General features: G+C 47.2%; 2 protein-coding genes and 1 long non-coding RNA gene across 21 annotated transcripts; 2 read left to right on the top strand and 1 right to left on the bottom strand.

The window, feature by feature from the left end:
• Positions 1 to 21,946: 21,946 nt before the first annotated feature.
• On the top strand, positions 21,947 to 123,296 carry LOC105469194 (ring finger protein 157). 10 transcript variants are annotated; one of them, XM_011719934.2, is made up of 20 exons: positions 21,947 to 22,202; positions 49,185 to 49,303; positions 91,511 to 91,599; positions 97,164 to 97,310; positions 97,750 to 97,867; positions 98,481 to 98,547; positions 99,463 to 99,506; positions 100,539 to 100,586; positions 102,711 to 102,782; positions 103,646 to 103,805; positions 104,000 to 104,112; positions 106,435 to 106,673; positions 107,510 to 107,618; positions 109,316 to 109,475; positions 109,950 to 110,122; positions 110,368 to 110,433; positions 111,567 to 111,615; positions 113,438 to 113,548; positions 118,211 to 118,251; positions 120,162 to 123,296. In XM_011719934.2, exons 1-19 carry the CDS (start codon positions 22,115 to 22,117, stop codon positions 118,249 to 118,251), a joined length of 2,013 nt encoding a protein of 670 aa, XP_011718236.2. In that variant the 5' UTR covers positions 21,947 to 22,114; the 3' UTR covers positions 120,162 to 123,296. The 10 variants fall into 10 exon arrangements, with proteins under 10 accessions (XP_011718236.2, XP_011718232.2, XP_011718231.2 ...); XM_011719930.3 differs by lacking the exon at positions 118,211 to 118,251 and having other exon boundaries at positions 109,364 to 109,475; XM_011719929.3 differs by lacking the exon at positions 118,211 to 118,251.
• Positions 110,254 to 122,552, bottom strand: LOC105469195 (uncharacterized). Of its 10 annotated transcripts, none has more exons than XR_011616025.1 (5): positions 122,435 to 122,548; positions 119,951 to 120,594; positions 118,584 to 119,576; positions 117,936 to 118,226; positions 110,254 to 110,556 (listed from the first exon to the last, which is right to left on the bottom strand). It is a non-coding gene; the product is annotated as an uncharacterized lncRNA (long non-coding RNA). The 10 variants fall into 10 exon arrangements; XR_011616024.1 differs by lacking the exon at positions 110,254 to 110,556 and adding an exon at positions 111,081 to 111,194; XR_011616027.1 differs by lacking the exon at positions 110,254 to 110,556 and adding an exon at positions 111,860 to 112,002.
• Positions 123,297 to 124,495: 1,199 nt separating the features above from the next.
• Positions 124,496 to 129,352, top strand: LOC105469196 (forkhead box J1). Its single transcript, XM_011719941.3, has 3 exons — positions 124,496 to 124,634; positions 125,188 to 125,854; positions 127,607 to 129,352. The coding sequence occupies exons 2-3, from the start codon at positions 125,357 to 125,359 to the stop codon at positions 128,372 to 128,374; spliced, it is 1,266 nt and encodes a 421-aa protein (XP_011718243.2). The 5' UTR covers positions 124,496 to 124,634; positions 125,188 to 125,356; the 3' UTR covers positions 128,375 to 129,352.
• The last annotated feature ends 9,031 nt before the right edge of the window (positions 129,353 to 138,383 follow it).

Genomic DNA, 138,383 nt, shown 5'->3' with positions numbered 1-138,383 from the left:
AATCTGGTTGGAGATGACTAGCTGGGACACCTAGAACTGCCCCACACCTAGGAGAATGAATGAGGTCATGTTTGTAGAGGGCTTTGAGCTCATGGGATGAAAGCAACTTCCTAAATGCGAGGTATTATTAACTGAAGGTACTATTATTTTAATCTGAGAGGACAATGTATGGTAGGTAAAACAGAGAAATAAAAATATGCCATGGGCCGGGCGCTGTCGCCAGCGCCTGTAATCCCAGCACTATGGGAGGCCGAGGCGGGTGGATCACGAGGTCAGGAGATCGAGACCATCCTGACTAACACGGTGAAACACCATCTCTGCTAAAAATACAAAAAATTAGCCAGGCATGGTGGCGGGCGCCTGTAGTCCAGCTACTCGGGAGGCTGAGGCAGGAGAATGGTGTGAACCTGGGAGGTGGAGGTTGCAGTGGGCCGATTTTGTGCCACTGCCCTCCAGTCTGGGCAACAGAGTGAGACTCCATTTAAAAAAAAAAAAAAAAAAAAGGCTTGAATCACAAATAAAACATGGTATCCTCAGAAAGAAAATCCTTGTTACATCAATGGTCTGGGCTTCAGGACAAGCGGTGAGGCAGCAACCAAGAAGAGAAACAATCTTAGCAGTATTTCCTCCGTTCCCGGATAACAAGGTTGTTGTGAATGCAAGTCATTGAATCAGTCCTGAAACAGGCACACAATAGCCGGACCATAACAAACAGCTGCCAGTTACCAAGCACTTCCTGTGAGCCAGGCAGCTCTCTAAGACTTGAATGTCTATTAACTCATTTCAATCCTCCCCCAAATCCAGAATCTCATTTCACAGATGGGGCCTCTGAGGGACGGTGGAGGGGAAGAGTGTCCAGTTGTGGAGTGAGGCAGTGGTTAGCTCACCCATGCTACCTCCGTTCCTGTTGCAGCTGTCACTTCCGTGGGACTCTCAAAGGGCCCCCTCCCTAAAAGATCTATGGAGGGCACTGAGAGTTCCGCTGGAGATGCCTGAATTGAGCGAACCCTCCCCGCCTCTGTGGGGATGGGGAGAAAAGGACACCAGCTGTCTTGGGTAATGGGTTTGGGGGAAGGATGGCGAACTGGCATTCCCAACCTCCATCTCTGCAGTACATTAAATTCTTTTTCCGGCCGGGCACAGTGGCTCACACATGTAATCCTAGCACTTTGGGAAGCTGAGGCAGGCGGATCACTTGAGGTCAGCGGTTCAAGACCAGCCTGGCCTATATGGTGAAACCCCTGTCTCTACTAAAAAAAAAAAAAATGCAAAAATTAGCCGGGCGTGGTGGTGCATGCCTGTAATCTATAATCCCAGCTACTCAGGAGGCTGAGGCACAAGAATTGCTTGAACCCCGTAGGTGGAGGTTGCAATGGGCTAAGATCACGCCACTGCACTCCAGCCTGGGCGACAGAGCAAGACTCTGTCTCAAAAATAATGACAATAAAAAATAAAAATAGGCCGGGCGCGGTGGCTCAAGCCTGTAATCCCAGCACTTTGGGAGGCCGAGACAGGTGGATCACAAGGTCAGGAGATTGAGACCATCCTGGCTAACATGGTGAAACCCCATCTCTACTGAAAAATACAAAAAACTAGCCGGGCGAGGTGGCGGGCACCTGTAGTCCCAGCTACTCGGGAGGCTGAGGCCAGAGAATGGCGTGAACCCGGGAGGCGGAGCTTGCAGTGAGCTGAGATCCGGCCACTGCACTCTAGCCTGGGCGACAGAGCAAGACTCCGTCTCAAAATAAATAAATAAATAAATAAATTTAAAAATAAATAAATAAATTATTGTTCCTTTCTTCCTCCTTTCCACCTCTTATTTCCCTAAATCCAAACAGATCCAACAAAGCTGAAAGATGGAACTTGAGGGCTCTCAGAAATCCCAATAGGCCTAAGGCTCAGAGTGGGCACAAAATCCACTCAAGGTCATGAACGCTCCCTTTCCTCCGACTGACTGATGGCAGCACTGGGATTAGATTCAGGTTCGGTTGATCAAAAAGCTCATTTCCTTTCTCCCTTCCTTTTCTTTCTTTTCTTCCTTTCTTTTTTCCATCCTCTAATTTTTATTTCTTGCTTCCCTCCTGTTTCTTCAAGATGCCAGGACAAAAGGACAAGGTGGCCAGGAGAAGCAGAAAGGTGTTGAGAGGAGAAGGAGAATGGGAAAGGGTCAATAAGAATACAGTGAAAACAAGCAGCACCAAGGCAGCTGGGCAAGGCTGGACTCACACAGTCCCTGAAGGCTCGGGTCCAGGAGGCACTGGTGGTGCGATAGTTTTCTTCTCCCTTTGTGGATTTCCAGTGCTATTGCTAGCCTTTGTTTGTTTAACATAACCTATTTTTTGCTGCTGTTTTTCATTGCAAATGTATGCTTTGTGTTTCTTTTTTTGGAGACAACTTCTCGCTCTATCACCCAGGCTGGAGTGCAGTGGTACGACTTCGGCTACTACAATCTCTGCCTCCTGGGTTCAAGCGATTCTTGTGCCTCAGCCTCCCTAGTAGCTGGAACTACTGGCATGCTCTGCCACACCCGGCTAATTTTTGTGTTTTCAGTAGAGACAAGGTTTTGTCTTGTTTTCCAGGCTAGTCTCGAACTACTGGCCTCAAGCGATCTGACCGCCTCAGCTTCCAGTTTTTTTTTTTTTTTTTTTTTTTTGGCGACACGGTCTTGCTCTGTTGCCCAGGCTAGAGTGCAGTAGCTCACTGCAGCAACCCTCAACTCCCCTGGGCTCAAGCAATCCTCCAGCCCAGCCTCCTAAGAATCTAGGACTACAAGCACACAACACTACACGTGGCTGGTTTTTTTTTTTATTTATGTTTTTTGCCCAGGCTAGTCTTGAACTCCTGGCCTCAAGCGATCCTCCCACCTTGACCCACAAAGTTCTGGGATTACAGGCATGAACCACTGCGCTTGGCCATTTTTTTTTCCCCTACTCTTTTGCCTTAAAGAGGAAGGAGACTGTGCAGAAGGATTTCTTCTACTCCAGGCACATCCCAGTCTTCCTGGGCGATGAGAACAGCTCTGTCTATTGGGAACACACTAAGAGCCCAACTCTGTGCTAAATTCTTTATTTGGATTTTACATCATTTAATACTTTTTTTTTTTTTTTTTGAGACAAGGTCTCGCTATGTTGCCCAGGCTGGTCTTAAACTCCTGGGCTCAAGCAGTCCACCTGCCTCGGCCTCCTAAAATGGTAGGATTGCATGTGTGAGCCACCACGCCTGGTCTGGGTTACATCATTTAATACTCACAGCTACTCAATTAGGTGGGACTCTGCCTATCCCCAGTTAACAAATGGGAAAATGAAGGAGGTCAAGGTGGCTAAGTGATTTGCCCAACATCACTCGCTAGCTCAAGGAGCTGAGATTTGAGCCCAGATACTTGGTGTCTGCTTCCAGAGCTGGCTCTCTTAATTATCACATTCGACTTTTTAAGCCCTGTCCACCCCCTGGAATCCCCCTTAGCTCTCCCTCAATGATACTGAAAAGATAGAAAAGCTTATCTGTGCTGTTGGAAGCAGCAGGAAGGTGAAAGCCAATTCCCCAGTGACGAATTCATTGCTGGCTTATGCCAGATTACATTTTTCACCAAATGTCACATGTCCCACAAGGGACAAAGGCTGCACCACTCCCAGCACAGTTAATGGCATTTCCTAAAAGCAGCACTCTGACTGGTGAGTACTTTCTGTCCTGTACCTGCCAGCCCAGTGATAAGGTGGCCCTGCCTCTGCTTGCTAGGTGTGTCTAATGGTAGGTGAGTCCCCGGCAGTCTTTTTTTTTTTCTTTTTCTTCTTTATTTGAGACACTTGCTCTGTCGCCCAGGCTGGAATACAGTGGTGTGATCTCAGCTCACTGAGAGCTCCGCCTCCCAGATTCAAGCGATTCTTCTGCCTCAGCCTCGCCTCCTGAGTAGCTGGGATTACAGGCGCCCACCACCATGCCTGGCTAATTTTTGTATTTTTAGTAGAGACAGGGTTTCACCATGTTGGCCAGGCTGGTCTCAAACTCCTGACCTCAGGTGATCCACCTGCCTCGGCCTCCCAAAGTGCTGGGATTACAGGCACGAGTCACCACGCCCAGCACTGGCAATCTTTTCAAAGAGACACTTGGCTGGACACAGGAGGTTGCCTCTCTGCTAAGGAAAAGACAAAGAGTAAAAGCTTTCTAAGGAGGGTCCTCCTTCTCAGGGGTCCTTAGTTATCTGCCCGGACTCAGGACTCCCAGCCACTTTCTCTGGGGAAGACAGAAACGGATGGGCCTGGAGCTAGGCCACTATAGCTTCACGTCCAAAACGCAAGAGGCCTGTTGTTGTGGCAGGCCTGACTTCAGACATGAGGCAGCTTCCCACCTGGCCCGCCCTTTTTTTTTTTTTTTTTTGAGACAGTGTCTCAGTGTCATTTCAGCTGGAGTGCAGTGCTGCAATGCAGCCCACTGCAGCTTCGACTTCCTGGGTCAAGTGATCCTTCTGCCTTAGCTTCCTGGGCAGCTGGGACTACGAACATGTACCAGTGCCCCAGGAGGCCCCCAGCTGCCCAGGCCAGGTCTTAGCCCCATCTCTGTGGGTGCGCCCTGCAGGATGGTGGGTGGGAAGCAGATGTAGAGGTAGCGGTTTTAAGTATGTAAACATTGATCTACTGTAATTGAAAGTAAATAATTTCTAAAATTGATAAATCAAGAAAGAACAGTATAATCATTCAGGCCAAGGTGGACAGATCACTTGAGCCCAGGAGTTCAATGCCAGCCTGCGCAACATAGTGGGACCCTGTCTTTACTACAAAACAAAAAATTTTAATTTGGGGCCGAGTGCGGTGACTCATGCCTGTAATCCCAGCACTTTGGGAGGCTGAGGTGGGCGAATCACCTAGGGTCAGGAGTTCGAGACCAGCCTGGTTAACATGGTGAAACCCTGTATCTATTTAAAATTAGCCGGGCGTGGTTGCAGGCACCTGTAATGGCAGCTACTTGGGAGGCTGAGGCAGGAGAATTGCTTGAACCTGGGAGACGGAGGTTGTAGTGAGCCGAGATAGCACCATTGCACTCCAGCCTGGGCGACAGAGTGTGACTCAGTCTCAAAAAAAAAAAAAAAAAAAATGGTATAGCTGTGTTCCAATAAAAAAATTTTTTTAGAGACAGGGTCTCAATCTGTCACCCAGGCTGGAATGCAGTGGCTCCATCTTACCTCATTGCAGCCTTGACCTCCCAGGCTCAAGCCATCCTCTTGCCTCCGCTTCCTGAGTACCTGGGACCACAGGGGAGCACCAGCATGCCTGGCTAATTTTCAACAAAACTTTATTTACAAAGACAGGCAGTAGCCTCAGGGCTAGTTTGCCAACTCACAGCTAGGAGAGGATGGAAGATTCCCCATTTGGGTCATGATATTACTGCCCCAAGGGGAGATTTTCTTGAGTCACCGCAGCCGCCTTTGTATGGGTGAGAAGGAAAACAGTCTGTTACCCCAGTATGGCTGAGCCTTACCTGATGAATCTGAGGCGTCTCTGGGCCAACCTGACAGCATGTGCTACTTTTCATGGATGAAGGATATGACCCCCACCCCTTTTCCTTCACTGCCCAGAGCATGTTCATTCCAGCCATTGCCTGTCCAAGCTTAGCACCTCCCCAGGCCCCACTGGCTCCCAATGAATGCCCTGAATGGGCGTGGCTATGAACTTGCTTTGGTTTGCACTCTTCTCTCTTCCAAAAATTCCCTTTCTTCCCTTTCCTGTTTATCCAAATCCTTCCCAGGTTCAATTTTCCCTGCTCTAAGGAGCCTTCTTGGATTATCTCCTTATGACCTATGGTTGCTCGTTTGGGTCAGAGTCACTGTCTGAGGTCACAGAAAAGAGAAAAAGAGCCAGCCCTTGCTTGGAGGACTCTACCTTGGTAAGAGAACTCCACTAAGCTCACTCACCAGAAGTTGGGGAGAGGGACTGGGTCACATAGGCAGTGGAATCAATGTGTCAACCCACAATGCATTGCTCAGGGATACACACATATAGGATTAAATGACAATGAAAAGCAAGGGACTGATTAATGCAAATTGGAGGATACTGAGTCTCTGGTGAAGAAAGGAAGATATCCATCTGGGAAAGGTCATTCAAGGGTTTCAAAGGTCTTGGACTTCTTAAATTCCTGTGTTGGGTACATGGGTGATTGCTTATTATTCTTTAAATTGTGCGTATTCTAGCTTGGCCAATATGGTAAAACCCCGTCTCTACTAAAAATACAAAAATTAGGTGTGGTGGCACACACCTGTAATTCCAGCTACTTGGAAGGCTGAGGCATGAGAATTGCTTGAACCCGAGAGGCACAAATTAAATTAACTTGTGAGTTAAATTAACTTGTGAGTGCAGTAAGCTGAGATCTCCACAGCACTCCAACTTGGGTGACAAAGCGAGATTCTGGTTTTTTTACTTTTTATTTTTTGAGACGGAGTCTCGCTCTATCGCCCAGGCTGGAGTGTAGTGGCATGATCTCGACTCACTGCATGCTCTGCCTCCTGGGCTCACGCCATTCTCCTGCCTCAGCCTCCCGAGTAGCTGGGACTACAGGCACCTGCCACCACTCCTGGCTAATTTTTAAATATTTTTAGTAGAGACAGGGTTTCACTATGTTAGCCAGGATGGTCTTGATCTCCTGACCTCGTGATCCGCCCGCCTTGGCCTCCCGAAGTGCTAGGATTACAGGCATGAGCCACTGCGCCTGGCCTGTTTTGTTTTTTTGAGATGGAGTTTCACTGTTGTTGCCCAGGCTGGAGTGCGATGGTGTGATCTCGGCTCACTGTAACCTCCACCTCCTGGGTTCAAGAGATTCTTCTGCCTCAGCCTCCCAAGTAGCTGGGATTACAGGCATTAGCCACCATGCCTGGCTAGTTTTTGTATTTTGAGTAGGGACAGGGTTTCACCATGTTGGTCAGGCTGGTCTCGAACTCCAGACCTCAGGTGATCCACCTGCCTCAGCCTCCCAAAGTGCTGAGATTACAGGCATGAGCCACCGTGCCTGGCCTCTGTTTTTTTTTTTTTTTTAATTGTGCATGTAAATTATAAACACACTTTGGGTGTATGATTGTTTTTCCTCAAATTAAAAAATAAAACGCAGAGCTGGCCATGGTGGCTCACACCCATAGTCCCAGCACTTTGGGAGGCCGAGGCGAGTGGGTGGATGGATTGCTGGAGCCCAGGAGTCTGAGACCAGCCTGGGCAAAAAAGCAAGAACCCATTTCTACAAAAAATAAAATATTAGCCGAATGTAGTTCACACTTCTCAAGAGGACCTCAGATATTCTTCCACAGTGTAGAGAAAAATACTCTGTCCGTGGTCAAGGCCTGCCAGCTATTGTGTGTGCCTGCTAGTGTGCTGACAGTCAGTGCCATTGTGTGTGTGTGTGTGTGTGTGTTAATGCACAAAGGGTCAGTCCACCTACTGCGAGCCTGCTAGTGCACTGTCATTACACCTATTGCGTGTAATGCCTTGTGATGGCACATTCCAAAGAGGGAAGGGTCTGACAACCACTCTGAGGCCGCCAGGGAACCCACAAATTCCCCCAAGTCCTCATCCTCCTCTGAAGATGTCTCCTAGCTCACTGTTTCCCAGCCACTGGTGAAATCCTCAATACAGCCCCCTTCACAGCCCGTGCAGTCTCTCCACTGCTCCCACTGTGTGTGACCCTGGGGCCAACCTCTCCTCCTTTGAAACCTCGATCTCCCAGTTTATCTCCAAAATTAATAATTTTTTTTATTTGAGTAGCTGCAATATACAAACCATAAAACCATAAAGATGTCCTCTCTGGCACTTTGCACCATATGGAACATGCCAGCAGACAACGAGAGGGCTGGAGAGCTAAGCATCGGCAATTAAATGCTTAGCCTGGAAGCACAGCACACGCCGCATAACGACCTTTCTGTCAATGATGGGCTGCGTCTGTGAAGGTGGGCCCACTCAATTAGAATGCCGTATTTCTACTGTATCTTTTCTATGTTTATTTTATTTTATTTTATTTTATTTTATTTATTTTTTGAGACGGAGTCTTATTCTGTCCCTCAGGCTAGAGTGCAGTGGCCTGATCTCGGCTCACTGAAACCTCTGCCTCCCCAGTTCAAGTGATTCTCCTGCCTCAGCCTCCTGAGTAGCTGGGATTACAGGCACCTGCCACCATGCCTGGCTAATTTTTGTATTTTTAGTAGAGATAGGGTTTCACCATGTTAGCCAGGCTGGTCTCAAACTCCTGAACTCAAGTCATCTGCCCGCCTTGGCCTCCCAAACTGCTTTTCTATGTTTAGATGCGCAAATACTTAACCACTGTGTTACAATTCCCTACCATATTTAGTATAGTAACATGCTGTATAGGTTTGTAGCCTGGGAGCAATAGGCTATGCCACGTGGCCTAGGTGTGTAGTAGGCTAGACCATTTAGGTGTGTGTAAGTACACTCCAGGATGTTCACACGACAGAATCGCCTAATGACGCATTTCTCGGAGCGTATACGGGTCTTTAAGCAACACATGACTGCAGTACACCTTTGTTCATGGTTCACTGTCCTGAAGAATCATGTGGCCTCTTCTAACTCGAAGCGGGCAGCAAAAGAGAGCCTCTGCGTACCCAAAAGTAGAAGATGGGGGTCAGGTGAATGTTAGCGCCTCATTGCCTCCAGGCAGCCAGGCTGTGAGTCAAAGAGGATGAACCTATTTTCACTTGGTTATCTTGAAATCCCAGAGTCTGGCCGGGCGCGGTGGCTCATGCCTGTAATCTCAGCACTTTGGGAGGCCGAGGTGGGTGGATCATTTGGGGTCAGGAGTTTGAGGCCAGTCTGACCAACATGGTGAAACCCCATCTCTGCTAAAAATACAAAATTAGCTGGGCATGGTGGCACGCGCCTGTAGTCCCAGCTACTTGTGAGGCTGAGGCAGGAGAATCGCTTGAACTCGGGAGGCAGAGGTTGCAGTGAGCCAAGATCAGCCCATTGCACTTCCAGCTGGAACAACAAGAGTGAGACTCCATCTCAAGGAAAAAAAAAAATCCCAGAGTCACAGAGGAAATTTAAATGGACCAAGACTCAGCAGAACGGAGAGAAATGTTAAAAGAAGCCAGAGTTTCTGAGGAGATCATGCTTGAGACTTTAGAAATTGTCAGGACCACAGGAAGCCCGGGTATAGTGGAAAAAAAAAAAAAGTGAAAGAGAGAGAAAATAAAAAAGAGAGCAAGAAACAAGTGCTGGGGCGAGAAGAGTTTGTTTCCCATAAAGCCCCTCATCTTTTTGCTGGGATAGGTACCCTTCTCCTTCAGAAACACTGCACCTCCAGAGTGAATGATGGACGAATGCTATTTCCTGACCCCACCAGCCCAAGCCACACAAATCATTCTTTGGGCCAGGCATGAGGTGCCGTTAATAAAACACAGAGCCAGTGTTCTGCATAAAGAGGAAGGAAGTATTTACTGAACACTAGAGCACTGGGTTGTACACAACCGAATTGGGAAACCACCAGAATATGCCTCATCACCAACAACATCCGTGCCACACTCTCCCGTGCCCAACACGCCCTGGGGCCTGGGAACAGTCAGAGAAACTCTTGTGTCCTGCCTTTGGGAGCTTCCAGATCAGATGTGACCCACTGACCACACTGTGTACACAGTCCAGTCATCAGAAGGGATTGAGCAAGGAAACAGGGTGTCCCTCCAGCCCTGAAGGCAGGCAGCTGCCTACACACAGGCTTCATGGCAGTGTTTGCAGGAGGGCAGGTTACTCATCTGCTAGAGGTCTTAGAGGGAAGCTTAGGACCAAAAAGGCCTTCCACAGACAAGAGTTTCCCAGGGCCTGTTGAGGAAATAGTCCCAATACAGGCAAGGAGATTGGTAATACAGAGGGAAGCGAGGAGGAAAAGGAAGAAAGATTAAACCTGGAGATGAGGCACGGTGAAGTTGGCGGTGGTGGTGTGACAATGATGGAGATGTCCCCATGCATTGCCCTTTGTCACTGGTACTACCCCAGGAGAATCACTCTGCTAGCTTGGTGGGCAGTAAGGCTGGCATCCAGGCAGGCTTTCCCCATGGAGGCTGGTGAGATGGGTGATCTACGGGTAAAATGTAGGGCTTTGAACCTGGAAGAACCTGGAGCCAGTTCCTGCTCCCTGTGCCTACCTGAGTTGCAGTTTCCTCATCTGGGAAGTAGGAACAATAATACTTATCTCTTAGGGTTGTTTTGAAGATTAAATGAGGCTCAGGTGGGAGGATCACTTGAGCCCAGGAGGTCAAGACTGCAGTGAACTGTGATCACACCACTGCACTCCAGCTCGGGTGACAACGTATTCCAAAGTGCTTGGACAGAGTCAATGCTCAAAAATGACTATTCTTGGCTGGGCTCGGTGGTTCACACCTGTAATCCCAGCACTTTGGAAGGTCGAGGCGGGTGGATCACCCGAGGTTAGGAGTTCAAGACCAGCCTTTGCCAACATGGTGAAACCCTGACTCTACCAAAAATACAAAAATTAGCTGGGCGTGGTGGCACCCACCTGTAATCCCAGCTATTCAGAAGGCTGAGGCAGGAGAATCGCTTAAACCTGGGAGGCAGAGCTTGCAGTGAGCCGAGATGGCGCCACTGCACACCGGCCTAGGCTACAGAGCGAGACTCTATCTCAAAACAACAACAACAACAACAACTAAATAGTCGTTCATTTAGTGAACACTTTCTATATGGGAAGCAATGTGCCCAGCCCTTCTGGGGGATGAGAAGAAACCTGAGACCAGGGGTGTGCTGGTAAACTGGCTCTGGAGAATGGGAGGAAGCTGTGATTTGCAGCATCTGATGGTTTCTGTTGTAAATACTCCCATTACGCTACCAACAATTTAACAACTGGCTGGCAAAATTCCGGAACCATGAGCCCTGGAGAGCTGGCCCCAACTCAGTGAACTTGAACGTCCTCTCTAGTTAGCAAATGGCACTTACGTGAGAAGTTAACAATGGCAGAAGGCCGGGCCAGTGGCTCACGCCTATAATTCCAGCACTTTGGGAGGCCGAGGCGGGAGGATCGCTTGCTTGAGCCCAGGAGTTCGAGACCAACCTGGGCAACATAGTGAGACCCTAGCTCTTAAAAAAAAAAAAATAGCTGGCTGTGGTGGTGCACTTTACTCCCAGCTACTCAGGAGGCTGAGGTGGGAGCATCGCTTAAGCACAGGAGGCTGCTGTGGGTCATGCATGCCCCCGCATTCCAGCCTGGGTGACAGAGCAAGACCCTATCTCAAAACAAAAAACCAAACCCCCAAAACAATGGCAGACAAACTCTGACCTGCAAATACACACACCCGCACATACACACACCACACACGTCCACAGATGGCTAATCCAGACAACGGGGCAAGAGGGCCAATTAGGGGCCCTGCTTTCTTCTAGTGCAGTGACTTGGTGGCAGTACTTTGTTAAGAAGGAGCAGGGCCAGGCTATCTTTTTCTCTGACCCTTTAGCAGCCACCATACATGTGATAGGGGAGACGTGTCCCTGGCATTTTGAGTTTCTTTTTTTTTTTTTTTTTTTTGAGACGGAGTCTTGCTCTGTAGCCCGGGCTGGAGTGCAGTGGCCGGATCTCAGCTCACTGCAAGCTCCGCCTCCCGGGTTTACGCCATTCTCCTGCCTCAGCCTCCGGAGTAGCTGGGACTACAGGCGCCCGCCACCTCGCCCGGCTAGTTTTTTGTATTTTTAGTAGAGACGGGGTTTCACAGTGTTAGCCAGGATGGTCTCGATCTCCTGACCTCGTGATCCGCCCGTCTCGGCCTCCCAAAGTGCTGGGATTACAGGCTTGAGCCACCGCGCCCGGCCAAGCATTTTGAGTTTCAATGAACACAGAAAGGTGAAGTCTCAGGAAATCGAAACCCCTGGACTCTGCCTTCACCTGGTGTGGGAAGTGCATGGGCCTCGGTTTCATCCTGGGCAGACTCTCAAACACATATCCTGACTTGGAAATCCAGAAACTCTGACTTAAAAATTCTTTTTTAGGAAGCTAATCTCTTTGTTAAAAAAGGTTTTTTGTTTGTTTGTTTTTGCTTTTGAAATGGAGTCTTGCTCTGTCACCCAGGCTGGAGTGCAGTGGTGCAATCTCAGCTCACTGCAACCTCTGCCTTCAGGGTTCATGCAATTCTCCTGCCTCAGCCTCCCGAGTAGCTGGGATTACAGGCACCCGTCACCACACCCAGCTAATTTTTGTATTTTTAGTAGAGAAGGGGTTTCACCATGTTGGCCAAGCTGGTCTTGAACTCCTGGCCTCAAGTGATCTGCCTGCCTCAGTCTCCCAAAGTGCTGGGATTACAGGCATGAGCCATCATGCCTGTTTTTTTTTTTTTTTTAATTAAAAAAGTTAGCATTCATTGAGCACCTGCTGTCAGGAACTTTGTGAGGGCTGCACATGCTTTGGCTAACTCAATGTTCAAACAGCTCTTAGATGTTCTCATGGATGAAGCATAAATGAACTAAGAGAAGCCAAAGAACTTTCCCAGATACACAACCGATAATGGAAGACCTGGGTTTTGAACCTTGCTCTGTTTGACTCTAGAGCTTTATGAAGTTGATTCTTCAAGTCCATGAGTTCCATATCCATGGATCCAATCAACCATGGATCAAAAATACTAGAAAAGAGGCTGGGCGCGGTGGCTCACATATGTAATCCCAGCACTTTGGGAGGCCGAGGTGGGCAGATCACCTAAGGTCAGGAGTTTGAGACCAGCCTGGCCAACATGATGAAACCCCATCTCTACCAAAAATATAAAAATTAGTTGGGTGTGGTGGCGCATGTCTGTAATCCCAGCTACTCGGGAGGCTGAGGCAGGAGAATCGCTTGAACCCAGGAGGCAGAGGTTGCAGGGAGCCGAGAGTGTGCCACTGCATTCCAGACTGGGTGACAGAGCGAGACTCTGTTTCAAAAAAAAAAAAAAAAAAAAAAAACCAATTAGAAAAGAAGCAATGAAAAATAACAATACAACAATAAAAGATAATACAACTATTTGAATTGTATTTAGTATTATAAGTAATCTAGAGATGATTTAAAGCATACCCAACATTGTGCATAGTAGGTTGTATGCAAATACTATGCCACTTCGTATCAGGGACTTGAGCATCCAAGGGTTTTGGTATCTGGAGCCAATGCCCCATAGATACAGAGGGATAACTGTTTATGTCTTTTGCCTTTGTAGGCTGGGGGCATCTTGCACATAAATATCAAGTTATACAGAAAATAATTCATGCAATAGAACTTCTGAGAAAGAAGAGCCACCTATTGGCAGCAGTTCTCAGAGGCAGCATCATGGAAGAGGTAGGATTTCAGCTGAGTGGAATTCACCTTGGCAGACAGGAATGGAAAGGGCATAAGTGGAAGGGTTTTTTTTGTGAGCAAAAACATGAGCAGGAGCCACATGCAGTGGTTCATGCCTGTAATCCCAGCACTTTGGGAGGCTAAGGTAGGCGGGTCACTTGAGCCCAGGAATTTGAGACCAGCCTGGGCAACATGGTGAAACTCCTTCTACAAAAGGGGTTTTGTATCTACAAAAAATACAAAAATTAGCCGGGAGTGGTTCTGTATGCTGGTAGTTCCAACTACTCAGGAGGCTGAAGTGCGAGGATAGCTTGAGCCTGGGAGGTGGAGGCTGCAGTGAGCCGTGATTGCATCACTGCACTCCAGCCTGGGTGACAGAGCAAGACCTTGTCTCAAAACAAAACAAAACAAAAACAAAACACTCATACATGAACCGGACTGATAAGCTGCATTTGGGGTACAAGCAGGGGTTTATTGGGAAGCAGAGAGAGGAAAGGGCTCAGGGATGAAGCATCTGTCTTCTGTAAGATAATAGGGAGTCACTGAAGGTATATAGGTAAGGGAGTAACATGATGACAGCTGTATACTGGTGAAGCTAACCTGAGAATAATTTAGAGAATGGATAAGGGGAAGGAAGACCAAGAGGTAGGAAGACCAGAGAGGAAGCTAATGAAATTGCCAGACCTCTTTTCACAAACAGATTTCATCTTCGAATATAAAGGATAACAGGGCCTAGGCATGGTGGCTAACTCATGTAATTCCAGCACTTTGAGAGACCGAGGCAGGTGGATCACTTGAGGCTAGGAGTTTGAGCCTGGCCTGGCCAACACAGTGAAACCCCATCTCTACTAAAAATATAAAAAGTTAGCTGGGCGTGGTGGCGCATGCCTGTAATCCTAGCTAGCTACTTGGGAGGCTGAGGCACGAGTGTCTCTTGAATCAGGGAGGCAGAGATTGCAGTGAGCCGAGATCATGGCACTTTACTCCAGCCTGGGCGACAGAATGAGACTCTGTCTCAACAACAACAAAAAATAATAATAATAAATAAAATAAAGATATGTATTTATTTGTATCTTTATAAACAGATATTTATTACATATTTATTATTATATATTATTATTATAAAAAATAATAAAATATAACAGGGCCGGGCATGGTGGCTCACGCCTGTAATCCAAGTACACTGGGAGGTTGAGGTAGGAGGATCACTTGAGGTCAGGAGTTCGAGACCAGCCTCGCTAACATGGTGAAACCTCGTCTCTACTAAAAATACAGAAATTAGCTGGGCATGGTGGCATGAGCCTACTAGCCCCAGCTACTCAGGAGGCTGAGGGAAGAGAATCGCTTGAACCTGGGAGGTGGAGGTTGCAGTGAGCCGAGATCAGGCCAGTGCACTCTAGCCTGTGTGACAAAGCGAGACTCCGTCTCAAGAAAAAAAAAAAAAAAGAAAAAAATGGGCCAGGCGCGGTGGCTCAAGCCTGTAATTCCAGCACTTTGGAAGGCCGAGGCGGGCAGATCACAAGGTCAAGAGATCGAGACCATCCTGGCTAACACGGTGAAACCGTGTCTCTACTAAAAATACAAAAAATTAGCCGGGCGTGGTGGCGGGCGCCTGTAGTCCCAGCTACTCGGGAGTCTGAGGCAGGAGAATGGCGTGAACCCGGGAGGTGGAGCTGGCAGTGAGCAGAGATCACGCCACTGCACTCTAACCTGGGTGACAGAGCAAGACTCTGTCTCAAACAAACAAACAAACAAACAAAATGATAAGATAACAGGATACGGCTAACAATGTAATAAATATATACCTCATGGTGCATAAAAAAGATCTAAGGCTTCCAATAGCTTACTGTGAGAACCACAACAGTGAGTGGTATCTCTGTTTATTACTTTGTCAGGCTCAACACACAGTCTTTGAAATACCCTAATAGGATAGTAGTTATCACATAAATAAACAAGCAATTAGCTCAGAAATAAATGTGTCATTGTAAACAAACTGCTTGTCTGTGGTGGACTTTGGCTGGCACTCAGACTTTAGCTGGACACACTATTAGCATGCATATGGCACTTCTAACCTACTTGCTAAGAATCTGATCTCCTTCTCATTTCTCTTTTCTCAGCAGCCCTTTGGTTCCTGTGCCTGGGAGGAGTTAGGTGACTGGTTGATCAGTTCAGTTCTGCAGCCCTGACCTCAGCTCCAGTTTCAGAGGAGTAGAGGGAGGGTGCAGGGAGTCTCCAACTGAGATGAGCTCAGTGGTTTTCTGATTCCGACTTGAGCATGGTTACAGACAAATTTCCTGTGAGTGCAGTTGATTGCATGCTCACACTGGTATTGCAACAGTTGAACACGTATGTGCACTTGTGTTGAGCTTCAGAGCTCAACCTCAAGTCAGCTTGTCCTCTTATGCCAGCTGTAGGAGATGGCTCACCAAGGAGAGAGAGAGAGAGAGATAAAACCAGCATAGCACCAGCTTCCCATATCAAGACCCAGTGCACAGGGAGCCAGGGATCCTTGGGTTCTGAGCCATGGCTACCACTTGTATGGTCTTGAGCAAGCCGCTTAGCCTGTAGAGGCTGCAGCTTCCTCATCTGTCAGGGGAGGGGCTGCACCTTTAAGATTCCTTCCAAATCTGACCATCTAGCCAGGACAGGCATTTTCAAGAAACCCTGTTTGTTATTTTCTTCTTTTGATCTAAGTAACCGCAGCTGAGTATTTGTTTTGTTAAAGAAAGGTTTGGGGCTGTCACCACGCTGCCTCTTCCACATTCTACCTTCTCTAGGTAGCAAGAGGCAGATGCTGGGCTTTGTGCCTGCTTAGTCTGCTCTGTTTCTCCAAGAAGGGCAGCTGGAGTCCATACTAGGCTGAAATGTTCTTTTTTTTTTTTTTTTGAGACAGGGTCTTGCTCTGTCACCCAGGCTGGAGTGCAGTGGTGCAATCCAGCTCCTGGAATCCTCTTGCCTCAGCCTCTTGAGTAGCTGTTACTACTAATTTTGCACAGCTAATTTTTTTTTTTTTTCCCCAAGATGGCGTCTTGCTCTGTCACCCAGGCTGGAGTGCAATGGTGCCATCTTGGCTCACTGCTACCTCCACCTACCAGTTCAAACAATTCTCTTGCCTCAGCCTACTGAGTAGCTGGGATTACACGCACGCGCCATCACGCCCGGCTAATTTTTGTATTTGTAGTAGAGACGGGGTTTCACCATGTTGGGCAGGCTGCTCTTGAGCTACTGACCTGGTGATCCACCCGCATCAGCCTCCCAAAGTGCTGGGATTATAGGCATGAGCCACTGCGCCCGGCCGGCACAGATAATTTTAAAATATTTTTTTGTAGAGATAAGATCTCACTATGTTGCCCAGGCTGGTGTCAAACTCCTGGGCTCAGGCAATCCTCCCACCTCAGCCTCCTGAAGCACTGGGATTACAGGTGTGAGCCACTAGGCCTGCCCTGTTGAGCTGAAATGTTAGCCTCACATTCTATTTTTATTTTATTATTATTATTATTATTTTTGAGACGGAGTCTCCCTTTGTGGCCCTAGGCTGGAGTGCAGTGACGCAATCTGGGCTCACTTCAACCTCCACCTCCCTCGTTCAAGTGATTCTCCTACCTCAGCCTCCCGAGTAGCTGGGATTACAGGCGTAAGCCACCACACCTGGCTAATTTTTGTATTTTTAGTAGAGATGGGGTTTCACCACGTTGGCCAGGATGGTCTCAAACTCCTGACCTCAGGTGATCCATCCGCCTCGGCCTCCCAAAGCGCTGGGATTACAGGTGTGGGCCACTGTACCCGGCCCGCACATTCTTTTTACACCAACTTTAGGATGCAGAATGTGTAGTCCCAAGTGGAATGAGCTCAAAGCCAAAAGAAGGGCAGGACCAACGAGGAAAAGAATGAAGGCAGACGTGAACATGTAGAACCCAGCTTACAAGGTCTGGTATTTGATAGAAACAACAAAAAAATAGAACAGGCTCTCCCAATTTCTTCAAACTAGTCTGTAAACATAAATAGTGTCTTGGGCCCCTCATTTCTCCAATGCCAGATGCCTCAGCAACAAGGCCAGAACCAGAGTGAGGCAGGTGAGGCAGTTGCATGACACTGAGAGTGATAACTTTTTTTTTTTTTTTTTTTTTGAGACGGTGTCCTGCTCTGTCACCAGGCTGGAGTGCAGTGGCATGATCTCAGTTCGCTGCAACCTCCGCCTCCCCGGTCCAAGCAATTCTTCTGCCTCAGCCTCCCAAGTAGCTGGGACTACAGGTGCATGCCAGTGTACCCAGCTAATTTTTGTATTTTTAGTAGAGATGGGGTTTCACCATGTTGGCCAGGATGGTCTTGATCTCTTGACCTCGTGATCTGCCTGTCTCGGCCTCCCAAAGTGCTGAGATTACAGGCGTGAGCCACTGCGCCCAGCTGAGAGTGAGAACTTCTTCAAGTTGACATTCTGGGTGCTCCACTCACCTCCCCTCATCCCCACCACGTTGGGCAGTGTAAACATTCATCTTTCATTTTAGTCTTAACTTGAAAAATAGATTAAGAGGCTACAAATTGGACTGGAGTCTGCATCCATTTGAACAACTCTTCTTTGTTAGCAGCCCAGAATGGAGGATGAAATTAACAATGAGGAATTCACACTTGGTAAAAAGCAAAATATGAAAGCCTGATTGTGGATTTCCTAACGGACAAGATTATTTTCCTCTACAGAGAGCCTTAGGTTGCCAGAGGAACCGTCTGCAGGGCCCCAAAGCATTTAGGATCAGACTATTCTGTCGACGTTAGCCTAGCCCACTGATCTGGAGCAGGATGTGACATTCTCTGCTGGTGGTTTTGGCTTCAATCCACCGAAGCCACATGTCGAGGACTAAAAGAGGGATCGGGCCCATGTGTGGCTGATTGGGCCCTATCTTCTGGAGAGAGCTGGTACTCATTAAGAACAGCCAAGACTCTCATCTTCCTGTCCCAAAGGCAGGGACCTTTCTTAGCTCTTTCAGGTCACCGGAGATACTGGTTTGCCTCCCCAACCCTGCTGCCTCAGGAATGCTGTGCTGCAGGGCTGTGTCTGTCAGTTTCCACCTGCAGGCTCCCTCACTCCTTTCCTGTACTAAGCTAATCCTTGCATATGTTACAAGGGTAAAAATGGTACATCTGGGCTGAAACCAGGACAGCAACATTAACAAAATGAAAAGTTTAAAGGGACAAGCTCACCTAAAAATTACTTGTCCCCATGCTTCCCCCACCCTTCCCCTTTCTCCCTTAGACCCAACTTATAGAAGAAGAGCTTGAATGTGATAAAAATACTTGGCTTGGCCCCTTGCCTTCCAGGGTTGTTTAGAGAAAACCCCTGAGACCCTTGGATGTTGTGTTGTCTGCTGGGATTCTCCCAAGGGCTGCATCCACAGTGTGGAAATGGATAGGGTGCTGCAAGGCTATTTCCACAAAGCACGTGTGGTATTTGCATGTGATTTCCCTAGGCACACTGTGCAACTCCTCCCCAGACCATTTTTCAAGTTGAAAACATTTTTATGGCTCTCTTGATGTCAGTCACTTCTGGATTTTTCCTCCTATCTGAGCTGCCTTCTCCCTCGGGCACTCTCCCTGGTCCAGATCTTTGGCAAGGGAGCCAAGTGGAGTGAGGGAAGAACCATAGAGGAATACAGGACTCAGCCCCTCTAGAGTCGGCTGCTCCCAGGGCTTAGCTGCTTATCTCACCCTTGCCCCAGGGTGTTTCCAAAATTGTTCACACTAGGTGATTACACTGTAGACTGTGGAACTCTAGCTCAATTAATTCACAAAAAGTCTCTTTGATCTAGAAGTTTCTAAACTACCTTCTATCCCTTTCTCTTCTGCCTCTGGTCAACATTATTTTAAAAATGAGTCTTGGTTGGGTGTGGTGGCTCACGCCTGTAATCCCACCACTTTGGGAGGCCAAGGCGAGCAGATCACCTGTGGTCAGGAGTTGGAGACCAGCCTGGCCAACATGGGGAAACTCTGTCTCTACTAAAAATACAAAAATTAGCTGAGTGTGGTGGCCGGTGCCAGTAGTCCCAGCTACTCAGGATGCTGAGGCAGGAGAATCGCTTGAACCCGGGAGGTGGAGGTTGCAGTGAGCTGAGATCGCACCATTGCACTCCAACCTAGGCGGCAGAGTGAGACTCCGTCTCAAAAACAAAACAGACAAAAGAGTCTTGATTCACTTATTGCATCTTTGCAATAACCATTGGAGACTGGGCTATTTTCGAGGAGGAAACGGAGACAGTTTTTAAGGGCTTAGTTCAAAGTTACATAGCTGCTTAGGGTTTTGATTTGTCCAACTCAAAGTCGAGTGCTCTTTCTGTGCCTCAGTCTCTTAAACTGTAAAATTGGGGTGTAAATAGCATGTATGTGATAGGGTTGTTGGGAGGGTTGAATGCTTTAATATGGGTGAAGTGTTTAAAACAGCCTGGCACATAGAGTGTTCCATAAATATCCACTAATTTTATTGTGCTACGCCTTGTTTTTCTTTACCATTCTAAGCATCCGACTCATGACTCTTTCGTGGAAGGAGGAACCAACTTCTAGGCTTGGGGAGTATTATTCAAGATGGAGAAGCTGGCTTCCCAGGGTCAGGCCAAGGTGGGACCAGAACAGACACCCCATAACCAACAGGACTGGGCTGCCTGACTGAGCCACATCCCTGCCTGGCCCTGGCTAAGCAGAAGAAACTCTCAGACATGGATAAACCCCCAAAGGGAAACGATGTCCCATTTACAAAATGCTGAGGGCAGGACGAACCAAGGCTTCTGAACAGAGCCAAGGAGGATAAGGCAACATTTTACTCTGTGATGTGTCAAAGGCCTTGTGTTTTGAGGCGGTTCTAGATTCTTCATGACTTCTATCTTACCTTTACCCCGCAGTTACAAGGTAGGGCTTGTGTGTGCTGAAAGGAGTATGGAGGAGGACAACAGTTCCCTCCCACAGGGATGACAGAAAGCCTTGGAGTAGTTAGGACCAGGGACTGGAGAGAGGGCTTTGAACTCTGCCAGAGAGCTCTGGTGCTTGGGAGAAGCTGCCCCGGCAGGGACTTGCCCTGTAACCCAAGCCTTCCTTAGCAGCAGCCAATATAAATGACAGGGATGGGTTCCTACCATCCTGGGGACCCTGGAGGAAACCAAGGCAATCACCATCAGGTCTGTTGGCTGCTGTTGAAAATACGGCAATGAAAAATACAGTATGTGCCGGGTGTAGTGGCTCACGTCTGCAATCCCAGCGCTTTGGGGGGCTGAGGTCAGGAATTCGAGACCAGTCTGGCCAGCATGCCGAAACCCCATCTCTACTAAAACTACAAAAATTAGCCGGGTGCGGTGGTACATGCCTGTAGTCTCAGCTACTCGGGAGGCTGAGGCAGGAGAATCCCCTGAACCCAGGAGGCGGAGAGGTTGCAGTGAACTGAGATAGCGCCACTGCACTCCAGCCTGGGCGACAGAGTGAGACTCCGTCTCAAAAACAAAACACAAAAAACAAAAACAAAATATAACCAGGAAAGACCTAGACTCCGTAAAATAGCTTTACAAACCTAATCAAGGGAACCAGACACCCCAAACTGTACTTCGAACCCTGCTGAAAAGTTGTGAAAGTCATGTTCTAGCAGTTGAAATTTTCGCTGATCAGTCCACTCTCTCAGGAAAAAAAACACCAGACCTACAAAGAAAATAGAAGGTTTAAAACACAAATGTCTGTAATTAAGCAATGGAATGACGTCTTCCGCCGGCCCAAGCTTCCCACTGTTGTGTGTGTTTTCATCAAGAGGAGCCCCCGGTTCTGCCTGGCCCGGTTCGCTTTAGCCTGCGTCGACTCTCTCGACACTCAGGCCTTTCCAAAGTTTCCAGGGTGCCGTTTCCAAGATACAGACAGAGGCTGAATGTCTTGATCTTATCCTGAGTCGATGTTCTCCTAACTTTAGGGCTACAAGGAGCCATAAACAGCACGTATAGAGTTGGGAGCGCTTTGAACAGACGCACGTGAGAGGGAGGCGGCATCTTCCTAGCCGGTCACCAGCATTAACATGGGGCAGGAGAGAAGCGAACGCATCGTGAGACCCCTCTCCTCGCTCCCACTGCATGAAGTTTCCGACGACCGCCGCCTGCAGATGCTGAGGGGAGGGGCTGGGAAGGCCTCCTCCAGGCACCGGAGCTGCGGAGCGGGGACCGCCCGCTTTGGGACGCCCTGGACAATGGCGAGCGAGTTCCCGGCCAGGCCTCGCGGACCGCGGGAGGGGGCGGCTCCCTGCAAGGTAATCCGAGCCGGGATAAACAGGCGTGGACGAGCGACGCGTCCCGGCCAGGCGAGGCGCTCGCCTCGCGGGGTCCCAGCTCCGGCCGGTCCCGCCCGGCCACGAGCCCCCGGCCGCGCCCCGCCCCCACCGCGAGCCCCTGGGCCCCGTCCCCGCGCGCAGAGTCCAGCCGCGGATCCCCGCGCGAGGCACGCGCCGCCGGCTCCTGCTGCAGCCCCGCGCTCATTGGCTGCTCCGGCGCGGGCGCTCCCGCCCCGCCTCGCCATTGGCTGGGGCCGCGGCGGTCCCCGCGCGGAGCCGCCGCTGACATCACGCGGCCTGAGGCGGCGGAGGCGCCCCCGGCCCAGCCCGGCAGCCCCCTCGATAGAGGCGCCGCCGCTGTGCCTGGCGGAGGATGGTGCGCGGCGCGCCGGGGGCTCCCCGCCACCAGAGCCGCAGCGCCGCAACTGAGCCGGCCGCGGCGGGCAGTCGGCCCCCGCACCGGGCGCGGGGCGGGCGGCCGCGGTGAGGCGCGGAGGGCGGCGCGGGCACCGGGGCCGGGCCGGTGCTGCAGCTGCAGCGGCCGCGGCCATGGGGGCCCTGACGAGCCGGCAGCACGCGGGCGTGGAGGAGGTGGACATCCCGTCCAATTCCGTGTACCGCTACCCGCCCAAGTCCGGTGAGGGCGGGCGGGCGCCGCAGCCGCGAGGAGGGAGAGGGGCATGGGCAGGGGCAGGGGTCCGGGTCGGGACGGCCTGAAAGGGCCCCGCGGGTCTTCTGGGACCCAGTGGTCGCGGCCGCTCCAAAACGGTCTTCGAGCGCGGGAGGTCTTCGAGAAGGCCGAGGTTTTCCCCGCCCCGGGCGAATTAGCTCAGGGGGCGTCCTGCAGGGCCTGGCAGGGTCACCGAGGGCACTGAGCCCCTCCACCGGAGGACGGGAGTGGCCTCCATTGTAATCGGCCCCGTGACGGGGACGCGTGCCCGCAGGGACTGCGGCTCCTGGGGAGCGGGGCTGCGGCGTCGCAGGCGAGGTCAGCGCCCCGCACGGACCCGGCCGGCCCGGCCTACAGCCCGCTTGCCTCGCGGGGTCCGAGGGCCGCGGGGCGAGGCGACCTCGGCATCCCAAACAGGTATCTGCGCCAGGTGCTATCCTTGCGCTGCCGTCTCCGGGCCTCTGGAAAGGTTAGAATTAGGTTTCTCCTGGAAAAGCTTCCATTGCTTGCTAGAGGATGGAAGCCAAACATGTATTTGGAGTGCGGGTGCTTTTGCAGAGGCTGTCAGAAGCGGGGGGGAAATAAGTAACAGTAATGTTTGGTAACCTGAGTATCAGAGTCACTCGGATTGCCCCTTTGCTAGCGTAGTGGCAAGCCTGGGTTTTGGAGTGGGACCAGCTCTGGGACAGAGCAGAGGTATTGGAAACGTATAGAAGTATTATGTTTGTTATTAGAATCATTCCTTCACTTAGAAAGATAAATGTCTCCAGCCTCTGGGTTGTGGTATCAGCATTGGAGGTGGAGGAGGATTTTGACCGCAAAACAGAGAATCACAAGAAGGTAGTTCAGTTATGTGAGCACCGGCCAGTGTGAATTGCATGACCTAGCTGGTGTTTACTTTTAATTGCAAGTAATTTTACTTTAATTACTTTTAATTTTATTCTCAAGACGTATGGGGATGAATGGCTGCCACATTCTCTCTGGCTTAGGACCTGATGGAGATTTTGGTGATCTCGGAATAAGGTGTCAGAATTGGAGCAGAGCCTCATCTCTTTTTGGTAGAATAGAGACATACTAATGAGATGAGCTGGTTTCTCAGCAGTGTGTCCGGTGTCTGCCAGGTGAAAGCAGGGGCCAGACAATGAACCTGCCCGCATCCCTGCAGAGTGTCTGCCAGAGCTGTGTTTCTCACTGCTTTTGTGCCAAAGAATGAATCCTTGCAAAGATTAATGTAATAATTGTTTTAGAAAGGTCTAAGATAAAGCTGTGGGTCATTAGTATTTTAATCAAGCTCTGACTGATTATGACTACATAAAATCAATGCTAAACAAGGCGTAGATTTTGTTTTTTAATAGACAAAAATATTCTTAGGGTGGCATGAGGAAAACTTTTTAAAATAGACAAAAATATGCAGCAGTATTTGTGGGCTCTGTTTTTCTTAAACCACATGGCTTTTATTGATCAGAATATGGAGCATACTTTGCTGAGCCTGGAATTTCCAATAGTGTTTGCTGCCTGAGGAAAGTATTCACTGCTTCTTCACATGTGGGACTTAACGTAGGTAAACCTCTGGAAGGCTGTTCCCCAAAGCATATTTGTACAAGTATGAATCTTGGGTGATGATAATAAAAAGATAATAGACCAAACCAAAACTTTTGTTAATTAGCACACTCAACACTTTGTCTTAAATAATCTTCTCCACTCTACCAATCTTTTAACAGTTTAACTGTAAAACTGTAATTCATGTTAAATCAGAAGTTATCTGTGAGAGAAGTCTTTACAGCAAGTGGACCAAATTATTTATGTTGAAGCTAAAACACAGAAAATAGGATCAGAACATCCACATGGATGTAAACCTTTGTGTATTTGAAACCTTACGTGAACTTGCATACATGCTGTAGATAGAGGCATCGCCTTTCTTCTGATCTTTGAATTGACCTGGCTCTTTATGGGATTACAGTGTTAGTCCTGACAAGAACCTTCAAGAGAGTTTGGCCATGACCACCATGCCTAGCTAATGTTTAATATTGTGTGTGTGTGTGTGTGTCAGAGTCTCCCTCTGTCACACCCAGGCTGGAATGAATTGGAGCCATCTTGGCTCACTGCAACCTCTGCCTCTAGGGTTCGAGCAATTCTCCTGCCTCAGTCTCCCAAGTAGCTGGGATTACAGGTGCTCGCCACTACACCGGCTAATTGTTTATATTTTTAGTAGAGATGAGGTTTCACCATATTGGCCAGGCTGGTCTTGAACTCGTGACCTCAGGTGATCTACCTGCCTCAGCCTCCCAAAGTGCTGGGATTACAGGCGTGAGCTACCATGTCCAGGCAAATTTTTTGTTGAGACAGTATCTCCCTATGTTTCCCAGGCTGGTCTTGAACTCCTGGTCTCAAGCAATCCTTCTGCCTTGGCCTCCCATTCATTTCACTGATAAGAAAATGGAGACCCAGAGAAATGAATTGGTATGGCCAGGGTCTCTCAGGCAGTTAGTGTTCTTCATACTATACCATCTGCCTCTACCTCTCAAGGAATTGGGTTTTGAACTTGTACTCAAAAAACAAGACTTAAAACAATCATTCCATGATTATGGAATGAAGGCTATTTCGTGTCATAACTGAAGTCCCTGTAGAGAAATCAGCCTGGGTTGATTTTGAGAAGTCTCCTTATCCTGAGTACTAATAGTGGAACAAAGCAAGTAGCAGAGTCAGCTTTCTCCAGATGACATACCTTGTAGTTTGGGCATTAAGTTGAAACCACTGTCTGGCTCACTGGAAAGCGGCTAGAACTGCACTGCCTGTGGAACAGTTGTTTCAGAAAGAAACACCATCATCTGTCCTTGTAATGATGGTCACAGTGTCCAGCGGAAATTGCTTTTTACTTAATATTTTTAATGGAACTTCTTAGTTTTGTATGCACATTGAAATAGAAACATTTAAATCCTATGAAGAATGACTGATTTCAAGTTGAGACTTGGGTTTGTAGCTTTTTTCTATCCTTAAATAGAGGTAGATAGAAATAAATAGCCTAAATTATTTGGAATTATTTATTTTTGCATAGGTAATATGGTCACATGATTCAAAATTTAAAAGAGTGAAAACACATACCATGAAAGCCTTGTTCTCCCCGCTGTTGTCCATCCACCTGGTTCTCCTGCCTCCCTCTAAACCTCTCATCCCATGTAACCACTTTTGGTTTCTTTGGAATTCTTTTAGAGTTTCTTGTGTAAATGCAAGGATAGCATGCTATTAGACTGTTCTACAGCTTGCTCTTTTTGCTTTCAGAGACATTGGAGATCTTTTTATATTGTCTCATATTTGATAAGTTTCTCTGTGCTTTTTTTTTTTTTTTTTTTTTTTTTTTTTTTTGAGACGGAGTCTCACGCTGTTGCCCAGGCTGGAGTGCAGTGGCGCGATCTTGGCTCACTGCAAGCTCCGCCTCCTGGGTTCACGCCATTCTCCTGCCTCAGCCTCCTGAGTAGCTGGGACTACAGGCGCCCGCCACCGCGCCCGGCTAATTTTTTGTATTTTTAGTAGAGACGGGGTTTCACTGTGGTCTCGATCTCCTGACCTTGTGATCCGCCCACCTCGGCCTCCCAAAGTGCTGGGATTACATGTGCTTTTTAACTATATAGTATTCTTCTGTATGCATATGCCATCTTTTTTTTTTTTTTTTACATAGTCTCCTATTGATAAACATCTGTGAGTTGTTTTTTCGGTATCTTACTATTGCAAACAGTGCAACAATGAATAATGTCATGCATTAGGTGATTTTTAGATTTATTAATAATTGTGTGAATATTAATCATTTAAGTAATAGAAAGTATGGTGGGAGTTTCTGTATAGCATTTCTATATTAGCATAGAAAGCAATTTAGAGCATGATTCTACTACGTTCGGATGTACTTTTGTAATTTTTGAGTTAGAGGTCATATATCCTTCTCTAAGATCTTTGCATCTTTAAAAGCCCAAGATCATTCGTTTAGCAAAGAAAGGTATGACTTTGCGGAGATGGTTGCTTTTATGAAAGCTCATCTTTTGACAGAAGTATCCACCTTGATAAAAGTCCATATGGATAAAAGCCTGTTTTCTCTATCCAGGAAGAAACAGGCATACTATAAAGACAATTTGATTTATAGAAACCAGTACCTCATAAATCTAGTTTGTTTCCCTCCACATATTTGGGCAAGTTGGAAAATAGGAATAATTTGTTTTGCTGAAGTCTTTAAGAAGTAAACCTACTACAAAAATTCAGAATGGTAATCAGAGTCCTGACCAGCTAGCTTGGTTAAACCCGGGTTTTTGCTTTTAAGGCCTTCAACTGACTAGACAAGGCCCACCCACACAATCAAGGATAATCTCCTTTACTTAAAGTCAACTGATTGTAGATTTTTAAAAATTAAATTATTTTGAGAGACAGCGTCTCACTCTGGCACCCAGGCTGGAGTGCAGTGGTGTTATCAAAGCTCACTGTAACCTCAAACTCCTGGGCTCAAGTGATCTTCCTGCCTCAGCCTCCTCAGTAGCTGGGATTACAGGCATATACCACCATGCCTGGCTAATGTTTAAAGTTCTTGTAGAGACAGTATCTCACTATGTTGCCCAGGCTGGTCTTGAACTCCTGGTCTCAAGCAGTCCTTCCACCTCAGGGTCCCAAAGCACTGGGATTACAGGAGTGATCTACTGCACCCAGCCGTAGATGTATCACATCTGTCTACATCATCATTCTCCAAATTTTCGTTATTTTAGAGTACATATATTTTGGTCAAATGGGTCTTTCCTATTGCAAGAACAGTTTTTAAAGGCATGGGTAATAAGTCTTTGTCAAATAACTATAAAAGTTTTGGGCCGGGCGCGGTGGCTCAAGCCTGTAATCCCAGCACTTTGGGAGGCCGAGACGGGCGGATCACGAGGTCAGGAGATCAAGACCATCCTGGCTAACACGGTGAAACCCCGTCTCTACTAAAAAATACAAAAAACTAGCCGGGCGAGGTGGCGGGCGCCTGTAGTCCCAGCTACTCGGGAGGCTGAGGCAGGAGAATGGTCTAAACCCGGGAGGCGGAGCTTGCAGTGAGCTGAGATCCGGCCACTGCACCCCAGCCTGGGCGACAGAGCAAGACTCTGTCTCAAAAAAAAAATAAAAAAAAAGTTTTTGTGTAAGTTTCTCCTTGCTTTAGGAGTATCAATTTAATATTAGATTTGAAACCATACACTTAAAAATATGTAACTTATGGCTGGGTGTGGTGGCTCACACCTGTAATCCCAGCATTTTGGGAGGCCGAGGCGGGTGGATCACGAGGTCAGGAGATCAAGATTATCCTGGCTAACACGGTGAAACCCTGTCTCTACTAAAAATACAAAAAAATTAGCCGGCATGGTGACAGGAGCCTGTAGTCCCAGCTACTCAGGAGGCTGAGGCAGGAGAATGATGTGAACCCGGAAGGTGGAACTTGCAGTGAGCCGAGATCACGCCACTGCACTCCAGCCTGGGCAACAGAGCGAGACTCTGTCTCAAAAAAAAAAAAAGTAACTTACTACAAAATAAGGAATTAGGCCGGGCGCGGTGGCTCAAGCCTGTAATCCCAGCACTTTGGGAGGCCGAGGCGGGTGGATCACGAGGTCAGGAGATCGAGACTATCCTAGCTAACATGGTGAAACCCCGTCTCTACTAAAAAAAAATATAAAAAACTAGCCGGGCGTGGTGGCGGGCGCCTGTAGTCTCAGCTACTTGGGAGGCTGAGGCGGGAGAATGGCGTGAACCCGGGAGGCGGAGCTTGCAGTGAGCCGAGATCACGCCACTGCACTCCAGCCTGGGAGACACAGCGAGACTCCGTCTCAAAAAAAAAAAAAAAAAAGGAATTATTTAGTTGGCACAGTTTAACACTTTAAAATATCCAAAACAGTTTAGAAAAAGAACAAAGTTGGAGGACTATCACTACCCTATTTTAAAAGTTACTATGCGTATAATTACTATAATGCCACAGTGATCAAGATAGTGTGGTATTGGCACAACGAAGAGCATATAGACCAATGGAACAGAGTTATGAACCAGAAATCCTTACATTTATTGTCAGTTGATTTTGACAGAAGGACCGAGACAATTCAGTGGGGGAAAAGATAGTGGTTTCAACAAATGATGCTGGGATGAGCAAAAAAGAAAATGAACTCAGACCTATTCTTTACATCACCAAAATTAACTCAAAATGGATTATAGAGTTAAAAGAGAACCCAGAGAATGGGAAAAGATATTTATAAATCATAGGTATGACAAGAATTTGTATCTAGAATATGTAAGGAACTCTTATGCTCAATAATAAAAAGACAATTAAAAATGGTCACAGCACTTGAATAGACATTTCTCCAAAAAAGATATACAGTGGACAATAAGCACATGAAGAGATGATCATTATTAACTTTCAAGGAAATACAAATCAAAACTACAATTAGATACCACTTCACACCCATTAGGATGGCTATAATTTTAAAAAATGATAATGACAGGTACTGGTGAGGATATGGAGAGAGCGAAACCCTCATACCCAGCCGGTGTGAATGTAAAATGGGGCAGCCACTTTGGAAAACGGTTTGACAGTTTCTCAGATGGTTAGTTACTAGATGACTCAGCAGTTCTACTCCTAGGTATACGCCCAAGAAAAATGAAGAAAATACATTCACATAAAAACTTGCACATGAATTACTCATAATAGCTAAAAGGTGGGAATAACCCAAATGTTCATCAACTGATGAAAATAACTACTGATAAATAAAATATGGTAGGTCTGCACAATAGAATATTATTTGGCAATAAAAAGGAATGAAGATTTGATATGTGCTACAACCTGGATGAACCTTGAAAATGTTATACTCAGTGAAAGAAGCCAGGTGCAAAAGGCAATCTATTGAATCATCTTGTTTACAAGAAATGCCCAGAAGAGGCAAATCCACAGAGACAGAAAGTAGATTAGTGGCAGTGGCACAGTGTGCGCCTGCAGCTGCCAGCGGCTGGGGAGTGGGAGAAATGAACTGTGACTGCTAATGGATTTCTTTTTGGGGTAATGGCATTGTTCTAAAATTAGATAGTGGTGAATAGCTGTATGACACGGTCAATATACTAAAAACCATTGGATTGCACACACTAAATAGGTGAATTCTGTGGCATATAAATTGTATCTCCACAAAGCTATTTTCAAAATGGGGCCAGGTATGGCGGCTCATGCCTGTAATCCCAGCACTTTGGTAGGCCAAAGCTGAAGGATGGCTTGAGCCTGGAGTTCAAGACCAGCCTGGGCAACAGAGTGAGACCCTGTCTCTACAAAAAAATTCTTTTCTAAATTAGCTGGGCATGGTGGCATGATATCAGCTACTCGGGAGGCTGAGGCAGAGGATTGCTTGTGCCTAGGAGTTCAAGGCTGCAGTGAGCTACGATTGTGCCACTGCGCTTCAGCCTGGGTGACAGATTGAGAACCTGTCACTAGCAAAAAAAAATAAAAATGCATCATAGGCCTAAATGCAAAGTGAAAACGATGAAACTCCTAGAAGAAGACATAGGAGAAAAATATTATTTGATTTGGATTGGGCAAAGAGTTCTTAGGATACCAAAAGCAAAATCCATACAAATAAAAAATAATAATTGGATTTCTTCGAAATTAAAAACATTACCACCTCCAAAGACAGTCAAAAGTCAAGAAGACAAGCCACTTTCTGAAAGAAAATATTTGCAAATCACATAAAGGATGTGTATCGATATTAAGAACTCTTACAACTCAATATTATGGTGACAAACCACCCAATTAAAAAATGTGCAAGAGGCCAGGTGCTGTGCCTCACACCTGTAATCCTAGCACTTTGGGAGGCTGAGGCGGGCGGATCATGAGGTCGGGAGATTAAGACCATCCTGGCTAACACGGTGAAACCCCGTCTCTACTAAAAATACAAAAAATTAGCTGAGCGTGGTGGCTGGTGCCTGTAGTTGCAGCTGCTCGGGAGGCTGAGACAGGAGAATTGCTTGAACCCGGGAGGCAGAGGTTGCAGTGAGCGGAGACTGGGCCACTGCACTCCAGCCTGGGTGACAGAGCAAGACTCTGTCTCAAAAAAAAAAAAAAAAAAAAAAATGCAAGATTTGAATAGATATTTCACTGAAAAAGATGTAGGAATGGCTGATGAACACATGGAAAGATGCTCAACATCAGCAGCCATTAGGGAAATATAATTAAAACTGCGATGAGATACCATTTCACACCCGTTAGGGTTAGGATAACTAAAATAGAAAAGGCAGACATTGTCAAATGTTGAGAATGCAGAGAAATTGGAATCTTCGTGAAGTGCTGTGGGAAATGTAAAATAGTACAGCCGCCTTGGAAAGTTGGGCAATGTCTTAAACAGTGGAACATAAATTTGCCCTATGATTCAGCAGTTCCACTCCTATGAATCTGTCCAAAAAATGAAAACATATGTACACTCAAAGACATGGATGCAGATGTTCATAGCAGCATTGCTCATAATAGCCAAGAAACTGGAAATAATCCAAGTGTACATCAGCTGGTGAATGGATAAACAAAATCCATTGTTTATTTCATGGTACAGTCATATGATGAAACACTGCTCAGCAATTTAGTTTTTTGTTTGTTTTTGCTTTAGAAACAGGGTCTTGCTCTCGTACCCTGGCTGGAGTGCGGTGGTGTGATCATAGCTCCCTGCAGCATTGACCCCCTGGGCTCAGGCACTCCTCCAGCCTCAGTCTCCCAAGTAGCTGGGACTACAGGCACATGCCACCACTCCCAGCTAATTTTTTAAATTTATGTTTTGTAAAGACAGGGTCCCACTCTGTTGCCCAGGCTGGTCTTGAATTCCTAGTCTTGAGCCATCCTCCAGCCTCGGCCTCCCAAAGTGCAGGAATTACAGGCCTGAGACAACACGGCTGGCCATATTCACTAATTTAAAAGGATGAACTACTGATACATGCTACACAACATGATTTAACTTCAAAAACATTATGCTAAGGGAAAGAAACCAGATGCAAGAAGAAGCACATTTATAGAGACAGCAGAATAGTGTTTGCCTAAGGCTGATGATAAGAGTAGGAATTAATTGTAAATGGGCATGATGGAACATTTTGGGGTGATGGAAATATTTTCAACTGGATTGTGATGATGGTTGCCAAAATCATTGAATTGTTCAATGGATGAATTTTACACCATGTTTATTATACTTCAAAAAACCTCTTAAACATAACAGCACAGAGGGGTTTATGCCTTTTGGATAAAATGAATACAAGAGCTTGATAACTGAAAGGGTGGGGTTCTTGGTAGCAAAAGGCATTGAACGTAGGCTTTTTTTTTTTCTTTTTTAAATAAATGGAGATGGGGTCTCGCTATGTTACCCAGGCTGATCTTATACTCCTGGGCTCAAGCAGTCCTTCCACTTTGGGAGGCCAAGGCTGGAAGATCACCTGAGGTTAGGAGTTTGAGACCAGCCCAGTCAACATGGTGAGATCTCATCTCTACAAACAATTTTAAAAATTAGCCAGGCATGGTGGCGGGCACCTGTAGTCCCAGCTACTCAGAAGGCAGAAACAAGAGGATCGCCTCAGCCCAGGAGGTCAAGGCTGCAGTGAGCTATGATCTGGTCGCTGCACTCCAGCCTGGGTGACAGAGTGAGACCCTAACTTTAAAAAAGAAAAAAAAATGGATTAAATCTTTTTTTTTTTTTGAGACAGAGTCTTGCTTTGTTGCCCAGGCTAGAGTGCAATGGCATGATCTCAGCTCACTTTGCAAGCTCCGCTTCCTGGGTTCGTGCCATTCTCCTGCCTCAGCCTCCTGAGTAGCTGGGGCTACAGGCACCCACCACCACACCTGGCTATTTTTTTTTTCTTTTTCTTTTTCTTGTATTTTTAGTAGAGATGGGGTTTCACCATGTTGGTCATGCTGGTCTCGAACTCCTGGCCTCGTGATCCACCCACCTCAGCCTCCCAAAATGCTGGGATTATAGGTACGAGCCACCATGCCGGGCTGAATATCTCTTTTTAAGAAATATGAGTGATTAGGAGGAGAGACTGAAAGCGTAGAGATTTGGTAGGAGACTCTTACAAGATAACCCACTGTAATTGAACTTGGAAAGGGCTAAAGTCTTGACCCAGGATGCTTTGCATAGAGCACATGTTCAATGTTTTTGTTTCTTTGATGACTGATGTTTTTAGCCTGGGTGACCAGGGAAGTGAGATACCATTGACAGAAATTGGAATTCTGGAGCAGAAACTGCTTTTGAAGTGAGTCCTAAATGTCGACTGGTTGCTTTACTTTGCCTCAAGATCTGGGGAAATTAGACAAAAACCCACTAATTTCCCAAAACCACAGAACAGAGGATTCTAATGCCCCATCGAAAGGTTCTGTGGATTCCCAAGGGACTCACGTTATGATCATTTTGACTCCTGTGATCCAGTTGGCTGCCTTTGCCCCATTACAGATGTGTTATCAGTCCATTCTTCAATTTCTCCAAAAAATTCCATTCACATGATCTATTCAAAATATAGATTGTACTAATGATTTGTGGGGAATGATGAGTTGGGGTGTACGTTATAGAAATGCAAACAACTCCAGAGGAATCATAAGCATCGTTACCCTAAACTGTACTTGAGAGTTTTACTGACTCTTTAAGTTCTCCAACCCCAGCCTTTCTTTGTCCTAATGTCTCCTTCCTCTTTCCCTTTTTTTTTTTTTTTTTGACTTTTCATTCTTATGTCTTAGAAGAAAAACAAATTACAAGCAGTTTAGGTTCCATCAAGAAGCAACAAAAGCACCCATACATACCCTTAGTGTGCTGCTCTCTGTTCTAAGTAGCTCTTTAAGGTATATCCTCCAAAAAGATAGTGCCTTCCCTAAGAGGAGTTCTGGTGCCAGCTCTTCAGATAAAGTGCTCTTGATTCCTCCTCCTTTCAGAAGAAAAGATTATTGAGTTTGAGGCAAAGATGGGCTATCTGGATGAAAAGATATAGCAGATGATTGAAGATTTGGACTGAAATGCTGAGGATCAGAGACAAAGGTTTGGGAGTTGAGTATGGGAAGGGAGAAGCCAAAATTTATCGGTTGCCCACTGGACTTAGCCAGCTTCTATACACATGTGATCTTACTTGATCTCAACAATAATCTGTTGAAAGAAGTGTTATTGTCTCTATTTTACAAATAAACCAAAGCTCAAAAAGTTTAAATAATTTGTTCTAGGGCACAAAGCTGATAGTCAGCAGCATCAGGATAAAATCCAGCTCTCTCATAAGTCAAAACGTTTGCTTCGATTCTGTGAAGAAGAGAGAAAGTGTGAAGGAAGAGAAGAGGGCTGAACCCTTAAGATATGTCCATGTTTATGGTGAAAAGTGAAACAAGTGAGAGGCAGAAGAGACACAAACTATCTGGGGTTTTGAGGAAAGAGAACCTCAGAAATGAGTGTTGAATTCTGCAGAGGTAAATGAAGTGTGAGACAAGACTTAATTTGGTTGGTGTTCCAGAGAACAGTTTCAGTAGAGGGGTGGAAACTATTGTAAAAATTTGAGGAATTACTGGATGTGTGGTGTGAAGGGACAGGATGAATCGGTGAATGGATGAGTGGTTGGATGGGTGAGTGTTTTTTTTTTTATTTTTATTTTTTTATTTTTATTCTTTTGAAATGGAGTCTCACTCTGTTGCCCAGGCTGGAATCCAATGGCGCAGTCTCAGCTCACTGCAACCTCTGCCTCCCAGATTCAGGCGATTCTCCTCCTGCCTCAGCCTCTTGAGTAGCTGGGGTTACAGGCGCCCGCCACCACACCCAGCTAAGTTTGTATTTTAGTAGAGATGGGATTTCACCATGCTGGCCCAGGCTGGTCTTGAACTCCTGACCTCAGGTGATCCACCTGCCTCAGCCTCCCAAAGTGCTGGGATTACAGGTGTGAGCCACTGTGCCTGGCCTGAGTGACTGGTTATTAAGCCATGGCAGATGGAACTTTTTTGGTATTTTTATTTAAGTTGGGGAGACCAGTATGTGCTTGTAGGATGAGGTAAGTAAGAAGCCAGTGGAGAGAGAGGAACACAAGTGTTAAACAGAAGGATGGTTACTGATGTCGTCTCAGGTGAGGTAGACGCAGTTGGGAATGAGAACTCAGGTGAAGAAGTTAACCTTGGAAAGGAGGAATGCCTCCTTGAGACTGGAAGAAAGTATGGATAGAAATACGGGGAAGTTGTTAGGTGTTGAAACTTTTGTAATGCATAAGAGTTTTGAGAGAGTGCCACAAAGAAGGAAGAAGGGTACAGGATTGGGGTTGGGATGTGAGAAAGTGGGAAGGGTTTAGATGCATTGATGTGTGTCTTTCTCTAAATGCTGTGAAGCTACCATTGTTACGACTATGTTGTACTGGTTCAGAATAGAAGAGTCCAGATCTAAGTATATTTAGGATGATAAGAATAGAATTTAAATTAGTGGGGGGAAATGGAATAGTCAATAAATTTAAAAAAAAATTTCTTTTTAGAAAAAAACCCCACAAAGTCTACATCTATGAATTCCATTTGTAAAAAACAGGAAGCAACATAAACTGTAAAGAGAATGTTTATCAGTAGGGAAACAGTTAATTAAATCTGGACATTCAGTGGGAATACAGTATTATGGTTAAGAGCACAGGTTCTGGAATGAATATAGCTGAATCTGGGGACCTGACACTACCTCTTTTTTTTTTTTTTTTTTTGAGGTGGAGGTTAGCTCTTGCTGCCCAGGCTGGAGTGCAATGGTGCGATCTCAGCTTATAGCAACCTCTGTCTCCCAGGTTCAAGCAGTTCTCCTGCCTCAGCCTCCTGAGTAGCTGGGACTACAGGCATGCACCACCACACCTGGCTAATTTTGTATTTTTAGTAGAGACGGGGTTTCTCCATGTTGGTCAGGCTGGTCTCAAACTCCCGACCTCAGGTGATCCGCCCGCCTTGGCTTGCCAAAGTGCTGGGATTACAGGCATGAGCCACTGCGCCCGGCCACTACCTCTTACTATCTGTGTGATCTTGGACAAATTATTTAACCTCTGTGCATTAGTTTCCTCTTATATAAAATGAAAAGAAAATAGCAACATCTTCATAGGGTTGTGAAGAATAACCCATGTAGTACTTTCTAGTACAGTGCTGGTATAGAGTCAGTCCTCTGAAGAGGTTATAGGCCCGGCACAGTGACTCACGCCTGTAATCCCAGCACTCTGGGAGGCCAAGGCAGTTGGATCACCTGAGGTCAGGAGTTCGAGACCAGTCTGGACAACATGGTAAAACCCTGTCTCTATTAAAAATACAAAAATTAGCTGAGTGTGGTGGCGGGTGCCCATAGTCTCAGCTACTTAGGAGGCTGAGGCAGGAGAACAGGCGTAAACCCGGGAGGCAGAGCTTGCAGTGAGCTGAGATCTGGCCACTGCACTCCAGCCTGGGCGACAGAGCGAGACTCCGTCTCAAAAAAAAAAAAAGAAAAAAAAAAAGAAGAGCTTATTAGTATTATTTGGCCACTGAAAACAATGAGGTCAGGCCATAAATAGAGACATAGAAAGATGCCTACAGTATATTAGGTGAAAGCAACTTGCAGATCAATATGTGCAACAAACAGTCCATTCGATTAAAAAAATAATAGAACAGGCCAGGCGCGGTGGCCCACGCCTGTAATCCCAGCACTTTGGGAGGCCGAGATGGGTGGATCATGAGGTCAGGAGATCGACACCATCCTGGCTAACATGGTGAAAACCCGTCTCTACTAAAAATACAAAAAAAATTAGCCAGGTGTGGTTGCGGGCACCTGTAGTCCCAGCTACTACAGAGGCTGAGGCAGGAGAATGGCGTCAACCTGGGAGGCAGAGCTTGCAGTGAGCCGAGATTGCACCACTGCACTCCAGCCTGGGTGACAGAGCAAGACTCCATCTCAAAAAAAAAAAAAAAAAGAAAAAAAAAGGACAAAACAGAACACCTGGATATATTTGTATATGTATAAAACAATCTGGAAGGCCACACCCGAATAGTGGAGTTACTTCTTATGGAGTAGGGTTAGATGATCACTTTTTAAATTACTAACTTCTGTATACTAATTTTTTTGGCAAAGCACATGTATCGTGTATTTCTTTTTCTTTTTGTGGAGATGGAGTCTTACTGTGTTGCCCAGGCTGGTCTTGAATTCCTGGGCTCAAGTGATCCTCCCTTAGCCTCCCAAAGTGCCGGGATTACAGTGTGAGCCATTGCACCCAACATGTAATTTTTTGTTTTTATTTGTATTTATTTATTTTATTTTTTTTTGAGACAGAGTCTCGCTTTGTCACCCAGGCTGGAGTGCAGTGGCCGGATCTCAGCTCACTGCAAGCTCCGCCTCCCAGGTTTACGCCATTCTCCTGCCTCAGCCTCCCGAGTAGCTGGGACTACAGGTGCCCACCACCTCGCCCGGCTAGATTTTTGTATTTTTTAGTAGAGACGGGGTTTCACGGTGTTAGCCAGGATGGTCTTGATCTCCTGACCTTGTGATCCGCCCGTCTCGGCCTCCCAAAGTGCTGGGATTACAGGCTTGAGCCACCGTGCCCGGCCTATTTGTATATTTTTGAGATGGAGTCTTGTTCTGTTGCCCAGGCTGGAGTGCAGTGGTGTGATCTTGGCTCACTGCAGCCTCCACCTCCCAGGTTCAAGCGATTCTTCTGCCTCAGCCTCCCAAGTAGCTGGGATTACAGATGCACACCACCATATCTGGCTAATTTTTGTGTTGGTAGAGAAAGGGTTTCACCATGTTGGCCAGGCTGGTCTCGATCTTCTGACCTCAAGCCTTGGCCTCCCAAAGTGCTGGGATTACAGGCATGAGCCACCGTGCCCAGCCCTAACTTTTTAAATAAATAAAAATATGCTCTAGGGCAAGTTTGTACAACCCACGCCCCACGGACTGGACCACATGTGGCCCAGGATGGCTTTGAATGCAGCCCAATACAAATTGGTACACTTTCTTAAAACATTATAAGATTTTTTGCAATTTCTTTCTTTTTTTTTTTTTTTAAGCTAATCAGCTATCATTAGTGTTAGTGTGTTTTATGTGTGGCGTGAAACCATTCTTCTTTCTCCAGTGTGGCCCAGGGAAGCCAAAAGATTAGACACCCTTGCTCTAGGGAGAAAACTTAAGTTCTTCTCATGAAGAACAAAAGCAGCACTGTAGTATTATAGAATTAAGCTGAATATTTAGAGGTGTTTGCAATTTTCTAATTTTCTTCTTATTTTTGTGATCTAAAGCTTATTGTTATTGAAATGTCAAATATATGAAAATTTACTAGGATTCCCATAGCCTATAGATTCCCGGCTAGTTTTTTATATTTTTTAATAGAGACGGGGTTTCACCGTGTTAGCCAGGATGGTCTCGATCTCCTCACCTTGTGATCCGCCCATCTCGGCCTCCCAAAGTGCTGGGATTACAGGCTTGAGCCACCGCGCCCGGCCTAGATTCCCATAGAATTGTAGAATAATGGAAAATGGGTTTAATTGTCCTTTATTGAATGTTGTTATAATTCATAGTGGTTTGGTAACAAATGTCACAATATCTCATTGAGGCAGACATAATTTAGGGAACCCATTGCTCAATATTTAATTTCACTGTGGTGTTAGGAATATGCCCCCAAAACTTAAATTCAAAATGATTAGGCAAATTATTTAATACAATGAATTTTAAATGAGATTTTTCTTTTTGGATCACATTATGAGGAACAAATAGTTGATTTTCCCTTGTTGAAGTCAATTTATTGATTTTGGGCTCTTGCTTCAAAAATTGCCATTGATAGGGTAGGGCTCCCTCAGTGTAACACAAATTCCCTTTGCATTGCCCTGAGATCTTGTAGAGCCAGAAAGTACTGATCGTGACTAAGATAAAGTCAGATGTTAAGGAGTAGTGTCTGGAGCTGCTCTGGCCAGTGTGGGCCTTGCCCTGTGTTATTATACTTACTTCTTTCTGATAGTGCTCTGCAAAGTTGTACATGAATTGTGTATGTGTTGAAAACACTGCGTGTTCTAACATTTTAACCAAGGTTCAGAGTTATTTTGCTTTTGTTTGCAAAAATATAAAGTTGGGCAGTGTAGTCCATTTGGTTTTTTGTTTCATTATTTCCATATTTTATTCTGAATGGGGAGGCTATACGTTGAACTTGTTGTTTCTTCCACTAGATATGTAAAACACAATATTTAAAGTTGATGTGGAAAACAAAATGTTTTTGAGACTAAGGGGTTTGATGTACAATTCCTGTTTGTCAGAAAGAAAAGAATTTGAGCTTTATATGGTTGAGCATTTTATCATCAAATTCATTATCCCTCTTTCTTTTTTCCTATTACAGTACAGGAAAAGGAAAAGTCAGGTATTATGTTGTAAAGAACCTTGGCCGGGCATGGTAGCTCATGCCTGTAATCCCAGCACTTTGGGAGGCCGAAGCGGGTGGATCACCTGAGGTCGGGAGTTTGCGACCAGCCTGGCCAACATGGTGAAACCCCGTCTCTACTAAAAATACAAAAATTAGCCAGGTGTGATGGCTCATGCTTGTAATCCCAGCTACTTGGGAGACTGAGGCAAAATAATCACTTGACCCCAGGAGGCGGATGTTGCATCGAGCAGAGATCAGACCACTGCACTCTAGCCTGGGTGACAGAGTGAGACTATGTCTCAAAAAAGAAAAAAGAGAACGTTAAACACTTGACTCTTCTTCCACGTATATATGAAATAATAGACATTACATTTACACACACACACACACAAAGTTGTTTTCATTTCTCTCACACACACTCTATTCTTTGCCACTGTCAGATGAACAGACAGGTGCAGAGTTGAGATGTGGAGTTAGCCAGACCTTCGGTTCAAACCTTGTATCTCAGTCTCTGCTATTTCTTAACTGTGGGACGTTGTGCGAGTCACTGATCCTTAGTTTCCTCAACTGAAAAATGGGCATAAGAGAATATCTTGCAGATGAAAATCAGGGGTAATTTTGGTAAACTTCTGTGTCTTGCTTGCAATACATGCTCAGAAGTTAAAATAAAAATTCAAATGACAGCATTATAACCTGACTTGTGCTAAATTATTCCTCCCCATATGACTTTTTAAAATTGAGGTGAAGTTCACATAACATAAAATTATCTTAAAGTGAACAACTCAGTGGCATTTTGAACATTCACAATGTTGCGCAATCTACTACCTCTATTCTAGAACTTTTTTTTTCTTTCTTTTTTTTTTTAAGACGGGGTCTTGCTCTGTCACCCAGGCTGGAGTACAGTGACACGATCCTCAGCTCACTGCAACCTCTGCCTCCCAGGTTCAAGCTGTTCTTGTGCCTCAGCCTCCCAAGTAGCTGGGATTACAGGCATGCACCACTACACCCGGCTAATTTTTGTATTTTTAGCAGAGACAGGGTTTTTCCATGTTGGCCAGACTGGTCTTGAACTCCTGATCTTAAGTGATCTGCCCGCCTCAGCCTCCCAAAGTGCTGGGATTACAGATGTGAGCTACTGCACCAGGCCTCTGTAACATTTTTATCACCTCAAAATAAAACCAATTAAACAGTTTGTCCCCACTCTCCCCTGCCCCATCCTCTGGCAATCACCAGTCCACTTTCTGTCTCTGTGGATTTACCTATCTGGATATTTCATATACATGGAATCATACTACAGTATGTGACCTTTCGTGTTTGGCTTCTTTCTCTCAGCATGATGTTTTGGAGGTTCATCCATGTTGTAGCATGTATCAGAACTTCACTTCTTTTTATGGCTGAATAATATTCCGTTGTATGGACATATGTTGGACATACTATATATCACATTTTGTTTACCCATTCATCTGTTGTTCGACATTTGTTTGCACCTTTTGATTATTGTAAATAGTACTTCTGTGAACCCATATGATTTGAACATCTATTATTTCCTTGTATTTTATTTCTTATAGTTATTTTAGAAGAACCAGTGAAGGAACATGAACAATAGCTGGGACCAAGAAAGTCCTGGTTTTTGTTGATTGTATACAGTAAAATATGTGGAAATTAAAGGGTTTAATAAAATAAAATCTGTACTTTGGATTTTCTGTTGCCATACTTTCCCCCCTTACAATGTATTCATTGAGGAAACCTGGTCATTTGTCTTGTTTGAGTTTTCTGCAGCCTGAGTTTTGCCAGTTGCCTCCCTGAACTGTCATTAATCATGTTCTGTTTTATTCCCTATAAGCTGGTGGTTGGGTTCAGCAGCTTGATCAAGTTCATTTTTTTTAAAGCTTTAAAATTTGAAGCTACTTACTTTGGTAAGACTACTTTGTTGCGTTTTCTGTCACTAGCATGTATCTGGTTGTCTTTTTTGTGGGGGAGAAGTTTGGTAATGAATGATTTATTAATTTATTAAGACTTACATTCTAATCCTATCATTCCTTCTTTGTTTATTAGCTAGAACATTTCTGTAAAGAGAAACTTTTCCTCATCCATCTTTTTTTTTTTCTTTTGAAATAGGGTCTCTGTTGCCTAGGCTGGAGTGCAGTGGTGCAAACACGGTTCACTGCAGCCTTGACCTACTGAGTTTAAGTAATTCTCCTGCCTCTGCCTCCTGAACAGCTAGGACCAAGGCCCTTGCCACCAAGCCAGCTAATTTTTTTTTTTTTTTTTTTTTGAGACGGAGTCTCACTTTATTGCCCAAGTTGGAGTACAATGGCGTGATCTTGGCTCACTGCAACCTCTGCCTCCCCAGTTCAAGTGATTCTCCTGTCTCAGCCTCCTGAGTAGCTGGGATTACAGGCGCACACCACCACGCCTGTCTAATTTTTGTATTTTTAGTAGAGATGGGGTTTCACTGTGTTGGCCAGGCTGGTCTCAAACTGCTGACCTCATGATCCGCCCACCTCTGCCTCCCAAAAGTGCTGGGATTACAGGCGTGAGCCACTGCACCTGGCCCAGCTAACTTAAAAAAAAAATTTTTTTTGTAGAGCCAGTGTCTTGCCACGTTGCCTCGGCTGGTCTCAAACTTCTGGGCTGAAGGCCTTCCCAAGTGCTGGGATTACAGGTGTGAGCCACAGCACCCAGCCTCCCCTCCTCTATTAATTATTCACTGCCCCAGAGGTACAGTTCATATAGGAAAGGCAAGATAAATGCTTGAGGCTTTCCCTTTAATCGCCAGTTTCCAAAATAGTGAATTGGTTTACTAGAATCCTTCAATGGTAACCTTTTTTTTTTTTTTTTTTTTTTTTTTTAGATATCATTATGAACTCATTGACTTATACTTATTTTATGCCTTGCCCTTATTATCCTGATGAAATTTAATATATTCCATCTTTGCTCTGTGGGAACCTCTTTAAGTCAGCTCTTGAGTCCCTTGGATATGACCCTAGCAGGTTTAGAGAGTGTCCTTTTTATCTGGTATGACAAGATGTTCTAGTCCCCTCTTGTGTATTTCCTGCCACAGACTTGGAATGTGGCCTCCAAAGAGCCCTTGTTCCTGTTAGTGGGAATGATGTTTGGAGACTACAGGCTGGGTGCTAGAGGCACCCCTCCTACTTTGTTGGTCTTTGTTTCTAGGCCTTTTCAGTGGCCCGAGTTAGGAAACATTGTTTATAAAGATAAAGTACACATCATGCATTTTTATTGAAATTTCTAATACAAATTCAGGACTGTATGGTTTTTATTTAACCTTGGCTTTCTTTAACTTTCTCTGTGATTCTCAATACACTAGGTATGATAAAATTGAAATATCATATAATTACAGGTGTGAGCCACTGCGACCAGCTGTATTCAGTTTTCTTAAAGATATTTTCTTTTTTTTTTTTTTTTTTGAGACGGAGTCTCGCTCTCTGGTCCAGGCTGGAGTGCAGTGGCCGGATCTCAGCTCACTGCAAGCTCCGCCTCCCAGGTTCACGCCATTCTCCTGCCTCAGCCTCCCGAGTAGCTGGGACTACAGGCGCCCGCCACCTCGCCCGGCTAGTTTTTTGTATTTTTTAGTAGAGACGGGGTTTCACCGTGTTAGCCAGGATGGTCTCGATCTCCTGACCTCGTGATCCGCCCGTCTCGGCCTCCCAAAGTGCTGGGATTACAGGCTTGAGCCACCGCGCCCGGCCTGTTTTTTGTATTTTTTAGTAGAGACGGGGTTTCACCATGTTAGCCAGGATGGTCTTGATTTCCTGACCTTGTGATCCGCCCGCCTCGGCCTCCCAAAGTGCTGGGATTACAGGCGTGAGCCACCGCGCCCGGCGGAAGCTTGTTCTTTAGTAGACTCCTCAGATCAGCTCAGGGGCTTTTCTTTCTTTGAGTACCTTAAAATGTTACTTGTCTTCTGACATAAAGTGTTTCTGTTGAAAAGTCTGATGACACCGATTTTCTTCCCGTCTAGAATTTTGACTTTTTGCCTGGATGCCTTTCTTTCTTTAAAGGTCAGTCGTTTTACCAAACTTGTCTTAGTGTTGATCATTCTGGCTCATACCTTTTTTTTTTTTCCTTGATATTTATATGTTTATTATTGTGGCAAAAAAAACACCACATGACATTAAATTTAATCATAGCAACCATTTTTAAGCATACAGTTTATTAGTGTTACATATATTCATACTGTTTTGCAACAGATGTCTAGAACTTTTTTGTTTTGTGAAACTAAAACTATATACTTGTTAAACATTAATTTCCCCTTTCTCCTTCCCGCTCATACCTTATGGTTTACGTATAATCTTGGAGATACGTGTATGATGTGACTTCTTAAAGCCTGCAAAGAATTCTGAGTATGAGTTTTGCTTAAGAAATTGTAGCTCACTAATAATGGAACACTCGAAGTTTATCTACTAGTGACATATGTTTTTTTCCCATTAGCAAATAGGAATGGTGTATTTTAGTTGAGTTCTGCAGTTTATCTGTGAGTGACATGTTTTTCCTAGTAACAGATAGGCAAAGAAGTACTTTAGTAGAGTTCTTTTCCCCCACCACTTCTGATTTTGAAGCACAGTTCATTGTGTTAAGAAGTAAAAGTATGGCCGGGCGTGGTGGCTCAAGCCTGTAATCCCAGCACTTTGGGAGGCCGAGACAGGCGGATCACAAGGTCAAGAGATCGAGACCATCCTGGCTAACACGGTGAAACCCCGTCTCTACTAAAAAATACAAAAAAAAACTAGCTGGGCGAGGTGGCGGGCACCTGTAGTCCCAGCTACTCAGGAGGCTGAGGCAGGAGAATGGCGTAAACCCGGGAGGCGGAGCTTGCAGTGAGCTGAGATCCGGCCACTGTGCAGTGGGACAGAGCGAGACTCCGTCTCAAAAAAAAAAAAAAAAAAAAAGGTAGTAAAACTATACATAAGTTGTCTAGCAGTCATCTTGTTTGGGGACTGTTGATGTGTTTGGTGTTGGTATTTGATGATCTAGTAGCTGTACATAGTTGTGCACCAATTTGTCCCTCTAGAAGGACTGAGCAAATAGAAAGCTTTTTTCAGTCTGAAAAAGACTGATTTGCTTTTCTCACTTGTCTAAATGAAAGCAAGTTGCTACAGGGGTTCATTTCAAAGAAAGAAAAAAGCAAATTTTTGGTCTTAAAATAAAATACAAATAAATTTATTTTTCCTTTTAACAGATGAGGATGGCTGGGCTCAGTGGCTCACACCTGTAATCCCAACACTCTGGGGGCTGAGGCGGGCAGATCTCTTGACCCAGGAGTTTGAGACCAGCCTGGCCAACATGGTGAAACCCCATCTCTACAGAAAAACAAAAACAAACAAAAAATAGATGAAGGTGTGGGGAACTCTTTTTAATTCATACAATCTTGCACATTTTATGCATCTTCCCCTTAATAACCAAAAGTTTAGAAATTCATATTGCCAAAGAATTATTAAATGAGTGATTGAACAGGTGTTCAAGCTAATTTTAAGTAAAAGTAAGAACAGTTTTGCCAACTATGTGATTTTGAGGAAATCATTCCCAGTTATAAGGATACAACTGATATAGCTTTTGTGGGTTTTTTTTTTTTTTTTTTTTGACAGGGTCTTGCTCTTTTACCCAGGCTGGAATGTAATGGTGCAATCTTGGCTCATTGCAGGCCTAACCTCCTGGGCTCAAGTGATCCTCCCACCTCAGCCTATTGAGTAGCTGGGACCACAGGCTTGGGCCATCATACCCAGCTAAGTTTTTAATTTTTTTGTAGAGACAAGGGTCTAATTGTAATATATTGTGAACATTTTTAATGTCAGTAGATATAGATTTACAACACCACTTTGAATGGCTTCATAATACTCTACTGACTGAATATACCATATTATTATTATTATTATTTTTAAATATACAGAGACAGAGCCTCACCATGTTGCCTAGGCTGGTCTTGAGCTCCTGGGCTCAAGTGATCCTCCCATCTTGGCCTCCCAAAGTGCTGGGATTACAGGTGTGAGCCACCACACCCAGACTATTCTTGATTTTAACGCAAGGCAAAACTACAATTAGCTCTACACATCTTTTGTGGTCATTTCTTTTCTTTTAATATTATGGCATACAAGGTCATTTCCAATCGAACCCTGTTGCCTGCTTTAACTCTAAAATTTAGCCCCCAAATCATTAGTGGTCCTCTCTCACTAGGTTCAATCACGACCACCTCTAAGCCAATCATCCGTGGATTTTTACTGCCCCAGATCCCTCCCCTGAGCTCTCACAAGTATTGGAAATTCAGTGGTCCCACACTGAGGTCAACGTAGACAACTCCAGACATCAAACTCTCTTCTCCCCTTTATTCATGATTTGGGCAAGCCATCCATCCATGTAACATCTTTAACTTTTCCAATTTTACCTAATATATGATAAATGTATAATTCCTGATGCATAGAAAATATACCTACTAAAGTTCATCAGTAAATGACTTAAATTATTTGGGATTGCTGCTTCTACTTAAGGCAACTAGGTACCTCCCCTTCCATAAATTATGCATTCGGAAAATAGGGCTAGCAAGTGCTAGACATAAATAATTAATAACTAAGCTTTCCTAAATGATGAATTCCACTGCTGTATCACTGCAGATGGCTGCCCTTTGTCTTTTTAAGTTTTGATGGGTGACTTTCAGGAGTTCCTCAGTGATTGCTTTGATTTGGGCTGCATTATTACTCTCAAAGCATGTTTTTCTGCTTGTTTAATTCAATAGTTGCCTCACTTTGTGGTGAGTGATTTTATCCATATTGTTTTGTTTAATAGATGTTTCTAGATTAAAGCTTCTTGTGTAGAAAGTTTTAAAAAATCAATGTTTGGTTCAGTTTTTGCTAGAATTTTCTTCTCTGTCTTCCTTCCAATGGCTTCTCCACAGGCTCAAAGTGCTGAATCTCCTTTTTTTTTTCAGTTTGCTATAAATCTTTTTTTCCTTTTTTCTTTTCTTTTCTTTTTTTTTTTCCTTAGGGTCTCACTCTGTCACCCAGGCTGGAATGCAGTGGCAATCATAGCTCGCTGCAACCTTGAACTCCTGAACTCAAGCGACCCTTCTGCCTCAGCCTTCTGAGTAGCTAGAACTACAGGCATGTGCTACCATGCCCAACTAATTTTTGTATTTTAAATTTTTTTTGTTGTTTGTTTTCAGTAGAGACAAGATCTTGCTAAATTTGCTAAGTTGCCCGAGCTGGTCTTGAGCTCCTGGCCTAAAGCAATCCTCCTGCCTTTGCCATCCAGAGTTTTAGGATTACAGGCAAGACCCATCACACCCTGCCTGCTACATATCTTTAACAAAAATTGCAACTGATTTAGGGAGTTTGTGTATATCCTCACTGTATTATACACAAGCAAGCCTTTTTTTTTTTTTTTTTTTTTTTTTTTTTGAGACGGAGTCTTGCTCTGTCCCCCAGGCTGGAGTGCAATGGCAGGATCTCGGCTCACTGCAAGCCCCGCCTCCCGGGTTCACGCCATTCTCCTGCCTCAGCCTCTACAGGGGCCTGCCACCACGCCCAGCTAATTTTTTGTATTTCCTTTTTTTTTTTTTTAGTAGAGACAGGGTTTCACCGTGTTAGCCAGGATGGTCGCGATCTCCTGATCTCATGATCTGCCCACCTCCGCCTCCCAAAGTGCTGGGATTATAGGCGTGAGCCACCGCACCTGGCCAAGCCTTTTGCCACTTAATAAGTTCCTGGTATTAATTTCAGAAATGGGGTATATGAGAGTATTGATAAAGGTATATAGTGGGCTACGTCCTTTACTTTGGACAGCTTACCTTCATGGGAGAATTAGATAATAGAAATCAGGGCTGAGAGGCATTCATTTAATCATCAAACTTCAAATGGATTCCCAGATGGAATTTTCAGCATAACCTAAGCCTGCTTTGGTGACTTCTCACTTCCATCGTATCCTGTCAGTTCCTTGGTTTGTCTGAATGAGGCTGATGGGAATTTTGGCCCCTGACTGCTGATTTCATTTGGTTATTATATGGTACTGAAAATATTTCTGCCTCATGGCTGATTAAGAAGGGGCAGAGGGGCCCTGCCAGGACTGATGTCCCAGCAGTTCTGGCAATTAGCACTGTTAATGAATTTGAGGTGGAGAGGGTATGTGTGTAGCCTTCTTTCATAGCATTAAATTGTCCCCTTATTTTACACCATAGTCTATGTAGTCATTGGTAGGGAAAGCCAGGGATAGCTGTATTATTTAAATTCATATTTTCCTATGAAACAATCATGTTTTGCAGCAAGTTAAAGTGTGAAGAACATTCATCATAGAAGATTATGGAGGTATAGCAGTAGTGGTAGGTGGGAACTGAGACCTCTGTGTGTAAGTATAAGCTGGCTTATGAAAATCTAGGCAAAGAAATGTATGTGTCTGTGGATATAGGAAAAAACTCAGTTTCTCCTATACACTCACAACACAAGCAGCACAGAAAACTTCTGTGACCTCTGGTCAGCGAAATGTGTGGGGATTCTCTCCGCCAGCAACCACTCAGTTCTGCAGAGGACACCAGCTGGGTGTCCTCCAATTCATTTCAATTCTGATACTACTTGAAGATAGTGTCCAATCCCACAGGTTGAAGGTGCAATCTCACAAGACTGCCCCCCACTTCTGATGCCTATTGCAAGCCCCAGGTTGTTTTACCTGTGCTCCCGACTAACCAACCAGAAAGCAGGATTCCCATAACCCCCTCCTTGGGTTTGATTAACTTGCTAGAGAGACTCACAGAACTAGGGAAGCACATTTACGAGTTTATTATCAAGGATATTACAAAGGATACAGAGAGAGAGACATAGGGTGAGGTTATGTGGGAAGGGGCACAGAGCTTCTATGCCGTCTCTGGGCACGTTACCCTCCAGAAACCGCCAAGTATTCCCCTGTTTGGAAGCTCTTCAAACCCACTCCTTTGGATATTTATGGAAGCTTCAGTATATAGCATGATTGATTACATCATTGGACATTGATGATCAGCTTAACTTTCAGCTCCTCTCCCTTCTTCAGTGGTTAGGGGATAGGCTGAAAGTCCCAACCCTCTAATCCTGCCTTTTCTTTCCAGTGACAAGCACCCATCCTGAGGCTACCTAAGGGCTGCCAGGCACTGGTTAATTCATTAGCATATGTAAAGACAAAAAAAAGACATTACTTTGGATACTCCAAGGATTTTTTTTTTTCCCCCCGAGATGGAGTCTCGCTCTGTCACCTAGGCTGGAGTGTAGTGGCGTGATCTCGATTCACTGCAGCCTCCGCCTTCCGGGTTCAAGTGATTCTCCTGCCTCAGCCTCCTGAGTACCTGGGACTGCAGGTGCACGCCACCACACCTGGCTAATTTTTTTTTTTTTTTTGAGACAGAGTCTCCCTCTGTCGCCTGGGCTGGAGTGCAGTGGCTGGATCTCAGCTCACTGCAAGCTCCGCCTCCCAGGTTTATGCCATTCTCCCACCTCAGCCTCCCGAGTAGCTGGAACTACAGGCACCCGCCACCTCGCCCGGCTAGTTTTTTGTATTTTTTTTTTTAGTAGAGATGGGGTTTCACCGTGTTAGCCAGGATGGTCTCAATCTCCTGACATTGTGATCCACCCGTCTCAGCCTCCCAAAGTGCTGGGATTACAGGCTTGAGCCACCGCACCCGGCCTAATTTTTGTATTTTTAGTAGAGACGGGGTTTCACCGTGTTGGCCAGACTGGTCTCTAACTCCTGACCTCAAGTGATCCGCCCCCCTCGACCTCCCAAAGTGCTGGGATTACAGGCATGAGCCACCGCGCCCGCCTGGATATTCCAAAGATTTTAAGAGTTGTGTTCCAGGAAATAGGGTTGAAGATCAAACATATATTTTACAGTATCACAGTGTATGTATATGATGATACCTGTAGCTGAGATTCTTCAATACATGGAATAACTATAAAGGCAAAAGTCAGGAACCAAAATATATATATATGATCATTATTGTGCATTGTAGGACCTTTTGGTCTTTTGGCTGGAGGTATTTTAAACAGATCATTAGAAGAATTTAATTAAGAATGTTAAAAGGAAAACAGTGATCTATTCTATGTTTGGTATCTTGGGTTTTCCCTGCTATGATTTTGCTTATTTTGTGCCATTGTCCCAAATCAGAGAAAGAAAACACTCTTGGGATTAGAAATTGCTCTAATTATTCATTCAGAGGGTTAACTTTTTTGTTTTTGTTTGTTTGAAACGCAGTCTTGCTCTGTTGTCCAGACTGGAGTGCAGTGGTAGGATCTCGACTCACTGCATCTCTGTCTCCCGGGTTCAAGCCATCTTCCTGCCTCAGCTTCCTGAGTAGCTGGGACTACAGGCATGTGCCACCACACCCGGCTAATTTTTACATTTTTAGCAGAGACAGGGTTTTGCCATGTTGGCCAGGCTGGTCTTGAACTCCTGATCTCAGGTGATCTGCCTGCCTCAGCCTCTCAAGGTGCTGGGATTACAGGTGTGAGCCACCACGCACATCCCAAAAGGTTAACATTTTTAAAAATCGCTTTTTTTTTGTTTTTTTAAACTAGATTTAGGTTGACTGTTTTCTGCTTGTTTGATTTTTTTCTGTTTGTTCTTCTCTAGGAAGCTATTTTGCCAGCCACTTCATTATGGGAGGAGAGAAGTTTGACTCAGCTCATCCTGAAGGTTACCTGTTTGGAGAGAACAGCGATCTGAACTTTCTGGGGAACAGACCAGTTGCGGTATGGCTGTAATCAGTTTACTCCCACTTGGAGCTTAAGTGCCCAGTTCAAAAAGTGTAACAAAAATACGTTTGCAGTTGCTTGTTCAGCAGTTTGTAGCTTGGTCTGAGTTGAGAGAGACGCACTAAAGGCAAACTGCAGCCTCCTTGGTTGTATGGGGTCTCTTGTTGCTAGAGGACTGGAAGAGCTCCTGGTGTCTTGTGAGGGAGAGGATGAGTCTCACAAATTAAACTTTCTTGAGGATCCAGATCTCTCCCTAAATGCCACCTCTTCAGGCAGCCCTTTTCCAAGGGCTTACCTTTTTTTTTTCTTCACAGCACTTAACACCAACCTTTTATTGATTTGTCTCTTTCTCTGCTTATTGTCTGCCTCCCCCTTTAGAATGTAAGTTTCATAAGGCAAGAACTGTTTTTACTGTAGTATCCCAAACCTAGAACAAAGCCTGGCACGTAATGTTAAGCCCTTAATAAATGATTGTTGAATGAATGACTGAAAGTTTTTCTTTTGATATGCGAGTTGCTAAGATAATACATTTCTCTCAGTTGTTCCTTCAGTTCATCTCATAAACTTCTATTGAGCACCTTCTCTGCATCCAGCAGGAGGCTTTGTAATAATAGCTGCCAGATGGCTATTGAGTGGCTACTGTGTGCTAGGAAGGTCCTAGAGACCCCTGTTCCATATGAAGACCACTTGACATAGGACTTATCACTCCATTTTTTTTTTTTTGGAGACAGAATCTCGAACTCTTGCCCAGGCTGGAGTGCGGTGGCGCGATCTTGGCTCACTGCAAGCTCTTTCTCCCAGGTTCACGCCATTCTTCTGCCTCAGCCTCCCGAGTAGCTGGGACTACAGGCGCCCACCACCATGCTCGGCTAATTTTTTGTATTTTTAGTAGAGATGAGTTTCACCATTTTTTAGCCAGGATGGTCTCGATCTCCTGGCCTCGTGATCCACCCACCTCAGCCTCCCAAAGTGCTGGGATTACAGGTGGGAGCCACTGCACCTGGCTATCACTTCATTTTATAAGCAAGAGAACTGAGGTGTTCGGAGAGATGAATAATGATAGAAGCTAGGAAGTGCACACTATGTTCTAAGCACTGTTCTAAGGGTTTTATATACATTTTTCTCAAAGTCATATAACTAGGTTTGCCTGGTCACACATCAATAATCTTTCCAGTGCTCCTCACTGCCTTGAAATATTCTGCCTTCCCCAAGAAACTCCCAGTTTGGTGGAGCAGACAAAACACGGAAACAGAAAATGTTTAAATAACAATAAAGATCAGAAGTGATTGAATTTGGTGGGAATTGAGAGTGGAAGAAGACAATGGCAAGGGCAGGTTGCTTCAGTGTTATGCTGGGAAGAGGTGCAGGGAGTTGAACTGGCCTTTGAAAAATGGTGGGTTGGATGAGGCCTTTCCAGGGGTACAGCACAGCCCAGGCCTAAGAGCATTCAAGTTGTTGAATTGACAAACATTTACCAAGCAACTACTGTGTGTCAGGTACTGTGATAGGTGTTGTGGATACAGAGCTGAAATGAGCATGGTTTGTTCTTCCCTGGAACAAATACGGAAACAAGTCTGGCCCGATGGGAAAGGTGGGCCGGGCGCAGTGGCTCACGCCTGTAATCCCAGCACTTTGGGAGCCCGAGGCGGACAGATCACCTGAGGTTGGGAGTTTGAGACCAGCCTGGCCAACATGGCGAAACCCCATCTCTACTAAAAACACAAAAATTAGCCCGGGGTGGTGGCACACCCCTATAATCCCAGCTGCTCCAGAGACTGAAGCAGGAGAATCGCTTGAACCCAGGAGGTGCAGGTTGCAGTGAGCTGAGGTTGCCCCACTGCACTCCAGCCTAGGGGACAGAGTGAGACTCTGTTTAAAAAAACAAGGTCAAGAGATTGAGACCATCCTGGCTAACATGGTGAAACCCCATCTCTACTAAAAATACAAAAATTAGCTGAGCGTGGTGGTGTGCGCCTGTAGTCCCAGCTACTCGGGAGGCTGAGGTGGGAGAATCGCTTGAACCCAGGAGGAGGAGCTTGCAGTGAGCCGAGATCACTCCTTTCTACTCCAGCCTGGGCAACAGAGTGAGACTCCATCTCAAAAAAGCAAAAACAAAACCGAAAATGCCCTTTCTTCTATTAATAACATGAACTTGATGTTTGCATCTGTTTCTTTTTCCTTTCATCTGATGTAAAGATAGTTTATATATTTAAAAAAGTTTTGGCCTTTTCAGTCCATAAAGATGATATAAAAATAAGTAAATCAGGGATGTCCAATCTTTTGGGTTCCCTGGGCCACATTGGAAGAAGAGGAATTGTCACATTGGGCCACACACGAAATACACTAGCAGTAACAATGGCTGATGAGCTTAAAAAAAAAAAATTGCAAAAAAATCTTTTTTTTTTTTTTGAGATGGAGTCTCGCTCTGTCGCCCAGGCTGGAGTGCAGTGGCCGGATCTCGGCTCACTGCAAGCTCCGCCTCCCGGGTTTACGCCATTCTCCTGCCTCAGCCTCCTGAGTAGCTGGGACTACAGGTGCCCGCCACCTCACCCGGCTAGATTTTTTGTATTTTTTTAGTAGAGACGGGATTTCACCATGTTAGCCAGGATGGTCTCGATCTCCTGACCTCGTGATCCGCCCGTCTCGGCCTCCCAAAGTGCTGGGATTACAGGCTTGAGCCACCGCGCCCAGCCGCAAAAATATCTTACAATGTTTTAAGAAAGTTTACGAGTTTCTGTTGGGCCACATTAAAAGCCGTCTACCCTTGGGCCGCAGGTTGGACAAGCTTGAAGTAAATTCTGCTTTAGGTTCAACTTGCAATTTATGTTGTCTGGCAAACTTTTCCCAAGTTTGCCTGTGCCGACCTATGAATGTCTGAGCTCTTCCTGAAATACTGGGTAGCAGCCCTGACCTTAAAGTTGAGGCTTTTTCCCAAAGAAGATCAAGTTGGGCACAGTGGCATGTGCCTGTGGTCCCAGCTACTCAGGAGGCTGAGGCTGAGATGGGAGGATCACCTGAGCCCAGGAGAATTCGAGTCCAGTTGGAGCAACATAGCAAGACCCCCATCTTAATCAATCAATCAGTAAATGCCACTTTAAAAAAAAAAGGGACATCAACATTGGAGTTTTTGTTGTTGCTTTTGTGTAGTAATCATTAAGTATGCTTAATGTTGCACAGAGCAAATGAATTTTTTTTTTTTTTTTTGAGACAGAGTCTCACTCTGTTGCCCAAGCTGGAGTGCGGTGGCATGATCTTGGCTCACTGCAACCACAGTCTCCCAGGCTCAAGTGATTTTCCTGCCTCAGCCTCCTGAGTAGCTGGGATTACAGGCGACTGCCACCACACCTGGCTAATTTTTGTATTTTTTTTAATAGAGATGGGGTTTCACCATGTTGGCCAGGTTGATCTTGAACTCCTGACCTCAGGTGATCCACCCATCTCGGCCTCCCAAAGTGCTAGGATTACAGGTGTGAGCCACCGTGCTGGCGAATGTTTTTAAAAGACATAATCTTATATTAGGAAAGCAAATCAGAATAACTTCATATAGCTACATAAAAATGTAGTATAGAGAATAAATGCAGTATGTTTTTCTTTTCTTTTCCCCGTAGGTTATTTGATAATAATAATGGCTAACATTTGAACACCTAGTTTTTGCCAGGGCTGATTGTTCTAAGCTTTTCTTCTGTGTTATCTCATTTTGTCCTCACATCATAATGAGAAAGGTCCTCCTTCAACAGGTGAAGAACATGTGGCACACAGAATTTAAAGACTGCACAGCCTGTCAGGGATCAGGATTGGAACCTAGCTGTCTGGCTTCAGAGCCTGATCCACTCTGCCATTTTGGCTAATTAGGCCTGGTGTACTCAGGAACTCTGCCCACAACCTATTTGTGAGTCCATTGTGTAGATCTTCAAGTGCAATTTCTGAAATATTGATACCTGAAAGTGGAATGAGGCCAGCACAGTGCCTCACGCCTGTAGTCCCAGCTGCTCAAGAGGCCGAGGTCCATGGATCTCTTGAGCCTAGAAATTGAAAACCAGCCAGGGCAACATAGCGAGACTCTCATCTCTACAAAATATAAAATAAAAAAATTAGCCAGGCATGGTGGTGCATGCCTCTAGTCCCAGCTACTCAGGAGGCTGAGGTGGGAGGATTGCTTGAGCCCAAGATGCCAAGGCTTCAGTGAGCTCTGATCACTGCAGCCTGGGCAACAGAACAGGAACCTGTCTCAATAAATAAATAAATGAATAAAAGTAGATGAGTGGCAGTGATATGTTCTCTTGGAGCGCCTCTTCAGAGTTCGTGTTCCATGTGTAATTCCGTCTGCTGAGCTGACCTCTGGGTTTTGCCATTACTGCACAACATGCTTGTTTAGGGGAAGGCCCAGAGATTGAAGATTGATGTGTAGCTTGAGTTCTAAACAGCTGACTTCCACTCTGTAGCAAAAGATCTTGGGTGTCAGCACATGAGTGTTAGGTTACAGGGGAACAAGAAAGAGAACAACCTTTTAAAGCCATCCAGCAGCATGCAGTAAGAGCGGCTCCTCTTTGCAGAGAGAATGAATATGGTCAGTGAAATATGTTAAAATTAATTGTTATATTAAGGTATAAATGCCATAGACTTCCTGACTTCTGCAATTTCCTGTCATTTCTGAATGAGCAGACTAAAAAGTGTATCATTTGACTGAGCTGTACTTCGCATCACAGATCTACCACTTAGGATAACCCATCAAAGCCATTTTTTTTTTTTCCTCTAGAGATAGGGTCTTGCTCTGTCGTCCAGGCTGGAGTGCAGTGGCGTGATCATAACTCACTGCAGCCTCAAACTCCTGGGCTCAAATGATCTGCCTGCCTCAGTCTCCTGAGTGGCGGGGAATAAAGGTGCATGCTACTACACTGGGCTAATTTTTAAAATTTTTTTGTAGAGACAGGGTCTTGCTTTATTGCCCAGGCTGATCTCAATCTCCTGGCTTCAAGCAGTCCTCCTGCCTCAGCCTTCCAAAGTTTTGGGATTGCAGGTGTGAGCCACCAAGCCCGGCCCAAAGCCAAATTTATTATCAAGTCTTAAGGGTCAGATTTTTTAATCAGTTATTTTATTTATTTATTTATTTATTTTTATTATACTTTATGTTCTAGGGTACATGTGCACAACCTGCAGGTTTGTTACATATGTGTAAAGAAACTAGAGTGTATGAATATACAGAAAGATGGTGGAAGAGAGTTGGAATCTAGATTGCAAGTTTTATTTATATCTTACCATTAAACTCTTTGCAACCTTGGCAAATGTATCACTCAGGCGCTCAAATTACCTGCTTGTAACATGGAGATAGCTCTGACTTTAGGATAATGTAATGCTTGGAAGATTCCTTGGAATTGCTGGACAAAAAGCAGCATGCAGCAATGTTAGCTATACTTGCTACCTTTCCAGTTGGTTCTTTCTACAGCTACTTGTCGTTCTGCGTAGAGGGATTTTCACTGTTTTGTTTGTTTGTTTTTTGAGGCAAGGTTCACTCTTGTTGCCCAGGCTGGAGTGAGCCAATTGCAGTGAGCCGATTGCAGTGAGCCGAGATCCTGAGATCACACCATTGCATTCTAGCCTGGGCAACAAGAGTGAACCACCATGCCCAGGTAATTTTTTGTATTTTTAGTAGAGACAGAGTTTCACTATTTTGTTCCAGGCTGGTCTCGAACTCCTGACCTCAGGCAGTCCACCTGCCTCGGCCTCCCAAAGTGCTAGGATTACAGGCATGAGCCACCTTGCCCGGCCTCTTCACTGGTTTTTAAATACTGTCTTAAGTAGTAAATTGGGCTTCCGAAGGTCTTTCTGCTCTGGTCCCCTATATAAAGGAACTAAATTGTCTGTAAATCAGTTTTAAAATGTTAAATAAAGACCATCCCTTCCCTTTTTAGGTAGTGGAAGAACTGGTGTTGCTTTTCTGCTCCTTTATTGAGTTAGATCTTGTTTTGTTCGGATAATTACTGCCAAAACTCTTAAGTTATTAGAGGCTTAGAAATTAGTCAAGTAATGCCTTGACTCCTACCTGCCCTTTTTTTTCCTTTTGAGACAAGGTCTTGCCCTGTTGCCCAAGCTGAGGTACAGTGGCACAACTACAGCTCACTGCAGCCTTGACTTCCTAGGCTTAAGTGATCCTCCCACCTCAGATTCTCCAGTAGCTGGGACTACAAGCACGCACCACCATGCCTGGCTTTTAAAAAAAAAACTTTTTATAGATAGAATGTCTTACTGTATAGCCCAGGCTGGTCTCTAACTCCTTTGCTCAAGTAGTCTTCCTGCCTTGGCCTCCCAGAGTGCTGGGATTATAGCTATAAGCCACTATGCCCCACCTCTACCTGCCTTTTTTTTTTTTTTTTTTTTTGAGACGGAGTCTTGCTCTGTCGCCCAGGCTGGAGTGCAGTGGCCGGATCTCAGCTCACTGCAAGCTCCGCCTCCCAGGTTCACGCCATTCTCCTGCCTCAGCCTCCCGAGTAGCTGGGACTACAGGCGCCCGCCACCTCACCCGGCTAGTTTTTTTGTATTTTTTAGTAGACACGGGGTTTCACTGTGTTAGCCAGGATGATCTCGAGCTCCTGACCTCATGATCTGCTGTCTCGGCCTCCCAAAGTGCTGGGATTACAGGCTTGAGCCACCGCGCCCGGCCTCTACCTGCCTTTTGTAGACAGGATTTCAAACTGCTCCTCTCATTTTATTTTATTTTATTCATTCATTCATTCATTCATTCATTCATTTTTGAGACGGAGTCTCACTCTGTCGCCTAGGCTGGAGTGCAGTGGCCAGATCTCAGCTCACTGCAAGTTCCACCTCCTGGGTTTATGCCATTCTCCTGCCTCAGCCTCCCGTGTAGCTGGGACTACAGGCGCCCGCCACCTCGCCCGGCTAGTTTTTTTGTATTTTTTAGTAGAGACGAGGTTTTACCGTGTTAGCCAGGATGGTCTCCATCTCCTGACCTCGTGATCCGCCCGTCTCGGCCTCCCAAAGTGCTGGGATTACAGGCTTGAGCCACCGCGCCCAGCCCGGTCCTCTCATTTTATAAGGAAAGTAGTTGAGTTTTAGCCTAGCTCCTAATAGTCTGTATCCTCTTGTGTGTTCTGTAGCTGGGCCCCATTGACACAGTTTCTTCTTCCTCATGCTCCCTGCAACCAGGGCTATACAGCTGGCATTATTATTTTTGTTTATTTATTCATTTATTTAGAGATGGAGTCTTGCTCTGTCGCCAGGCTAGACTGCAGTGGCACAATCTTGGCTCACTGCAACCTCTGCCCCCCAGGTTCAAACGATTCTCTGGCTTTGGCCTCCGGAGTAGCTGGGACTACAAGCACGCCCACCACGCTCAGTTAATTTTTGTATTTTTAGTAGAGACGGGGTTTCACCATCTTGACCAGGATGGTCTCAATCTCTTGACCTCGTGATCCACCCGCCTCGGCCTCCCAAAGGGCTGAGCTACCACACTCAGCCACTGGCATTACTTTAAGAACTAAAATGTGCCAGGCATAGTGGCTTATCCCTATTCCCAGCACTTTGGGAGGCTGAGGCGGGAGGATCACTTGAGGTCAGAAGTTTGGGACCAGCCTGGGCAACATAGCAAAACCCTGACTCTACAACAACAACAACAAAATTAGCCAGGGGTGGTGGTACACACCTATATTCCTAGGTACTTGGGTGGCTGAGGCTAGAGGATTGCTTGAGCCCAGGAGGTCAAAGCTGCAGTGAGCTATGATTTGTGCCACTGCGTTCTAGCCTGGGCGACAGAGCATGACCCTGTCAAAAAAAAAAAAAAAAAAGAAAGAGAAGAGAGAAGAGAAGAGAAAAAGGAAAGGAGGGAGGAAGGAAGGAGGCTGGGCACGGTGGCTCACGCCTGTAACCCCAGCACTTTGGGAGGCCAAGGCAGGTGGATCACTTGAGGTCAGGAGATCAAGACCAGCCTGGCCAACATGGTGAAACCCTGCCTCTACTAAAAATACAAAAATTAGCTGGGCGTGGTGGCGGGTGCCTGTAATCCCAGCTACTAGGGAGGTGGGGCAGGATAATCGCTTGAACCCAGGATGCAGAGGTTTCAGTGAGCTGAGATCACACTACTGTACTCCAGCCTGGGTAATAGACTGAGACACAGTCTCGAAAGAGAAGAAATAAGATGCATACAGTGTACTTTTCTTCTTTCTCTAGTATAGATATACCAAAAGTTGTACTCAAATCCAGTTTCTGTAAATTGAACCCTTTTATCACATGTGTCAGGAAGAGCAAGTTATTTAAAGGAACTTGATAGTATATCCATTTGTGACATACAGTTTTGCATATATAGAGCTTTGTGGCAAAAAAGAGAACATGATTCTGTTAGTCCTGGTGCTATTCATTCATTTAACAAATATTTATGAGTCAGATACTGTGCTGGGAACTAGGAATGCAGAGATGAAAAGACAGGACCCCTGACCTGAAGATGCTTGCTGCAGAGTGGGGCAACTGATGTGCCCCCACTGCGAGGTACTGTGATAGGTTCTACGAGAGAGGACCAGAGTGTCCCTGGAGCACAGAGCATTGGGGATGCCCTCTCTCCAGGGTAGGGGCTTCTGGGAGGTGACTCCTTTAACCTGGAAGGATAACTAGGATTTCCCAGGTAGGGGAGATGAGGAGAGATGTCTGAAGCAGAATTAATGAATAAGCAATACAAGGAAGTATAAAGACACAAAAGTGTGCTTTTGGTGCTCAGAGTGGTGAGTAGTCAATAAGGATTGGACTGTGAGGGATGCTGGATGGAGTTGAGGCTAGAAAGACAAATTGGGTTCCTATCTGAAGAGCCTTGAATATTATATTAAGAAGTTTTTATGGGCCAGGCGTGGTGGCTCACACCTGTAATCCCAGCACTTTGGGAGGCCGAGGCGGGCAGATTACGAGGTCAGGAGATCGAGACCATCCTGGCTAACACGGTGAAACCCCGTCGCTACTAAAAATACAAAAAATTAGCCAGCCATGGTGGCAGGCGCCTGTAGTCCCAGCTACTCAGGAGGCTGGGGCAGGAGAATGGCGTGAACCCAGGAGGCGGAGCTTGCAGTGAGATTGCGCCTCTGCACTCCAGCCTCAGCAGCGACAGAGCATGGCCTCCATCTCAAAAAAACAAACAAACAAAAAAACCTTTTTACAGACCAGGAGGGGTGGGTCACGCTTGTAATCCCAGCACTTTGGGAGGCTGAGGCAGGGAGGTCACCTTAGGTCAGGAGTTTAAGACCAGCCTGACCATGAAACCCCGTCTCCACAAAAATACAAAAATTAGCCAGGCATAATGGCGGGTTCCCGTAATCCCAACTACTCGGGAGGCTGAGGCAAGAGAATCGCTTGAACCCAGGAGGCAGGGGTTGCAGTGAGCCGAGATCGTGCCATTGCACTCCAGCCTGGGTGACAAGAGTGAGACTCCATCTCAAAAAAAAAAATTTTTTTTTTTACTTTTCCTTCTATGGCAGTAGAGGTCATAGTCATGAATGGCTTTGCTACTGACTGACTTTGTCGTGTTGGTTAAGGTGCTGGCCAATCAGTGAGCCTCAGTTTCCCCATCTATAAAATTACCTTGCAGGAATATTTTAAGGACTCAAAAAATGATGGCGGGACTTGATGGCTCACACCTGTAGTCCCAGCACTTTGGGAGGCTGAGGTGGGTGGATTTCTTGAGGCCAGGAGTTTGAGACCAGCCTGGCCAACATGGTGAAATCCTGTCTCTACTAAAAATACAAAAATTAGCTGGGCATGGTGGTGCATGCCTGTAATCCCAGCCACTTGGGAGGCTGAGGCATAAGAATTGCTTGAACCCAGAAGGCGGAGGTTGCAGCGAGCCGAGATCATGCCACTGCATTCCAGCCTGGGCTGGAAGAGACCCTCTCTCAAAAAAAAAAAAAAGATAACTATTACAATCTAATTTGCATTTTAGAAAATTAACTCTATAAATTAATTCACAGTGTAGGTAATGAATCAGAAAGACAGGAAATAAGAAGACCAGTTAGGAAGTAATTTATTTTAAGAAAAAATATATGAAATACCTGAATAGGATTAACAGCATTACAAATAAACATGGTGCAGACTTTCTACCCTAGAACCATGGACCAGTTTGTAACCTTGCAGGGAAGGCCCCAGGGCTGATGATCGTTGCTGTGACTTATTTGAAGCCTTGATTGGCCACATTTTGGTACTATGCCAAGGCTGAGTTGCTTCCTCCAACCCCTGGTGAGATCCCTAGAACTATTCAGAGCCTGAAAAAAAATAGTAATGCTCTAATAGCTCACAGTTAAGGAAGCTTTGCTGAATGATGTGGTGGCCACTGAGGTGTGGACGTGATTTTATGTCAGAGAGCTCATAGACAAGTGTGGCATCATTGCTGTAACCTTTGAAGACCCATCTTTAACATCTGATTTCATCTGATTTATGACTTGTGCGTTCTTGGACCATTTAGTGTGATCAGACTAAAATAAGATGTGTCTAAAAAACAGTAAAATAAAATGAATACAGTGCAGATTAGAGAATTGTAGGCAGTGTGAGTTAAGGCAAAGGATACTCTAAGGAACAGCCTCTGTGAGAGGCCACCACTTACCCCAGATGCTGTGCACATGTTATGTTTGGAGATTTATTTGTGCCCTGGACTTGGAGTAACTGGCCTAATAGGTCACAGAACAAGGACCCTGGCATTTACTGCCCTACAGGCCTAAAGCCCGTGGTGGGATCGGGCATCTTTCTCCTGCACACTCATGCACGTGTGTGTGTGTGTGTGTGTGAGAGAGAGAGAGAGAGAGAGAGAGAAACGGAGATTGGGTTATTTGCCTTTTGCATGCTACCTTCTTTCCTTCTTTCTTCTTTTATAGTTGTACTACAATTGTTTCTGTCCTTTAGCCTGGAAATATTGATTACATTTTTAGCTGTGCATACCCTTTGGCCCAACTGTTTCACCTCTCTGAATCTCTCCTACAGAAATATTTTGAAGAGTGTGAAATGATTCCTATTTACAATGTATATTGTAGCATTACTTGTAGTAGTGCAAAATTAGAAAATATCTAATTGCCATTATAGTGGAATGGTTAAATAAATTATAATGTGCCTATGCCATGAACTGTTATTCAGCAAAAATGAGATGGATCTGTGTCCACTGAGATGACAATATGTCCACAACCACATCACTTACTGAATAAAGCAAGTTGCAGTATATAATGTAGAGTCCGATTTCATTTCGGATAAAAATAATATATATGTACATGTGTGCATTTACGTATACTTATAGCTATAAAAATATACTATTATAATGCATTTTGAACTGTTACAGTGGTAACTCTTGGGATATATCAAGAAGGGGGGTATTCACTTCTTAATTCATATTCTTTACTAAAATTTTCTTTATTTTTTTTGAGAAATAAGCTTGTTCCTACACCCAGGCTGGAGTACAGTGGTGCAATCATAGCTCACTGTAACCTGGAACTCCTGGGCTCAAGCAATCCTCCTGCCTCAGCCTTCCTGGTAGCTGGGACTACAGATGCATGACACCATGCACAGCTAATTTAAAACTTTTTCTTTTTCTTTTCTTTTTTTGTTAGAGACCAGGGTCTCACTATGTTGCCAAGGCTGGTCTTGAACTCTTGGGCTCAAACAATCCTTCTGCCTTGGCCTCCCAAAGTGCTGGGATTACAGGTGTGAGCCACTGTGCCTGACTCTTCATATTCTTCTATGTTGTTTGAATTTTTTTCAGTGAACATGTTTTCATTTTTAAATGAAAAATATTTTAATTTTCTTTAAAAATAGAGGTGGGAATACTTCTAAGTGGAGGAAGGAAATAGGTTTAGAAGAATATTTAGAAGTAGGAAAATTAAGAGAGTTCGCAAAATAATGATTTTAATTTTTTAGTGAACTACAGGAAAGGTAGGGTCTGCTCAGTGGGGTTGGGATGTGTGCCAGGAAGTGTCTGGGGGCTTGTGGAGAAAGATGGAAAACCAGAGTAAGCATGGGGAGGAGCAGAGCCAGGGAGCTCGGTCCTCTTGATGCCAACATGAAGTAATTCACCTTTAGAAACATTTGATTCGAAATGGTATGAGATTCAGTATGGATGTGGCCTGCTTTTCAGCAACCTGACAGTAAAAGAACTAGAGGATGAATATTCATACTTTTAAAATGGTTTAGAGCTTTAAAGAGTTTCACTTAAGGCATTCTTATAATATATGTCTCCCTACTTCCAGGCCCTTCCCAGGGGTGACCACCCTGCTCATCAGACATTGTTGTACAGTCTCCAGAACTCCTTTCATCTCACAAAACAAACTCTCTCCCTATTGGACACTGACTTCTCATTTCCCTCTCCTACCAGCCCCTGGCCTCCACCATTCTGTTTTCTGCCTCTATGAGTTTGACTACTCTAGGTACCTCATATGAGTTGAATCATAGAATATTTGTTCTTTTGTAACTGGCTTATTTCGCTTGGCATGTCCTTGGTTCATCCATGTTGTAGCATGTGTCAGAATTTCCTTTTTAAGGCTGAATAATATTCCATTATATAGATACACTGTATATCCATTCATCCATCAATAGACACTTGGGTTGCTTCTGCCTTTTGGCTATTGGGCTAGGGAAAAAATGCCTAGTTTTTTGTTTTTTTGACGAGACGGAGCCTTGCTCTGTCTCCCAGGCTGGAGTGGAGTGGCGCGATCTTGGCTCACTGCAAGCTCCGCCTCCCAGGTTCACGGCATTCTCCTGCCTCAGCCTCCCAAGTAGCTGGAACTACAGGTGCCCGCCACTATCCCCGGCTAATTTTTTTTTTTTTGTATTTTTAGTAGAGACGGGGTTTCACCGTGTTAGCCAGGATGGTCTCGATCTGCTGACCTAGTGATCCGCCTGCCTCGGCCTCCCAAAGTGCTGGGATTACAGGCGTGAGCCACCGCACCCGGCCTGAAGTGCCTAGTTTTATGAAATTATATAGGCTTATTGTAGGTTCAGTTTTGAAATTTAACTTGTTTTTATGTTCTTATAAAAAAAGGTTTATTCCATTTATATTACTTTATGTCCTTAATAAAGATGAGGACATTATTTCAAATGCCCCCTTCTGGGGAAAGTAGCTCCCAGTCACTTAATAAATGAATACTGAATACACAAAGACTATTTTGCTGTGTATAGGTACCATCATAGTCATATTTTCTTTTTTTTTTTTTTTTTTTTTTTTTTTTTGAGACGGAGTCTCGCTCTGTCACCCAGGCTGGAGTGCAGTGGCGCGATCTCGGCTCACTGCAAGCTCCGCCTCCCAGGTTTACGCCATTCTCCTGCCTCAGCCTCCCAAGTAGCTGGGACTACAGGCGCCCGCCACCTCGCCCGGCTAGTTTTTTGTATTTTTAGTAGAGACGGGGTTTCACCATGTTAGCCAGGATAGTCTCGATCTCCTGACCTCGTGATCCACCCGCCTCGGCCTCCCAAAGTGCTGGGATTACAGGCTTGAGCCACTGTGCCCGGCCCCATAGTCATATTTTCAAATACCAAGAAAGTATAACCAGATTGTAGATTTTATTCAAGAGTTAGTTTTAACTCTCTCATGATTCCAGAGATGACATGAAAAAAACTGGTTGCTTTTATAGAGAATAGTATAGGGTTGCGTTTTTTTAGGTATATAAGAGCATAAAATATGAGGCCTAACAGTATGTGGAAGGTTAACTATACCTTTGGAAAATAAGTAGCAAAAGAAAGAGAACTTTGGAAAACTATTAACTAATCGGTCCAGGCATTTGCTTCATGGCCCTGTAAAGGGGATTTTATGGGGCTTCTGTTCCAGGAGTTTCCTGCCCTGAGACCTCTGTTTTATGGAGTTGGATTTCTGTGGTAGGTGGATCTTCAGAGGGACAGGAGTCTCAGTAGCATGAGCAGGTGGCAGTGGGATGGAGGCCAGTGAGCTGCGTCACCAAGTACAGTCACATTTCACGCTAAGATCACCAGTGATAAAAGGGGCACTCCCAGAGAAGTTGAATCAGTGTTTATACCAATTAGTATTGATATGGCTGTTCCTGCCAGCTGTTCTTTTTTTTTTTTTTTTTAACTTTCTGTTTTGAATACAAAAACAGCTGCTTTTGGCTGGGCACAGTGGCTCACATCTATAATTCCAGCACTTTGGGAGGCCAAAGTGGGAGGATCACTTGAGCCCAGGAGTTCAAGACCAGCCTGGGCAACATAGTGAGACCCTCTCTACAAAAAATAAAGGAAATAGGCTATGTATGATGGAGTGTGCCTGTAGTCCCAGCTATTCAAGAGGCTGAGGTGGAAGGATCACTTGAGCCTGGGAGGTTGAGGCCACAGTGAGCTGTGATCAAGCCACTGCACTCTAGCCAAAACCAATTTGAAATATAAGTGCACTGGGAGAAGGAAGAAGAGAAAGTAGAGGAAGGAATAGTTTCTTCTTTGTTCATGTTTTAATCTGGTCTCTGTACTAGTTGAGAAGATAGTTTTCTTTAAAGATCATTACACGTTGCCAACTTTGATCTTCTTTCCCCTCTCTGTTACACAAATCACTGACTGACTGCCTCACTCCTTCTTTCCCTCAATCATTTACGTTCCGTTGACTACCCATTGTCCTCCAGGCTGATGTTAGACACGAGAAATACCGATGAAATGCAGTCCCTGCCTGAAGGAGTTGTACAGCTAGGAAACATGAACACGTTGGAGGAAGGCCCATGAGCAGAGGCACAGAGACATCTAACCAACAAGTGGTCTGTGCATGCAGATGATTCTGCATAAGCAGGTATAGCGTCCAGAGGGTGGGAGGAGACTTCGCAAGAGATAAGGCTGAGATGCCAGGCCTGGACCAAGGGGTCTGGTATGCCTCCCTGTGAGCTTCGGATTTTTGTCCTGTAGGTGTGGGGAACTACTAATGGGCTTTAAACTGGAGCTCACAGAAGACACATTTTAAAAGATCTCTCAGATGAAGTGTGGAAGGTAGAGAGTCATGAGAATGGATACAGGGTAAACCAGTTGTCCAAATGAGATTTGATGGAGGTTTGACCTCAGGCTGCAGTAGGAATGAAGAGGACACTGATGCATAAGGCAGAACCTATGCTGGTAACCAATGTGGGGCAGAATCTGGGGTGTGGTAATTAGAGTATGTTCAGGCCCCTGCAAAGGACACAGCCCAGCAGTGCTAGTGGATTTTCCCACTTTATGTGGCAGACCCATTCTCGTGGAGTAGACGCTAAGCCTTTTGAACTTTTCCTCTAAAGACCTCTGTGGCAGTTCTAGAATCATTTAGTGTGGTGCATCATTTTTCCAGGCTCCCAAGAACCCCCACCCCCCAGCACATATCAGACCCAAGGCTCTTGCCAAGATGTTTATTCTGTGTCATAAGAGAATGTCCCCATATCAACAGGCTCTCCCTCATCCAACTTTCTATTCCAACACCGTCAGGAACCCATCCCACACATCCTCCAGGTCCTGCTAGTGCCTTTGTTGGCCAGTTGCCAAGCACCTCTGGCATGATGAGTCCCCTCCTCTCTTTGCAGGTCCAGCAGGCCCCAGTTGAGTGATACTCAGATAATGGCCCTAATTATGGTTGGGTGACCAGGAAGGAAGGTGGGGGCAGATTCTCTGTAGGGTAAGCATTGTCTTGTAAGGTACTCAACTCATTTGAGACCTCTGTGTAATCATGAGGGCCGGAGGAGCAGGTTCTTCCCATCTTCAAGGAAGAGGGAGTGGGCTATTTGCAAGCCTAGGAAATCTGGGGTTCATGTTCCTCAAATAAATATACACAGACATTCCCATCTCAAGTCTTAAGAGTTCACTCCTTCCCTACCAGGGCCTGAATCTGGCACAGTAGACTCGTATAGGCTGAAAGTTAATCTTTCTTTTTGATTCTGCCACTCTTTTTTTTTTTTTTTTTTTTTTGAGACAGAGTCTCACTCTGTCGCCCAGGCTGGAATGCAGTGGCCAGATCTCAGCTCACTACAAGCTCCGCCTCCCAGGTTTACGCCATTCTCCTGCCTCAGCCTCCCGAGTAGCTGGGACTACAGGCGCCCGCCACCTCGCCTGGCTAGTTTTTTGTATTTTTTAGTAGAGACGGGGTTTCACCGTGTTCGCCAGGATGGTCTCGATCTCCTGATCTTGTGATCCGCCCGTCTCAGCCTCCCAAAGTGCTGGGATTACAGGCTTGAGCCACCGCACCCGGCCCGATTCTGCCACTCTTAAAATTAGGTCTTGTGCCTGCGGGAAATGATTGTCTTTAAATGCTGCCAAAGTAGCCTGGCATGGTGGCACATCTGTAATCCCAGCACTTGGGAGGCTGAGGTGGGAGGATGGCTTGAGACAGGAATTTGAGGCTGCAGTGAACTATGTTCACACCACTGCACTCCAAGCCTGGGTGCCACATTAAGACCCTATCTCAAATAAATTAATAAATAAGTAAAAGTTGCCAAAGGAAGCTTACTGACTATCGTAGCTGGCTTTATTTCTTTATTTTTAGTTTTTCTTATAAAGATGGAGTCTCGCTATGTTGCCCAGGGTGGTCTCAAATTCCTGGCCTCAAGTGATCTTCCCGCCTCAGCCTTCCAAATTTCTGGGATTACAGGCATGAGCCACTACATCCAGCCTCATAGTTGGCTTTACATTTTTTATTGCTGCACCTGAATCTCATTTTCCCTTTTCAATGAACCAGTCCTCTTAATAACAGTCACCCAATTTCAGTCCTTACTGTAACTGTTTCTCCCATACCTCCTGTACCAAAGACATCAGATTAGCCTGGATATTATACAGCCCCGTGTCTCCTGTTCCCCTTCCCCACAGGGGAATGTCTGTAGCATGCGGGGGACCATCCACATTCCACCCACCTCAGTGATGGGTCCTCATTGCCGTCTGGCTGGTGGGTGATCCACCCCCAAATTCCATCCATAGACAACATCTGATACCAACTGGTTTAGGTTGGGTTCTCTGGGAGCAAAGCCTAAGATTGAGATCTTTGTGAAAGCTATTTATTGAGGGAATGCTCTCTAGAGATGAGGAAGACAGATGGGGCAGTGGAGCAAAACCAGACATGAGTGCGGTCTTAGCCAAGACCCGTTCTGGCCTGGTCCCACGGGAAAGCTTTGGAGTACAGCCTGTACCACAGAGTTGCTTCATCTCAAGGTAAAGGGGCCAGCTTTTTGTACAGCCCTGTCACTCAGTCACTGACTGTTGGTGGCTGCCCTGGAGTGAGAGAGGGAATCAGGAAGACTGTCTTGGATCAGGTGGCTCTGGTTCCCAGTTCTTGGAGAAGGGGTAGCTGTGGCTGTTTGTAGCCAACACTCTCCACAGTAGGGGTACAGAGACCTGGGGAGGGGATTGGGGAAGGTTGGGACGCCAGCACATGACTATACTCCCATACATACTTCGGCCCTTGCTTTTTAATTTAATGGTATATCATATTGGAGATCATTCTAGATTCATTTACCTAGGGCTGACTTGTCCTCTTTAAAAGTACTTATTGAGGTATAACATACACACAGAAAGATGACAAGTCATCCATGCACAGTTGATATTCAAAGTGAGCCCTCCGCTGTGGCCAGCATTCAGATCAAGAAGTAGCACATGGTTGGCACCCCCAGAAGCTCCCCTTCTGCCCCTTTCCTGTCATTACCTCTAGCCTAAGGTAACCGCAATCCTAACTTCTGCCCTGGTTTGAACTTTATATAAGTGGAACTGTGTTCAATGTGCTCTTTAATGTCTGGCTCCTTTCACTCAGCATCTTTGTGACATTTATTTATCTCATGGTAGCTTAGCCCAGGAGGGTCTTTGGCTTTGCTCAGGAAATAATTTAAGAGAGAGTGGTGGTAGAAAACAGCTTGATTGAGGTGGCAGTGTTACAGCTCCGTGACTGCTCCTGCAGAGCAGGGCTACCCAAACGCAGTGTGTTGAGAGTAGCAGCTCAGAGCAGGTTTGTAATCATATTTATACCCACTTTTAATTACGTGCAAATTAAGGGACAAATTATGTAGAAATTTCTAGAAGGATAGTACCTTCTGGGTCATTGGGTCGTTGCCATGGAAAGGGGTGGTAACTTCCAGCTGTTGCCGTGGCAATAGTAAACTGACATGGCACACACTGACTGACAGGTACGGGAGGTACGGGCTATCTTATGGAAAGCTGCTTCTGCCCAGTCCCTGTTTCAGCTTGTCCTCAATTTAGTCCAATGTCCGAGCCCCACCTCTGGAGTTGAGTCTCATTTCCTGAGTCAAGTCCTGCATCCCCTACCTCAATGGTGTACAGCAACAAGAAGGAACAAACTATTCCTGTGCTGTGTATGGTTCATTTCCATTGCTGTATAGTATTTCATTGTGTGAATACACCATTATTTATCCACTCTGTTGTTTACGGGCATTGAGCTTTTTTGGGCATTTTGGCTATTACACATAGTGCTGCTATGAACATTCTATTATTACGTGCATTTTGTTGCATATATGTGTGCATACCTGTTAAGGCTATAGCTAGGAGAATTGCTGAGTCATAGAATATGCTGTAGTAGATACCGCTAACCACTTTTCAAAGTGATTGTACCAATTTTTTTTTCCCACTAGCAGTGTTTAGAATTCCCAGCACCTAGTATTTTACATCTTTTTAATCTTAGCCAGTGTGGTAGGTTTGTAGAATTTATTTTCATTTTCCCAATAACCGATGAAATTGGAGAGACAGGTGATCTCCTGGTTACATGATATCTGGAAAAAGATCTAGGGGTCTAAATGCTTTTCATACCAACTTTCCCAGTCTCCTTTTTCCAGCCTTAGTATACCCCACTTTTAGGAGGACCCACACCTCCATTTCCTAAGCCTGTCTCCCATTCCCTCTGCTCTTGTGGGTTTTTTTGTTTGTTTTTTTTTTGTTTTGTTTTGTTTTTGAGACAGAGTCTTGCTCTGTTTCTCAGGCTGGAGTGCAGTGGTGCCATCTCGGCTCACTGCAAGCTCCACCTCCTGAGTTCACGCCATTCTCCTGCCTCAGCCTCCCGAGTAGCTGGGACTACAGGCACCCGCCACCACGCCCGGATAATTTTTTGTATTTTTAGTAGAGACGGGTTTCACCATTTTTTAGCCAGGATGGTCTCAATCTCCTGACCTTGTGATCCTCCTGGCCTCCCAAAGTGCTGGGATTACAGGCGTGAGCCCAGCCTGCTCTCGTGATTTTATATTTTGTTCTCTCTCTTTTTAAATCTCTTTACTATTGTTTCAGTAGCAATTCAGAAAAAAGCAGAGGTATCTAAACTGGAAGGAAACCTAATCGTGTCTGGTACTGTATTATACAATCATGGAAGAGGACATAGGCCATTTCTATAGAGACAATTTTAAATGAGTTCTTTGTCTTTGGGTTTAAATTATCCACTTCACAGCCCACTAAGAAGCGTCCTGCTTTCGGGGGTCTTTCAGCAGAGCCTGCAGAGTCATCTCAGGCTGTAGTGAATTTACCGCCCTTCCCACCATCAGACCCTGGCTTCACCATTTCTGATGTATTTGAAAGTCTTCTATGGTGGCTGAGTGCATGGTGTTCCATGCGAACTGAATGAGGCCTTTGGCTATTTTACTTAAGCATTGTAAAGAGTGTTGTGTCATTTTGGAAAGAGCAAAACAATAGGGGTAGGAAATAGATCCATGGTTGCCTGGGACTGGGGTGCGTGGAGGAGTTGGGACTGGGGTGCATGGAGGAGTTGACTAGAGAGGACACAAGGGAATGTGGGGGTAGTGGAAATGTTCTTTCTTTTGTTTGTAATGGTGGTTACACTTTTGTGTGTTTTTGTCAAAATTCACAGAACTGTACACTAAAAACACTGAATTTTAGTGTATATAAATTATACCTTGATAAACAAACAAACAAACAGAATGTGCCTTGGAAAGAGGTGATTAATAGAAATGCAATTGCCTTCTCTGTGGCCTGGTTCCCGTGTAGTCCAGGGAGTCCCTGTTTGTGGACGTGTACCACTGAGAAGTGGTAGCCGTGTCCCCCGAGGCTGTCTGCGGATGTGGAGGTGAGAGGGATAGCAGGGCAGCATTGCTCCTGCATCAGCTGCCCTCAACCAGGCGCTAAACTCATATCTGAAACTGTGGGTGTGGCAGCCTCACTGCAGGATGCAGGAGAGCCTGCCCAGGAGCTGTGCCTCAGACCTGTGCTTTGTTTTCTCGCTCAGCTCCTCATTGTTTCGGATCAGGCTTCAGAAGTCACGTTTGTTTGTTAGACAATCAGGGTCACAACAGACAAAAGGAGAACTTGCTTAACTCTCAAGTTACCTTAGACAGTGTCTTCCATTTCCCTTGTGATCATAAACCGAGAATCTCAGAGAGCCTTTTAGTCACTGTGGTAGAAACTTATGTGTGTCTGTGGGTGGGGGGTGGCGGGGTTAACTGTTTCCAAGAGGTTAAATTCCAGTAGAATATGGGGCAGATCTACAATAATTCTTCTGGGTCACAACCAAGTGAGATATATCCTAGTTGTATTTACTTCAAGTGCTTTGGGATTTATAGATGAGATACTTATCTAATTGCTTATGTTTCATTTGTGCATTATTTTTTCCAAGCATTCAAAATAGCATTACAAGTTCTTTAATGAAGATGTTATCACTAATGCTAATCACTAAGAATCCCTAATGATAACATATTTTCATAGCACTGTATGGTTTTCAAAACATTTTTATTTGATCTTAACGACCCTATGAGATAGACAGAAGCTATAAATCTCATTTTATGATAAGAACATTGATGCTTAGAGATGTTAAGTTATTTGCCCAAAGTCTTGTGTATCAAGTGAGAGAAGGTTGAGTGCTGTGGCTCATGCCTGTAATCCCAGCATGCTGGGAGGCTGAGGCAGGAGGATCACTTGAACTCTGGAGTTTGAGACCAGCCTGGGAAACAGAGCAAGGTCCTGTCTCTACAAAAAATCAAAAATTAGCTAGATGTGGTGGCGGCAGCTGCTACTCGTGTGGCTGAAGTGGGAGAATCACTTGAGCCTGAGAGATTGAGACTGCAGTAATGGCCATTGCAGTCGCCCTGGGCAACAGAGCAGACACTGTCTCAAAAAAAAAAAAAAAAAAGGTGGGAGAGCTGAAGCAAGAACCTATGTCTCCTGGCTCTTGATGTCATACTTGTTTTTTTTTTTTTTTTTTTTTTTTTTTTTTTGAGACGGAGTCTCGCTCTGTCGCCCAGCCCAGGCTGGAGTGCAGTGGCGCGATCTCGGCTCACTGCAAGCTCCGCCTCCCGGGTTCACGCCATTCTCCTGCCTCAGCCTCCCGAGTAGCTGGGACTACAGGCGCCCACAACCGCGCCCGGCTAATTTTTTTTTTTTGTATTTTTAGTAGAGACGGGGTTTCACCGTGGTCTCGATCTCCTGACCTTGTGATCCGCCCGCCTCGGCCTCCCAAAGTGCTGGGATTACAGGCGTGAGCCACCGCGCCCGGCCAATCATACTTGTTTTATTAAATCATTTCGTCTTCATTTTCCAGTCTTTCATGCAACTCATTGGCAGAACCAGAGGGTTTCAGCTCCTAGTCAAGCTTACTCAGTATTACTCCACAAACCCTTAATTTAAAAACACATGGTGGTCTGTGTTTTTCAGTTATTTTGTGAGCATTAATTGTACCAGTCTGCCGTTTAGTCTGAGGGGCAAATACTCAAAATGTATAGAGTCACCATGGGCACATGCTATACTCTTCTGAAGATCTTGTTGTTCGTGTATTAATTTTACAGACGTCTCTTTCTGCCTTCTGTGTGGGCTGGTCTAATTACTAGGGGTAACACGAAGATGATTCCTACATGGATTTTGCCCTCAAGTTTATAATTTCATGGAGAAGATCAGACATGGACATACATAGCTATAACATAGAGCAGGGAGTGAAAAATGAAGTATAGAAATAGTCATATAAAAGCTTGAAGAAAGGAGCTTTATAATGTAAATTTTGCTGACTTGAGAAGTGCCACTAAATGCTTGAACTTTTGGTTCGTTGTTTGATGCCATATTTCTTAACAAACCAGAGTACAAAGAACTGCTGTGATATTCAGTAGTGGAACTAAAGCATCTGTGTTGTAGGAATTTCCTCGAAATTTCTTTGAAACATATTGAAACCAAGTGTGCACACTCTCACCTCTGTTTCCTGTTGTCATTGTGCACCCCATCTGACGGGAAACTATACTTACTGGTTTTGCATTTCAAAGAAAAATCTGGTTAACTTTTTCAGCTCTTAAAGAGATGCATAGTGGCCTAAACTGTTAATGAAACTGTTATATAAAAGTCTGCATTGTACTGTCAAAGACTTATGAGTCAAATAGCTTAACAGTTGATTACACATAAATTGTGTCCCTAAGCAGCACACTTCATTCTCCAAGATGGTCTTTCCAGGGCAATCAAATAAAATAGTAGCCCTGATTATTACAGAAATTAATCAGACATACACTTTTTCTTTAAATTTAAATTTTTTTTTTTAGACAGGGTCTCCCTCTGTCACCCAGGCTGGAGTGCAGTGGTCCAATTATAGCTCATTGTAGCTTTAACCTCCCAGGCTCAAGCAATCCTCCCACCTCAGCCTTTCTAGGAGCTGGGACTACAGGCACATACCACTACACGTGGCTAATTTTTTATTTTTTTGTAGAGACGGGGTCTCACTATGTTGCCCAAACTGATCTCGAACTCCTGGGCTCCAGCAATCCTCCCACCTCAGCTTCCCAAAGTGCTGGGATTACAGACATAAGCCACCACACCCAGCCCACTTTATCTATAGAAGGCAGCACTGAACTTTAGGATAAAGGTTGGTATAATTATAGAATAGAATGTAGTCCTTAGCCATATTTTCCTCTTATTAAAATCTTAGGCCGGGCGTGGTGGCTCAAGCCTATAATCCCAGCACTTTGGGAGGCCGAGATGGGCGGATCACGAGGTCAGGAGATTGAGACCATCCTGGCTAACCCGGTGAAACCCCGTCTCTACTAAAAAATACAAAAAACTAGCCAGGCGAGGTGGTGGGCGCCTGTAGTCCCAGCTACTCTGGAGGCTGAGGCAGGAGAATGGCGTAAACCCGGGAGGCGGAGCTTGCAGTGAGCTGAGATCCGGCCACTGCACTCCAGCCTGGGTGACAGAGTGAGACTCCGTCTCAAAAAAAAAAAAAGAAAAAGTCTTAAATACTGGTAACACCAGATGTTTATGTCCTCTGCTAATCCATATTGTAACTTTTGTTTTTCTTTTTGTAGAAACAGTCCCACTATGTTGCCCAGGCTGGTCTTGAACTCCTGGCCTCCCAAAGTGCCGGGATTACAGGTGTGAACCACTGCGTTCAGCTGTGTAAACTATTTTTTAATTTTTATTTATTTATTTATTCGTTTATTTATTTGTTTTTTTGAGATAGGGTCTCATTCTGTCACCCAGGCTGGAGTGCAGTGGCATGATCATGGCTCACTGCAGCTTTGACTTCCCTGGACTCAAGCAATTTCCCTGGACACCGTGCCCGGTATAAACTATTTTTAAAAGAAAGAGTGGCCAGGCATGGTGGCTCACGCCTATAATCCCAGCACTTTGGGAGGCTGAGGCAGGCAGATCACTCGGGGCCAGGAGTTTGAGACCAGCCTGGCCAACATGGCAAAACTCTGTCTCTACTAAAAATATAAAAATTAGCTGGGCGTGGTGGCACGTGCCTGTGGACCCAGCTATTCAGGAGGCTGAGGCAAGGGAATCTCTTGAACCCAGGAGGTGGAAATCGCAGTGAGCCGAAATTGCGCCACTGCACTCCAGCCTGGTTGACGGTGAGAATCTATTTCAAAAAAAAAAAAGAGGGAGAGAGAGCAAGCAGTTAGCCTGAGTACTTAACAGCAGTAATGGTAATAAGTATCAGTGGGTCACATCTACCCTTTACAAAGTTACTTGTCTCCACAATTCCACTGTGAACACTGGGGCTGGGACTCTGCAACTCCCTCCATTGCTTGCTGCACTTGGCCACCTGCTGCCAGTGGAGGGTGCTGGAAGGTCTACAGGGCGGGAGGAGAAGGACCCACTGCTTCTTGCGCCTGGCTGTTCCTATGACCACCATCCCAGCAATGCCTTTTCATTCCACCAGCTGCAGTTTGTTACAACCTTCAGTTGTTTTTATTTGTTTGTTTGTGTTCTCCCCCCAACAAACCCAGAACCAACTGGGCAGTACTCTCACCTCAGAAGTCTGAGTCCCAGCTTCAGAGGGTCCCTTCTCCAGGCTTTCAGGATCTCAGAACCCAACCTCTCTCCCCTTTGTTCCCTCAGCCATGGGGATGGAAACTGTTTCCTGCAGTTTCTCTCTGTCAGCTCCGTGTGCCCCCTTTTCGTGTTTTGGTTCTTTGATATCCATTTAACCAGTTTCTTGTATTTAATTCTGCCTCTTAAAATAGCTTGTGTAGTACCTGTTTAGTACTAAACCATGATTAATACAACTTTTACTCTGACAAATTTTGAGGTCGCTGTTATGGAGCTCATTTCAATGATAAGGAAATGGAGGCTTAGTAGGGCAAAGCAGGTTGTCTAAAGTCACCGTAACCAGCAGCATAGGAGCTGAGACCCACGCCTTCTGCTCGTAGATCCTGGGCTCTTTCCATTTCATCTTTGCATTTCTCTTGCTGAATTAATTTTTTTAATAATTTATTCTTACAGAAGAATCACAGAAGATAATAGAGTTGCCATATAGCCTTTACCCAGCTCCACCTAAGGTTAACATCTTACATAACCGCGACACATTTATCCAAACTGAAAATTAACACAGTTACATTACTATTTTTAGAACTAGACTTTATTAGGATTTTACCAGCTTTTCCACTATTGTCCTTTTTTAGCGCTAGGATCTAGTCCAGGATACTTTTGGTTCTCATGTTTTCTTCATCTCCTCCAATCTGTGCTAGTTTCTCAATTTTTCCTTGCTCTTCATGACCTTGACAATTTTTAGATGTACTGGCTAGGTATTTTGTAGAACTTCCCTTGATTTGGGTTTTTCTAATGTTTTCTTCTGTAATATCAAAAGACCAGGGTTATAGACTTTGGGAAAGAAAACCACAGATATAGTTGCATCATATCAGAGGTACATAATATCACATGACTTATTACTATTGGTGTCAGCCCTGTTTACTTGGTCCGGGTGGTACAGGTTTATCCACTGTAAATCTTCCCCTTTCCATGATGTATTCATTAGAAGCCAGTCACTAAATCCCCTTGCTGAACTTTTGACTTACCACTTAATTATGGAGCCATGCTTTCTTTATAGACTATTAACTAGCATAAAATAATTTTTGTATTAATGACCAGACTGAGAATTATAAACTTAGGAGCCAAACTAACACTATTGGAAGATACTAGCATGCATTGCTTTGGGGGGGAATTATCTGTTGCATCTCTTGCACCATCTTTGCTTGCACCTTGTTTAAACTTGAACTTGGCTATTTTTAGTCTCAGAAAGCTTGTGGTTAATGCTAAGACACCTATGTATTCTTCAGGGACTGTAATCACCTCTGACAAGCCCTGAAGGATGATCAGAAGCCCAGGGTCTTAATGAAATGCAGGAAATAAGTAAAAAGAAGAAGAACCACAGAGAAGAGGTTGCTGAGAATAAGGAAAATTGGAGGTGATGAAGGATGTGGCTCAAGGAGTGGAGATTTACAAGGATGGGCTGAGAAGTGATGGGTGACCACATTGGGCAGTGGAGTGATCCCAGGTAGGAGGCCGTGGGATGCAGTACAAGAGAACATAAGTCACCTTGAAGTTGGAGCATGATAGAGTATGGGTGTTCACCATCTAGAACCTAAAGTTCTAGTCACTGCGTTTCACTATATCTGGTCTTTAAATGAGTTTAGATTTTCATAAAAGCCAAAGTAAGTAGTTCACTTGGTTTACAGAACCTTGGCTGCCCACTGCTATTGAGGGGTGACTGAAGAATAATCAGAGCTCTCACGACTCTTAGAAGCTTAGCAATGCAAAATGGAACAAGTGCCACCTTATTAAACTAGCTGCAGAATAGGTTTTTCCATTAGGGTTTCCACACATCTTTACATTAATAACTCAGAAAATAAAACTGTCAGGGCTGGGCGCGGTGGCTCACACTTGTAATCTCAGCAATTTGGGAGGCTAAGGCAGGCAGATCATTTGAGGTTAGGAGTTCAAGAATAGCCTGACCAACATGGCAAAACCCCATCTCTACTAAAAGTTACAAAAAAATTAGCTGGTTGTGGTGGTGAGCACCTGTAATCCCAGCTACTTGAGAAGCTGAGGCAGGAGAGTCTCTTGAACCCAGGATGTGGAGGTTGCAGTGAGCTGAGATTGCCACACTGCACTCCAGCGTGGGCGACAGAGTGAGACACTGTCTCAAAAAAAAAATTAATTAAAAATAAAAAGAAAATAAAACTATCAGGTACATGCTATGGATTTTTATTTTATGCTATTTTGTTCTAATTACCTAGGGCTTCTATGCCACAGGATTAGCTAAAGAAAATAAAATCCTGGCTGGGCACCGTGGCTCACGCCTGTAATCCCAGCACTTTGGGTGGCCGAGGTGAATGGATCACGAGGTCAGGAGTTCAAGACCAGCCTGGCCAACATGATGAAACCTCGTCTCTACTCAAAATACAAAAAATTAGCTGGATGTGGTGGCAGGCACCTGTAATCCCAGCTACTCGGGAGGCTGAGGCAGGAGAATGGCTTGAACCCGGGAGGTGGAGGTTGTGGTGAGCCGAGATTGCGCCACTGCATTCCAGCCTGGGTGATAGAGCGAGACTCCATCTCAAGGAAAAAAAAAGAAGAAAAGAAAATCCTATTAGAGTTACTGATTGAGTAGTGGCTTTCTTCCCAGGGCTGTATCTGCAAATACATAGCCTAGCCAGAGTAACCAGACCTTGCCAGGGCTTTGAATTCCATGTCTGTTTGGCTTATAAACTTGACTGTTTCTATTGATATATTTCATACTATTATTCTTTTTCTCAAACCAGAGTTGAGATTTTATTTATTTATTTATTTATTTTGAGTTGGAGTCTCATTCTGTCGTCCAGGCTGGAGTGCAGTGGCGCAATCTCAGCTCACTGCAACCTCCGCCTCCTGGGTTCAAGCAATTCTCCTGCCTTAGCCTCTCAAGTAGCTGTGATTACAGATGTGCACCACCATGCCCAGCTAATTTTTGTGTTTTTAACAGAGATGGGATTTCACCAGTTTGGCCAGGCTGGTCTCAAACTCCTGACCTCAGGTGATCTGCCCACCTCAGGCTCCCAAAGTGCTGGGATTACAGGCGTGTGCCACTGCCCCCGGCCCAGAACTGAGATTTATAGCCTAGTAGACTTCAGAGCATATTTTCCTTCCAGGAATATGAGAGAAGTCTTGACAACTCTTGTAATTAATCTTGAATCTTACATAAGTAGTTTTTTGTTTCGTTTTGTTTTTTGTTTTGAGATGGGGTCTCACTCTTGTTGCTCAGGCTGGAGTGCAATGGTGTGATCTGGGCTCACTGCAACTCTGTCTCCTGAGTTCAAGTGATTCTCCTGCTTCAGCTTCCCGAGCAGCTAGGATTACAGGCACCCGCCACCACGCCCAGCTAATTTTTTGTATTTTTAGTAGAGATGGGGTTTCATAGTGTTGGCCAGGCTGATCTCAAACTCCTGACCTCAGGTGATCCACCTGCCTCAGCCTCCCAAAGTGCTGGGATTACAAGCATGAGTCACTGCGCCCGGCCCATAAATAGTTTTAGAGTCGATGTATTTTAATGGGACATGAAAGGACAGCTTGGAGTTTTTCGGCTTGAAGACCAGTTTACAGTTTCTTATTTTTTGTTTTTGAAATAGAGACCGGGGAGGATTTTGGTCCTCTTGCCCATCTTAGTAATTGGCCTATCAAAAATGCCTCTGTTTTAAAATATCTGGAAAACTTCATACTTGGCATTAGAACATTCAAATACTTATTTGGGAAGAAATATATGTATGTTTTATATATATATATATATATACACACACACTTTTTTTTTTTTTTTTGAGATGGAGTCTCGCTCTGTCGCCCAGGCTAGAGTGCAGTGGCGCGATCTCGGCTCACTGCAAGCTCCGCCTCCCGGGTTCACGCCATCCTCCTGCCTCAGCCTCCTGAGTAGCTGGGACTACAGGCGCCCACCACCCCGCCTGGCTAATTTTTTGTATTTTTAATAGAGACGGGGTTTCACCGTGTTTGCCAGGATGGTCTCGATCTCCTGACCTCGTGATCCACCCGCCTCAGCCTCCCAAAGTGCTGGGATTACAGGCGTGAGCCACCGTGCCCGGCCTTGTTTTATATTTTTAAATGCCTATTTAGATTGATACTGGTGCTTGCTTCTCTAAGCATATTCTTCACATACATACAGTGTCAAAGCATCTCAAAACCTGCTGCTTAAAAGTGTATTCTTATTTGTGAGCTGGGTTATGAGTCTCCTGACCAAATGAAATCAGGAAGTGAGGCAGTGAGGATGGGTTGCTCGTCTGAAAGGAGTAATCTCTGACCACTAGTCATTATTTACCAACTCACTGGAGGGGAAAAGATGACTGTGTTGGCTTTATTAAAAGCACTCCTTTCTCCTTTTAACTCAACTTAAAATTAGCTGGTTTTAGGCAAAATCTTTTGCAACTCAAAACAACTCATCTTCTAGAAGGTAGTTTTATTTTAGAAGCACAACATGATTGGGTAGAAGGTTTTAGCCTGCTGGGAAGGGAGGCTTCCTCTCTATGGGGGCCTGGAAGTCAAGTAGGTTCGTTTGTCATCTAAGCAGTTCATATAGCCATGTAGGTGTGTTTAATGACAGAGTGGTACTGAGCTTGTTGCCTGGTCTCAGTATTCTCGAACAATGAGTCAAGACCTAAAACATAAGGAGAGATACAGAATGGATTTGTGATGGTCATTACCAAGATCTGTGCAATTTTATGATGTGTTCTTTACTCTGAGGTAGGTTTTTCATACTCATCACCTGTTAGGGTGAACAGAGAGAATTGCTTAACTCGGCAATTGCCTAATTAAATATTTTGGAAAAGGTCAACATTAGGTGGGAGGTCGTATAGCCATGACATTGATCTTGTGTACTTCCCGCCAAGAGACCTAGCAGAGGAGTTCAAAGACTATAAATGGAGTGCTTTCTTGGATCGATTTCTTTGATAGCCAAATCTGAATACAAAGCATATTTGTGTTCAGGGTCATCTTGTGACACTCTCTTGCTGTCTCCCTCATATCTTTGATTTGAGTACAAAGAATGTCTTGTATCTTGTCAGCTTTGTAATTACCATTCATTCTAAGCTGGTGATTGGCTCCCCGTGAGAATTGGATGGAAAATTAGTGAAAAGGGGTTTACTGCAGTTAATATAGATCTTTGTTGTTCTGGTCTACAGCAGGCACATCAGTCTGTCTCAGGGATGCATCTGGCTAAATAGGCAAATTTGTATTCACTTCACAGCATTCAAGCAAATACTAAGCTGCTCTCCCCAACACCGATCTAAGAAAATGTTCTAGAGCATCACCAGTCTAAAAATATCTGCTGGTAAGCCTTGGACACGTTATGTATCTCAGAAGAGGGGAAGCAGAGAAAGCTGGGAAAATAACCAGGCATTAAATAAAAATGAAATAGAATTTAAACACAAAAACCCTATAAAAGAAAGAGATTATGTTAGTACCATAAATGCATTTTTGATATGACCCCAGGCGTTGGTTTCTATAGTAATTATTATTTGATTCTTTGGCATAAATATTAAATGTCTGCCCAATATATAAAATGTGTACTTTGCTTTTTTTTTTTTTTTTTGAGATGGAGTCTCGCTTTGTCGCCCAGGCTGGAGTGCAGTGGCACTATCTTGGCTCACTGCAACCCCTGCCTTCCAGGTTCAAGCGATTGTCCTGCCTCAGCCTCCTGAGTAGCTAGGATTACAGGCGCGTACCACTGCTCCTGGCTAATTTTTTGTGTTTTTAGTAGATACGGGGTTTCCCCATGCTGGCCAGGCTGATCTTGAGCTCCTGGCCTCAACCAACCCGCCCACCTCAGCCTCCCAAAGTGCTGGGATTACAGGCGTGAGCCACCGCTCCCAGCCTGTACTTTGCTATTTTAATTATAAATTGTCTAAAATGATTTCCTGTCTTTGGAAGCATATTTTTGGTATTTTGGATTTTTTTGTTTTTACTTAAGTAGAAAATTAATATAATATAAATTACATAAATAAATACATAATTTATAATTAAGTAAATGAAAAAATAATTGAATAAATGAATGATAAAAGACAGCTCTTCGTTACAGTAGAATCCCAGCTAATAAATGTAGAAAGCTGTAATTATTCTATATCCATAAATGTTTTTTTTTTTTTTTTGAGACGGAGTCTCGCTCTGTCACCCAGGCTGGAGTGCAGTGGCCGGATCTCAGCTCACTGCAAGCTCCGCCTCCCGGGTTCACGCCATTCTCCTGCCTCAGCCTCCCGAGTAGCTGGGACTACAGGCGCCTGCCACCTCGCCCGGCTAAGTTTTTGTATTTTTAGTAGAGACGGGGTTTCACTGTGTTAGCCAGGATGGTCTCGATCTCCTGACCTCGTGATCCGCCCGTTTCGGCCTCCCAAAGTGCTGGGATTACAGGCTTGAGCCACCGCGCCTGGCCCATAAATGTTTTTTAATGTAGAAGAAGTGATAGAAATTAGCCAGCTGTGATGACTTGCTTGTAGTCCCAGCTACTCGGGAAACTGAGGCAGGAGGATCACTTGAGCCTAGTAGTTCAAGGCTGTAGTGCACTATATGGTCACAGTGAATAGCCACTGCACTCCAGCCTGGAAACATACCAAGACCCTACCTCTAAAAAACAAAACAAAACAAAAAAATGTGTGTGCATTTATTTTGGTACATAATTAAATATTATTAGCTGCAGAAGACCAGCATTTTTTCTTTCAGTGTGGTCTCTAACCTACCTGCATCAGAATTGGTTGGAATGTTTATTAAAATACAGATTCCTAGTTCCTACCCCAAACTAGCTGAATCAGAATTCTAGTGACAGGGCCCTGGGATCTGCAGTTTTTAAAAATACTCCCATGTGAGGCCGGGCGCGGTGGCTCACACCTGGAATCCCAGCACTTTGGGAGGCCCAGGCAGGCGGATAACCTGAGGTCAGGAGTTCGAGACCAGTCTGACCAACAGGAGAAACCCTGTCTCTACTAAAAATACAAGAAAATTAGTTGGGCATGGTGGCAGGCACCTGTAATCCCAGCTACTCAGGAGGCAAGGGTGAGACAGGGGAATCGCTTGAACCTGGGAGGCGGAGGTTGCAGTGCGCCAAGATCGCACCATTGCACTCCAGCCAGGGCAACAAGAGCGAAACTCCATCTCAAAAAATAAAAGTACTCCCATGTGATTCTTGGCCCCTCTCAAGTTTGAGAATCACTGAGTTAGAAGTTCACTGGCTAAGTAGTGGACAGAGAATCAGATGCAAACTCTGTTACTGCCTCCCTACATGGTCATTAACAAACTTTACATACTTTCTTAGTGCCTCATCTTGAAATCTTTCATTATTTCTAGAGTTGCCCAAACTGTTAATTATTTTAATAAACCTGACCTATCTCCCAAGGAAGTGTTGGTTAGGTGGACTAAAAATTATTATTTGAATAATTTATGTTAATTGAAGAAAAGCCAGAATATTATGATTAATATGAAGTAGTCAGAAAAAGAAAATGCACACACACAATAACCAACAGAAGCAGGCCAGGTGCGGTGGCTCACGCCAGAGCGCTTTGGGAGGCTTGAGACCAGCCTAGACAACATACTGACATCTAGTCTCCACTAAAAATAAAAAAAATTAGGCCAGGCACAGTGGCTCATGCCTGTAATCCCAGCACTTTGGAAGGCCAAGGCAGGTGGATCACGATGTCAGGAGTTCGAGACCAGCCTGGCCAACATGGTGAAACACCATCTCTACTAAAAATATAAAAATTAGCCGGGTGTGGTGGCAGGCATCTGTAATCCCAGCTACTCAGGAGGCTGAGGCAGGAGAATTGCTTGAACCTGGGAGGCAGAGGTTGCAGTGAGCCAAGATTGTACCACTTCACTCCAGCTTGGGCAACAGAGCAAGACTCCATCTTGGGAAAAAAAAAAAAATTAGCTGGGCATGGTGGCACACACCTGTGACCCCAGCTACTCAGGAGGCTGACGCAGGAGGATCGCTTGCGCCCAGGAGGTCTAGGCGGCAGTGAGCCATGATCGGGCCACTGCACTCCAACCTGGGTGACAGAACAAGACCCTGTCTCAAAAAAAAATAAAAATAGACCGGGCACGGTGGCTCACGCCTGTAATCCTAGCATTTTGGGAGGCCAAGGCGGGTGGATCACCTGAGGTCAGGAGTTCAAGACCAGCCTGGCCAACATGGTGAAACCCCATCTCTACTAAAAATACAAAAGTTAGCTGTGCGTGGTGGCATGTGCCTGTAATCCCAACTACTTGGGAGGCTGCGGCAGGAGAATCACTGGAGCCCAGGGACGGGGAGGTTGCAGTGAACTAGGATCACGCCACTGCACTGCTACCTGGGCGACAAGAGTGAAACTCCATCTCAAAAAATTAAAATAAAAATAAATAAAAATTAAAAAATAAAAGTAACCAACAGAAGTATACAGTATCAATACTTTCTTTACCTGAGAATTGATGGGGATAATATAGTTTTCACTTATTTATGCCATATATATATATATAACGAGGCCTGAATCTAATAGCAAATGAAAACAAAGTATATACTTTAAAAAAAAAGATTTATATTGAAGTTAACTTTACTTTTATGGATGGGATGAATGCATTATTGTGTTCCCAGACTACTGGGAATTGCCTAATAATTTACACACACAATAAGATGTCCTTTCACATGTACTGTGACCATTTTTTTTACAGCAAAAATAGTACAACTGTAGGGGTAGTGTAATATTTGAAATCAGAATGGTAAAAAAACAAATCTAGGACATGTGGTTGATATACACACACACAGACTAAATGTGTGTGTGCCCATGTGTATGTGAATGCATGTGCACCCTTCTGCCTGCATTTGGGCCTGGTCTGGCAGTTTCATCTTTTGTCACCAGGTGGCACTTTGCCGATGTGATGTGCACATAAAAGGAAACTGATGAGTACCAGGGTAAAAAGCCAAAGAGGAGCTGCTCACATACACACACAGCCTTCGTCAGCAAACACCTGAGGTCCACCAAAAGAGGTCTTCTGACTCAGCCAAACTCTACTTCCATTCTGGGCTTGAGATGTTTGGGATTTAAGTTATTCTCAGATTCAGGCTTACTTCAGTACAGACACAGCAGCCCAGTCCCAGGAGGATGCTGTATCCAAGCATGCAGGGCACCAGATGCAAGCCTGACACCCCTTTACAGATGGAACTAAGAGAGGTTTGCTTGACTCTTCACTGTGTCCCCCGGGCCTAGTTCAGTACTCAGGATACAGTGAGAGTGCTGAATGAATGGGTAAATGTCTTTGTCTTTTGAAAATTATTTATTTAATCTTTTTTTTTTTTTTTTTTTTAAGACAGACTCTCACTCTGTCACCCAGGCTGGAGTGCAATGGTGCAATCTCAGCTCACTGCAACCTCTGCTTCCTGGGTTCAAGCGATTCTTCTGCCTCAGCCTCTTGAGTAACTGGGAGTACAGGCATGCGCCACCACACCCAACCGATTTTTGTATTTTTAGTGGAGACGAGGTTTCACCATGTTGGCCAGCCTGGTCTCGAACTCCAGACCTCGGGTGATCTGCCTGCCTCGGCCTCCCAAAGTGCTGGGATTACAGGCGTGAGCCACCGCGCCCGACCGTTTTTTGAAAATAATTTAGTGGAGAAGTCGCCATATTTTAGAACTATCTGGCAGTAACACATCTTTGAGCATCTTGGGTGGAAGGTAAACACTGACTGACATGTCCCTTGCTGCTGTGGCTGCTGGCAGTGTTCTCTGACATCACCCTGCCCTCAGTGTACATTTGTATCTTCTGCCAGTACTGTTAGATCTTACAGATAAAGATTTTGTCATACTGTGCTCCAAGAAACCTCTTCTAAGAAGACCTTAGATACTCCTGTTAAAGATGGAAAGGAGTGTGGTGTGTGGTGTACTTTTGTACATATTGCCACCTAAGCATAGGGCACCATTGGAGATTTTTGGCTAGCTTCCAGAACCTTCATAGAATTCGTACTATTTGCCATGATAGTATAACTTTCGGACTCCCCAAACTCTGCTCAGGTCCCTAGAACACTCCTAGGATTAGAAGAGCCTGCAGACTTGCCCTGCAGTAGCTGAAGCAATGCAATAGAGTATGGCTTTCGGAGTCAGATGTACCTGGGTTCAAATTGTGTTTCTGCTATTCATTAGCTCTGGGACCCTGGATGATTACGTGAGTCTTTTGAGTCTCAGTTTCTTTATCTGTAGAATGTCAGTTTCTTTAACAGACATTCTTCATTTTTTAGTCAGCTACTGTATTTCTTCTGCATGTTAGAACGTCCTCCAGCATACATACAGAACTTACAGGCTGGTGAGAGTGGCAGGCATGTTGTTCCTGTCGAGAATATGAAACAAGAAAATACCTAAACTGGAGCTGGATGGCGGTCTTGGCCACACGATAATGCAAATGTGAATGTTACATAATGCCACTGAACTGTATACTTGAATGTGGTTGAGATAGTAAATTTCACATTATGTGTATTTTACCAAAATCAAAAAAGACCAGGGCCAGGCGCGGTGGCTCAAGCCTGTAATCCCAGCACTTTGGGAGGCTGAGACGGGCAGATCACGAGGTCAGGAGATCGAGACCATCCTGGCAAACACGGTGAAACCCCGTCTCTACTAAAAAGTACAAAAATCTAGCCGGGCGAGGTGGCGGGCGCCTGTAGTCCCAGCTACTCGGGAGGCTGAGGCAGGAGAATGGCGTGAACCCGGGGGACGGAGCTTGCAGTGAGCTGAGATCCGGCCACTGCACTCCAGCCTGGGCGACTGAGCGAGACTCTGTCTCAAAAAAAAAAAAAAAAAAAAAAAGAAGACCAGGCGTGGTGGCTTACACCTTTAATCCCCTCACTTTGGGAAGCTGAGGTGAGAAGATCACTTGAACTCAAGAGTTTGAGACCAGCCTGGGCAATATAGTAAAACCCCATCTCTACAAAAATTTAAAAATAAAGATAAAAAATATGTAAAGTAAAATGGGGGACAAAAATAATCCATCTAAAGAACCTAGCATAATGCTTGGCACATAATATATCCTCAGTTAAATATTTCCTTACATTCTCTTTTTTCATGATTTGCCAAGCTGTAATTCCTGGTTACCCAAATTTTACCCCATGAAAGGGGCTTTCTTTTGGCAGTTTTCTGGTTAGATGAATAGATTAGGGGGATCTGTGCCTTGCTTTTCTGTCGTAAAGATACTCACACATGTTTGGTCCTCAAATCCCTGAGCAGACCAAATTTCATTCTTTGTTCATGGGTCTTGATCTGAGGCCTGTTTTCATTATAAAAAGTGAAATAGGATTCTAGAAACTGCATTAAGTTATCCTTCATAAAGCTGTTAAAGGTTTATTTACTCCAGAATGATACCTGAGAAACAGGAAGCCATTCTATAAATCCATGTTGAGCTTGAGGTAAGAGATCAGAAAACTTCTCAGTCTCCCTCTGTCTGTGGACCTGGGGCATGTTGTGTGCAAGACAGAAAAGGAAGCTCTTTCTGTTTCCAGATATGCCAGGAGGCTTACATCAGAAAGACTTTATCTGGTCTTCCTAGTCACTGTGCACTCCCTTACTCAGTAGACCTAGGGCTGAGAAAATTACCCTTTGCAGACTCTAAAGAAGAAAAACAGAAACTCTGTGGATATGAACTGAGAAAACGATCGCTAATGCTGGTACAGTGGACTGGTGCATGAGTACTTCAGAAAAATGCTTGTCCCCGAATCTGTTCTGAGCTTCATTTTTCTTGGTCCCAAGAAGGCATTAGTTTGCTTTCCTTTCATACTTACCTGTTAGCATATGAGTGAGATCTCTGGTTTTAGGTTGAAATAAGATACTTTTTGTTTTTGTGTTTTTGAGAGAGTCTCACTCTGTTGCCCAGGCTGGAGTACAGTGGCATGAGCTCAGCTCACTGCAACCTCCACCTCCTGGGTTCTAGCGATTCTTCTGCCTCAGCCTCCCGAGTAGCTGGGACTATAGGCCCGCACCACCACACCTGGCTAATTTTTGTATTTTTAGTAGAGATGGGGTTTCGCTGTGTTGACCAGGCTGGTCTCAAAACTCCTGACCTCAAGTGATCTGCCAACCTTGACCTCCCAAAGTGCTGGGATTACAGGCATGAATCACCATGCTTGGCCTCTTTTTTTTTTCTTTTTTGAAGCAGTCTCACTCTCTCCCCCAAGCTGGAGTGCAGTGATGCTATCATAGCTCACTGCAGCCTCAATCTTCTGGGCTCAAGTGATCCTCTTGCATCAGCCTCCTGAGTAGCTGGGACTACAGGTGTGTGCCACCATGCTGACTAAGTTCTTTATTTTTTTGTAGGGACACAGTCTCGCCATGTTGCCCAGGCTGGTCTCAAACTCCTGAGCTCAAGCGATCCTTCTGCCTCAGGCTCCCAAAGTGCTGGAATTACAAGCGTGAGATACTATGCCCAGCCAGGATACATCTTTTGTCTTAAATATAACTTAGTAATGGTGTATGTATTGAGGAGATAGTGTGGACAAACACAAACATTTATTTGGTGTCTTGACTTTAGAAAGGAATGAGGTAATAGATAAATTTGTGTCTTCACATATTTTAATAACCAGCACTTTAATCCTTGGAAATCTCATCTCTAGATTAAGAAGCTGCTTCCAGAGCATCTTGGGAAAAGATAAAGGTAGAACATGTTCAAACCTCAACTCTGCTCCCTTTAACACATGTTAGTTACTGGAAAAAAAAAAGAGAAAAATAACCTCTGCTCCCTAAAATTTGGGGGACTTTAGAGAATTTATTCAACCTCTTTGCAACCTCTATTTTCTTACCTGCAAAAATGGGAACAACCATGCCTATTTCACAGGATTCCTCCAGAGATTAAATAAGATAATATAAATAAAGAGCTCAGCATAGTGCCTGGCACATAGTATTATGGGATCTTTGGGGTGTCACTTTTCTGGCTGGAAACCTGTGGCCAGTGGTGCCTTGCACAGGTTCGGCTCAGGCACATTGGACTTTTTCCACCCACTTGGCCTGACAGACTGCACTCAGCTCACACTACCAGCCTATATCCCACGCCTCCAAGGGAGACTGCAAATCAGGCATGGAACAGGAAGGGGTGTGTGAGCGAGAGTAGGGTCCGGCCACTGTGCAGTCAGACATGCCAGCTGCTGCTGTGGGGCTGGCAGCCCCAGGTGCCAGCATGGGTGCCAGCTGTCTGCGAGGCTGTGGCTGGACCAGGTGTACTGCAGGCAGCTCTCCTGGTTGGCACCAGGGAATGTGGTGGCACCTGGAATCTTGGAGATGCCAGGAACCACAGGGCGATAAAGAGGAAGTCACAGCCCTGGCTTAGGCAGCTCCCAGGTCTGGGGTTCCCGAAGGGCCACAGCTCTTCTTTCCTCTTTGCCCACAACATGACAAGCAAGGAGCATGTTTCAGTTCTGTTTGTGTTACAGCAATTTTAGTCCCACCATTCCATGGGTCCAAAATTCTCGTCCTGCAACCAGGAAGAATGAGGTACACAGACAAACGTAGGGTGAGCAAGATGAAGAGGAGCCTTATTGAGCGATAGAACAGCTCATACCCGCAGTGGGTAGCTCCTTTCCGCAACCAGGGTGTCCTGACAAGTGTCCTAGCATAGAGACCCTGGAGTGGAAAGCTCTTTTCTGCAGGAAGGTCATCCTGTCTTCTCTGCAGCTCTCAGCAGAGAGGAGGCCCTGGAGTGCATAGCTCCTCTCTGCAGCTGGTCTTATGGACATCTCTGAAGCTGTCAGCAGAGAGGGGCACTGGAGTAGATTGCTCCTCTCTGCAGCTGATGGTCCCAACCTCTGCCCTGTTCTGCCTGAGCCTGGGGCTGTTAATGGGCCTCAGAAGGGAGGAAGTGCAAGTAGACTGGTCCCTGGGCAGCCATGGGCAGGCCTAGAAAAGGCACCACAAGTTCCCACTCCGGTGGGCAGGAATGGCAGCCAGGGCCCCAGCCTTCACGCCCTCCCTGAAGGCCAGCACTAAGCTGCCCTCAGCGCCCCCACCTTCCCCCATGCTCATCAGTGCCCAAAGTCTGGAAGGGGCCGAGGCAGCAGGGGGCTGGGGCTGGCTTGTCAGCACTACCCCGAGCATGTGCACTCCCAGCCTGACTGTGACAGCACCTGGGCTTGGCCCCACATTGCTCTAAGATCAGAGCCAGCACCAACAGCAGGCAGAAGCCAGGCGGCAGGAGCAGGCACTTCTGAGCCTGCTGGGATGGGGGGGCAGAGGGGGGTGCTTTTCCGTGTCTCCAAGAGTTTATGGAGGCCCAGGTCCACAGCCCTGACTTGGATGGCTGCAGCCCCACGCGGGGCTGCTGCCTGTTCCTGGCTTCCACCAGCTCTATGGAGCACGCAGCCCCTATAGCACCCCCTTGCAGCCTAGGGCAGGGGCTCCAGGTTCTCACTGGGCCTGGGCCAGTGTCCGGGGCAGGGTGACATCGCCATGAGCTCTGCCTGTTGCCCCGGCGCTTCAGGGGTAGCCAGGGGCAGAGTGGATCCTGGGCCTGGGCCTTGGCTGGGTCATCTGGCCAGGAGTGTCAGGCTCAGTGGTCACTCCAGTGTGGGGCAGACCTGGGGACACAGCCCCGGACAGGCTGCACAGAGCCTCCTCCTGAGGCACAGGAATCTGGCACCCTCGGCAGAGTGGGCACAATGGCTGCGCCAATGGCCAGGTGCCCAAAGTGGAAGCTGCTCCCACTTCCTGTCTGGGGCCCCTGAAGCACGGCCCCAGCTCTGCGCCCAGGCCTGGCCTTGGTGCTCCATGTGCAAGCGGAGCACTGCCCAAGGCCCAGCTCCTTCTCGGGACTCCTCTCTGCCCTATCGCGCTGCTTTTCTACCACACTGCTCCTCTGCTGGCAGGCAACCCGGCCAGCCCCATGGGGTGGCCTCCAGGGTGGCAAGCTGTGGAGGGGCCGTTGGTCTGCTCCCTGCGACCTCCCCGCAGCGGCCGTTGTGATGACAGCAGCTGCTCCAGACGGCCCACCACTGTCATCAATAGTAAGCACTCAATAAATGGTAATTTTTGAAAGGAAGATAACTAAGAAATTTAGAGAATAATGGTAGGCAAAATCGATTTACAGAAGAATGGGAGACAACTCTAAGAGCAGAAAAATATTTTCTTCAATTTGCCTCTGATCCTACTGTCCCCTCTATCTTCTCTGTCATCTCTGAATTTGCAGATTTCATTTATCCTTTAAGATCCCAGATCAACTACCACCTCCTCCATGAAGCCTTCAGATTACCTCAGCCAGAAATGATCACTTCCTTTATTTTTGCCTTTTGTGGCAAAAAATACTAATATGTTTAATCTCTTTAATATATATATATTTTTTTTTTTTTTTGAGACGGAGTCTCACTCTGCCGCCCAGGCTGGAGTGCAGTGGCCAGATCTCGGCTCACTGCAAGCTCCACATCCCGGGTTCACGCCACTCTCCTGCCTCAGCCTCCCGAGTATCTGGGACTACAGGCGCCCGCCACCTCGCCCGGCTAGTTTTTTGTATTTTTTAGTAGAGACGGGGTTTCACCGTGTCAGCCAGGATGGTCTCGATCTCCTGACCTCATGATCCGCCCGTCTCGGCCTCCCAAAGTGCTGGGATTACAGGCTTGAGCCACCGCGCCCGGCCTAATCTCTTTAATATTACAATTACTATGTCAGCTGCCTTATAATGCAGCTTCCTGAAAGGGCAGGGCCTTATCTTCTTCGTTTTCAGTCTCTCCTTATTCCTAGCATGGAGTATTGCATGTAGACTCTGATTGCATGAATGAAAGGCCAGCAAGGCACAAACTTTGGTAGGTAGCAGCCCACGAACAAGGTTCTCCTGAACAGATTTGTCGTTGTTGTCTTGTGCGGGTATGTGTGTGTATAGGGAGAGCCTAAAGTGTAGGGGTGGGTTTATTAACAATTGAACTCATTGATACCTTTCCTTAAGAGCCAGATAGCTTATGTTTCATTGCCACAGTTATCAAATATAATATTCAAAATGGAGGATGAAGAGTGCCAGGATTTTTTTTCTTTCTTTTTATTTTTCTCTCTTTTGTGGCAGGGGGTGGCTATGGAGGAGAAAGAGTAAAGAATAAGGGAAAAGATGCGTCTTTTATTTGAAATGCAGGTAGGAGTTATGGATAACGCCCAAGTACCTGTACAAATGAAAATGATTAACTTTGCTACTCCAGAAAAAAATTTTAATCCCGAAGTCATTTATTTTGGCTTTAGAATAGACTAGTGTTTGTGTCGGATTTTCCTGCCTAATTACTTTTTGCTTAAGCTTATTTAAAAATTGTTTTAAATTCCTTTAGTATGACAGCCTAGGAAAGTTGGGGGAGGAGAAACAGGCCACAGATGGGATCTGAACTAGAATTTCAGTTTTCCCATGTCAAGGCCTCCTGATGCACTGCTTGCAGGAGGGCAAAGTTGGAGTCAGCTTTGTGGAAAACAATTTGGCAAAATAATTTTTAAAGTCTTAAAAATATGCTTACTCTTTGATCCAGTAATTCCACTTCTAGGAATTTGTCCTAAGGAAATAATCAAACAAGCATGCAGAAATATAGAGACAAGGATATTCACCATGACATTTATAGCTGCGAAAAAAAGTAAAACCAACATAAAGTATTGAATAATATGGAATTGATTAAAGTATGCTGTTATCTGCACATGTTATCAAAATTATAGACTTTAAAAATGTTTGCCACATCTTTTTACGTGAAAAAGAAACTGCAAAATAGTATGTTCAGTTTGAAACAACACATGGATATAGAGGTGGATGGATGGATGGATAGATGGACAGATGGAGATACATATTCCAAAGTGTTAATTTTGGTGTTGCTGAATAGTAAGATTAGGGATAGTTTTATACTTTTTTGTGTTTTTCAAATTTTCTGCTTAAACATGTATTACTTTGTAATTAGAAAAAACTATCATTTTTTAAAGAATGTATGGTTAATATATCAACGAAAAGGTAAATTACTAAATAATGCCCACAAAGTAGGTAATCTGAATGCAAATAATTTCTATTGAGTATAAGAGTCACATTCATACATGTGAGTTATAAGCAATCATACTGCATACATAAAGTCAGATGCACCTTGACTATGGTTTAACTATATTGTTTCCCAAGTAAAATAACCATATTCAGTAAAAACCTGTGAAGGCACAATTCGATTATAACTTGGGTGTCCTGTTTTGTGATACCACACTATGGAGGCAGACTTTTCTTGAGCCAAGAGAACCACAGTTTTGCAAAGCTGCAGAGACCAGTAGGTTTTTTGGGAATTATATGTTAAAACATTTGATTGCCCAAATAACATTTTAAAAATACTGGGAACATTTGAAATCATTCTTGATCCTCAGAAGGCAATTCCCAGTGAAATTTTTGGCTGTTTCCCCTTTGTTTATCTCTTTATTATCAACAACTCAGAACTTCATATCCAAAAGTCTAAACGGGCAAAGCAGAAGAAAGTGGATGGTAAATGATGAAGACAATCATAAACCTTTGGTGACCCCAAAATAACTTTTGGCTCATGTGCTAACTCTGCTTTATATGATCAGCTGCAGGGGAAATTTGTTCTTTACTGTTTGCAAACTTCAGCTCTGTACACATGATGGGGTTCTCTTTTATTTGCAGTCCCTAAATTCCTGGGATACCATATGGCCTCACCGAAGGAAAGGGCTTGCAGGTCTGACTCCCTGTCGTCTGAGGTCAGATGGAAAAGCCTTTTGTGATTAGCTCGGCCACAGTGTGTCCTTTGGTATTTGGAACTTCAGTGGTTTTTTATTAATTCTCCAAGTTTTGAACACTGACCCAAATAAGCTTCATATAATGGAAAAAGAAGATAAATCTAGCTCTTTGGGCCCCAAATTGAATCCCATTTTCCCACTAGCTGTAACCTTGAGCAGGTTGACTCAGTATGTCAGAATTTCAGTTTCCTCACTTAATTAGGAGAGTTGTGCCTTCCTGCCTCACCTCTTAGGGCTATTCTTGGTGAACTGTAAAGCCCTGTAACAGCAAGGGACAGCTGTGGGTCTTTATAAACACACCACCTTCTCCTACTTTGTTTCTGACACAGTTCCCTTACGCCGCCCCACCTCCCCAAGAACCTGTGAAGACTCTGAGAAGCCTGGTCAATATCCGAAAGGACACGCTGAGGCTCGTCAAGTAAGTTCCCAGAGGCTGGGGCCAGGTCCCAGGCACCTTCCTTTGGGGAGGTTGGGGGCTGGGGGACAGACTTCCCAAGGAACTCACACAGCAGTTTCTGGCAGCCCCAGAGCCTGCTTCTCCAGGTCTCAGACAGGAGTGCGGGCGCTTCTTTCTGCTGAGATCAGGCCATCCACCCCTATGTTGTTCAGCACTGGATGCAATGGACTGTGTTTGTGAAGAACTTTCACTTGCCTAGAAATGCTCAGTATCCTTATTTTATGGATATTTTTTAAAAGGGAAGAAGAATTATTAAGGGAAAGTGGGAATTTTTGCAGCTACTCCAACAAGCCAATGTAAAAATAGGAAATTTGAACTTAGAATATAAAATCCTTTATTTTATTGCTATATATTCTTTTTCTTCTTTATTCCCTATCTCATGTGTCTGTTCTCTTTTTTTTTTTTTTTTTTTTTTTGAGACGGAGTCTCGCTCTGTCACCCAGGCTGGAGTGCAGTGGCGCGATCTCTGCTCACTGCAAGCTCCGCCTCCTGGGTTCGCGCCATTCTCCTGCCTCAGCCTCCCGAGTAGCTGGGACTACAGGCGCCGCCACCTCGCCCGGCTAATTTTTTTGTATTTTAAGTAGAGACGGGGTTTCACCGTGTTAGCCAGGATGGTGTCCATCTCCTGACCTCGTGATCCGCCCGTCTCAGCCTCCCAAAGTGCTGGGATTACAGGCTTGAGCAACCGCGCCCGGCCCTCATGTGTCTGTTCTCTAAGGAACTCATAGTGCCCTTGGTTGGTTGTTTAATCCTCATCATCAATGTTAATTATCGTCATTTGCCTTCTTGGTGCCATCCTCGAGACAGTGTAATTTTTAATCTGATACATTCCCACCCCCCGCCACCCCTAGACAGTATGTCTACCAAGGCTCTCTGATTCCCTGGTGAAAAACTTTGGTTAGAGCAAATCAAGGTCCCAGATTTTTCTGAATAGGCAAGAAAGATGACTCAGAGACCATCTCATGCTTGTATAGATCAGCCTTATTAGCATTACGATGTTTCTGTCTGATATATATATAGATATAGAGAGTGAGACAGAGTCTTCCTTTTTTTTTTTTTTTTTTTTGAGACAGAGTCTCACTCTTGTTGCCCAGGCTGGAGTGCAATGGCACAATCTCGGCTCACCGCACCCTACGCCTCCCGGGTTCAAGCGATTCTTCTGCCTCATCCTCCTAAGTAGGTGGGATTACAGGCATGCACCACCATGCCTGGTTAATTTTGTAATTTTAGTAGAGACGGTGTTTCTCCATGTTGGTCAGGCTGATCTCAAACTCCCGACCTCAGGTGATCCACCTGTCTTGGCTTCCCAAAGTGCTGGGATTAAAGGCATGAGCCACCGCCCAGAGTTTTGCTTTGTCACCCAGGCTGCAGTACAGTGGCGCGATCTCAGCTCACTGCAGCCTTGACTTCCTGGGCTCAAGCAGTCCTTCCAGCCCTAAGTAACCACTAATCTATTTTCAGTCTGTCTCTCTTAATTTTTTATATTTTATTTGTCCCTGAAGTTTCTACTGGTTCCCCAGCTATGCTTCTCTCCACCCCAGGGTCATCTCTGGGGAGGAGAGAGCCAAGGAGGTACCTGTCTGCTGAACAGTCCCCCCACCTGACCCAGGGGAGTTCATCCAGCAGAAGAGCAGACTAACGAGGCCTCTGGGGCCTGCCAGTTGCCAGCTACTCTGTCCACTTGGTTTCTCTCATCACATATGGCACATTCATACATTTGATGGAGACCATTCAAGGGCCTGAGCTGCTGCGAGGTCATGGCCTCTGCCATGGCAGCCTGGCTGCAGCTCTAGAATAGGATGAAGCAGCTGTCTTGCGCTAAAAGAACCAGACTTGGAAGCAGCAGAGCAATTTGCTTCCCAGGTCCACAGATGCTTGCTTGAATGAGTGTCTGAGCTTCAGGGTTTTTTTAATCTGTAAAATGGTGATAATCAACTTTACCTTTCATGGTGGTTGTCAAAATTAAGGTAACAGAAGGGAAAACACCTGGTGTTCAATAAATGTTAATTTGAAGAGTGTTCTTTGTTTTGTTTTTCTGTGATTATGGGAATAAATTCTGATTCTCAGATTTCCAGGTAAAGATGGAGGATTGAACACCTACTTTTGCTTCCTCTGAAAACCCCATCAAGTAATTATAAACATGTATTTAAAAGGCATAAATCTGGCCGGGCACAATGGCTCACGCCTGTAATCCCAGCACTTTGGGAGACCAAGGCGGGTGGATCACCTGATCCTGGCCAACATGGTAAAACCCCGTCTCTACTACAAAACAAAAATTAGCCAGACATGGTGGCATGCACCTGTAGTCCCAGCTGCTCCAGAAGCTGAAGCAGGAGAATTGCTTGAACCCAGGAGGCAGAGGTTGCAGTAAGCCAAGATTGTTCCACTGCACTGCACTCTGGGTGAGAGTGAGACTCCATCTAAAAAATAAAAAATAAGGCCAGGTGCGGTGGCTCTTGCCTGTAATCCCAGCACTTTGGGAGGCCAAGGTGGGCAGATCACAAGGTCAGGAAATCGAGACCATCCTGGCTAACACGGTGAAACCCTGTCTCCACTAAAATTACAAAAAATTAGCCAGCCGCCTGTAGTCCCAGCTACTTGGGAGGCTGAGGCAGGAGAATGGCGTGAACCCAGGAGACGGAGGTTGCAGTGAGGCGAGATTGCGCCACTGCACTCCAGCCTGGGTGACAGAGTGAGACTCCGTCTCAATAAAATAAATAAATAAAATAAAATAAAAATTAAAAATTTTTAAAAAGGCATAAATCTGTAAGTATTTGGAGAATGGGAAGAGAGCAGCAGCAACAAAATTTTAGAAGCTGGAAACACATAGTGAATATTAAATGACTTAGTAGACCCAGGATATCAGAATCCTGAACTAGCAGAAAGAAAAGCTGAGAATCAACCAATTTATACTGTGGTATTATCCCCCAAGGGGTTCAGAAATTAGCAGTGCCAGGTCTCTCTAGAAGTTGAGGTGGGAGGCTAAAATGAAGAGGATTGGTAGAAAGTCTGCCCTCAAGGTAGGCAGATCCCCTCCGTTATACCACACAGCCAGAACTACGTTACTACAACCTGGCCAAAGGCAGGCAGATGACTGTCCCTGGAAAGGTAAAAACAAAGAATCTCTGGACAAGAGAGACCCAGGCACAGCTAACGGCCAGTACTAAAAACAGGCTAACCAGCCTGGGCAATATGGTAAAGCCCTGTCTCTACAAGAAATACAAAAATTAACCAAGCATGGTAGTGTACACCTGTAGTCCCAGCTATTGGGAGGCTGAAGTGGGAGGATCACCTGAGCCCAGGGAGGTCGAGGCTGCAATGAGTCACAATCACACCACTGCACTCCAGCCTGGGCAAGAGTGAGACCCTGTCTCAAAACAAAACGGGGGGTGAGTGGATCCTGGCAAACTGGGTGTTGAGCCCTCCAGCTGCCTCTCCACTCTGCCCCTAGAATGCTGGCAGCCAGGCCTTTGTCAAGAGAGAGAAAAACTGTTTTCTGGAAATTGGACCTGCCTGGATAGGAAAACCTAGGAGACTAGAGTTGGAGGTTCCTCAGCAGATCCAGATCAGCCCACAGTGAAGCCCAGGATCCCCAAGTCCTGCTGTGCACTCAGAGCTCTAATCAGCAGTTTAAATATCTTAAATACAAGCAGACAGCCACAGATTCTTAGATGTGTAAGGAATGCCTATAATAGGAAAGACAGTAGCAAAACAAACCAACATTTTAAAACAACCTAACTAGGCCGGGTGTGGTGGCTCACACATTTAATCCCAGAACTTTGGGAGGCCAAAGCAGGAGGATCGCTTAAGCCCAGGAGTTTGAGACCAGCCTGGGCAACATAGTGAGACCCTATCTCTATATAAAATAATAATAAAGTAAAAAAAAAAAATCTAATTGGAAACAAAAGCTATGCAGAAAGAAGAAAACTTCATTAATAGTCTCAAAGACATGAGAGAAGATATCTTTTTCTTTCATAGCCACAATGACACGAAGTTTATGAAACCAAAAAAAATTGCTTTTAGAAATTAAAAACAAGGAGCATAAATGAAAATTTCAATAGAATTATAGGAAGAAAACTTGAAATATCCTAGAAAGCAGAGCAAAAATCCAGAGAGAAGGAAAATAGAAGAAGAAAGATACAAGTAATAGAGCACCCATTTAGAAGGTCTGACATCCAACTAACGGGTTCTACAGAGAACAGAGGATATAAAAGGAAGGAAATCATCAGTGACATAGAATTTAAGAAAATTTCTCAGAAGCAGAGGGTACAAGTTTCTAAATGGAAAGGACCACCAAGTGCCCACAGAGTGGATGAGAAAGAGGACTGTCTGTAAGCTTTCAGAAGAAGGATCAGCAGTTGGAACGACTTCAGACTTCTTGGGAACAATGCTGGGAGGTGAAAAATAAGGCAGCGAAAAGGCTTTCAGTGTCTTCTAGAAATTATTTATAATCTAGAATACTTTGCTCAGCCAAACTTTGAATGAAGTGTGAATGTTGAATAAAAGCTCTGAAAAGTTTATTTCCCAACACACCCTTTTTCAGGAAGCTGGTAGAACACATGCTCCACGATACAAAAGAATAACCCAAGACAGAGGAAGACATGAGATACAGGAAACATGAGCTTCTACAGGAGGACAGAGGCAAAAGGGATCCACCAGGATGATGGAGGGGGAGAGATTCCAGGGTGGCGGCTGGGAGCCAGGTGCAGAGGGCCAAGTACAGATGGGAGCAAGTCCAAGGGACCTCCTCAATAAGATGAAATGAATAGACCACTTGGTGCATCTGAACGTCTTGAGAGATTTAGACAGCCCCAGAGAGCTTGGGTTGGAATTTGTGATGAGTACATAGAAAACTATGCAACTAGGAAAAAAAAAAAAAAAGAAAAAAAAAGGGTGAGCACTAATTAAGAAAAAGTTAGGCAGGAAAAGAAAAATAATCATAGATTATATGTTTATATAATCATAGTAATACAGACACAAATGTACTGGACTATTATAAAAAAATTATGATGTAGCTATACTGTGGGGATGGGGGAGTTCCTATATGGAGCAGAATGAGTAAAGAGAAAGAAATCCTTGTTTCTATAGTAGGAAACCCATAGATAGTGCCTGAAACTGAAAAATCAAGAAGTAGTCACCCAAATATATTTTTTAGAAATGTGGGTAAATGCCAAAATGATCACTAAAAGCGGTGTCCTTTGAAGAGAAGGAAAGGGAAGAAGTAAGGCCTGCTATTTTTTGCCTTGAAGAAACTATTTAAACTACGTGATTAATAACTTTTATTAAAATAAAAACAAAACTGCCAAATGCACAATGATGTAGTGGTAGCACTGAAATATCAGAAGTAACCTGAGTGCCCAGCAATATTGGTCATGAAGCACTCTGTGATCATTCAGAATGAAGAGGTAGACCTATGCTTACGATCACTCAGAGAAGCCCACAATATATTGCTAAAATTTTTTTAAAAGGTAAATTTAAAAATATTGATATGCTACCCTGCAAATGCTGAGTCTCTGGTTTTCTAGGTGTGCTGAGGAAGTGAAGAGCCCTGGAGAAGAGGCCAGCAAAGCTAAAGTCCACTACAATGTTGAGTTCACCTTTGACACAGATGCTAGGGTAGCCATCACCATCTATTACCAGGCCATGGAAGAGTTCCAGAATGGTATTGCCAGGTAAGATCAGGAGACCAGGTGAGCCACTTCCTTCCCAGATGGGTAGAGTCCATGTCTTATCCACTCAGCAAAGGTGGAAAACATTCTTTTTCTGCAGCCAGATGAGATCTGGTTCCTGAATAGATTTTCTTCTACAAAGCCCTACCCTTTACCTTTTCCCTTCAAATTGTGCCATCTTGGTATAGTGGCAAATGGTGGTATAGTCCTTCAGGTCCTTAGGGACTGTTAAAAATCTAGTAAGCTACCTTTCTTTGGATGTGTGGGTTGAATAGAAAAGTCAACATTGCCAAGCAAGAGCAAAGGAAATGGATTATAAAGGACCCTTTCTTCTCTTCGCTAGAGCCTGTTGATAATTGAGAACAGGCATGAGCAGAGGAAGTTGTCAGACCCATCTGTGCCAGATACTGACTTTTGCTTTGCCTCCCACTTGTATCAATAGCTACATTCCCAAAGACAACAGCCTCCAGTCGGAGACTGTGCACTACAAGCGAGGAGTGTGTCAGCAGTTCTGCCTGCCCTCCCATACCGTGGATCCCTCCGAGTGGGCTGAAGAGGAGGTGAGCTACCTTTGGGGAGGGTTTCCCACATCGACTCAGAAGGGCCTAGGGGCTACTTAGGACCCCGGCCAACAGCAAAGGGGCTGCTCAGACACTTGAAGGCCATGCTTACCTTTCAGTCTTGTGACTTCATCATGTCCTTTTAAAGCTCTGCTTATTTTGCATCAAGGATATACCTGACTTAGTTAATTTTTCCATTCCCTAGGAACGGAAATAGCCCATTAGCATAGGATACTTTGAGAAAGCCATGCTCAAAGAAAAAAAAAAAAAACAAACCTATAGGTGAGAAGGCCTTATTTACATCTATGAGATTTTTAAAAAGAAGCTGATTCGCCTAGGATACTTTGAGAAAGCCATGCTCAAAGAAAAAACAAACAAACAAAAAAAACCTATAGGTTAGAAGGCCTTATTTACATCTATGAGATTTTTAAAAAGAAACTGATGGCCCTCATTTAACAAACTTGGGTAATTAACAAGGCTGACAAGGAGCCTTGTTAATGAGGAGCAGAAATGAGATTAATGCTTGACAGTATCGCCCTTTCTGAGATTAACTGTGCCATCTAAATGTGTTAAGTCCTCTTTTTTTTTTTTTTTTTCTTTTCTTTCCCTTCAGCTTGGCTTTGATCTGGACAGAGAAGTTTACCCTCTAGTGGTACATGCCGTGGTGGATGAAGGAGACGGTAGGGGCGATTTCTGTCCTCTTTGGCTGTGCACACTGCTCTTTTGTGGCATATTCCTGGCAGCAGCTGTGGCCCCAGAACAACATGCCTTCTTTGTGGGTGTTTGTGACTGTGAGTCAGGCAGTCTCTGCATCCTCTCACATCTGTGACTCCAAGCTCCTGGGCGGATGTGAAAAGTGTGGGTTTGGCTGGGCACAGTGGCTCACACATGTAATCCCAGCAGTTGGGGAGGCCGAGGCAGGTTTGGATCACCTGAGGTCAGGAGTTCGAGACCAGCCTGGGCAACATGGTGAAACCCTTTCTCTGTTAAAACTACAAAAATCAGCTGGGCATGGCAGTGTGTGCCTGTAATCTCAACTACTTGGGAGGCTGAGGCAGGAGAATCGTTTGAACCCAGGAGGCAGAGGTTGCAGTGAGCTGAGATTGCGCCAATGCACTCCAGTCTGGGTGACAGAGTGAGACTCGGTCTCAAAAAATGTGGGTTAGCTGGGTGTGGTGGCTCATCCCTGTAATACTAGCACTTTGGGAGGCTGAGGCGGGCAGATCACCTGAGGTCAGGAGTTCGAGACCAGCCTGGCCAACGTAGTAAAACGCCATTTCTACTAAAAATACAGAACATTAGCCAGGCATGGTGGCTCATGTCTGTAATCCCAGATACTTGGGAAGCTGAGGCAGGAGAATTGCTGGAACCCGGGAGGTGGAGGCCACAGTGAACCAAGATCATGCCACCGCACTCCAGCCTGGGCAACAGAGCCAGACTTTGTCTCAAAAAAAAAAGTGAGGGTTATATAAAATGCCCCTTCTAGGGACAGACTGGCACATTTGGTTTGCCAGATTGCAGGGAATTGGGGAAGGTCATGGGCATCAAGGTGTGCTGTTTGGGCTTCTTCACTCACATGCCTTTGTTTCTTTCAGAGTATTTTGGCCATTGCCATATACTGCTGGGGACTTTTGAGAAGGTGAGTGACTTTAGAGGGCCTCGCTTTATTCCCTTTAGCCCTTTCTTTCATGTGAGACACATGTAACCCCTGTTTGCTGGGTCCCTGAGCTCAGCAGAATGGGTCTGGCTTTAGAGGCTATGATGGTAACAGAACATCGCTTTGGGGGCTACGTTTGGGCGTAGGTCCAGCCCTGCTATCAGCTTGCTACAGGACCTTCAACTCCTTAGGCCTCAGTCTCCTTAAAATGAAAGGGTTAGACTGAGTCAGACGCGGTAGCTCACACCTGTAATCCCAGCACTTTGGGAGGCCAAGGTGGGTGAATCACTTGAGGCCAGGAGTTCGAGGCTAGCCTGGGAAACATGGCAAAACCCTGCCTCTGTTAAAAATATAAAAATTAGCCAGGCATGGTGGTGGGCACCTGTAATCCCAGCTACTCAGGAGGCTGAGGCAGGAGAATTGCTTGAACCTGGGAGGCGGAGGTTGCAGTGAGCTGAGATGGCGCCACTGCACTCCAGCCTGGGCGATAAAGTGAGGCTCTGTCTCAAAAAAAAAGAAAGAAAGAAAGGGTTACACTGGATAGTTGTAAGATCTTTAAAGAATTAGGATTGTATAATTCTACTCTGAGAGCATCCAGGAACATGTGTACAGTAGTCCCCCTTATCCTCAGGATATACGTTCCAAGACCCCCAGTGGATGTCTGAAACTGCAGATCGTACAGAACCCTCATATACACTATGGTTTTTCGTAGACTTCATCCACACCTATGATAAAGTTTCATTCATAAATTAGGCAAAGTAAGAGATTAAGAATAATAGTAAACTAAAACAATTATAACTATAAGGTAATAAAAGTCTGAAAGTCATCTTTCTCTCTCAAAATATCTTATTGTATGTAATATTTTCACACAGTGGTTGATGGTGGGTAACTGAAACCATGGAAAATGAAACTGCAGATAAGGGAGGGTGACTGTAACTGGGAGATGTAACAGAAGAATACCTGGAGCTTTATTACCCTCCCTTCCTTGTCATAACTTTCATATTTTCATTCCAGCACACAGATGGAACTTTCTGTGTCAAGCCCCTCAAACAGAAACAAGTAGTAAGTATTTGAAGACCGCAGACTGTTAGTGTTAGGGTCCTTCCTTCCTTTTATTCTTTCCTTTCTTCTTCTCTCTCCCTCTTTTTTTTGTTTTTGTTTTTGTTTTACTTTTTGCTAAGTCTCTCCTTTTCTTTTTCTTCTTTTTTTTTTTAATCAAAAAAGAAAAGAAAAAAAGGGAGTGCTTTTGAATGTTACAAGCTATTACAAACGACTTGGGTGGCCTGAAAGGAATGCTGATTTTTGATGTCTTCATTGTTCCAGAAGTGTTGGTGTTGAGGGAGCCTTTATCTGAGTAAAGGACTTGAGAAATGAAAGAACAAGATTTATTTCCCAACACTGGGTTTAAGGAGAACTCTTTTTATTTTAAATGCCAGAGTGAGAACTATTTCAAGCGAAAGGATAAGCATTAGGGTCCAATTTGGGGTAATTAGAGTCATTGGCTTAATTTATCCATTCCTTTTCTAAAATTCAAAGTTGGCCATTCTTCCTCTTGCAGAATGATCAGCACCTTGTGCATATGTCTGCTAGAAGTCCCAGCCCCTGCCATGTGCCAGCACTTTTCTTTCCACTCTTATAGAGGTAGGAGGAGACATCATTGGAAGGAGAGAGAGTGGTGCCAGTGGCATTGGCAAGGGAGGGTGGGTGAGGGGTAGGTCATCTCGAGGAGGGTGTAGAGCAGCTGGGTAGGAGGCAGGGCTGGGCTTCGTCAAGATGCAAAGAAAAGCCTCCCTGCAGATGGGTGATAGATATCTGAAATTCTATACTATCCATTCTTTTAGGTTAATTATTTGCCTCTCTTTTAATGAGGTCAGTAATAAGAATATCTTAGTATAAATTAGTTTTCCAATATAATCACTACATGAAAACAAGTTTTAAGAGCAGACGAGGAAACAGATCCTGAGTCCAGGGCACTACCTGGGCAGGCCAGGCCTTGGTGAGTTGCCTCATGGGGGAAGGCCTGGTTCTCCAGGAGGCCTGGATGGGATGGAAAGGTTCGTGTAGCTAGAGGAAAATGGTTTGTCTATTTTCCTCTTGTTAGATTGGCATTAGCAACAGACTATCAAACTGGAGAGTGAGATATAAAATCAGAGACAGGCTATGTCTTAGAGGAAGGGATAGCTAAGAAACAGAGGTGAGGCAGAAGAACGTGCTCCTAAAAGTAAATGGGGCAGGGCCAACTTAGGCACTGACATGGACCAGGTTAGTGGGAGTGGGATTGGGCATTGGTAGTTGGGGTTTTAAGAAACAGGGCTGGCTGGGCTTGGTGGCTCATCCCTCTAATCCTAGCACTTTGGGAGGCTGAGGCAGGTGGATCACTTGAGGTCAGGAGTTTGAGACCAGCCTGGCCAACATGGTGAAACCCCATCTCTACCACAAAATACAAAAATTAGCCAGGCATGATGGTACATGCCTGTAATCCCAGCTACACAGGAGGCTGAGACAGGAGAATTGCTTGAACCCAGGAGGCGGAGGTTGCAGTGAGCCAAGATGGTACCACTGCACTCCATTCCAAGATGACAGAGCAAGACCCTGTCTCAAAAAAAAAAAAAAGAAAGAAAGAAAGAAAGAAACAGGGCCAAGCAGTGTAATTTTGCTGCATGTTGGGGATGGGGTGGCTTCATGGTGTGGGGTACACACCATTAGCCTCTCCCTCAAGATCTTGCTATCGCCCTTTGCTTTCATATTTTCCCTTCCCATCTTTTTCCTTGCCAATTTCTTCTTTTTCTCCTTTCTATTCCTTTATTTTTATAATGTCTGAACTCAAATTGGATTACATAGCAAATGCCTATGTTTTAATGCATACCCTTCCATCCTTTTTCTAGTCTATGCCTTCTTAATTGTCCATAATAGTAAGCTGCAGTGCAAGTATTATTATTGTATTTGTGAACTTTTGTGTTCCCTATTGTATATAATGATGGGTGAATTAAATATTTGATTTTCTTTCTCCTCTCAAATAGAAAACATAAGTAAATAAAAGCATCCTTTACTTATCTAGGCCTTTGATTTTTTTTCATTATGAATCAGTAGTCCTTGGTTACCGAAAGAGGTAAGAGGGGAGGGAGTTCCCACTCTTGTCTCTCAGTAGAGACAGCCTGTCCTTGAACCTTTCTATTTGCTGTTCAGGTAGACGGGGTCAGCTACCTCCTTCAGGAGATCTATGGAATTGAAAACAAGTACAACACACAAGATTCTAAGGTAAGTTTTATCCAAAATTCTGAAGGTACTCTTTCCAGGAGGCCAAGTGAGAAATTATAAGCCAGCGTCCAGGAATTTAGTATGCCAAACTCTGAAATCAGTTAGGTCTTAGAAGGGTATTTTCTTGTTCCTCATTTCAGATCATTATGCTTTTACCTCTTGGGAAATGAGAAAAGTAGGCTGGTTTGGCTTTGTTCTGCCACAGAGTTCTGTCCAACTCGGTTTCCACCAGGGTCCTTTCTTTGCTCCTTTTCTTTTATCTGTGTGGTCCCCTAGGTCCCTTCAGCTGAGACTTGAGAGGCCTAGCTCCGAGCCTCATAGGAGCTCGAGTGGTTAGTCTTGTCCTCTCAATTTTAGATAAACACTTCCCAGAAGCAGTGAAGCTAAGTGTGTGGACGCACTGGGTAAACGACAAAGTCCAATGTCAATGCAGATTTTGTTCTTATTACTTATCCTAGCTCTTTTTTTTTTTTTTTTTTTTTTTTGAGACGGAGTCTCGCTCTGTCGCCCAGGCTGGAGTGCAGTGGCCGGATCTCGGCTCACTGCAAGCTCTGCCTCCCGGGTTCACGCCATTCTCCTGCCTCAGCCTCCCGAGTAGCTGGGACTACAGGCGCCCGCCACCTCGCCCAGCTAGTTTTTTGTATTTTTTAGTAGAGACGGGGTTTCACCATGTTAGCCAGGATGGTCTCGATCTCCTGACCTCGTGATCCGCCTGTCTCAGCCTCCCAAAGTGCTGGGATTACAGGCTTGAGCCACCGCGCCCGGCCTACTTATCCTAGCTCTTTAGCCACACTGCCTTGTCTGTAAAGTATGGGACAGGAAGGGCTTTGTGACACTGGCTAAATTGCTTTCTCCTCGACCAGGTGGCTGAAGACGAAGTGAGTGATAACAGTGCCGAGTGTGTGGTGTGTCTCTCAGATGTCCGGGACACCTTGATTCTGCCCTGTCGCCACCTCTGCCTCTGTAACACCTGTGCAGACACCCTGCGCTACCAGGCCAACAACTGCCCCATCTGCCGACTGCGTAAGCCCCAGAGCGGCAGGGGGACTGGTGGTGGGAGAGAGGACAAGAGGACATTTACAAAACACTGAAGCATGTGCTGCTGCTGGATCTGACAAACGGATACGCGCTGGGAGGGATCATGGTTTCTGTCTGGGCTCTTGTTCATCCTTAATCCTGCATCAGGATGTCCTGATTGCCTGTTTTCTTTTTCACAGCCTTCCGGGCACTGCTTCAGATCCGAGCCATGAGGAAAAAATTGGGCCCTTTGTCCCCAACCAGCTTTAACCCCATCATCTCATCCCAGACATCTGACTCTGAAGAGCATTCAGTAAGTTGGGCTCAGAACCACGGCCCCTCTGAAGCAAATGCCTCATTGGCTTTTTTAAACCTTTCATGCTTTTCTATGTGGCATTGCAGCAAGGAATTAGACCTGGGTATGCTGCAGTATTTAGCAGCCCAGCTGAGAGCATGTGTTACAACCAAATTATTACTGTGGAAGATTGAGTACTGGTCATGAAAACCTCCCTTTTCCTCTTTGGGAACTTGGTGTCCAGTTAATATTTACCATTCCTAGAGCCATCTGCTTGCAGTTTCACTCCAGCGAGGTTCAACTCCAACTCCCTCAGGCAGAAACAATGGGACGATTATTTTGGATTTAAATACAATTTATTTTCTTTATTCAAATCTTCGAAGAAAGTAACTGTTTTTCTTTATCCTGTTTTGTGGCCTCAGTGCCTGAGATAAAGTGCCCTCAGTTTCCTAGTGTAAGTGCTGATATTAGAGTGAAACCTGAAAGCTTTGCAGTTAAAGAAGAGCAGATACTGTCTTTCTTTAGATTAACGCACTGCTGGGAGAGATGATTATTCAGTGAATGGTATTGGGATAATTAGTTAGCTATTCCAGGAGGAAAAATCAGTTTAGCACTTTACTCCTTACCAAATAAATTCCAGCTGGAGTAACTAATTAACTATATTAAAAGCATTAAACCAAACAAACATTACAGCAAACCAAACAAAACAAAACATTCAAAACCTAGAATAAATTGGCCGGGCGCGGTGGTTCACGCCTATAATCCCAGCACTTTGGGAGGCCGAGGTGGGCGGATCACAAGGTCAGGAGATCGAGACCATCCTGGTTAACATGGTGAAACCCCGTCTCTACTAAAAAAAAAAAATACAAAAAATTAGCTGGGTGTGGTGGCGAGCACCTGTAGTCCCAGCTATTCGGGAGGCTGAGGCAGGAGAATGGCCTGAACCCGGGAGGCGGAGCTTGCAGTGAGCGGAAATTGCGCCACTGCACTCCATCCAGCCTGGGTGACAGAGCGAGACTCTGTCTCAAAAAAACAAAACAAAACAAAAACCTAGAATAAATTATAGACGATTGTTTGGTTGACTTTAGATTGGAAAGGATTCTCTAAGCGTGAAAGCAAGAGCCATACATTTTACTACCTAAAAAGTTGAGCACGTCAGAGGTCTAATAGGTGACCAAAATTAAAAGTTAGACAACAAATAGTAGTTTTTTTAAAAAGTATTTACAATGTATGTATCAGAGGAAAAGCTAATGTCTTTGCCATAGTTCATATCGAATAATACAGTAGATTAATGGGCAAAGGGCATAAACAAAACATACTCAACATAGAGTTTTTTAAAAAGTTCAACCACGTTAAAAATCAATGATATGTGAATATGAGAATACCATTTTCCAACTTTCAAATTTTAAAAACTTTTTTTTGTAGTGATTCTCCCCGCTTTCAGGGAAGCAGTCAGAATAGGTCTTCTGTATTACTTACAGGAGTGTAACTAGAAAAGGCACTGAAAGAAACAAAACAGTGGAAAACAGCAATATATATCAAGAACCTTAAAAACATTTATACCTTATCATCTAAGAGCTAAGAATTTAACAAGAAGAAGATAATTTGAAAAAAAAGGCATTCAAGGATGTTCATCAAAACTTGTTTACAATAGGATGTGCTAGACACAACTAGATACACAGCACTAGGAGAACAGTTAGAAAACTTAGGGGATCTGTAAGAAGGGGACATATATGAAGAGGCTTCAGAAACGAAGGAAAATATTTATGTTCTGGCCAGGCATGGTGGCTCACATCTGTAATCCTAGCATTTTGGGAGGCCAAGGCAGGCGGATCGATTGAGACCAGGAGTTCAAGACCAGCCTGGGCAACATAGTGAGATCCCATCTCTATTTTTTAAAAAAGAGGAAAGTATAATAAAATAAGCAGAATATAAAATTGTTATTTACAGGTTGATCAAAACTGTGTAAATAGTACACAGAAAAAAATGGGAAGAAGAGACACCAGAATGCTAACAAAAGTCACTTTGGTGATTTGATTACTGGTGATTTTTTTTCCTAATTTTTTTCCTAATAATATATTTTCCAAATTTCCTATAATTAACATATTTCCGTTATAATCAGAAAAAAAATAGAGATTATTAAGAAAAAGCTTACCAATAAGCAGGATCTACAATGTGTAGTTCTTTGATACTTTACCTCTTCCTCTAGTACAGTTGTTCTTACCAAACCCCCCAAGAACAGATATAAAACATTTTTTTCTGTGTAGAGTAAGTAGCATAATCATGTCATAAAACAAAAAGGACCTAATTGATTTTTCAACCTGTCTCTGATTCCCCTAGTCCTCAGAGAATATTCCACCAGGCTATGAAGTAGTATCTCTTCTGGAGGCCCTCAATGGGCCCCTCACCCCATCCCCAGCAGTTCCTCCACTTCACGTGCTTGGAGATGGCCACCTCTCAGGAATGCTCCCTTCGTATGGCAGTGATGGCCACCTGCCCCCTGTCAGGACCATCTCACCTCTTGACCACCTGTCTGACTGCAGCAACCAGGGACTCAAACTCAAAAAGAGTCTCTCCAAGTGAGTAGCCAGTGCTCCACAGTATTGCCCCCAGAATCCATGATGAGATGTTTCAACTCTCCTTGGTGCTGGCCCACATCCTGGGGCCTTAGGGCAGAGTAACCCTCTGGGCTGTTCCCAGAGCTGCTTGTGGGAAGGTTATCCCATCCGTTAAGAGATGAAAATAAGATGGTATGTAGGCACTTAGGAAAATTCTGATGAGACAAATCTCTTATGTATTCTTTTTGTTTTCAAGGATAGGGGATGGGTTATAGGGAAGAGGACATTGAACACTGTGGATAGGGCCATCTAGGCCCCTGGGAGCACTGCTTAGTCCAAAGACTGAAGGAACCTTGTGATCCATATCTCTTAAACATCTAAGTCCAGCTAGGTACAAATCGTGACAAGGTTTCTGTGGCAGAGTAAAGCAGAGGGTATTTTACAGATGAAAATATTGAGACCCTGTAAACGGCTGTGGTTTTTCCCAAGTTTAGACAGCAAGTCATCAAAGGAGCTAAAGGTAAAACTTAGCACTTCTGACACCCAAAAGAGGTCTACATCCCTCCCTGGTTCTCTTTTCTACCTCCCTAGTCCTACTTAAGATTTGGGTTTTGAACCAGGAAAGTTAGCCCAGACCTACTCAGCTACTCAGGAGGCTGTACTCCTCCTCTGTTAAAGACGTCAACAAGAGGATCGCTGAAGCCCAGGAGTCTGAGTCCGGCCTGGGAAACATAATGAGACCCTGTCTCAAAAAATAAAGAAAAAAGATTTGGGTTTTCCCCTCGGCTCCCCTTGCAGTATGTACTGTTCTTTAAATGGACGTTGGATATAGCTGCTTTTCCACTGGACTCCTATAGATCCATTTCCCAAAACTCTTCCGTGCTGCATGAAGAGGAAGATGAGCGTTCCTGCAGTGAGTCGGAGACACAGCTCTCTCAGAGACCATCAGCTCAGCATCTCGGAGAGGTAATTGATATTCCTCTCCTCTTCTTGGGTGTTGAACTCCAGGGACTTTCCTCCTACCTGCATGGCTCATCAGGTCCCTCTGCTCTCATTCACTTATCAAACACCTTTTCAACGCCCTCTGAGGCAGTGGCAAAGATTTCACTGGATTCATGCATTCAACAGCATATGCAGCCTGTGTTATTTGCCAGGCACTGTGCTATATGCTAAGTATAGTAGCTGGGACACAACAAAAGTCCCTGCCCTCTTAACATATTCTTGCTAGCTGGGGTGAGGGTGGGGGACACAAAAGACAGTAAGTAAAAAAATACATGTGTACCAGGTGGGGCTGTGGATCAGCGTGTGTGACATGTGGGAAGGGAGTGTCACAGCTGGAAGTGGGGGCTGCCATTCTTAAAAAGCGGTCCAGGAGCCGAGACCAAGGGAAGTGTGAGAGCTAGCTATGCAGATATATGAGGAGAGAGGGCCCTAGGCCTGGGAACAGCAAGGAGAAAGCCCTGAGGGTAATTGGGGGGTGTCAGGAGGCCCACGTGGAGGAATGGAAGAGAAGGCTGGAATTTTCTACTCTGTGTGTCCCACAGAGACCTCACATAACAAAGGTTTATGCAGCTTCTCTCTGTAGGGCACTGAGCTAGGTAGAGTGGGGCATAGGAAGGTAAATAAAGTGGTCCCTGCCCTTAGGTGCTCAGGTCTGGCTGGGACAGGACATATACATGGGAATAGCATGTGCCTGGCACGTCATTGTTGCTCAGTAAGTATGTGTTAAATGACTGAGTAAACTTTATAGAAAAGCAGTGTGCCCAAAACAGAGACAATAAATTGCTGTGTCAGAGATGGACAAGATCATTGTAAGTGGAGGAAATCAGAAAATGTGTTACGGCGGAGTAGCATTTTAGCTAAACCTTGAAGTTTTTTAGATATGAAAAAGGTGAGAGAAACATCCATGTGGAGAGGACAGTGCATGCAAAGGCACAGAGCAGGAAGTCGGGGCTCGGAGCAAGCCAGGGGCACGGTGAGCACTTCGTTTCCCAAAGGCCCACCTGACCGCAGCATGCAGCCTGGACTAGACAGGAGACAGACCCAGCCAGGAAAGGGCTTCGGTAGCCCAGGCAAGAAGGACTGCCTGAACTAAGACAAAAGAGAAGCGCCTGGAGGAAAGGGAAGGGATTATGGAGACACAGTTCATAGAACTTTGCATCTGCCTCGGATGGGTGAGGCTGTGCACCCAGATGCCTGGCAGATGGGGGCTGGGATCAGAGATGGGGGCGTGGGAGGAGCAGCAGGCTGGGGAGCAAGGTGGTGTTTGTATCAGAAAGCAGCTGGGCAGGAGTTAACTGGGGTCCGTGTGGAGATACCCTGCAGGCAGGAAGGCCTCTGCTGTCTTTGTATGCTTTTGCCTCAGAAGGAAAGCTGATCATAATCCTGGGGAAACCTGGGGTGTCCCCATGTCACAGCTGCGGGGTGACCTTTGTCACCCGAGCTGCATCTTTGTATGGCCGCAGCAGATGGCTGTGCCCTGGGCAGGAGGTATTGACTGAAGTGTGCGCCTCCCCTGGGAGGCAGTCATTCCAGGCTTGGGCTGAGAAGTGAGGACGGAATAGAGAAGCTGCGGCCTCTGCATGCCACTCAGTCCCTCCCAGTGTCGCCTTTCCTCCTCATCTCTACCCAGACCTCCGCCCTGACCCCTTTCTCCAGCACAGGTGACTCGCACTTGCTCCATGTCCTGTTGTGTCCCCCACACCCCCCAGGAATGTGGTGTGACTCCAGAAAGTGAGAATCTCACCTTGTCGTCATCTGGAGCTATTGACCAGTCGTCTTGTACAGGGACGCCTCTGTCGTCCACTATTTCCTCCCCAGAAGGTACATGAGGAGCAGGGATTGGCTGCATGTCCTTCCCCCTTACCCAGCCCACAGTGTCCTGGTGTTTCCTCTGGGAAGGGACATGGGAGTGGCAAGCTAATACCTGGACTGCATGACAAGTAGGCCCTGGCTTGAGAGGGAAGAGGACTTGCTTTCCTACCATGGGTTAGCGGGCTTGCCTGTAGCTAGCGGGGTGTTGGTTCTCTCAGCCCCAGTCCTGCTGTCATGAGGTTTCCTTTAGCATGATGACAGGGAAAAGCAAATGTCTTGTCCCCGAGGCTAAGTTCTGAGCTCTAAAATATAAAGGAACAGAATTTTGGAAAACCATAAACCTAAAACCACTTTTAGGGGAGGGCAAGATAAGGCCACTTCACTCCTCACTGCCTGAGTGCAGGGAGAGGGCTCTGCTCCCCAGAAAGCTTGCAGAAGCCCTGCCTGACCTCCAGGCTCCTTCCCCATCCCCTGTCTCCAAAGGCCCTGCCAGCAGCAGCTTGGCCCAGTCTGTCATGTCCATGGCATCCTCCCAGATCAGCACCGACACCGTCTCCTCCATGTCTGGCTCCTACGTCGCCCCTGGCACTGAAGAGGAGGGAGAGGCTCTCCCTTCCCCCCAGTCTGCCAGCAGGGCCCCCTCAGAAGAAGGAGAGGTAAGGGAAGGGACGGGAACCGCCCTGGCTTCTCTGTTCTTTGCATACATGTCCAAAGTAGCATAACCAAAGGTCTGCCATGCATGGCTGCAAAACGCCCCAAAATGCCAGGAGTGCCACAGAAAACAAGGCATTCCCTTAGGTCTGACCCTCCTATTTGACGCCAAGTTTGTACTGAAGAAGGTTTGGGTTTGCTGTCACGAGAGCTTGATGGAAGAGCCTGTAAAAACTGTGCTCTTCTGCAGGGGCTGCCAGCGGAGTCTCCAGACAGCAACTTTGCTGGCCTCCCAGCTGGAGAGCAGGATGCAGAGGTAACCCCAACAGCACGGAGTGGTGCCCCTTCGCATAGCCAGAGGAGTGCTGGCCTTGGCTGGGATGCCAATAAGGACCAGGGCCGGGAGGCTTTGCTGACGAAGTCTTCCTGGGGGACATGCCTGGATCAGTGAGAAGTAGAATATGGGTAGAGATGAGAGCGGCTGCACCAGGGCCTGTGGACTGTCCAGTGAGTGGGGCCACTGGTTCCCAGGGTCACTGGTGTAGAGTGAGTTCAAGAGGGAACTTTTCTTGCCAGCCCCTGGCCTTAAGAATGTATTGTCCGTCATTCCACTAGTATTTACATGGGGGACTGTGTCACAGGTGCTCATTGGTGCTGGGGCACATACAGACCTATACAGATCTGTGTGGCGAGGTTTCTGCCTACCCCCACCCACTGCACCTAGGAGCCCAGTCTAGCAGGCAGACAGGACCACAGTTCAGTGTGAGACAGCCCATGGTGTGCTGTGGAATGCCGGCTCACAGGGAGAGGTCTAGAACTCTTCTTGAGCCAGCTACTCTCAATGGAGGATCTGGATGGGGTTTGGGATCTTAAGGAATTTCTCAAAGTCTTATGATCTCACAGTTTGCTCTTTCATTTAGTAACTTTTACTTCTACCTTAGAGAAACGGTATCAGTTTGCCGGGCGTGGTGGCACATGCCTGTAATCCCAGCTACTAGGGAGGCTGAGGCAGGAGAATCACTTGCACCTGGGAGGTGGAGGTTGTGGTGAACCGAGATCATGCCATTGCACTCTAGCCTGGGCAACAAGAGCGAAACTCTGTCTCAAAACACACACACACACACACACACACACACACACACACACACACACACACACACACAAGAGAAACAGTATCAGTTAAACTATTAACAAGGGTGTTCCTGACAGACCATTCTGAGCATACATGGGTAATGTGGCTCGGATCTAATCCCTATAAGCAGACGGTGCCTCACCAAGCAAAATCTGCCTCTACTCAGCCTCTCAGGCATATTAAACACAGATGGAAGTATATGCTGTTAACGTAGGCCCTGGAGTTAGATACCATTAGGATGATTAGTTCTGTCTTCAGCCAATCAGTTTACTCATTTTGCTGCTTTATAGACTCACAGGACCTTCCTTCTGTCCTAGGGAAATGATGTTATGGAGGAAGAGGATGGATCACCCACGCAGGAAGATGGTAAAAGATCTGGTCCTTTACTTCCTTTAGTTATATTTCTTTCCTGGGTCTTCTTTAAGGGGTAAAGAAAAGGGTACCGGTATGACTTGGTGGCACTGCTCAGTTGTGTGGGACTGTTAAGGGAAAGGTCGTCGTCTTAGTGGTACATCAAAGCAAGCAGGGCATTGATGACCTCTATGACCTCCTCAGCTCTTTCTGGGTCTCAGAGCCATGGATGTCAGGTGCGGGTGCTGCAGGAGATACATACAGGTCCATATTTACCTCAAGTAGATTCGGAAGCTCTCTAAGCAGTTCCCATCATCAGCCTCCCTGCTGCAGGTTTTCAGTGGAGCCCCATAGAGCTCTTCTGGCAGTCTCAGTGTTGAACAGCAGTAGCCATTTTTTCCCCTGTGGGGAGGAGGAGGACTATTTGGCAGGTGGTCAGGTCTTGCTTTAGTTAGGAAAATGGTCGACATTACTGTAAAAGAGGACTCTCAGGAGCCAGCAGACATATTAAAGGCGTGGTCAAGGAAACAGGTCCAAGTTTCTTCAGGAGCTCAGCTTAGGCAAGTATTTTAAAGGCTATTGTAATGATCTTCCTTTACCATAATTCAGGCCTCAGTTATATCTTCAGTTGGAAGAATGTTGTTTCCAGGAAGGCTAGAAGAGAAGGAATGGCCCACAGAGCAAGGACATAGGAGGAAGAAGGTGGGCAGGAAAGTCTCCCCCAAGCAGCGAACACCACGTGTTCCAGGAGCCAGACTCTTCCTCCTGCTGCTCTGAGGCACCTCCCTTAGGGGCGCCTCCAGAGCACACATATGCCCGGCCTGGATGCAGAAGCGCCAGCAGATGTCATCCTATTGCTTCTGCTTTAGTGCTGGCCATCGCTTGGGAAGTGTTGGAGGTGCGCATGTGGACATGACAGGTCCCGCCTGGCCAAGGAGCTTGAAGGAGAAGGTGGCCACCAAGGCTGCCTCCGTCAGCTCTTGCACCCCAGCCCAAGGGGGTTTGGAGTGTCACCAACTCAGTTGATGACTTCAGTGCTTGAGGCTCTAGCGTTACCCCTTGTGATTATTTCTCCCATAGAATATTTGCTTCTAAGAAGTACAGTGTGGCCAGGTGGTTTCACCTGACATTCGCTAGCCCGTGGAATAGATTTGTTTTATTCTCTCTGTTTTCACTGAGAAAAAAAGAGGGGAGCTTGATTTTAAAAGAAGACACCTTTTAAAACTTTTCCCTTCCTTTCTTACATGTCCGTAGATTTCTGGTTAGCCACTTAAAACACACTGAAAATAACAACTGAGGTCTCGTAAGAAAGGCAATCATAATTTTGTGAATGTAGTCATTCTGATTTGATATGCAAAATTATGGACCCTAAGACCTTTAGTTGTTGTTTCATGTACTTATTTTGCAGAGCCATGTGGTCATAAACACACCCAGCTCGCACCCAAGGCAGACGCAGGCATGAGCAGGATGACCTCCTCACTGGCCCTCCCTAGCTTCTGCCGGCTGGTTGCAGCCTCACCAGCCTGGCCTCTGCCCAGCTCTGCTCGCTCTAGTGTTCTCTGTTGAGCCTGTGTCCCACAGCCCTCCTCAGTGATCTGACTTGTTAGGGAACAGCAGACGGAAAGGGCTCTAGGGAAACAGCAGGATAGCGTGAGAATACAGACATGCCACACAATGTGATTCCTTTCTTGTCCACTCTTTACCCACTAAATTATTGTCTTTTTTAACACATTATTTGATTTTTTTTGGTCTCCATCCTTAAGATTTTTATTTTAAGGACAGCAATGCAGAGAAAAACATAGCCAGCACCTCTCTAACTGCATTAACTCCATTACAGGCCAGAGGACATGCGCATTTCTAGGTATGGAGTGTGACAATAACAATGACTTTGACATCGCAAGCGTGAAAGCACTGGACAATAAGCTGTGCTCTGAGGTCTGCTTACCTGGTGAGTGGCAGTCTGCTGAACATGAACTTGGTGGGGGACGATCCCTGTGCTCTTACCCCTGCTCTCACCCTGGTACACCCATCTCCTGCCCTGCAGTTCCTGCCAAGAAGGCCTGGGGTGTGCTAGTGCTGGAGACCAGTTGCTGAAAGGAAGTAAGAAGGCCTGGGAGAGTCCTTGAGCTTTTTGCAATGAGCCAGCCTTGCTCTGAGTGAGAATATTAGGATAGGAAGAAAGAAGCAAAACTTATGATTTGGCCTAACCACTCTCCACCCCACATCACGGCCTTGCAGGTGCCATGTCAGGTGGCCTGGTCTTGTTTTCATCAACAGGAAGTTTGAGCAGACAGACACCACCTCTCTACGAAGGTCTTGGAAGGATTGCCTGAACCCCTTAAAAGTGAAGCCGTAGCTCCTCAGAAGAAAAGTGTTTCAGCTAGGATCGGAGAGGGATGTGAAAGTCAGCATTTTAGAGGCTAGGGCATGGCTCTGTGATCCATGAGCTTTGGGTTACCAGTTGCATTGTACATACTACTGGATTTGGATCCCAGCGGAGAGGTCAAGTTAGGGCTCCTTTATGCTCCCTGGAGCTGTAACTTCACAGGTGATCAGGTTGTCACTGTGCCCCTTATTCCTCCTTATGATGCTAAACTGAATCTAGCTAATGTCTTACACAGGATCAGGTTAATCACACGTTGAGCACCGAGCGCCTTTTTAGTTAATGTGCCCATTCAAGGGCTCTAAAAACTGCTTTTCTAAAATCCACATCTTGCCCAAGTGGACTCAGTCAGATGTCCCCTCCGGGTTTCACGACAGAGATTATCCTTCACACCGTGTTGTTTGAATCCTCTTAAACATTCCCCGAACGAAGACTCACTTCAGCTTCAGAACAGCCACATCACGGGTCCAGTGCTTTACTCGCTCAGCGACGTGGCTGGAGGCGTTGGAGCCACACGACCTCTGTGGTTGCCACTCTCCATCAGCCTGTGCAAGACACAGTCCAAGCACGCTCTGGCCCCACACAAGCTTGTGGCAGGGGAAGCTGGAATTCCCTAGAGACACTTTCTCCAGCCCTTCAAAGGGCTTTCTTGAGTCATTTTCTATTTAGTTTGTTCTAAAGGCACTGCCCAGGCCTCTTCATCTTCAGTGAGACCAAAAGAGGCAGTATCGGTTCCCCTGCTTCTCCTGCACAGGCCCAGGGAAGACCCGCTTCCTGCCTGAGCGTGGAGGAGGGAGCGCCGACCACGGGGCCAGACTCCTGCCAGTTAGGCCTGGACTGGAGCTGCTGGGGCCCAGGGGCTGCTTCACTCCCTGCCTTCCCACTCCTGGCCTGGCTTCCATCTGTCCATTTGTGTTCCACATCATTTTGGCAAATGTAAATCTGTCTGTCTGGTTTGTTTATTTTCTAAACTCATGTATGTTCTCTAGACTTGGTATGAAAGTTCCTGTTCACTCCGTGCCAGTACTGTCCTCCCTGCCAATGCTTTGCCCCGTCCAAGCTTGCTGGGCACGCACACACCTGGGAGGCGCTCGCTTGGGGTTGTGAGCAAGGCTCCCATTCCTGATTGGCAAGGGCCTGTATTCAGGGTACTAAGATCTTCTGAGAAAAAAATATTTGTGAGACTGTATTTCTGTTTTACAAAAATGGGAATGCTTCTGTGGCAAGGGCTGTGGAAAGGATTTGGTTTTAATTGGCATCCTCCGTCAAGATGATGTCTCTGCCTTAACCGTGCCCTGTGTCTGAGGCAGCTCTACCCTGGTCAACCCCTTACTTGGCTTTAGGAGATACATTTAGGTTCTTGCCTCCCTCAAGGGGCTCCCTTACCCACCCCTATTTTTTTGGCAGAGGGAGCTGCTGGGAGTTGTTTTAGCCAATAGTGCTAGTGGAAACTGAGCTTATTCCTCCTCTTCCTGACTCCCCCCAGCTGACCTGCTTGTTGATAGTTACTCCATAGGATCACAGGAGAGTGAGGACTGGGAGGAAGAGAGAAGCCCTGGGGTTCCTTAGGGTGACTTGTGGAGCCAGCTATTTAGAGATTATGATGTGCTCACACTTTGTGCCAGACATGAAATCACGTGCCTATGATGGCTCTTGGGAGAGGGCCTCAGGTATAGGCACTGTAAATGTCCCATTATATCCTCACCAGAGGCCTCAAGATGGGGGCCTGTATTCAATATACTAAGATTTTCCAAGAAAAAAAATGTGTGAGACTATATTAATTTCTGTTCAATAAAAATGGGAATGCTTCTGTGGCAAGGACAGTGGAAAGGATTTGAGTTTTTTTGTTTTTGTTTTTTATTTTTATTGAGACAGAGTCTCGCTCTGTCACCCAGCCTGGAGTGCAGTGGCACGATCTCGGCTCACTGCAACCTCCGCCTCCTAGGTTCAAGTGATTCGCCTGCCTCAGCCTCCTGAGTAGCTGGGACTACAGGCGCCTGCCACCATGCCCAGCTAATTTTTGTATTTTTAGTAGAGATGGGGTTTCACCATGTTGGTCAGGGTGGTCTCGAACTCCTGACCTCAGGTGATCCGCCCACCTTGGCCTCCCAAAGTGCTGAGATTACAGGTGTGAGCCACTGTGCCTGGCCATGATTTGTTTTTAATTGGCATCCTCGGTCAGTAGCTGGGTGAAAGTGATGTCTCAAAACCTCTGGTTCCCTTTTTACTTGAGAGGGAAAAGCACATCTCTCTAGGCAAAATGTGTCTCTGGTTCCACTGGTAGCAGATTTGCTGGAGAACTCTCTGGAAATGTCTGCTAGGTTACAGACAGGAATATCCACTTTGGTAGGTCTCATGGAGTAAATAAACCTCTTCACACTCAGCTATAAGTTCAGTTTTCTATCTTAGGGCTGAGATACCACTGGCTGTCTTAGCTCATCACTGTTCCTGCAGCCAGCTCTCTCCCCATCAGGACAGCTGCACATGCGCCTGGTCTCTGCTTGAGTCTGTTTCCCTCTTCAAGCGGGTGCCACTCCCTTCACAGAGGGCCAGTGGGAAATGGAACCCAGGGTGCCTCCCATGCTCTCCCTGTGCCCTGCGCCATGCTCACAGGCTCTGCCAGGAGACCTGGCTGGTGGCAAGAACTGAGAACCTTGTTGGTTCCTATCCTCACCACTCTGGTCACACTGGTGAGGGGCTTAGAGGCACTTTTGTCATTCCAGCCCCGCTCCCCCTAAGAAACTTCTGGGTTTTCCTGAGCCCCAAGACCAAGGGTGGATTTTGGGGAGTGGTGTGTTCTGAGATTGCTTCTGAAAGGAATAAAGGAAGGAGATCTCAGTTGACGGGTGTGGCAGGTGGTAGTAAGACTAGAATTGTGAGACCATGCTAAGCAGATGTGGCTCCAAGGAGTTTGGTGGACTGTTACACAGGTGGCAGGATAGTCATCATGGCAAGTGACAGTTCTATGAAGGCCCTGGGGTAGTCAGTGATGGAAAAAGGCAAAGATAGGCCGGGCGCAGTGGCTCACGCCTGTAATCCCAGCACTTTGAGAGGCCGAGGCGAGTGATCACTTGAGCCCAGGAGCTGGAGACCAGCCTGGGCAATGCAGTGAAACCCCATCTCTACAGAAAATACAAAAATTAGCCAGGTCCCAGCTACTCAAGAGGCTGAGGCGGGAGGATCGACTGAGCCTGGGAACCGGAGGTTGCAGTGAGTCAAGATCACACCACTGCACTCCAGCCTGGGAGGCTGAGATGGAGTGAGACTCCATCTTGAGGAAAAAAACAAAAAAACAAAAAACAAAGGCAAAGATAATTTGGGTCTTTTTAGTGGGAATACAAATATAATTTTTAAATGACTGCATTCCACTGGAATGAGCATATCCAGTGAAATCTAAAAAGGTTTGTGGAGACCTGAAATTGAATTATCTCCTCTTTTTGAGAGGCCTCAAAACCCAAGACTAAGATGCTACTTGCACTTTATGGGCACTAAGGAAAAATTCAAACTAAGTTCCTCCTTCCCCTGGAGAGCAACCCTACAAAGACAGTTGAACTATTACAGTCCTTACATTTAATAAGAGGCAGGAAAGGGGCTTGTGAAATTTTCCTAAATGTACTCCCAAAATCTACCTCTAGAGGTCTCTTTATACTCCCATTTTTGATATCCCAAAAAATGAGACGTGAATGGAAAGCACTGTTACCCATATCCCTCTAAGGATTTTAAATCTCTACGCTCCATTTTTTGGCTGGAGGGGCCTCCAGGCCAGACAAAATGGCGGCACCTGCTCTGGAAGGCCCCTCAGCACCTACACTGACTTTCCGCAGCCAGGCTCACCGTGGGAACGAGGCTAAGGAGAGAGCAGCAGCAGGGCCTTGCCGTGGGCCCCTCAGGGTCCTTGCCAGGGGAAGGGCCCCCCCACTTGCTGCCGAATCTCCCTCACCACAGAGCTTACCAAGAGGCCAGGAGAGCAGACTTCAGATCTGATTCTTGAGTCTTCCACAAGTAACCGATGTTCTGCCCTGGCTAAGACTTCTATAGAATAGAAGGGTGGAGTTTGTAGCGAGGACTCCTGTGAATTCAGAGTCAGGACGGCTCTCTGGGCAGCTTCTCAGGCCCAGCGTTCCGTGGCTTGCTGGTGGTGGTGGTGGTGCTGCTGTTTTTATTTGTGCATGCATGTGTGTCTTCTCTCTTGTTTACCATTTGCTTTTGGTCTTTCCTACTGAACAGCCGCAGCTCCGGAGTCCTGCCCCATAAACATTGAGGAATAGGTATGAGATCTACCAAATTATATGAATGAACAAACAGCTCATTTTATTTTGGGTTCCTCACTTTAAAGGCAATATTAATATTGCCTTACATTCATCCTGCCACACTTAGACACATAGTGCCACCATTAGAGGTGAAAAAAACAGCTTGACTCATGTCCCAGGCTCCAGTACCCACCCCCAGGGAGTAAAGATCCCAAATGCAGTTTGGATGTGAGAGAGATCCAAGACTCTCCTGCTCTCACTGTTCCCCTGGGGTCAGGCACCGGAGACTGTTACTAGAGTCTGAGGTGGATCAGCACACCAAGGCATTGATGGAAATAAGCCATTTATACCTGCTGACTCCACGTGCCATTAAAGAGTTTCATGTCCTGGACTGGCCTGAGGCTGACCCTGGACACTTGTGAGTGGCCTCTCTCAACCTCACGGCCACACTCTACAGTTGGTCGGCCTCGTCCACTGAACAGGTCCTCCTGTGGGTCAGGTGTTGTGCCGGGCTCTGGACTGCAACAGTGAAGAAGTCACAGCCCCCGCCCAGGAGGAGCTCCGTCCCATGGAGGAGCTCCGGGACCTAGCGTTTTCCACCATGTGAGCATGCGTGGAGCAGTAGTTCAGGCTGCAGGGAGCACTTAGGAGCACACTGTGCCTTACCCTGCCAGAGGTGCCTTGTGAGGGGAGGGCACTGGGAGACATGCTTGGGAGGCCCACAGGGTCCGGAGGACAACATGCCTTCCCTACCCCAGGGAGCCAGGGGGCCCTGAGAGCGGAGGCAGCCAAGGCCCAAGGAGGGGGAGCGAGCGCTCTAGCCTCACCGGAGGGAGGGCACTGGAGGGAGTGAGCTCATCTGTGGGCGGGAGATGAAGAGGACTCTCAGGGGAGAGGCGAGATGGCCTGGAAGAGCCTGAGCACAGGCTGTTCTAGGAGTCACTCACCAACACTCGCATTCTCTCGTCTAGTCCTCACAGCAAGCCTGTGAGGTCAGTACTCATCTCCCATCTGATGGATGAGAAAACCAAGGCCCACAGTAAATTGATGTGCCCCGGATCACACCATTGTAAACTGGGAGTGGAGCCCAGGTTAGTGTGACTACAGATGGAGTCACAACACCGCTAGGAAGTGAGCCCACAGGAGGTTGTGGAGGATTGGATCCAGAACACGAAAGAGAAGCACCAAGAATGGGTTTCCAGATGGGCACTGGCGCTCCTCACGTGGGGACAACAGCAGATTTGGGGAGAGGATGCGTTCAGTGGTGGTATCTGTGGGACCCCGAGGCTCTCAGGCTGGTGTCTGCTGGGCTGATGGCACCAGCTAGTAGCAAACCTCAACAGCTGCGTAGGTGCAGGAGGAGAGGAAAACGGCAGGTGATGGGGGCTGGAGCCTCACACTGTCCTCCCTCCGGGCAGCCTTCTATCCCAGAAACCCTGCTGGGTGGCCAGTCCTTTCCTGCCCCCCGGGGCCCCCACAGAAAACATTAACACTTCGGGCCAGAACGAACAGTCTTCTCACTTCCCCCCACCTCTTCCTGCCCCGATGAAAATAGCTCAGCGAGGCCCAATTTCCTTTTCCTGTCTATCGTAACATATAGGCAAACTTTAAAACCAAGTAATTAAAATACGAAAGTGGATCCCAGGGTAAGTTCACAAAACAAGGAACATCTTTCATGTCCCTCCCTGTCTGGGAGCCACAGTGGCAGTGACTGTACCTAGCCCAGGGGGCAGGAGCAGCCTCTGCACCTGTCAGCACCTGCTTCTCTCCGTTCTCACGCACGAGTGCTGTGGCTCGCACCCTCATCGGAGTCTCAGGTGACACGCATCCTGTTCCTTCCGTGCTGACTCCTGGGCTGCCCTGCTAGAGACACCATCTGGATCTGGCCAAAGGTCTGGCTCCTGTAATGTTCATTTTCTGTTCCCCAGGTGCCTGGCAGGCTGATGACAATGCCGTCAGTCGGAATGCCCAGCGCCGGCGCTTGTCATCCAGCAGCCTGGAGGACTCTGAGACGAGGCCCTGTGTGTGGGGCCCCTTGGCTGTCTGAGCCCCAGCCTCTGCACTTGGGCTCCTCTCCTGCCCCTGCATTCCATCCATCCTCACTCAGCTGCTGCCTCCTGGGCATCCTCAGCAAGATGCTGGAGACTTTTCACCCTCCTGTGACAGCTGTTACAACCTGTAACCACAATCCTTCACCTCTCAGAGGGAACTGGAGCTCTCCTTTCTCCCCGTGACCTAAAGCCACTCAATGAACTGCAGCTCACGAGACCCTTTGCAGGGACTCTGGAATGCCCCCACGGTATCTTGATGTTCAGGTGGAGCTGGGGTCCATGGGCTAATTTCTTGCACATCTTTTTTCTCCTTAGGGGGTAGAACAAGAAGACTTAGAGTTTTGGCAGCTTTGTTACAAACATCCCTCTGGCATTTCCTGGTCTCTGGCACATCATAACCAATTGGAAACCTGCAGTTTGGGGTAGGGCTGGAGGATGGCTCCGGTGAAAAGGGAGAGCAATACTGCACGGATATGGCATTTCCCTTCACAAGCACTAGGAGCACCTTTCTCAAGGACAAGAAATGGTAGCAACCAAAAGGTTGGTTGAAAGAAAAAATCCTTCCTCCTGGTAGCAGAGCCAGTCTCCTGGGCCTCACGTGCCTGTCTGCTTAAGAAGAAGCCCTTGAATCTGAGAATCCCCCGTTCCCTTAAGGAGCATTTCTCCTGATCAGGTGCATTCAGGGAGGCCTGGGACTCCATCCTAAGGTGACATTTCAAGAAACGTGTTGACCACCTCTGTGTGCCAAGCACTGGGTGAGGAGTGGTCATATATTTCATCTTCACTCACCCGGGAGATGGCATTCTTGTCCCTGTTGCCCCCATCTCTACCCCCTTTTGTTAATGGTTGAGAGAAATGTGAACCAGTGATTCTTAGTTTGGTGCCCAGGTCCCCAAAGGAAGTGGTGGAGAGCCTTGAACTAAGTTCAGGCAGCAGCATGTGACCAGCAGCAGTGCGCTGGGAGCAGAGGTTGGAATCAGGGCTCAGGGCCTTCACCTCAAGGGCTCTCCCCATCCTCCATGTGTTCCTCCCTTGCCTTCCAGAGCTACTGAGCCTAATCACTGAAGAGGGAGACGGAGCCAGTCACATGCTGACTGGCAGTTCAGAAATAGTGTTCTGTTCGTGTGCACTCCTCACCCCAGTCCAGTGTGAGGTCACAAATACAAGAGCTAAAACAGCACAGCTGGACTGTGAGGTGGTGGCTGCTCTGCCTTCCTCAGCGTGCGTGTCATCAGTGGATTCCCTGTGGCTCTTCCATGTGTTGTCTACTGGCCTTTGGAAAAGGTGGTGGTTTAGTAGGGCATGAGATTATTTGGAAAGCAAAGCTAGAAACAACTATTATTTGTGAGATTGAGATGTGGGAGAGCCTTATAGGCTATGCCCATTGTGGTGGACTTGTCTTAGGGTTTGGAATTGTTGCCCTAAAAGAGCTTTTTGGCAAGGCATGGTGGTTCATGCCTGTAATCCCAGCACTTTGGGAGGCCAAGGCAGGCGGATCACCTAAGGTCAGGAGTTTGAGACCAGCCTGAACAACGTGGAGAGACCCCTTCTCTACTAAAAATACAAAATTAGCCAGGCGTGGTGGCACATGCCTCGTAATCCCAAATACTTGGGAGGCTGAGGCAGGAGAATCGTTTGAACTCAGGAGGCGGAGGTTGCGGTGAGCCGAGATCGCGCCACTACACTCCAGCCTGGGTAACAAGATCAAAAAGATCGAAACTGTCTTTAAAAAAAAAAAAATGTCAAGGTGTTTCCAAGGCAGATAGCCTCAAAAAGAGCCTGGCGCCCAGGGGGTCCTTTGCTCCTGTGTGGCTGCAGAGGCCAGGAGTGCAGTGACAGTCTCACTGCCTAGTGATTGTGGCTTACATCCTGCCCTGATAGAGTGGAGCGCGTCCTCCACCCTCTCTGAAATACTGCAGTAGACTTTACCATTTCAGGCCCCACCTAATGTCCTTTCCTTCCCCCTACATTCTTCCCGCCCCTTTCATAGTTGAGATGCATAAGCTGAGCAATAACCCCACTTCCTGATTTCCCTGAAATATGAGCCCAGAAGCAGCAGGTGACAGGGAGCTTCCCTTACCCTGGGGTGGTGGCACACAGACCACCTCCTGTCCTGTCCCCTGCAGGTAGTATTCACAGTGTGGTGTTACCTGGGAGGAGAGAGGAAGGAGCTGAGATGAAGGAGATTGAGGTAAACAGTAACCGCAGTGGCCAGGACCCCCTTCCTGGAGGATCCGTGTCCTTCCTCAGCAGGTGCTCAGTCCTCTCCTAGGGAGAAGCACAGAAAGATTCCTCAAGGCCTCAGCCCCATGTCCAAGGCATACCTAGGTTAGAAATGTCCTTTACTTGTTTCTCAGTAACTATTTCTCCTCTTCCTCTGTCCCCCTGCCTTCTCTTGGCTGTCATTTAGCTCTGTGGCCCACAGAAATACTTCATCCAAGGAGTTGGTCCTCAGTCAGCCTGATGAGGACAGGTCAGTGGCCAACTCTTTTGCCCCAGTCCTTCATCTGGAGACAGTCACATAGTCACGTCAACAGTTCACCCAAAGAGAAGAGGTGGGCCTGGCTTCTCCCACAGGGCACAGCGTAACTATGGAAACCCAGGGCTCCTTCCTGCTGCACTAGGCCTGTACTCTCTTTATTGCCTTCAGGTAGTGTGATCCCGGCTTCCTCACAGAGCCCTTTTTTCCTTCTGCCCAGTTCCATCCCACCAGAGTTTCTACCCCCGCTGAGGCATCTCCTAGGCATAGACCCCCCACACTCTAAGCCGTCTCACCTGGAGAGTTAGGATCCTGCCCACCTGGAGTTGGCACGCTGGTCACTCACTTTGCTTTGGTCTGCACACCTGGTGTGTGCATGTGTATACTGCTTGTGCCATCTGTGTACCCCTCTCCCTGGAGTACACTTGTGGCACACTACAGTGGGGACATCAAGAATGCAATATTTATGGATTGCTGCATGATTCTTAAAAATGAATAAAACTGTTTACAAGGGAAGGAGAGCTAACTGCAAAGTGAGCTTATCTGTGAAAGTTTGTCTTTCTCCAGCACTCTTTAATATTTTTACTCAAGAGGATCTGGAGTTGGAGGAGTGGGAGAGGCAAGGGCTAGGGAAAGGCACGTTGGCGGGGGAGTGATGGGCCATTGCGGGGCTTTCTTCATGGCCTGAGCACCAGGCTTCCCGACCCCAGCTCTCCAGCTCCTGGGCAGAGGCTAGGTAAGCAACCCAGCCCCCACCACTGCCTCTGCAGCCGCCTTAAACCGGAGAACGTCCAACCCTGCAGCTCCTCAATAATTAAAGAGCAGGAAAGCTGGTGACAGGAGGGAGGCCAGGGGAAGGGAGGAGGAAGGGCCACAGTCCCCAGAGTCCCTGTACTCTTAATCCCTGTCACTTAAAGGTTGGTGAAATTAATTGGGCAAATGACCCCGCTAGGAGAATTTGACAAGTCCGTGACTGCAGAGTTTTACCCACGGGCTCTGCTTCATCAGCTCTCTCCAAAAGGAGTGAGTGCGCTTCTGCGGAAGCCTCTGGAATGTCAGCTTCCTGGAACCTCGAGGATACGGGTGGGGAAAGAGCTGCTTACTGGGACACACTGGATTACCCTGCCTCCTGGGTGTGTCTGCCGCCTCTGTGGATGTAAGCGGCAGGTGGCATCGGAAAATCAGACCTGCCTGGGGCACCAGAGAAAGACCCTAAGAGTCAGGGGAGAGGGAAAGGCTGCGGAAACTTGAGAAAGCGCCACTCGTAGCGGAGAGGAAAGAAAATCTCAAGGATACGGTTCCCGAGCCTGAGTCCGCTCCCAGCCTTAGCCCCCCAACCGCAGGCTCCGTCCCAGGAGCAGTCGACGCCTCAGAGCGACCGGGACAGAAAGGGGGTGGGGGCGAGAGTCGTAGTTCCCCAGGACGAACGGATCCATAGCGGTTCCCGGTGCCGCGGGCCGCGCGCTTTTCCGACCCCAGCGCGGGGCCCTCGGGCGGGAATGAGCCGAGCCGGGATGTAGCGGCGGGTAGGGGGTTGGGTGGCGCGGGAGAGGGCGGCAGAAGGAGGGAGTTCGAAGAGAGTTGCCGCCAGAGAGAGTGGCAAGTGCCCGCGGTCTCCTTGGAGACGTACTGACCAATAGCAGCGGCGGAAGCTGTTTATGGGGGCGGAGCGTCGCCATGGCAGCGGGAGAAGCCTTTGGAGCGGCTACTTAATGCCGGTCCCGGGGCCGCGGTAGCTCAGAGAAGCGCCGTCGGGCGGGGGGGCGGCAAGAGTCGCTGGCAGGGCCCCCGAGCTGGGGGCAGAGAGCCGCAGGGGGTGGGAGGAACTTCTTCCAGAACCTTCCTCTGGCCCCGGCTGCGCTCTGAGCCAGGTAAGGGACGGGGCAGGGGGACTGCAGGACAGGGGGAGGGTGGGCGACGGTACCAGCCCGCTCTCATTCGTCCTTGACGGAAGTGGTGGGACCAGGGACTGACATCGGAGAAGTCTGGGGGAGACTCGCCTCCTGCCCCGCATAACTGTTCCGTCCTCTTCCTTCCCGATGATCCCCTATCATAACATTCCTTTTCGAGGATCAAAGGACCTGCTCCGCCCCCGCCCCGTCGTACTGCCCTCCCAGACTTCTCGCCCCATTTCCATTTGTTGCGGGGAGGAAGGGGGTCCTGATTTCCTGCTCTTCGGGAGAAAAGGATAGCCTCGGATGCCCCTACCCTCTTCCTTTATTTGGCTAATAAAACCTCAAAGAGGAAAGGAAGAGGGAGGCGGATCTGGTGGGGTGGGACCCCAGGGCCTTGCTTCTGTTTCCCAGACCTCGGCATTAAAAGATCCTCCCCAGCTGCGGGGATGATGTTAGAAGAGGCGTCCCCGTACACACACTGTCCCCTCGGGGGTGGGGTAGTGCTCAGTTCCCACCGTGGTCCTCGCAGGCACCACATACTTATTCGGAGGAGGCGCCCCCGGGGTCGCGAGATGGAAGCGCGCGTCCGGGAGGCCGTGTAACCGGAGCTGCGGGACTCAGCGGGCAAGAGAGCGCGGCGGGCCACCCCCGGCTCAGCCCGTGGATGCTGACCGCCCCCTCGGAGAGTCCCCGCAGACATGGCGGAGAGCTGGCTGCGCCTCTCGGGAGCTGGGCCGGCGGAGGAGGCCGGGACGGAGGGCGGCCTGGAGGAGCCCGACGCCCTGGATGACAGCCTGACCAGCCTGCAGTGGCTGCAGGAATTCTCCATTCTCAACGCCAAGGCCCCCGCCCTGCCCCCGGGGGGCACCGACACCCACGGCTACCACCAGGTGCCAGGTTCGGCGGCGCCCGGGTCCCCCCTGGCGGCCGACCCCGCCTGCCTGGGGCAGCCACACACGCCTGGCAAGCCCACGTCGTCGTGCACGTCGCGGAGCGCGCCCCCGGGGCTGCAGGCCCCGCCCCCCGACGACGTGGACTACGCCACCAACCCGCACGTGAAGCCTCCCTACTCGTATGCCACGCTCATCTGCATGGCCATGCAGGCCAGCAAGGCCACCAAGATCACCCTGTCGGCCATCTACAAGTGGATCACGGACAACTTCTGCTACTTCCGCCACGCAGATCCCACCTGGCAGGTAGAGTAGGCACGGGCGGCGGCGGCTCCCTCCCCATTCCCTCCTCGCTCCCCACACCGCACTGGATTCATATCCCAGATCTTCAGGCCAAGTAGGCTCGGTGCGGCCAGAAGGGAGCACTGCAAAGGAGCCCAGTTCTTGCAACTGCCCCTCCTTTGACTTCCAGAGAGAGAGAGAAGGGAGAATGTCTAGAGGTGGAGGGCATTAGGGGTGCAGAGGCTGAGATTCAAGGGGCAAGCACCTGCCATTCATCCAGCAGGCCCAGGCCAAAGACCACGGCTAGACTCTGCGTGGACAGAGTCTCCTTGGGGAGAGCGATGAACTGAAGGCACATTCTTGTCCCAAGTCCTGGAATTCCTAGACACTGCCCTGCCCCGGGATGGTTTGTCGGGCGGGGAGTCAGAAACGGAAACTGGAACGTGGCCTGCCTGCCAGGCTCTACGTCCTGCCCTTTTGCAGTTGGCTTGGGGAGGGTGAAATGGAAGGGGTGCTGTAGCATGTGTCCCAGTGGACGGTGAACGGAGTAAGGGGCCTTCCTAAAGCTGCTGTCCCAGCCCCCCACCTCAACCTCTGCTCAGTTTCCTGCCTCCAACCCCCGCTCTCAGCCAACCTCCCTGGGGGGACAATTACCTGAGCCAGGTGCCTTCCACAGGGGCTCTGCCTACCACACTGGCATCATGTTCCACGTCTCCGGAACCAGGCACTGAGCAGCCAAGGGGCCCAGGCCACCATGTAAACATCCCAGCCTTGCTGCGGGGCACTATCCACCCATCTGCCCTGCCGTGCCAGCTCAGGACCCCTGTCCCCCAGCAATCTTTGGACATGATTAAGCACCTAAGAATAGAAAGGCAGGAGGATGGTGGATTTGAGGCTGGGTAGACAGTGCCCTAAGAGTCTTTAGCCATCACCATCAAGGGCTAGCTGGAGGCAGAGCCCCTCCAAGGACATCCAGACTCTTCCCTGAAGCACCCAAAGCAGGCAGGCCACAGGACCACAGTCCCAAGCCATTTCCAATGCCCCTGACCCTAGAGCAGTGTCATTTGTAGCTGCACCGAAAAAGCAGAGACCCTCAGCCCCACCCTACCCTAAGCCTGTGCAGCTTGGCTTTGGGAAACAGGCCCAAGGAATGAGTGCTATGCTCTTAGCTCTTGGCTGGGTAATAATCAACTGAGCCTGGAGTGGGGGGAGGGGGCCGTGGGGGGTGAAGGCCCAGGCCAGCAGCCGGCTCAACAAACAAGAAAAGTCATCAGATCCCCCACTCCTCATCCCTGCTCACTCGCTCACTCGCTCGCTCTCTCCCCCACCTCTCCATCCTCAGCTGCCCAGCCCCCTCCCTGGACCCACTCACTCACACAGAGGGCCAGCCAGGCCCAGGCAAAGGGAGATGGTGGTCCAGGCCCTGGGGGAGCCAAGGGCTTTGGCCAGAGGCTGTGAGCGGCAGGGTGAGGGAGGGAGGGTAGGCGACGGGGGTGGCACCGAGAGCCACCCTGCAGCTCAGAGCTCGGATGACTGAGCAGGCAGATATCCCGGCAACAGGGAACAAAAGCCCCCGACAGCACTCCGGGCTTCCAGTGCCCTGTGGCTGGTGTCCCAGAGCCGCAGCCGCCTGGGCAGAGCAGCGTGTCTGTCCCCACCTCCTCTCCCCTGCCAGAGAAAAGATGGGGGGCGTGCAGGAGCACCAGGTGCCACTTCGTCTCCCCATCCCCACTGACCCAGCGGTTCCTCTCTCTCTCACTCTCTCCCTGCACCCAGAATTCAATCCGCCACAATCTGTCTCTGAACAAGTGCTTCATCAAAGTGCCTCGGGAGAAGGACGAACCAGGCAAGGGCGGCTTCTGGCGCATCGACCCCCAGTACGCGGAGCGGCTGCTGAGCGGGGCTTTCAAGAAGCGGCGGCTGCCCCCTGTCCACATCCACCCAGCCTTTGCCCGCCAGGCTGCGCAGGAGCCCAGCGCTGTCCCCCGGGCCGGGCTGCTGACGGTGAACACCGAGGCCCAGCAGCTACTGCGGGAGTTCGAGGAGGCCACCGGGGAGGCAGGCTGGGGTGCAGGCGAGGGCAGGCTGGGGCATAAGCGCAAACAGCCGCTGCCCAAGCGGGTAGCCAAGGTCCCGCGGCCCCCCAGCACCCTGCTGCCCACCCCGGAGGAGCAGGGTGAGCTGGAACCCCTCAAAGGCAACTTTGACTGGGAGGCCATCTTCGACACCGGCACTCTGGGCGGGGAGCTGGGTGCGCTGGAGGCCCTGGAGCTGAGCCCACCTCTGAGCCCCGCCTCACACGTGGACGTGGACCTCACCATCCACGGTCGCCACATCGACTGCCCCGCCACCTGGGGGCCTTCGGTGGAGCAGGCTGCCGACAGCCTGGACTTCGACGAGACCTTCCTGGCCACATCCTTCCTGCAGCACCCCTGGGACGAGAGCGGCAGTGGCTGCCTGCCCCCGGAGCCCCTCTTTGAGGCCGGGGACGCCACCCTGGCCTCCGACCTGCAGGACTGGGCCAGCGTGGGGGCCTTCTTGTAAGAGGCCAGGCCCTGCCCCACCTCTGGACAGTGCCCAAGTCAGGGCCTAGAACTATCCCCCAACACAGGTCCACAGACACCCCACCACCCAGGCAGGGGCTGGGCCAGGGCTCCAAGGCTGGCCCCACAAGGCCACATGGCCACCAGCCCCAGCTGCCATCAGATTCAAGCCCAGGAGGCTGAGAACGAGGGCCCAGGACCAGAATCGCTGCCTCCTCTCCCCAGCCCCCCTTGTACACACAGTGTTTCATTGCTCCGCGTCTTCCCAGCCCCAGAAACCAGCTAAAGGGCCCTTCGCCGTGAGAGCCTAGGCCTGGAGGGGCCCGGGTCAGGCTGGGGAGGAACAGAACCGGGCCCTCCCAGAGCACCTCCGCTTCCCCCCTGCTTCCCCAGGTCTCTATCCAGAGAGAATCCCCCAGTACCACAAATGCTAATTAGATGACAGCAAATTAACCCCCTGGAGGCTTCTCCCGGCAGAGCCTCCCTGGGGCCGGGGGCAGGCAGTGGATGGGGCAGAGCTGAGCAGAATATGGACTGGGGGAGGGGGCAGAGAGAGGAGATCAAAATGAGGTGGGGGCACAGGGTTGGGCAAGGAGATCCTCTGTAAGGCCTCTGGGATCTTTGCCTGGCCCCTAATCTTTAAGCCCAACTTGAAGCTGAGAGCAGCAGGAAGTCCGGATTTGGCGGTTTGGGGGCCGGGGCATCCAAGCTGTAGAGGGCAGGACAGACAGACTAATGTAGTGAGTGTAGCTGTAGCTGAGGCTTAACTGGGAGGGCCACTGAGCTTGCTGGAACTACTGGGACCAAGAAGGGGTAACCCCATGCCCCTGCCTGCATTCCTCGGGGACGTGGGGCATGCCTTGCTCCACCTGGATCCCCTGGGCTGCGTCCCACATCCACCCTCCTGCCCCTTGGGGCAATTTAACCTTTTTCATGGAAGTTATTTACAATGAAAAGTTTTTAAAAATAAAATTTTTAAAAATCTAAATATGGCTCCTCTCCAAACTTTCTTTGGGAACAGGTGAGGGCTCAGTGTTTGGGAGGGGCAGCGCCTCTCTTTGCTGGAGTGAGGGATGACTGAGAGGAAGATGCAGGGGCACTTAGGGCCTGCAAAGAACACTGACGAACTCCCCATGACCTCAGCATCCCCAGGGAGGAAGGGACTGAGAGGTGGTTCTCGGATGTCCCCTGGAGCCTAGCCCTCGGTGGCTCCATCCGTGCAATGGGGAGACTGAGGCCCACAGCCCTGGGGGATCAGGAGACAAAGGGAGGAGGAGTGGCCCCCGCCCCCAGACCCGGGGAACTCAAAGGCTAAGTGTGTCCTGGGCTCGGCCCCTGCTGTCCCCCGCTGCGAGGGCTTGCCCGGGCCGGCCTGCCCCAGTCGGCCATCCCCGGCCTGGGCTGGTCTCCAGCACCTCCCTCACTTGGTCCTCTCCTGGAGGGACCCAGCCCCAGGGCCCTCACTTCCCACACAACCTGGCCCAACACAGGTTTGGGGAGGAGGAAGGCCACCAGGGAAAGGAGTGAGCTCAGACCCGCCCCTCTCACCTACAGTGGCAGGATCCAGACTACCAGAGTTCTGATGGGGAAACTGAGGCACGGGAAATTTGTGTCTGGGTGACAGCCAGCACCTTTCAATCCCCTTCCCCTTGCTTTACCTGGGAGCCACCTCCCAACTCAGTCCTCGCCACATATACACCCTGACGGGTGCACGACACCTCCAGAGAGCCACTTCCTTGCACACGAGCTCGCACACGGGTGCACACACACAGGGGCACAAACAGGCAACGTCCCAAACATTCCTGTCCAGCCTCCACGGACCCCTTTCTCCCAAAGCCCCTTTCTTTCTCCATCCTCGAGGTTGGCTCTAGGCCAACCTGGCATTCCCCTGCTAACTGGCTGCTTTCACTTGCTAATTATTCTAAATACTGCAGGAGGGCACGCAGCCTGCAGGGTCCAGGAAGGCAGGCTGAGGGCTGCCTCAATTCTCTTCACCCCGCAAGCGACTCCCCCTCCTTCTCCCCACTGTCCACCTGCTTCCTCTTCATGGACCTCAGCATTGGGGAACAAGGTGGGCTCCAGCCTTTTCCCCACAGGATCAGCCTCCCGCTTTGGACTGAGAGGCGGGGCGTGTAGCTGTGTGCCCCAGGCCTGTGCTGGGGGGAAGAGGGGCAATGTCTGGGGCAAGCAGGACCTCCTACTGGGGGAGCACCAGGCCTGAGAAGCAGATCAAGGTTTGCCCCAGCTTGACAGTCACCTGGAGGCTCCTGAAAAATCCCACTGCCATTCTCCTGCCTCAGCCTCCCAAGTAGCTGGGACTACAGGCGCCCGCCACCACGCCCGGCTAATTTTTTGGATTTTTAGTAAAGATGGGGTTTCACCATGTTAGCCAGGATGGTCTTGATCTCCTGACTTCGTGATCTGCCCGCCTCAGCCTCCCAAAGTGCTGGGATTACAGGCGTGAGTCACCGCACCCAGCCTCTCCAGATAATTTTTAAAATCAGCCAGGCATGGAGGTGTGCATCTGTGGTCCCAGCTACTCTCTACACAGGAGGCTGAGGCAGGAGAATTGCCTGAGCTGAGCCCACGAGGTCAAGGCTTCAGTGAGCTGTGATTGCACAACTGCATTCCTGCATGAGTGGCAGAGTAACACCATGTCTCAAAAAAAAAAAAAAAAATCAGGAAATTAACATTGGCCTGATAATCTCATCTAATCCACAGACCCCATTCAAACTCTGCAGATTGCCCCATCACGCTCCTCCCTGTGCCAGCATCCCAATCCGAGATCACTGTTCATTCACTGTCCTATCTCTTTGGAGCTGTGTGGCTTTGAGCTCATAACTCAAGTTCTCTGGGCAGGTTCCTCATCTCTTTTCATTCTAACCTGCAACCTCCACTTTTGGGGTAACCAGCCCCTGCTTCATGTGACAGCCCCCGCCTGAACCACCTCTTTTTGTTTTGCTTTGTTTTGAGACAGAGTCTTGCTTTGTCACTCAGGCTGGAGTGCAGTGGCACAAACTCGGCTTACTGCAACCTCTACATCCCAGGTTCAAGCGATTCTCCTGCCTCAGCCTTCTGAGTAGCTGAGATAACAGGCATGCACCACCATGCCTGGATAATTTTGTATTTTTAGTAGAGACGGGGTTTCACCATGTTGGCCAGGCTGGATCCTCAAGTGATCCGCCCGCCTCGGGCTCCCAAAGTGCTGGGATTTCAGCAGTGAGCCATCGCGCCCATCCCCACCTCACTTTAAGTGTTGGGGGAAGCCCATTCCCAAAGCACAGAGCCACCCTTCTGTCCCAGAATTTCCTGCCTCTTCCCCATTCTGTCTTCCCACTATAACCCCCCGCTAGGAATGTGATGGAGAGGGTGGGGAGGGCCAGGATGTGGGAGGAAAGGCCAGGAGCTCAGACCTTGCACGGCTCCCCTTCCCTCCCCAGGGCACATCCTGTTCCATAGGACAGGCCACCCAGGGCCCAGTGACTCTCAGGTCTGGAAGGTCCCCAGGGATCCCCCTCAACTCCACACTTTATGCTCCGCTGGGACGAACTCTTCAGGCCCCCTGCAGAGCTGAGCTCCATCTGGGGCAGGAGTCAGGAATGGCTCTCCACCTCCTCCCCTGCCCCAGGACCCAGACTTGCTGGAAGAGGGTGAGCTGGAGGGCAGGAAGGAAGGCGGGGCGGTGGAGGGTCAGGTGCACCTCCCTCCTGGGCTGAAGTCCAAAGGTAAATAGGTGTAGGTGCGCTCCCGGCAGGGGGCAGTGGGCTGGTCCCTTGGGGCAGGCCTGGGCCTGTCGGGGGTGGGAACGTGGGGAGGGGCCGCCAAGCCAGCCTTGTTAACAATGGGGTGGGGGAGGAGCCTGGGTCCTGCTGACACTTTCTTGTTTGATGAGAGGAAAACACAGGTGACAAGACGGCGGGCGGGGGCGGGGGTGCACCTTGAGCAGGGGAGGGGGCTTTGTGAGCCCCCCCATCCAAAGCCTCACTGACTGGTGGGAGCTGAGGAGCAAGTGAAGCGCCGGAGGCCCTCAGGGGCTGCCTTCTTCCCGGGGCACCTGTGTCTGCTCCACTCTGTGGCTCCCAGGTGGGCAGGTCAGAGCTACCGGGCGTGCTGGGGCTTGAACCTTCCCTGTCTGCGTCAGAAGTTGGCAGGGGCCAACTGGAAGGACATTGTCCCTCAGAAGCCAGCCAGCCTGAACTGCAGGGCAAGGAGAGGTGGGGGTACCATAACGGAGGGGGCTGTCAGGGCTGAGGGTCTCCCTACTGGCCCCTGATAGCCTTCCAGCACAGTCCTGAACTGACTCCCACCAGCCCCTCACCTGCCCTTGGGCCGCACCACCTTGTTCTGAGGACAGAGAGGTCTGAGCCCCAGGACCCGCGCTCCCAGGAAAGCAGGAGTTCCAGGAATTGGAGAGGTGTGCACACCTCCACGAAGCCCACCCCACCCACAGCCCCCAGAGCCCTTTGAAGTCAGAGCCGCAGCGGGATTGAGGTGGGCAGCCCTCCCAATGCTGCTGTTTGCCCAGGGAATTAAGCTGAGGCGGGGCAGCTGCCCACAGCTCTCCCCTTGCCCAGCCAGCCACAGGCTCCCTCTGCAGCCCCGCACCCCCACCAGCTGCCCTGCCTCTCTTCCTGCCTAACCTTGGGCACCAAGCCCTGTCCCCATCCCCACTGAGCAACAGAGTGCCTTCAGTTTCCTTTGAGTGAACTGTGTCCATGAGTTGGGCAGGGGGCAAGGAGGGGCAGGCTGGGATACAGACCCTACCTCCTAAGCCCACAGGTCTGCAGACCCCTGTGGGAAGATGACCTGTCTTGCTCATTCCTACCTTCGAAGCATCACAGCCCCCAACGTGTTAAGTATTTTTTGAATAAGTGAATGAATAAATGTGCTGGCTGGCAGATCAACACAAGATAGAAAAGCAGCCGAGAAGCCAGAGTCAACACCCAGGGGTTCTCCAGTCCCTGGGCTGGGAACGCTCCTGAGGCCTCTGGAGGCAGTGGTTTGACCCAAGGGTGTGCAGAGGTAGAAGGCATTCTGGCCCAGGGAGAACTCTGAGGAAAGCCCCAAGGTGCCCGGTTCTGGAATTGAGCGAGGGGACAGACTGTTGACCCTGTGGATTTGGGGGCCTCTCATGTGGAAGTGAGAACAGAGGAAGGGGAGTGGCAAGGACCACCACTAGGAAACCAGGGGACCAGGGAGGAGGAGGCAAAGCCGAGAGGGAGTGGGGAGGACGCCTGGCAACTGTGGCAGGGGGAGCCCCTGCACTCACACACCTGTTCCCCGCCGCCCTGAAGGGAGCACCCACAGTGCTGAGTGCCGCAGGGCAGCCTGAGTGGGGGCAGCGGAAGCCAGCATTGGCCCTGGAGGTCCCGGCAGCCTCCCACGGGGCCATTTCCTTAGTGCAGTTGGTGGGGTGCGGGGAAAGTGAGAGCAGGCAGCAAACTCCAGCTCCAAATGGGGAGAAAGGAAGGAGAGGGTGCGGACAGGGGTGAGGGCAGACTCAAGGAGAACTTAGAGATGGGAGGCCTGAGGGCATTTGAAGGAAAGAAGGGGTACGGGTGCCCCCGAGGAGTTGGCAGTGCTGAGAGAGCTCCTGGTGGGAGCAGGAGGAAGAGGGTCTCAGAGGAGGCAGAAAGGATGAGCGCTGGCCCCTTTCCTGGAGAGGGAAGAGAAAGAGGATGGGCAGGGAGTGGGGCTGCGTCAGGGTGAACAGGAGGGTGTGGGGGGCTCTGGCTAGTGTGCGGAACTACAGGGTATAAGGGGCGGAAGTGCGGAGGAGCAGGTCTGGAGTAACTTGGAAGGGCACTCGGGAGCAAGGGGAGCAGAGAGGAGGGACAGGAGCTCTGAGGGGAGCAGGGGCCCCGGGAGGTCAGGGTGGCTGCCCTGCACCCAGCTCGCAGGGTGAGGCTGGAGGCTGGAGATTCTCAGCTGCAGGAGAGGAAGGCCAGGGTCCCAGGTGCTGCTGGACACTGGTCAGTCACTCACCTGGTGACCTGGTTCCTTACACCTTTGAGCTGAGTCAGGGAGGGGCAACAAAGAAGGAAGGAGACCTGGTCTTGGGGAGCCTTTCTAACCCACCGAGCTGGGAGGCCCACAGCCTTACGCATGGGACTCATAGACTCTGAGGCTAACATGTTTGGGCACTGCAGCTTCAGGGCAGGAATCCTGTTCTCGGAGCTTTGCTCATGAGGTATGGTTCCTTTTCCAAGACGAGTCTCCTAGAACCCTCCTTCATTACCCAGAAGCCTCTCAGGCGCCCCTCAAACATGCTATGGGCACCTCAACTCTTCGTATGCCTGGCCAGATTCCCCTTCTCCCTGTGTGGGCCTTCCTCACGAGGCATTCCCTCACTCAGGACTGGCACCCCCAGCCAGTTGTCTCCCAGCCCACTGCCCTCGCTCCAGTATGTTCTCTACCTGACAGCCACCGGGCCTTTCTTTTTTCTTTTTCTATTCTTTTTTTTTTTTTTTTTTTTTTTTTAGTGGAGTCTTGCTCTGTCACCCAGGCTGGAGTGCAGTGGTGTGATCTCGGCTCACTGCAACCTCCACCTCCTGGGTTCAAACGATTATTTTGCCTCAGTCTTCCGAGTAGCTGGGATTACAGGCATCCACCACCACACCCGGCGAATGTTTTGTATTTTCAGTAGAGATGGGGTTTCACCATGTTGGCCAGGCTGGTCTTGAACTCCTGACCTCAGGTGATCCACCCACCTCGGCCTCCCAAAGTGCTGGGATTACAAGTGTGAGCCACCACACCCTGTCTCTTTTTCTATCTTTTTTTTTTTTTTTTTTCTTTGAAACAGAGTCTCTCACTCTTGTCCAGGCTGGAGTGCAGTGGCACAATCACAGGTCACTGCAGCCTCGACTTCCTGGGTTTAAGTGATCCTCCCAGCTCAGCCTCCCGAGTAGCTGGGACTAGAAGCACATGCCACCACGCCTGGCTGTTTTTAAATTTTTTGTGGAGATGAGTTCTCACCAGGTTGCCCAGGCTTGTCTCAAACTCCTGGGCTCAAGTGATCCTCCTGCCTCAGCCTCTGAAAGTGCTCAGATTACAGGTGTGAGCCAGCCACCTTGCCAGGCTTTTTTTTTTTTTTTTTGAGATGGAGTCTTTTTCTGTCCCCAGGCTGGAGTACAGTGGCTCGATCTCAGCTCACTGCAAGCTCCGCCTCCCGGGTTCACGCCATTCTCCTGCCTCAGCCTCCCGAGTAGCTAGGACTACAGGCGCCCGCCACCACGCCTGGCTAATTTTTTTTTTGTATTTTTAGTAGAGATGGGGTTTCACCATATTAGCCAGGTCTCAATCTCCTGACCTCGTGATCCGCCTGCCTCAGCCTCCCAAAGTGCTGGGATTACAGGCGTGAGCCACCACGCCTGGCCTTTTTTTTCTTTTTTTAAGGAAAAATTTTTACCTCATAACAGTACATGCACCTGGAATAAATATCAATCTTAAAAAGACTTAGTATGTTAAAAAGTTTTTTAAAAAACACAAAAGGTCACTAGCTGTTCCTTCAGGTCCTGCTCCTCTGGTAACCATAACCAATCACTTTCAGTTCTTTCACTGGTTCAGGTAATCCCTGCTGTTCTTTTATTGTGTGTGTGTGTGTGTGTATGTGTGTGTGTGACAGAGTCTCACTGTGTCACCCAGACTGGAGTGCAGTGACACGATCTTGGCTCACTGCAACCTCTGCCTCCTGGATTCAAGTGAGTCTCCTGCCTCAGCATCTCGAGTAGCTGGGATTACAGGTGTGCACCACCACACCTGGCTAATTTTTGTATTTTGGGTAGAGATGTGGTTTCGTCATGTTAGTCAGGCTGGTCTTGAACTCTGGACCTTGTGATCCACCTGTCTCAGCCTCCCACAGTCCTGGGGTTACAGGCGTGAGCCACTGCGCCCGGTCTATTTTGTTCTTATTGAGGTAAAATTCATGTACAATTAAATGAGCTGATTTTAAGTGTACTGTTCAAACCATTTTGACTAATATATATCAAAACACAGAAAATTTCCTCATGCCCCTTTCCAGGGGATCCCTACCATCACCCCATCCCTAAGCAACCACTCATTTGATTTCTATTGCCATCAGTCAGTTTTGCCTGTTCTAGACTTTCCTAAGAATGTCACCAGACAGTTTGTACTTTGTGTTCAGCTTCTTTCACTCAGCATGTTATTTTTGGAATTTCACTATGTCGTTGCATGCATCAGTAGTTTGTTCCTCTTCATGGCTGAGTAGTATTTCATCAGCTGATGGTAGCTGTTTGTTTATCCAGTCTCCTCTTGATGGATATCTGGGTTGTTTCCAGTTTTGATCTATTGTGAATAAAGTTGCTATGAACAGTCTTGTACAAGGCTTTTTGTCATATAGCTTTGTTTAAAAACAATCCCTTTACTTTTCATTTGGATAGGGTTTGGGAAGTGAAGACATATATGTGTATAACGTATCTGCCATGTCCAACAGGACTACCCTGAGTTGATTCTTTTTTTTTTTTTTTTTTTTTAAGACGGAGTCTCGCTCTGTCGCCCAGGCTGGAGTGCAGTGGCTGGATCTCAGCTCACTACAAGCTCTGCCTCCCGGGTTCACGCAATTCTCCTGCCTCAGCCTCCCGAGTAGCTGGGACTACAGGCACCTGCCAACTCGCCCAGCTAGTTTTTTTTTTGGTTTTTTTTTTGTTTTGTTTTTTAGTAGAGACGGAGTTTCACCGTGTTAGCCAGGATGGTCTCGATCTCCTGACCTCGTGATCCGCCCATCTCGGCCTCCCAAAGTGCTGGGATTACAGGCTTGAGCCACGGCGCATGGCCTCTTTATTTTTTATTTTTGAGATGGAGTCTTGTTCTGTTGCCCAGGCTGCAGTGCAGTGGTGCGATCTCAACTCACTGCAACCTCCACTTGCCAGGTTCAAGTGATTCTCCTGCCTCAGCCTCCCCTGTAGCTTGGGACTACAGGTGCATGCCATCATGCCCGGCTAATTTATGTATTTTTAGTAGAGACGAGACAGGCTTTCACCATGTTGCCTGGGCTGGTCTTGCACTCCTGATCTCAAGTGGTCTGCCCACCTCAGCCTCCCAAAGTGCTGGAATTGGAGGCGCGAGCCACTGCACCCAGCCCCTGAGTTGATTCTTCAAAGAGGTGGCCCAGGTATCCAGCAGGAGTGCAGGGAGGAAAAGAGTTTCAGGCAGAAGGAGGGGAGTGAGCAAAGGCATGGAGGTGGGACCCTGCCAGTTTGCCCAGAGGGCTGCTAGCCTCTCGGTGCTAGGGAAGGTAAGGGGCCAGGGTGACCCTTTTCAAGTGCAGCTCTGGCCACATCACTCCTCTGCTAACAGTGCAGTGAGTTCCCTCGCCTGCAGAAGGAGCTTCAGTTCCCCTAAGCTCCATCAAGATCTGACTCCCGCTCACCCCTCATCTTCCCACCTCCCCTGCCCTCTGTGACCAGTCACACTAATGCACCACTCAGAATCACTATTTCCACTCTTCCTGTCCCAATGCCTGCCCTCTACCTTGAACGACCACCCTCCCGCTCTCCCGCTTCACCTGGGTAACGCTTTTCAGGACTTAGTTCCAGAGTCCCCAGTCCTGGTCTCCACCTGGGTTAGGTGTCGGCTCTGGGCTCCCACGGCATCCTCAACATACCCCACCTGCCAGAGCCCAGGACAGCAGGCGCATGATATTGATGACCATACAGTGGCCAGCGAGGTTGTCAATCCCCTTCCCAAGTGGTTCTCTTGGCCCCTCTCTGTGTCTAGCACCTGAAGGAGATGTGAAGAGGCGGGGAGGGGAAAATAAACCAGCCCGCAGGGTGCATGTCACCATGCCATCCAAGCCCAGGTCTGAAAACCCAGGTGTGAGCCTTTTCTCTCAGTGTGGCTGGTGACACCTGCAGAGAGAGGGTTCTCCCTGCATCGCCATCCTGGCAGAACTTGTGCCAGCCTTTTTGGCCCTTCTGTTTGAGCAGGCAATTGGTAACACACATCGGGGTCCCCAGGTTGGTACCTGAACCAACGTCAGCTCTGGCAATGCC

The sequence above is a fragment of the Macaca nemestrina genome, chromosome 17, assembly GCF_043159975.1.
Source record: "Macaca nemestrina isolate mMacNem1 chromosome 17, mMacNem.hap1, whole genome shotgun sequence".
Taxonomy (NCBI): domain Eukaryota; kingdom Metazoa; phylum Chordata; class Mammalia; order Primates; family Cercopithecidae; genus Macaca; species Macaca nemestrina.
Note: the sequence above shows the minus strand (reverse complement) of the source record. Positions and strands in the feature narration are given on the sequence as shown.

Bases quoted from the DNA above. Each gene is read 5' to 3' on its own strand.
- LOC105469194 (XM_011719929.3), top strand. From the start codon at position 22,115: ATGGGGGCCCTGACGAGCCGGCAGCACGCGGGCGTGGAGGAGGTGGAC. The intron at 97,868-98,480 runs GTGAGCTACCTT...CTTTCCCTTCAG, and splicing joins CCGAGTGGGCTGAAGAGGAG to CTTGGCTTTGATCTGGACAG. The intron at 104,113-106,434 runs GTAAGTTGGGCT...TGATTCCCCTAG, and splicing joins CTGACTCTGAAGAGCATTCA to TCCTCAGAGAATATTCCACC.
- LOC105469196 (XM_011719941.3), top strand. From the start codon at position 125,357: ATGGCGGAGAGCTGGCTGCGCCTCTCGGGAGCTGGGCCGGCGGAGGAG. The intron at 125,855-127,606 runs GTAGAGTAGGCA...CCCTGCACCCAG, and splicing joins ACGCAGATCCCACCTGGCAG to AATTCAATCCGCCACAATCT.